We start from the raw sequence: 144179 nt of genomic DNA on the forward strand, positions 1-144179 counted from the left end.
TTATTGGGGTTCAGTAACGTCAGCTGTTCCCCTGCTGTGTGGACGGCAATTTCTCCTGCTCTGTCCACATTCTCACTACTACAGATTTTAAAGTTGCTCCAATTACACCTCTGGCTCCTCTGTTTTCAGCATTATCCCTGAGCTCCAACACCGCCAGTTGGCGCTCGGAAGTGCCGTCTGCACAGTCAACACTTGCTGCCGTGTTATTGGGGTTCAGTAACGTCAGCTGATCCCCAGCTGTGTGTCCGGCAAATTCTCCTGCTTTGTCCACATCCACTGTACTACGGATTTAAAACCTCCTCCAAATACACCTCTGGCTCCTCTGTTTTTAGTATTTACCCTGGGCTCCAATACCGCTAGTTGCTGCTCAGAAGTGCCATCTGCACAGTCAACGCTTGCTCCAGTGTTATTGGGGTTCAGTAACGTCAGCTGATCCCCAGCTGTGTGTCCGGTAAATTCTCCTGCTTTGTCCACATCCACTGTACTACGGATTTAATACCTCCTCCAAATACACCTCTGGCTCCTCTGTTTTTAGTATTTACCCTGGGCTCCAATACCGCCAGTTGCTGCTCAGAAGTGTCGTCTGCACAGTCAACGCTTGCTCCAGTGTTATTGGGGTTCAGTAACGTCAGCTGATCCCCAGCTGTGTGTCCGGCAAATTCTCCTGCTTTGTCCACATCCACTGTACTACGGATTTAAAACCTCCTCCAAATACACCTCTGGCTCCTCTGTTTTTAGTATTTACCCTGGGCTCCAATACCGCTAGTTGCTGCTCAGAAGTGCCGTCTGCACAGTCAACGCTTGCTCCAGTGTTATTGGGGTTCAGTAACGTCAGCTGATCCCCAGCTGTGTGTCCGGCAAATTCTCCTGCTTTGTCCACATCCACTGTACTACGGATTTAAAACCTCCTCCAAATACACCTCTGGCTCCTCTGTTTTTAGTATTTACCCTGGGCTCCAATACCGCTAGTTGCTGCTCAGAAGTGCCGTCTGCACAGTCAACGCTTGCTCCAGTGTTATTGGGGTTCAGTAACGTCAGCTGATCCCCAGCTGTATGTCCGGCAAATTCTCCTGCTTTGTCCACATCCACTGTACTACGGATTTAAAACCTCCTCCAAATACACCTCTGGCTCCTCTGTTTTTAGTATTTACCCTGGGCTCCAATACCGCTAGTTGCTGCTCAGAAGTGCCGTCTGCACAGTCAACGCTTGCTCCAGTGTTATTGGGGTTCAGTAACGTCAGCTGATCCCCAGCTGTGTGTCCGGCAAATTCTCCTGCTTTGTCCACATCCACTGTACTACGGATTTAAAACCTCCTCCAAATACACCTCTGGCTCCTCTGTTTTTAGTATTTACCCTGGGCTCCAATACCGCTAGTTGCTGCTCAAAAGTGCCGTCTGCACAGTCAACGCTTGCTCCAGTGTTATTGGGGTTCAGTAACGTCAGCTGATCCCCAGCTGTGTGTCCGGCAAATTCTCCTGCTTTGTCCACATCCACTGTACTACGGATTTAAAACTTGCTCCAATTACACCTCTGGCCCAACTCTGTTTTTAGTATTTACCCTGGGTTCCAGCAACGCCAGCTGGTTCTCGGTAGTTCCATTTGCTCTTGTACCTTCTACTACCCATCCGGGTTCCAGTACCGTCAGCTGGTTCTCGGCAGTGACTTTGGCACAGGTACTCCCTCCTGCCCAGCCTGGTTCCAGCATGCCAGCTGTTTCCGGGTAGTGTCAACGTCACTTTGCCTCCAATGCGTTGTCCTGTCGTGTTGCGGTCGGGTTAGCCGACTCTATGGTGCCTGCAGTTTAGGTGACTCCTATGTGGGCTGCGGGATCTGGCAATGAAGGCTGGTTCCATAGTGCCAATAGGACAAGCACCCCCTGTAGGACTGTGGGTTTTGGTAACTGCGGCCGGCTCGCGGCCTTGAACTTTTTTTTACATGGGTACCTTCTGCTACCCATCCGGGTTCCAGTACCGTCAGCTGGTTCTCGGCAGTGCCTTTGGATTAGGTGCCTCCTTCTCGGTATCCAAGTTCTACCAACGTCTGCTGGTCCTTGGTAGTGCTTTCTGGCACAGGTACCTCCTGCTTAGTAACCGAGTTCCAGTACCATCAGCTGGTCTTCGGCAGTTCCATTGGCTCTTGTACCTTCTGCTACCCATCCGGGCTCCAGTACCGTCAGCTGGTCCTCGGTAGTTCCATTTGCTCTTGTACCTTCTACTACCCATCCGGGTTCCAGTACCGTCAGCTGGTTCTCGGCAGTGACTTTGGCACGGGTACTCCCTCCTGCCCAGCCTGGTTCCAGCACGCCAGCTGTTTCCGGGTAGAGTCAACGTCACTTTGCCTCCAATGCGTTGTCCTGTCGTGTTGAGGTCGGGTTAGCCGACTCTATGGTGCCTGCAGTTTAGGTGACTCCTATGTGGGCTGCGGGATCTGGCAATGAAGGCTGGTTCCATAGTGCCAATAGGACAAGCACCCCCTGTAGGACTGTGGGTTTTGGTAACTGCGGCCGGCTCGCGACCATGAACTTTTTTTTACATGGGTACCTTCTGCTACCCATCCGGGTTCCAGTACCGTCAGCTGGTTCTCGGCAGTGCCTTTGGATTAGGTGCCTCCTTCTCGGTATCCAAGTTCCACCAACGTCTGCTGGTCCTTGGCAGTGCTTTCTGGCACATGTACCTCCTGCTTAGTAACCGAGTTCCAGTACCGTCAGCTGGTCTTCGGCAGTTCCATTGGCTCTTGTACCTTCTGCTACCCATCCGGGTTCCAGTACCGTCAGCTGGTTCTCGGCAGTGCCTTTGGATTAGGTGCCTCCTTCTCGGTATCCAAGTTCCACCAACATCTGCTGGTCCTTGGTAGTGCTTTCTGGCACAGGTACCTCCTGCTTAGTAACCGAGTTCCAGTACCGTCAGCTGGTCTTCGGCAGTTCCATTGGCTCTTGTACCTTCTGCTACCCATACGGGTTCCAGTACCGTCAGCTGGTCCTCGGTAGTTCCTCAGCTTTCTTGTACCTTCTGCTACATTTCCAAGTTCAAGCTTTTTGAAATGGTTCTTGGTAATCACTCTAGATCTCCCTGACGAGGACCCTGAAGACGAGGACCCTGAAGACCAACCCTAAGACAAGGACCCCGAAGACGACGACCCTGAAGACGAGGACCCTGAAGACCACCCCGAAGAAGACGAGGACCCTGAAGACCACCCCGAAGAAGACGAGGACCCTGAAGACCACCCCGAAGAAGACGAGGACCCCGAAGACGAGGACCCAGAAGACCAACCCGAAGAAGACGAGGACCCCGAAGACGAGGACCCCCGAAGACGACGACCCTGAAGACCACCCCGAAGAAGACCAAGAAGATGACCCTGAAGAAGTTGACCAAAGAAGAGAAGACAAGCACCTAGATACAGAAGAACAAGAGACAGAAAACCAAGAAGCAGAAATACAAGAAGCTGCAGAACAAAAAGCGGAAGAACATTAAGCATAAGACTAAAAATCAGAGCAAAAGATAATATCTAAATTATAAGCAGAAGATGACTAAGCAGTGTATGGGGGTGAGTCCGTTCCTCCTCGTGGTGCCCCTGGAAAAGACCTGCTGCTGCAGGCCAAACTGAACGCGGACAAATCCTGTTGTAAATCTTTTGTGACGGGCAGAACGAAAGGTGTAATGTCCAACCTTTTATAGATAACAACTACAGGAATGCCTGCCACAAATAAGAATATGATGAAGAAGAAGAAGATGAAGAAGATGAAGAAGTAGAATATGAAGAGTGTAAAAAAAAAAGAATAATACGAAGAAGGTGAAGAAGAAGATGAAGAAGGTGAAGAAGAAGTGGATGAAAAAGATGCTGAGGATGATGAAGGAGAAAGTGTGGGAGAAGTAAAAAAGAAGGTGAAGAGCATGGAAGTAGTGAAACATAAATATCTGACAAAATATAAAAATACTTAACATAGTCAATATTTCCGTAACTCAGAACGTCTTAAAAAAAAATATTAATTCCTGCTATTCCATTTGATTGGGCTAAACCTCTATGCCTTTATTGTCTCCCCCACCTCCCCCAATACATTCTACATTATTCTTAGTTGTTTTCCTTCATGTAGAATTAACCTACAAGGAAAGAAAGGGTTTATTTTCATTCCGATATTTCTGTCCCATTGACTTGCATTGGTTTCCGGTATCGGAATCGGCGATATCCGATACTTTTTCGGTATCGGTCCGATCCAATCCGATCCAATATTTCCCGATATCGGAAGGTATCGCTCAACACTAGTGATAAGATGATCAAAACTTCAAGTCCCCTAAGGGGAATAATAAACACAGTTAAAAGTGAAAAAAATGTTATTAAAAATATTAAAAAAAAAAGTTTAAATCACCCCACTTTTTCCCCATTAAAAATAAAAATTAATAAAAAAACTACACATTTTGTATCACTGTGTTCGTAAAAGTCCGATCTATCAAAATAAAAAATAATCAGATCGGTAAAAAACGTAATGAGAAAAATAATTGAAATGCCAGAATTAAGTTTTTTGGGGGGCTCCGCAAGATTGCAATAAAATGAGAAAACATTGCATGTACCCGAAAATGGTATCAGTGAAAAGATCAACTCAGGTCGCAAAAAATAAGCTCTCACAGCCCCACATCCCGAAAATTGAAAACATTACGGGTCTCTATAGTGAGAAGTAACATTTTTTTTTTATTATTTTTAGATATTATTTATTATCGCACTGACCTGAAGAATCTTATTGCCAGGTCAGTTTTACTGTATAGTGCACATGGTAAAAAAAGAAAAAAAGCAATATTGTTGCAAATTCAAAGCACTTTGATTTTTTTACCTGATACCTTGTGTATCAGGTAAAAAAAAATGGTGTTATTCCAAAGTAAAACTCGTCCAGCAAAAAACAAGCCCTTATACAGTTATATGGACGGAAAAATAAAAAAAAAATTATGGCTGTTGGAAGAAGTAGAGGAAAAAGCTAAAAAGAACCCATGGTAATTGTCCCCGTGAGTGATCACAAAACCAATAAAATATTTGTTGCAAATAAGTTAACAGGGTCACAAAAAAACATGAAGAAAAAAAAAAGCACATTAACTACCAAAAATTTGAGAATAATCAAATGTGGAAGCCATTATCCTTCATTGCTGTCATATTCCAGAACTGTTCAGTGCTCAGTGTTAGCTTCCTATATTCATGTACTATCAAATCTCAATGTTATTAAAGGGAATCTGTCACCAGTTTTTTTCCCTCTAATCTGAGAGCAGCATAACATACAGACAAGGCCCTTGATTCCAGTTGTCACTTACTGGGCTGCTTGCTGTAGTTTTGATAAAATCCCTGTTTTATCAGCAGAAAACTATCACTAGAGGACTAGTAAACCTGCTGCCATGTAGTCCTCTATATTCATGAGCTCTGTGTAATCCCGCCCCCAACACTAATTGACAGCTTTCTGTCTATGCACAATGTAATAATAATCATTATTTTATTTATATAGCACCAACATATTCTGCAGCACTGTACAATAATGCAGAGACATGTACAGACAATAAAGACACCACAAAGTAACAGATAATCCAACAGTTACAGGAGGAGTGAGGGCCCTGCTCGCAAGCTGCAATCTATAGTCCTGCTTATCATTATTGGCACCCATGAAGTTTTAATCCAGAATGTGGAAGATCTCCTGAATATAATGAATCAAGTGAAACAGTTTTTTGTATAGAGAACTCGTGTTAAACACAAAAGAGCAAATGATGAACAATAATTTAAAACCAAAAACAATGAGATGGAAAAATAGAAAAACCTTAAGCTTGATGTGACACTGGTATTGGCACCCTTTACATTAATTTAGTATGGAAACTCATTTTGACTCGCCTGTGGTAAATCACAAAAGAGATTCTCCTGTGATTGTCGGTGCCCATGTGACATGAATTAACCAATGAATGATGACTTCAGTGTTTTAAAAAGCCACATGGTACACCCTGTACCTTCGTTATAATAGTGATTAGCAAACACAAGACTTCCAAAGGTTATAAGGCCACCTCCAAAGACCTTGGTATCCCAGTTTCAACAGTACGCAAAGTTAAGAAGTTTGCCAAGCATAGAACTGTCAAGGTAAAGAGGAAAATTGACAAGAGATGTCTTCAAAGGTTGGTGCGAATGGTGGAAAAAAACACCATGTCAAACATCCAAAGACCTGAAGGCCAACCTGGAACAGTCTGGGGTCATGGTTTCAACACGTACCAAATGACGCACACTAAAGCAAACAGAGCTTTATGGGCAAAGGCTAAGGAAGAAACCATTGCTAAAGAAAAGATATAAAAAAGAATGACTGATCTTTGCCAAAGATTACCTTGACAAACCACAATCCTTCTGGGAAAATGTTTTGTGGACCGATGAAACAAAAATAGAGCAAGGCAACAGTGTTTTCAGACGGCGCAATGAAGCTTATAAGGAAAAGAAAACCTTACCAACAGTTAAGCATGGTGGAGGATCCATAATGCTGTGGGGTTGCTTTGCTGCGTCCGGTACTGGAGGCCTTGACCGTATCACAGGAATCATGAAATCAGAGCATTATCAAGAGAATTTAGAGCGAAATGTACTACCCAGTGTAAGAAAACTTGGTTTGAGTTGAAGTTCATGGGTCCTCCAGCAAGACAATGACCCAAAGCACACCTTCAAAAGTGTACAGGAATGGTTGAAAAAGAAAAAAAATGGACTGTTTTAAAATGACCAGCAATGAGTCCAGACCTCAATCCCATTTAATATCTTTGGGGTGAGCTGAAATCTGCCATTGGGAAAAAGAACCCTGCAAACATTCAAGAGCTTGAACAAACTGCAAAGGAAAAGTGGGAGAAAATTCCAGCCGAGAAGTGCAAGAAGATTATAGATGGCTACAAGAAACGTTTGGAGGCTGTCAGCAATGCCAAAGGGTGTGCAACCAAGTATTAATTAGGGGTGCCTTTTTTTGCTGTACATGCTGTTTATTCTGTTTCTTCTTTGAAATTGCAACATGGACATTGAAAAACAATTTTTATTGTTGTATTACTTTGGACTACTAATTAAAAAATCCTGAGGATATAACTTTGGTACATTTCCATTTATTTCTGAAGATATTGTACAGTCTATGAAAAAAATGAAGGGGTGCCAATAATGGTAAGGAGCACTGTATATGGAAATAGGGGGGACACGATATTTAGAGAGTGCTTATCATGTACGATCCAGCCATCATTATAATAAATAGGGCATTTCATATAAAGTTGCATGATCCGGTCACCAGCCAGTATCTGTCTAACCGAAGTTACCAAGTACTCTTGGGTGCATAGAGGATGTGGAGACAGATGAGTAGTACGGGAGAGTCTAAAAAAAATGTAATGAATTCAGGTGATAAGATAGTCTAAAGAGAGGTGTTTTTAAAGCAAGCTTAAAAATGTGGGGGCTAGATATTAAACCCCTTTACCCCTCAAAGGTGGTTTGCACGTTAATGACCAGGCCAATTTTTACAATTCTGACCACTGTTACTTTATGAGGTAATTAGGGTATGTGCACACGATGCAGAAATGCTCAGGATTTTTTCCTGAGCGTTTCTGCATCTCTCTGGCAGGAAAAAACGCATGCGGATTGTACATGCGGTTTCCTGCCAGGGACATGCGGAAATGAAGCGGTCTTCACTTTCATTTCCGCATGCGGGTTGACAAGCGCTTCCCAAGCGATTTTAGCATCACTTGGAAAGTGCTTGTCAACTTCACACTATATAAATCCATGCAACCGGCATGGATTTATATAGTGTGTGATGTCAAAAAATAAAAAATAAATCTATACGTTACCATCTGATGGCCCCGGTGTCCTGCTTCATCGGTCCCGGCTGCCGGCAGTGAAGACTGTAGGACCTTCCGACGTCAGCGTCACGTGACCCGTCACATGACTCTGACGTCAGCGAAGGTCCTTCATTCAACCGCGAAGTGCGCGGGAAGCCGGCAGGACGCAGCGCGGGCCGTCAGAAGGTGAGAATATATATATTTTTTATTTTATTCTTTTTTTTTTAATGGTACCTGGGTCTGGATGAGAGTCCTCTCATCCAAACCCGGGTACCATCCGCACATTAGACCGCATGAAAAGCGCATCAACATATACAGTGATGCGGATTCCATGCGGTCTAATGCAAGTCAATGGCGGCAAAAGAGCAGCGTTTCCGCAAAATTAATTGACATGCTGCGGATTTTTGACCGCAGCGTTTACGCTGCGGAAAAATCCGCATCATGGGCACAGCACATGCGGATTTCCATTGGGGAACATTGCTGCCCTTCTACCATGCGTTTTTCATGCGTTTCCGCGGCGTTTACGCAACTGCAAAAACGCCGCGGAAACGCATGAAAAACGCATCGTGTGAACTCAGCCTTACTCTGGAACGCTTCAACGGATCCCCCTGATTCTGAGATTATTTTTTCATGACATATTGTACTTCATGACTGTGGTAAAATTTCTTCGATATCACTTGCGTTTATTTGTGAAAAAAACGGAAATTTGGCAAAAAATTTGAAAATGTAGCAATTTTCAAAATTTGAATTTTTATGCCCTTAAATCAGAGAGATATGTCACACAAAAGACGTAGTTACTTACCGGTAAAGGGATTTCTCAGAGCCCATGACGGCACCACGGAGAGAGGGGATCCGCCCTTCAAGGACAGGAAACCTACAGATAAAAGGGCGGTGCCTCTCTCCCGCATCAGTTGTTTACAGAGCATGAGAGGACCACCAGGTTAGTAACACGAAATGTTATAATTTAAGACCTTGTCAGACACACCACGTGGCTACAACAAGTAACTAATAAGTGTGCGCACCCACACGTGAAGGGAGGGAATGTACGGGTGCCGTCATGGGCTCTGAGAAATCCCGTTACCGGTAAGTAACTACGTCTTTCTCCTTGCCCCATGACGGCACCACGGAGAGAATTACAGAGAAGTGACTCATTGGGGGGGACCACAGCTTCCAGAACCCTTCTCCCGAAAGTAAGGTCCAAAGAAGAGGCTAAGTCTAGCCGGTAGTGATTAAAGAAGGTAGAGGGGGAAGACCAGGTTGCTGCTCTACATATCTGCTCTATCGTAGCACCGGCCTTCTCCGCCCAGGAGGCTGCCACAGATTCTTGTTGAGTGGGCCTTCAGTTTTTCGGGCCAGCTTCTCCATGAGAGGAGTAAGATAGTGTGATGGCCTCCCTTATCCATCTGGCCAGCGTGCCCTTAGAAGCTTTCTTCCCCTTACGAGGGCCCTGAAAGCAAACAAAAAAAGAGAGAACTATCCTGCCTACACTCTTGTGTCGCCTCTAGATATTGGATTAGGCACCTTCTGACATCTAGTGTATGCAAGACCTTCTCTTTCGTGTTCCTAGGGTTAGGGTGAAAAGAAGGAAAGGTGATTTCCTGGGACCTGTGAAATCTTGACGCCACTTCTGGTAGATAGGCAGGGTCAGTTTTCAGACTAACCCTATCCTCCAAGATTTGTGTGAAAGGGGAGCCTGCCGATAGAGCCTGAATATCACTAACCCTACGTGCGGATGTGAGAGCTACCAAGAGTGCTGTTTTTAGGGACAGAATTTTTAGGGATGCTTCCGACAGGGGTTCAAAAGGGGCCTCCGTTAAAGCTGAAAGGACCAAGTTTAAATCCCAGGGTGTAGTATTTCGGGATGGGTCGGGATCTAGCTGATGCCTTAATAAACCTAGATACCCATCTATTCCTAGCTAGGTCAAAATTATAGAGCGCTTCCAGGGAAGCAACTTGAACTTTTAAGGTACTTGTGGCCAGGCCCTGCTCCAAACCCCTCTGTAAAAATTCCAGGATGGCTGTCAATGGAACCTCCCCACCCAACCTGGAACCTGAGACTGAAAGGAATTTCTTCCAGGTTTTCCCATACAGTTTGGTGGTGACTGGTTTTCTACTTTGAATTAGTGTGGTAATAAGATTTGGGGAGAAACCTTTGTCTTTCAGAAGAGCCCTCTCAAATTCCAGGCTGTCAAGTGTAAGCTTGACGCCCGAGGATGGAGGACCGGACCCTGAGAAAGAAGGTCCGGGAGCTCCGGAAGAACCCATGGGTCGGAGATTGATAACCTCCTCAGCCATGAAAACCATGCCCTCTTTGGCCAAAAGGGGGTTATCAAGATTACCCTCGCTTCCTCTTCTCTGATTTTCCTCAGAACAGCTGGAATCAGAGAGGTCGGTGGAAAAGCGTAAGCTAGAGGGTAATTCCATGGGATCATGAAGGCATCCACGGCTACGGGGTTCCCTTTGGGATCTAGGGAGCAAAAAGAGCGTGTTTTTTTGTTCTAATTGTTGGCGAACAGATCTATGGAGGGCTGGCCCCACCTTTGTACAATCTGCCGAAAAACTGCCTGACTTAATTCCCACTCGCCCTGCTTCAGCTGTGTCCGACTCAGAAAGTTTGCGGTGCAATTTTCTATCCCTTTTATGTGTAGAGCGGATAGGGATTGTAAGTTCTCCTCGGCTAAGCGAAAGATGACCTCTGTCATCTGCATTAGGGAATGGGACCGTGTACCCTCCTGGTTGTTCAGGTACGCCACTACTACTCGGTTGTCTGAAAAGACCCTCACGTGATGTCCTTGTAGTGTATGCATCAACTCCAGGAGTGCCCGCTCTACTGCTAGGAGCTCCTTCATGTTTGAGGACATTAGTTTTAGGCGTTCTGTCCAGACCCCGTGAGCTACCAGGTTGTTGAGGTGAGCCCCCCAGCCCCCGGAACTTGCATCTGTGGTCAGGATTTGCGGTGTTGGGATTGTCCAAGGAATCCCCCGGGCTAGATTGTCTATGTTCCCCCACCACTCAAGGGAAAGTGTGGTTTTTGCAAATAGTGTTAACAGCCCTTCTAAACGCCCTTTTAGGGCTTTTTCTGCCTCTAGGATTTCCCACTGAAGGGTCCTGGTATGTATTTGAGCCCATTGGATGGCTGGAAAGCATGCTGTCAGGGAACCTAGAAGGGACATGGCTTTCCGAAGGGACATAGATGGGTGGGACTTTGCCTGTGATATCTGGCCTAAGATTTTTTGAATTTTCCCTTCGGGGAGACGACACTCCTGACCTTTTGAATCCAGCACGATGCCTGTATTTGGCATGGTTCTGTTTTGGACTTTTCCAGATTCAAAAGCCATCCTAAGCGAGTCAAGGAATCCATGACCTTTTTCAGATGGGATTTGCAGTCTAGGAAGGAGCTGTCTCTCATCAGGAAGTCGTCTAGGTATGGGACGACCAGTGTGTTCTGTTCCCTTAGATGAGCCATCACCTCTGCAACAACTTTGGTGAAGACCCTTGGGGCTATGGCGATGCCGAATGGGAGGGCTGTATATTGGTAGTGTTTGACCACTCCACCCATAGGAACTGCTACCCTGAGGAACTTCCAGTAGTCTTTGTGTATCGGGACGTGATAATAAGAGTCTTTTAAGTCCAGGACGGCCATTAAACAACCGGGAAACAGAATTTTTACTGAAGATTTTATTGTTTCCATTTTGAAGGCTTCCACCTTCAACAGTTTGTTCAGCTTTTTTAGATTCACAATCGTCCTGTATGTCCCATCTGTTTTTTTTCTCAGGAATAATGGAGAATAGAAGCACATGCCTTTCTCCCCCCCCCGGGACCTCCTGAAGGACTGCCTTCCCTACCAGTCCCGGGATTTCCTGCTCCAAGGCCAGTTGCTCCTCATTTGAAGACCTTTCGGGGGTTATAACAAAGTTTTGCTGAGGGAATTGAGGAACTCGAGTTTCAGGCCCGATTGTATTAGGCTCAGAATCCATGAGCTGTTGGATATTAGCTCCCAGGCTGGGAGAAAACTTGATAGCCTTCCCCCCACCCGGGGCAAATCTTCATTGGGGGGGCTTTCTGTTATCACTGGAGTGCTTGTTAAATAGGAATCCCTTGGTCTTCCTTCTCCTGTCTTCCCACCTATCCTGTTCTTTAGGGGGCTTTCTACGTATAAACCTTCTACTCCGAAAAAGTTTCCTGTAAGCAGTGTTAGACAGGATAGGAAACCGCTTCTTATTGTCCCCTGCCTTATCCAAGATGTCATCAAGGGCGGGCCCAAATAGAAACTCGCCCTCACAGGGGATGGAGCACAACCTAGATTTAGTCTGCAGATCCCCGGGCCAACATTTGAGCCAGAGGGCTCGTCTAGCTGCGTTAGCAAGCCCTGCCGCTCTAGCACCTAACCTGACGGAGTCCGCCGAGGAGTCAGGCAGGAAGGCCGCTGCCCCTTTCATTATCGGGATAGATTCAAGGATTGTGTCTCTCGATGTTTTTTGCCTCAGTTGTGATTCAAGCTGATCCAGCCAGACCATTAGTGACCTGGCCGTACACGTGGCAGCTACCGCAGGTTTTAACCCCCCCCCAGCGGCTTCTCAGGAACCCTTTAAGAAGGTGTCTGCCTTTTTATCCATAGGGTCTTTTAAGATGCCCATGTCCTCAAATGGAAGGGAGTATTTCTTTGAGGCTTTGGCTATGGCGACATCCAGTTTTGGTGCTTTCTCCCAAAAGGAACATGCCGGGTCCTCAAACGGGTACTTTCGTTTAGGGGAAAGGAACCCCTTCCTCTCCGGTCTTTTCCACTCTTTCTTAATCAGCGAGTGAACATGTTCGTTGAGTGGAAAAGATCTCCTCTTTTTTTGTTCTAGACCACTGAACATCACGTATTGTATGGATTTTTTGGGCCGGGGATCTGTTAATCCCATGGTAGACCTGACAGCCTTGAGGAGGCTATCTGTTTCCTCGATAGGGAAACAGCTCCGTCCTCCTCTATCTGTAGACGAGGAAGAGGAGGAGGAAGAGGTCCGAATCTCCGCCATCCTCAGAACTGCTAGACCTGGACTCGGGGGATATGTTTTTAGTTTTCCTTAACCTTTTGCCCCCCTGAAAAGATTTAATGGTGTTTTTGACCTGCGATTTAATTAGGTCTCTAAGTTCAGAGGCAAATCTCGGGGTTCCCTCGCATATAGTCTGCTCAATGCTGGAGCTGCAGAGTCTCTTATCCCAAGTAGTGGGCAAGGCTTCAGTGCATAGTGCACAAGTCCTATTTTTTGCTTTCCCTGTACTCTTTTTTTCCCTATAGGAGACAAAAGAGAGAGCAAGGGCCCCTAGTTACAAAGTGGACTTTCACGAAGCTCACTTACCAACCAGACGGAAGAGCGGGTACCGGTTCAGGAGGTGGAGCCATCTTTGTAGACGGAGTCCTCTGGAAGATGCCGATGTGGAGTCCTTGCTGCGCTGCGACGATCTGCCGGAGCACCCGCTTCCACTGTTCCGGTCCTGGTGCCTCGTCTCTTCCGGCCTCTTCTTTCGTTGGGCTGGCGGTGGCGACTGAGGATGTAGCTCTTGCTCCTCAGGTAGCTCCTGGTCACTCATTAGTATATATTATTTTTTTTTCACAGCGTGCCAGAGCTCTGATGAGCAACTACTGGCGTCCTTCGCTGTCTTTTAAGGCACTGGGAGTCTCTCCCATAGTGCCTGTAGTGACCCGACGCACCCTCCTCCCCCGCACCTGCAGGAGGACGCCCGCGCCTGCGCAGACTGGCTACCCAGTCATGCACTGTGGCGCCGCGTAATCCAGGGGCGCCCCGCGCGCACACGCCGAAGACCCGGAAGCTCAAATGCACGCCGCCGGGCCGCCCGCGCTCTCACCTCCGCAACCAGAGGGGGGGCCAGCACAGTCCTCGACAGCCCCGACAGGCCCTGTCCTCTTCGTCTGGACCCCCCTCCGCACACCCTAAAGGCCCACTGACCCCAGCGGTGCCGCATCAGAACACCGCACCAGCCGAGGCAGGGGACTCCCGCTGCCAGGATCGGACTGGCCGGGCCTGGCATCCCACGACGTCCATCTTCTGGCACCCCGCAGGTAAGCCTCCTCCGGACTGTAGGATCCCATCAAGGACAGGAAAGTAACTGATGCGGGAGAGAGGCACCGCCCTTTTATCTGTAGGTTTCCTGTCCTTAAAGAGCGGATCCCCTCTCTCCGTGGTGCTGTCATGGGTGAAGGAGAAATAGTTAATAAATAACATTTCCCACATGTCTACTTTACATCAGCACAATTTTGGAACCAAAATTTTTTTTTAATAGGGAGTTATAAGGGTTAAAAGTTGACCAGCGATTTCTCATTTTTCCAACAAAATTTACAAAACCATTTTTTTTAGGGACCACATCACATTTGAAGTCACTTTGAGGGGTCTTTATGACAGAAAATACCCAAAAGTGACCCCATTCTAAAAACTGCACCCCTCAAGGTGCTCAAAACCACATTCAAGAACTTTATTAACCCTTCAGGTGCTTCACAGGAATTTTTGGAATGTGGAAGAAAAATATGAACATTTAACTTTTTTCACAAAAATGTTACTTTAGACCCAATTTTTTTTTATTTTTGCAGGGGTAACCGGAAAAAAAAAAATCATCCCCAAAATTTGTTGTGCAATTTCCCCTGAGCATGCAGATACCCCATATGTGGGGAAAAACCACTGTTTGGGCGCACGGCCAGGTTCGGAAGGGAAGGAGCGCCATTTGACTTTTTGAATGTAAAATTTGTTTGAATAATTAGCGGACGCCATGTTGCGCTTGGGGAGCCCCTGATGTGCCTAAACAGTGGAAACCCCCCACAAGTGACACCATTTTGGAAACCAGACCCCTCAGGGAACTTATCTAGATGTGTGGTGAGCACCTTGAACCCCCAAGTGCTTCACAGAAGTTTAGAACATTGAGCCGTAAAAATAAAATGTTCACATTTTTCCCACAAATATGTTTTTGAGCCAATTTTGCATTTTCATAAGGGTAACAGGAGAAATTGCACCATGCAGTTTGTTGTGCAATTTCCCCTGAGTAAGCAGATACCCCATATGTGGGGGAAAACCACTGTTTGGGTGCACGGCAGGGTTTGGAAGGGAAGGAGCGCGATTTGACTTTTTGATTGTAAAATTTGCTTGAATAATTAGCGGACACCATGTTGCGTTTGGAGAGCCCCTGATGTGCCTAAACAGTGGAACCCCCCCCCTCACAAGTGACACCATTTTGGAAACTAGACCCCTTGAGGATTTTATCAAGGGGTATAGTGAACATTTTGAACCCAGAAGTACAACACATAATTTGATAACATTAGGTCATCATACTGAATAAGTTGTCATTAGTCTTGAGCGCAAGTGCTTGCTACTTGAGTTTGCATCGGGTACTCAGGTAAGCACCATGTATCGCACGTGCTCGAGTGACATGCTCGAGTCTCCACCCGCATGTTTCACGGTTATTAGGCACCCAAAAAAAACATGCAGGGATCGCTCGTGAATGGCAGGCAATCCCCGTGAGGTTTTTTTTGGCCGCGAAGCATATGGGGCGGAGACTTGAGCATGTCACTTGAGCACCCGCGATACTCAGTACATACCCGAGCACCCGATGCAAACTCAAGTAGCGAGCACTTGCGCTCAACACTAGTCGCCATATCGTCTTTTTTTATTTTACTTTTGAAAAAAATCCCACCCCTAGCGTTTATTTTTTACACCGTCCCTCGTGCGATATAAGTGATTAGACGACTTTATTCTTCGGGTCGGTATGATTACAGCGATACCAGATTCATAGCGGGTTTTTATTACTGACCGCTGTCACGCACTAAAAGACAAATTTTTTCATAAAATCTAGTTTTTGCATCGCCATATTTTGAGAGCTATAATTTTTCCATAATTTTGGCCGACAGTCATGTGACGGCTTGCTTTTTGCGGGATGAGTTGACATTTTTATTGGTACCATTTTCAGGCACGTGAAATCTTTTGATCGCTTTCTATTCTGATTTTTGAGAGGCAGAATAAACAAAAACCAACAATTCAGAATATATATTTTTTTTTATTTATGCTGTTCCACGTGTGGTAAAATTGATAAGGTAGCTTTATTCTTCGGGTCAGTATGTTTACAGCGGTACCACATTTATATAGTTTTTCTATGGTTTGGCGCTTTTACACAATAAAAGCTATTTTATAGAAAAAATTATTTTTTTGCATCGCTTTATTCTGAGAGCTATAACTTTTATTTTTTGGCTGATGGAGCTGTATGGCGGCTTGTTTTTGCGGGACAAGATGACGTTTTCAGCGGTACCATTTTTATTTATATTTGTCTTTTTGATCGCATGTTATACCATTTTTTGTTTGGCGGTATGATGATAAAGCATTTGTTTTTATTTTTTTTTACCATGTTCACTAAAGGGGTTAACTAGTGGGACAGTTTTATAGGTCAGGTCGTTCCAGAAGCGGCGATATCAAATATTTGTACTTTTTTTTTTTCATAATATTTATTGATGGGTACGTTGTATTTTTATTTCTGGCGGATTATTTTTTTTACAATTTTTTTAATTGTTTTTTTTTTCCATTTTTTAACACTTTTTTACTTTTCTTCTTTGTCCCACTATGGGACTTTCACTTTTTTATTCTGATCGCCTGTATAGCATAGGGATGGAGCACCATCCCTGTGCTATACAGGCAGTCAGCGCTGCAGGTGCAGAAGATACTTTGGTCATGCGTCGTGCATGATCAAAGTATCTTCCTGCTGTCTGGTGACCCGGATGTTGTCATGACGACATCGGGTCGTCATGGTAACATCCGGGAAGCCGCGGCAGACAATGTTGGCAGGAGAAGTGAGTATCACGATCACCTCCTCTTGCGCTCGCAATGCTGCGATCGACTTCGATCGCAGCATTGCGGAGGTTAATGTGCCGGGAGCGGTGCGGGACCGCTCCCAGCATAATAGCATCGGGTGTCCGCTGTGACATCAGCTGACACCCGGCGGCGATCACGCCCGCACAGCCTGTACAGACCGCAACAAGCAGCCCAGTAAGTGATACATCGCTTGAATCAGGATCTCTGTCTCTACATCATACTGCTCTCAGATGGGGGTGAAAAAAAAAATAAATAAAAAAATTAACAGATTTCTTCAAAAGCACCCAAGCTGCCACCACTATCTGCCAGAGCTCTAGGCCTGCATTTTAATGAAGGGTTTGGTGTTCCAAAACTTTGCTGATATGAGCAGCAAAAACACATATATAGATCCTGATATGCTAATTAGCTAGGATTAGTCAGGTGTAGTGTCAGTTCAACCAGACCAGTCTCCCTGGCATGATTGACATCTTACTCACCACAGCTTAGTGCAGGCAGTTTCACACCTACAGGAGATCCCCTGGACTTAATATGTGACAGGGGCAGTGAAAAAGATGTCAATCACACTGAGGCATGATTACAGCACCTGAGACCACGCTGGTTAGAGGGAATAGAGGAAGACTAGTCCTAGCTAATTAGTGTATCAGGAGCTGTATTATAAAAGTACTTTTGCCATTCATATCAGCAGAGCTTTAGTACACCACACAGTTCATGACACTGCAGAGATGGGGCTCTGACAGGCAATGGTGGCAATTTAGGGGCTTCAAGAACCTGACAACTTCCCTTTTAGAAGGTAAGCAGTTTGTATAGTAAAGTCTGGTGACAGATTCTCCTTTATGTAAATACATCTCACTTTCCTACCAACATTTGGTCTCTGTTTCTTATTTTGAGTGTGAAAGCAATTGATCTAATAATTCTGACACCTGCACTGTCAATTGAACTACAGCAATCTAGCCTGCATATAGACTGGTGGTCCCCATCTTTTCTTACCTTGAGAGCCATATTCAGCTCTGAGAGATAGTCGTGAGCCACATCCAGCGCTCCCACTTTTCCCCAATGTGGTGTCACCCAGAACCCCGATTACTGGCATGACGACAGCAAAAGTTTCCCCATTGAAAGCACTTAGTGCGACCCTCCCTTCTGGGCAGTATACTTATATCCAGGGGTTGCCACCTTACCACCATTTGGTATTTTCGCATGAAGAACTAGTACCAAACTATTGCATCCATCTTCAACACACCAATAGTATCATCCTATCTCCAACTTACCTTATCACCCCCACCAGTATATGCGCATCCAGAAGTACTCATCTGTGCAGGGCAATGCACAAAAGTCACCATTTGGAGACCTTTTCTTCATAGCAATTTGCTAGACCTTGTACTAATGAACCAAGTTGGTAGATAGCCGTGAGCAACACATCATGGGCCCGCAAGCTGCAGGTTGGAGCCCCTTGTTCCAGACGGTTGTGGAGGGTGTAGAATAAATGACTATTTTCTTTTTTCATTAGCCCCACGGATGTCTTTTTTTTTTGTGTCATTAGTTTTTTCCATTTATAAACACACAACCTTTCAAAAACAAGAAAAGCATCATCTATAAAAAAAAAAAATAAAACACAGAATGCAAGCATCAAAAAAATAAAAACACTAATTAAACAGAATATTATATTGCACTTGCAGATCTAACCAGCTTAGTACGAGTACTCCATCATTCATAAAATATTTATTTTACAGAACATCTAACACGAGACCATAACATTAAACTTCAGCAATTTATTACAGTGTTAAAATAGTTCATTTTTATTCAGCCAAAATCTAAACACAAAAAAAAAATGCAGTGATAACATTAGAATTAGACATCCCCCCCCGAGCGACACAATGAACAAGAACCAGAAACACTACTCTGAAATGCCTGTGATTTGTAAGGAGTCCATTCATTCTAAACATGGTCATAAATAATCTATCCAACACAGAGGAACAGAAAGGAATGATCTGTATATGATTAATTATAGAATAATAGAAATTATGCACTGTAAGAGGATACAAAACATAGCAACACTGGAAGTTTAACAAAGTCATTTTTTTTGTTGTGGTTTATTTTTTTATGTTAACACTTTCTCTGAACACGGCAGCAGCCAAGACACAGTACATGCCTTAAATAGGTGTTATGCCATTGTGACACACATTGCAGCCAGCTAGGAGCTCGTTCTTTTAGCAATGTTAAGTAAAGGGCAACATTCACATCTGAAATTTGCACAAAATCCCAGCATTTCCTTCACTTAGATGGATTTCTGTTTGGTAAACATTTCTCAGCTTGGGGGAAAAAAAAGAAGAAGACGACAAAGGAATGCTATTTAAAAGAAGGCAAGTTTGGTACTTTTATACTGATGTCACCAATATTAATGTTTCTTGGGATCTCTGGAAGGTTCATATTCTTTACGGCAGACACCGCCCGTGCCGGAGCGCCTGCTAATCCGGCCTATGTGCAGAGTAGAAGGAAAAAAAAAAGAAAGAAAAAAATAGATTAAATATTTTGTTTTACTTCATTTCAGTCTGACCTGTTGCGTGGAGTCACCTGGATAGCATGAAATGGATTAATATGAATTTAGGATTAGACATGGCACAAAGACAAAACTCAATGAAGTGTCAATCTGAACATTAACGTGATTATGAGAAGGCTTATGAGGTGCTCAATTATTTTACCTTCCTACTAGGGGATGCTAACTTATGCCCCAAACTGCTCCCATCTAATTATTTCATCTTCTCAATGAAGAACTTTATAGTACAAGTAAAGAAGGCAAACAAGTCTGTAACTTCTATTCCTTCATATTACACACATTTTTTTCGTAGCTTAAGGAAAATAAAAAAAATAGTGATGACACGTGAATATATCAACAATCCCGTCTACTCCGACTGATAAATGTAACAATTCTTGGCTTTTTAGTAAATACACTGAAATACATAGATATCTGGCACCAACAGCAGTACACTGCAGGAAGCAGGACCATACAGTGAGCTAAAGCCATAATCATTCCATAGGGTTATCATTTAATATATGTTAACACTTATAGTGTACAGTTTACCTGTAATGTTTCTGCAAGGAAAGGGCCTACAATATAAATAAAATACAATAATCCAGATAAATATAACAGTCGCTATAAATCCTTCCCATAGAAGGTAGAAAGTTGGTAGTTATTTTTATGTCAAGGCAAGTAGACAAGGCCTACAAAGGTTTATCTATGTTGAGATGACCACAGATACCCATAATCATACCAATAATCATTCACTTTACATATAATTTTTTTGTCATTGATTAAGTGTATATAGCGCTGTATTTGTAGAATTTAGATGGCGGAACATTCAAACAGCTAAAAAAAGTCTAGTATTTAAAGGGAATCTGTCAGTAGGATCAACCCAGCTAAGCTGTTTATACAAGCATGCAAGTCAGAGAGTTGAATAAAATGATACCTGGATACCGGCGATCTGATGTCTTATTCCAGAGAAATCCAGGTTTTTCTTACATGTAAATGAGCTGTTCAGGACTATGGGCGGACACAGATCTCCCTGACAATCTACCTCCAGAGATTTTAAATGAATGGGGAGTTACCAGTATAAGACATGTAGCTCAGGAGAGCAGACTGTCAGTTATTACATGTCTCACACTGTTAATGGCAATTAAAATAAGCTCTGGGGGCAGATTCTCAGAGAGAAATGTGTCCGACCCACAGATCTTAACAGCTCATATACATATTAAGAAAAATGTAGATTACTCTGGAATAAGACATCAGATAGCAGGGTATCATTTTATTAAATTTTTATTCAACAAATTATGTTGGAAAAGAGAAGGGCTGCTAGGTTGAAATTCCAACAGCTGATCATTTTGTTCAGGTCAGAGATAAGCAACTGCCAAAGGAGTCTGGCAGCGGCTTTCTCAGAGTACACAAGAGCAACTGGCAAAGCTGAACATACCTCTGTTTTTCCGGGGAGTGAGGGGAGATAGCTGTCACAGGCATCTATCTAATGTGCATGTCTAAAGCCCATCATGCATATAAGATATCAGTCGGTTGATTTTCCCATACACTAGTGCTCATTCTTCTGAGTGTTCCTCTGTCTTTATGATAACTGCTGCAAGACATGTCTGGCAGTGGCTTATCACAGAGATAAATCAGACACGCCGGATCCTCATAACCTCCAATAATCAGTTGTTCGGGGCTTCCATACACATTAGACAGTTGGCCGAATCCATCAATAATATTGGGTTTAGACGACATTAGTCTAATATGTATGGGGAGGCTTAGCCAGCTGAAGGCAAGAAATAATGAGCAATGCACATGAAAAATATCTGCAATTGGGTAAATCCTTGGGGGGGGGAATCATTCTGAAAACTTTAAATTTCTGTCAATTCAGATGAGTATCCAATAATGAAAAATGTTGTTATGCTTATATGATATACGGTACTTATACATGATTATTCATTACACACAAAACCCCAGTGAATTTAATAGAACATATTTTTTATTCTGGTGAAACATCAGTGAAAATAATCCTTCATCAATTAGCTATAAATAAAAAAATAACATTTTCGGAATTGCCGTTTTACAAGTCAGACTAAGGAACAGGTCAATAAGGGTTTGACAAAACAAGATAGACAATAAGTACACACCATCTACTTCTAATGGGCTCATGACGCCTAGATGAAATGGGGATGGGAGTGGGTTCAGATAAGTAAGCACGATACGCTAGCTAAATGACTCAAAAATGAAAATTTGAGAAAGAAAACAAAATGAAGTCGGCAAGTATATAAAAATGAGGCCAAACTGATAGGAGACTGGTACAGACATTTGTTTTATTTTATGCTATGAAAGAAGAATAGTAATGTAGGGAAATGGTAACATACTGCATCAAGTTTTTATGCCAGATCCACAAAAATGTAAAAAAATAGAATAAAAAAATAAAAATAAATAAATAGACTACAAAAGTAAAAACTCAATAAAGTAGATCATGTTTAGCTCATTATATTTTTAGATTGCTGAATGCAATCAGTTCTTATGCATTTTAATACATTATAGTTATTGTAGTAGCCTCAACTGAAAATCAGGGCGTGATTTAGCTATAAATGACCTGTCATGAAGCTCACTAACCGCACTGATCCTCATAACAAATGCCGGATGTGACTTTGCATCTTTTTGGCCAAATCCTAAATCTAAGTCCTCATTCAATTCGGCATTTTGCCACCATTCTTAAAAGGAAACCCTTCATGGTAAAAATGCAATATAATTTATGGTCAGCAGGAAGATCTAATTAGGCTGATAAAAAGTTATGTAGGAAAGAAAAAGTTGTACAACGTTACATTTAATTGGTCTAAAGCTCATTTTGGGGTGCCTCACTCAATATTTGACCATAATGCTTGTATGGAGTGTACATACGAAGATACCATAATTGAGTAGATCCAGCCAACAGACCTACAGCAGCATAGGGACTAGTGGAGCTGTAAATGGTGCGGGTGTTACATCTAGAAAAAGTAGTTAAAACACAGGTACATTACATCCCACTGAATGCTGCCTTATTTTGGTTTATAACTTTTTTTTAATGAAAGGATACAGCACAGAAGTGCCATTATCCTAATCACAAAGATCTCTAAAGTATATATATATTATGGTATAATCTACGCAACAGATCTATTTTGAATTTTTTCTTTTGAGATAGAAAACATGCATTTAAAGCCAACAACAAATAAGCCAAAATCAATCATGCTAGAAGGGTGAAAACCCTACCAATTTCCAGATAAGAGTCTGATTAATGCTTTTGATTAAAGAAAAATAACTTGCACTTAAAGCATACCTGTTGTTTCTGGTGACTTTTCAGAATATGTTGTGGTGAATGTACATGAGGAACATTATTTCAGGCTATTGCATGACTTGTATGCTGAATTTTTTACCCTGTGCAGGGTCGAACTAACAGTTGTCTCTAGGCTAGTGATTGGAGACTAGTTACTATGATATCTGGTATACACTGCATACAGACTCATGAGGTACTCCCGTTCTCTGGTCTCATGTTCAGCTAAAGCATCAGGATGAAGACCATCATACAGCAGTACTGAGCAGTGTAGTTGTGAATCCAGCTCCTGGGTGAGATAAGCACTTACTAGATGTGACCCTGTGTGTCTCTCTTACACTGTTCTTCAATAGACAGTTGTAATTATTTCCCTCAATGAGCTCGAAGGCAATCTTGTTTTGAAGAAAGGGATTTTAGCTGTTTGTCAGAGATATGAGAGCCAAAAATTGAGATTAAGGATTGGCTCCTAAGTAGACAGAGAAGCATATTTTTCCAATAAGATATATTTCAAAGTTGCTTATAATTGTTCTATTAATTTCTGCTAAGTTTGTTGAAATGACAGTAACTATTTAGGGTTCTCCTGTCACCCACAACAGTATATAGTATACACACAGAAAACCATATCAATTGGTATACTCATATTACCCAAATGGCATTGTATGAGTAATCGGATTTTAATCACGTGAAACCATTTCTGATATTGAACATATAAATATTCACTGTCATACTGAATGATAGCAATGAGAATGAAACCAGCAGTTAATGTTTTGTGGTCATATTCTGGATAATGAAATGAGTTTTTTGCCATAGTTTATGCACAGCAATGCTTACACTATTTACAGGACATATTATATACTGTAATATAGATGTGATCATGGATTTGCTGATTCACTTCGCATGAAATACTTAATGGTATTTTCCAACCAAAGATATGCTAAAAGTGTGTTATTTGTAGGCATCTAACTTAAAAACAAACAAAAGGTATTGTGGTCTCATCACCTTTTTTTCTTTTTTCTTTCAGACGCAGTGTCTGGATGGAAGTGGCATTGCCTCTGAAACTTTGGCTCAGCCCTACTTCTGTAAACAGTAGGGGCACAATTACTTCTAATAAGGTGAAACTCATCTCAAGACAAAACTGCCATGTGCCAAATGCCATCACTATTGAAAATAGCTTAAGAGCAGACCTGGGCAAACTGGGGCCCGCAGGATACATTTAACCCTTTGTCATTTCCTGCCCGGCCTGCGGACCAGGACAGCCAGAGGGTTGGAAACAGTGGTGTATCATACCATGCAGCGGCCCTCCCGCACGGCATCTCGATTACAATGTTATTTGCATCCTCAAGATGCATATTTAGTTGAATACAATTGTATAGAGGGGAGCAATCAACTCCCTCTTCCACCAAATAGTCCTGGCATCTGAGTCACAGTGCAGCAGGCACAACGGCGTCATTAGATAGCGACCACTGCGCAGAGCCTCAGTCCACACACTGCACAGAACAAAGCAGTGCATCAGGGGTATAGGATGACAATATATGTCAGTCAGTACTTGTGGGGGGAAGCTGTGGTGCTTCATACTGTGTGTGTGAGGGGGCTGCGTGTTGGGGTGGAGCTGTGGATCCATCATACTGTATGGGGGGGGGGGGGTCTGTGAGGGCCATCATACTGTGTGTGGGAAAGCCATAGAGGCATCATACTGTGTGGCAGAGCCGTTTTGGGTGAATCTATGGGGGCATCATTCTGTGTACAGTATGGCAAGCCCCCTAGATGTCTTATTAGTACATAGTCTGATCAAAAGCTTACTGAAGTGGAGTGAAACCAAACTAAGAAATTAGAATTACATCCTTGGAATCTGTTTTTTTTTTCAGCTATCTACACATTATAATAGTTTAGGGCCATTTTATAGTGAAGAATTTCTTTCTTTCTATTGATGGAAAGAGCCTGTAGTATATCATATTAATATTGACATCTTAGAAATAAAATCTACTGAAAACGCGGACACAAGGTTCATTTTAGAATAGATTGAAGGGGTTTGATCACTATTTTTATTCTGGTTAAACACAATGGGAATGGACTGAAAGAAGAAGAGGAAAGAAGACCATTTAAAAAAGGTTTCCATTGGTATCGTTTTGCTTTTCCTTTTTTCTAGATCAGCTATTCCTTTGGGTAATCTTGGGTGTGGCCGCTTCAATTTTTACCACTTCTATAGTATATCTTCCCATTCATTGAATTTAATTTAATAAGAGACCGGATGACTTCCCATGTGTATGAACAGAGGAGAGGTGCAATAACAAAGAGTCTTAATTACAGGGTACAAGTTATAACTCTCTAATTCTGACACCGTTCTAAACTGGTTAAATGTAATAACTAAATTGTAGCAAGACATTAGACAAGTCATCTTCTAGACTGCATACACAAAACATAAGTAATGAACAAAATAAAAAGGCATTTCATTTTTTGCAGTATGTAAATAAACAAGTTCTTAAAACTAAAAAAAAAAAATTCAAAAAAAGGTTAAAAATCAGCAGCAATAACGGCTGGGTGGTTGGCAGTTTTAGAAGTTCAGGGTCATACTAGCATGTCTGGCCTAAATATAATGTCATTGACATCATTTTGCTTTTCCTTTCTCAGAGTGTCAGGTATATTTCGGCAGCAGTACCTTTGTCTACCTGTCCTGCCTGGGAGATTGAAAGATAAAACTCTGCAAGAGAGAAGAATGGAAGAAACTAAAAAAGTTTAAATGAACAATTTCTTCCCTGGGGTCATCGAAGAACAAATCCATAGTAGAAGTAGGAAAAAGTACATTCATCATCTAAACACAGTACTGGCAGCCATTTTTCCTCAATGTAGACCTATACCTATGGGAACCCAACCTATTGTTTCACTTCAAATCAATTTAGTCATCAAAATGGCTGCCATCATGAGAATAGATGAAGGGCAATATGACAGATAACTAAAATACAATCACCAAAAGAATACAGAAGGGAAAGTATGAAACATATACAAAATGAAACAACAGGGTAAGCCACAAACAGAAATCTTTAGATACATTTGACTTTGAGAAGGGCAAAAAAAATGCCCAACACAGAGAAGGATCTACTCGTTCATTCATAAAATGATTAAAGCTCTCCGACCGAATGATTTTGGTCTAAAAAAATGTGAAATGAGCCTCTAACATTATCAAAAGAATGACAACTCAAGTGTGAATTTGATTGGTTCTGTCAAAACGATCTTCGCCCATGTCATACCACACAGCCAACTCTGATCTCAGACTGGCTCCGATTTTCAGGAAGAAAGGGGTTTACAGAATACTCAAACCTGTTGGCACTGCTTACACAGACTCTGATGCGGAGAATAGGATATTGGAAGCATATTATCATTCATATGAACAGCTCTTTACTTAGATTTCAATGTCAGAACGCTACAAGCAGTGACAGAGGTACCAAATATGAACATGCAATACATTAAAGAGGTTGTCCATTACTTAAGCATTGATGACCTATGCTTAGGATGGGTCATCAATGTCTGATCAGCCAGGGTCTGAAACCCGGCACACCCACAGATTAGCTGGTATAGGTGCCAGTGGCAGCCGTAAGTACTCACTTGCGGAAATGGCTGCCTTCTGTTAGTGGCTGAGGCTGGGTACTACATATCCACCTATTAAAATCAATAACAGGCAGATGTAGAGCTGGCCGTCTTCTGCAGGGTACTGTACAAGTGAGTACTTCTGGACGGTGGCCGCTGACACCAATAACAGCTGATTGGCGAGGGTGCCGGGTGTCGGACCCCAGCCGATCAGACATTAATGACCTATGCAAAGGATAGGTCATCAATATAAAAGTAGTGGACAACCTCTAAGTGCTCAGAAACACCAGATTTCTTGTAGGGCACAGTTTTACCAATTATTGAATGTTTAATATGCCCTCAAAAAATGTTTGGCTTCACCAGTATCTATGCAAGACAGATAATATAAAAAGGAGCTGCGTCCAGAAGAGCACGACCATACAATACTGGAAACCTGATTTTCAATTTCCAATTACAACTAATAGGATCTTTGTTGGACAGAATTCCAGATTCATCAGGTACCTTGTCACATTAAACAGTTTGGTTGGAGAACCAGACCATGACATCATTAGAGATAAACTTTCACACAAGTTTTTTTTATTACAATTATGATGTACAATACAAAATTATTACGGTATATTGTGATTCCAAGTTAGATATTTTTGGCTATGTAAAAAGACAAAAGTATTCTAAGAGTGATACCATCAATGGCTAACCAGAAAAAATATATTTGCAAGCTTTCAGAGCTCTACAAAAGAGGATGAATCTACAAGGGCATACTATAAAGAATGAGCTGGACAAGCCGTGGGAATATATTTCTCTGGACTGCTATACAGTATGACAGATTTGAAAGTCTTAACACTAAAGTTATTTTAAGCACAGAGAGAGAGAGAAATCTGGAAATTCAAGCTGATAAGAATACTCAAGACTGACAATCTAACGCCTGGATTTATGACTCACTTCATGGGACACACTCCACACCTCCACTAGACTGACTCCAGATCACCAAACTCCTAAACCTTCACTCTCACCACCTCTCTATTTGCAACAAAAACTTTAAATTTTATAACCTTGGCTTATCTTTAGGAGGCATCACCCCATACACAAATATCCTGTTGTAACATCTCTTAAATGTTATGTTCTTAACTAGTGATTCATTTGTAAACCTGCCTGAAGGAGCTTTTGTGCTCTAAAAGCTTGCAAATAAAGTTTTTCTGGTTAGCCAAAAAAAATTATCACTCTTAGAATACCTGTTTTTTTGGGTATAAAAGTATTTCCATAGATTACCATTATTAATTGATTAATTAAGAAGTACATCTGTGGACTTCTCTATTTCCAGATAGAATCATGTTATTAGGAGTCTCATGTCTATCACCACTAAACATTTGTAGGCAACAATCTAAGTTTGAGGTCACTGACACCACAGAAAACATTACTTAATGTGATGATCTCAGCAAGTACAGTCGTGGCCAAAATTTTTGAGACTGACAAATTTTGGTTTTTAAAAAATTTGCTGCTTTAGTGTTGAGATTTTTTTTAGTCAGAAGTTTCTATGCCCACTTCTGCGGAATGCACTACCCAGGACAATTTGATTAATTCCCAATACCCACAGTTTTATGTTGGCACTATAGAAATAAAAATTATTATTATGGTTACTGAAGTACCACGTTCCACCGGTTGTGGGCGCGGTTATTCCCCTGCGTCACACCCGGCATCCACCGCGGGCTCTGCCTCCCCCCATTCAGTGGGAAAGCGCGTGGTGGAAGCGGGTGTGACGCGGGGAATAACCCCGCCCACAACCCAGCAGCCACCGCAGGGACCCCAGCACTTAGTCACGCCTCACTTGTCGTGACGTCAGCGCGGGGTCACGAGATGCCTGATGCATTATCTGCAATGGAAGGTATTTACAAATATACTTATGCACACATGCTGAATACATTGGGCAATTTAAAAAAAAAGTACCGGACAACTTCTTTAAGTTTTAAACTTTTTTCTGACAAATAAATCTAGTGTATGCAAAGACTCAATATTTATAGTGTTGACCCTTATTTTTCAAGACTTGTGCAATTCACACTGGCATGCTGGATATCAGCTTCTGGGCCATATCCATCTCGGTCAGGAACTGGCCCAGAAGCTGATATCAAGCATGCCAAAGGGACTTGTAGAAGTCTTGAAAAATTAGGTTCAAAGCTGTAAATATCGAATCTTTGCATAAACTTGATTTGTCAAGAAACGGTTACAAAACTTATGAAATGCTGATAATTGTACTTTGGTAACGATAGAAACACTGTGCGCGCTATTAAGGAGAACGAATAGTCACTACTCCCCAAACCAAGTGTCTGGACGAAGAGAGCAGTGACTATTCCGGCAGCTGACCAAAACCGTGTGAGGACGCATGGCAGTGATGTCATGTGCTGCTCACACGGTGAGATCAGCTGCTGGCAGCACAACAGGACACAGCGCTGAAGCAGAGGGAAGGATGGTGAGTAGAATTGTTTATGTGCAGTGTAATGGGGATGTGGGGTGCCCATGCATAACAGGATGGGGGATGCGGGGTGCCCATGCATACCAGGATGGGGGATGCGGGGGGCCCATGCATACCAGGATGGGGGATGCGGGGGGCCCATGCATACCAGGATGGGGGATGCGGGGGGCCCATGCATACCAGGATGGGGGATGCGGGGGGCCCATGCATACCAGGATGGGGGATGCGGGGGGCCCATGCATACCAGGATGGGGGATGCGGGGGGCCCATGCATACCAGGATGGGGGATGCGGGGGGCCCATGCATACCAGGATGGGGGATGCGGGGGGCCCATGCATACCAGGATGGGGGATGCGGGGGGCCCATGCATACCAGGATGGGGATGAGGGGGGCCCATGCATACCAGGATGGGGATGAGGGGTGCCCATGCATACCAGGATGGGGGATGAGGGGTGCCCATGCATACCAGGATGGGGGATGCCATGCATACCAGGATGAGGATGGAGGCCATGTATAACAGGAAGGGGGGCCATATATACCAGGATGGGGGATATTAGTACAGAATTGGGGGATATTATCCTTATAACATTGTCAGCAGCAGACCCCCCCCCCCCTCCCCAATGCATCATGACCACATTTTTTGCTTCAATTTTTTTATCTATTTTCCTCCTCTAAAACCTAGGTGAGTCTTATGGTCTGGTAAGTCTTCTATTCTGAAAAATACAGTAAAAACGCTGAAGCAGCAAACTTTGGGAAAACCACATTTTTTCTCAATCTTAAAACGTCTGACCAATAACAAGAAATAATCTTGTGTTTATGCAATTCAAAATGTAGAAAATCAATTCAAAAGAAAACTATACAATGCATTAAGACAAGATTTTCTCGCTTTTATAAGTAACAGAAATACTAATCTTCTTCTACAGCAAAATGCAATAAAAGGAAGTGTTAAATCAAATTCACTTGTTCTGGATTTGCTGTGGATCTGCCATGTGGATTCTATGTGGCAAATCCACATCAATTTATAATACAAAATAAACTGGGTTTCCAAAATCGCATTTACATGTTGCAGAAAATAAAAATCCACATGAAAATGAAAACATGTTGTGGACTTCAAATCTGCAGTATGCTCAATCTTGTGCGGATTTCACCCTATTCAATGCTTTGTAATGGAGTAGGTTGAAATACGCAAGTAACACATGTAGATATGTAACCAAATCCATAGAGGAACCTTTCGTTAACGTGTGAACATGGCCTTAGGGGTTTCAGTCCACGTTCTGACTATTAAGGAAAAAAAAAAGTCAAAACACAAACATATGACTTTGCTTTAGATCCCAGGGTATCGACATGCAGCAATTCAGATGTTGGCCTGTTTCATCACAGACAGATGTTTGGAAACTACTTCACTGCCCGAGCTTGTTTCAATCTTCAAATTTGGACACATACTCTGTAGCTTTGTCCCCCTGTTGTGCCTCGATGGGCAGAGGGTGCATATTTTGTGATCAATGTGGTGGTCAGGGGAGGGGTGGCTATAGAGGGAATTTGCTTTACCATCAGAAATCACTACAATTTCCGGTTCCCTGTAGGAATTCTGCAATTGTCTTGAAAAGTATCACGTACAAACCATTTGCAGAAAAAGACACACGGAGCTGCAAAACAATGACAACTGATGACAATTGAAGAATATTTACACAACGCATGAATGCTAATATTTGTGAAGTCAACGTCATAAGCTGGGAGGGATTACATAGGCTCTTCGTGACCGTGCATTTTAATGCACTAAGAATAGTGAAAAATTATTATATTACAGGGATTCCATGTCACAAAGGATTTTAGTTTTACCACAACTTCATTTACAGAACAAGAATAAAGTAGAGACAAGATTATACCACGCATCCACTTCAGCTTGGCTTCTTTTTCTTTCGACACCAGACTTTAAAGCAAGTCTCAGGAGTAATGGAAATAGAGACAGAGGAACACCAAGTACTAAACCTAGGGGGGTTTTCTAGTAGAGAAGGCCCATTTTTATACATACAAATTTGAGGGAAAAGATGGGAATCCTCCTGTCTTGGCCAAAGTGGAGAATGGTTACGAAGAGTTCCTTGCACCGTAGGACCTGTCCCATCTCGTATTAGAAGGTCAACTTGGTAATTTTAATGAGTTTTGTGTAGTTTCTCTTTGGGCATGGTAAGGGGGAAAGTGAGCACATCAAACCAGAAATCTCCATGTATCAACATAATTTCAGACTGTGGAGAGGCAGATCATAAAAGGTCAAAAGTTTGAGACATCCCCTCATTATCTACGGTGTTTTATTTCAACTAAATCTTTGAATATCTTCTGAAACACTCGTGTATGAATAATAAACATCTTACTACATTGCACTTTCATAAGTTTTGTTTAGATAGAACTTTACTTTAATAGCCCTTTGATTTTTATAACCCTATATGCCTGCATTATATACAGTAGGAAAGTGATTTAGAGAGGTAACCTAAGCCTCATTAATAAAGAGAACCCGTCAGCAGTTTTTTGTTATGTAATCCAAGAGAAGCATAGTATAGGGAGTCAGACCCTGATTCCAGTGATGTGTCACTTACTAGGCTGTATGTTGCTGTTACAATAAAATCAGTGTTTTATTAGCAGGACATGCTCTGTGTACCTTCGCCCTCACCACTGATTGGCAGCTTTCTAATCACAGTGTGTATAACAAGGAAGCAGTCAGTCAATCAGTGGTGTGGGTGAGGTTATACAGGACTCTGCATTCTGAGCTCTGCTAGATCTGCAGCAGAGAAAATACAGATTGTATCAAAACAACAGCAAGCAGACCGGCAAGTGACATATCACTGGAATCAGGGCCTCGGCCCCTACATCATGTTGCTCTTAGATTACATATCAAAACCAGCTGATATAATTCCTTTAAGTTGTGTAGGAATAAAAACTGAACTAAAAGATGTCCTAATACAATGAAATCTTCACATAAGGAGGTATTAAAAATATATAACCTAGAAAATTTGAGTTTCTTTCTTCCGCTTTTCTTTCTTCCTGCAGGTAATATCCACTGTTTCCCATTGATTTTGGTGTAAATTTTTACAAGTCAATAAGTCCCATCTATAGTCTGCACCAACACATGCGATGTCCTCTCATTCCAAAAACAGAAAACCGGAATTAGTCTTACCGGTAATGATGTTTCCAGGAGTCCACATGACAGCACCGTAGGAGGAGTAATCCCATATCCTGTGTAGGGACAGGAAGCACAAGAGGTTAAAAGCCCTCCCACCCCCAACCTCCTCAGTAATTTTCCTAGAACCACATTGGCTGGGTACAACAAAATTTTATTTTAGACTCCTTAGACATCTGTTAGAGTCACATACAGTAGCAATATAGGGAGGGAAATAAGGGTGCTGTCATGTGGACTCCTGGAAACATCATTACCGGTAAGACTAATTCCGGTTTTCCAGTATAGGAGTATACCCAAGAACTCATAGCTTAGGGTAGGATAACTGCCTGAAGTACCTTCCTTCCAAAAGCATATCTCTGCTGTGAGAGAGCATCTAGCTTGTAGTGTTTGCAGAAAGTAGTATGTCCTGACCATGTGACTGCGGTACATATTTGTTCAATGGTAGCCCCTGCTCTAGTTGCCCATGAGGTGGAAATTGCTCTGGTGGAATGGGCATTGATATCTTTCAGAAGGACAGCCTCCCCCTGAAATTATGCTAGATTAATCATGGATGTGACCCATCTAGCTAAGGATGGTCTTGAAGCCTTCCTGCCTCTATTTTTTCCCCCAAGCTGTATAAAAAGGTTAGAGTCTAATCTCCAGTTCCGAGTGGCCTCCAAATAGGCCAACACTGCTCTGCGGACATCGAGATGGTGGAACTCTTCCTCCCTCCAATTCCTAGGGTTTTCGCAGAATGATGGAAGAACCACTTCTTGGTTTAAGGTCATCGACGACACCACCTTCGGAGAGAAACTTGGATCCAGTTTCAGAATGATGCAATCATCCCGAATCTGCATACAAGGCTTGACGACAGATAGAGCCTGGATTTCATCCAACCGTTTAGCTGTGGTGATTGCCACCAAGAAGACTGTTTTCAGAGTCAAGTTCTTTATTCCCAAATTATTAACTGGGCCGAAGGCAGGTTTGCAAAGGACTCTCAGGGCAAGATTCAGATCCCACAGAGGGGAAGAAATTCTGTGTAGGCCTAAGTCTCTGGATTGTCTTGACAAGCCTGATTATCCAGGGATGCGAGGACAATGATGTATCGAAGAAAGCACCTAGTGCCGCAATCTGCACCTTCAAGGTACTTGGTCTAAGACCTGCGTCAATCCTGCCTGCAAGAAATCAAGGATCGCAGGGATGTCTGGCTGAGAAGTGTCTACCATCCTGTGGAAATATAAAAAAGTCTGGAGGACCTTTTGTCATATGGCCTGGGTTACAGGTTTTCTACTAGCATGCATAGTCTGAATCACTCTGGCGGATAAGCCCTTGTTCTTCAGGATCTCCCCTTCAGAAGCCAAGCTGAGAACTGGAGCTGTTGAAGATTCTGATGAAACAGTGGACCTTGCGTCAGAAGATCTTCCTGAAAAGGAAAAAAATGATTGGGTCTTCCAACGCTAGATGACGTAGAAGGGAGAACCAACTTCTTCTTGGACAGAAAGGGACAGTCGCCCGATCTTCCTGAATTTTTCGCAGCATTCTCAGAATTAGAAGAGCAGGTGGGAAGGCATATGTTAGGCCCTCTCCCCAATATTGTGAGAGTGCGTCCACTGCCAGAGGATGATCTCTTGGGTCGAGAGAGAAGAAAGATGTAGTCTTTGCATTTGTTCTGGATGCAAAAAGGTCTAGGTGCGGCTGACCACATCTGCAGGTTAATTGCTGGAACACCTCTTCCTTCAGTTCCCATTCTGAAGCCTTCTGAGGTAATCTGCCTCCTGATTGTCAGTTCCCCGAAGGTGAACTGCTGAAATGGAGCTCACTATCTTCTCTATATCTAAGAATATCCCGTTGGCCAGGGACTGGAGAAGTGGATGTCCTGATCCGCCCTGATGTCTGATGAAAGAGACTGCCGTGATGTTGTCAGACAAAATTTTTACATGTTTGTCTTTTAAGACCGCCCAGCTTCTCTGTAGGGCTTCCCAGATTGCCTGTAGTTCCCGAAAATTCGATGATCGGGTCTGAATCTCCGTGGACCATGTTCCTTGGAGATAAGAATCTCCCACTCGAGTTCCCCATCCTGAGAGACTTGTGTCCGTGGTCACTACAAGAAAAGGTTCCAGAATTCACTGCACTCCCTTCCGTAGATTCTTCTTGTCGAGCCACCAGTGTAGAGAGTCCTGGGCATTTCTGGACAAAGACATCTTCCTGTCTAGGCAATTCTGATGTCTGTGTCACTTCCAGGATGAATTTCTGTAGAGGCCTGGAATGGAACTGGCTCCATCTGACGCAGGAGATGCATGACGTCATGATTCCCAAAATACTCGTTGCCTTCCGGATTGAAGGTTTCTTCTCTCTTGCAAAAGAACGAATTCTTTGTGGAATTGAGAGCATCTTGTCTTCCGGGAGACAAGATATTCGTATTCGGGAGTCGAGATGGACTCCCAGGAAGATGTGTGATGTACTTGGGACAAAACTGGATTTCTCTTTGTTCACAATCAAACCCAGGCTGGTTAATGTCCGTAGGACAAGTTCCAGATGTTGCGTCATATCTAGAGGAGATCCTGCTATCAACAGGGAATCGTTCAAGTAGGGAATGATGGTAATATCTCTGACGGATACAGGCCACCACCTCTGCCATGATCTTTGTAAAGATTCTGGGAGCAGATGACAGGCCAAAGGGAAGATAGTGTAGAATCTGACTGCCTGATGGTAGTGCAAACCTCAGATATTGCTGACTTGAGGAATGTATTAGCAGGTGGTAGTATGCATCCCTAAGGTCCAGGGTGCACATTACCGCATCCATGCTTATTAGAGGGATGGCTGATCTTACGGATTCCCTGCGGAATATCTTGTAGCGGACCCACCAGTTTAGGGGTTTCAGGTTGATAATCGTACGGAACTCCCCTGACGGTTTCTTTATTAAAAACAGGGAGGAGTAATGGCCCTGATCTTATTCGTGTTCTGGAACTGGTACAATAACCCTCTGATGCAGCAGCATCTCTATGTCTGCCTGCAGATGGGAAAGAGAGGTAGGGGAACCTCTCGTCAGGTGGAATTTTGAAGGGGATTTTGAGAAAATTCTATCCTGTAACCCTGAGATATAGTTGTTAATATTCAGGGATTTTGAGTTACCCGATGCCAACTGTTTCTGTCATCTAGTACAGGTCCGAATACTCTGAGCCCTGAAAATGGAATGGAGCACAGTTTGTTCTTAGAAGCTGTATTTCCAGACCATGTTTTTAACCAAACAGCTCTACGAGCTGAGTTGGAAAGTGCATTATTTCTGGCCACAAATCTGACGGATTCCGCTGAAGCATCGGCCATAAAATTTGTTGCCATTTTTAATAGGGGCAATGATTGAAGGAGAGATTCCCTCGGGGTGCCATCTCGTAGGTGACTCTCTAGCTCTTCTAGCCAGACTCTCATGGATCTGGCAATAGATGTAGCAGCGATATTAGATTTAATAATTGCTACTGAAGCTTCCTAGGCTTTTTTTTTTTTCAAAAGTCCATCCACCTTCCTATCCATAGGATCTTTAAGTCCTGACGAGTCTTCAAAGGGGATAGAGGTTTTCTTGGCCACCAGGATGTCAATTTTAGGAATAGTGTCCCCTGGGTCAAAAGATAGTCGGGCGGAAGTCTCGTGGTATAGAGTCTCTTCTCCACATCCTCCCATTCCCCCAGTATAATGTCCTTCACATGGGCTTTTAACAGGAAAAACAATGGATCTCTGGGTTCTAAGACCACCAAACATCTCATCCCCTGGGGGGCTACAGAGAATAATAGAAGCCTGAACTACTTCTTTGATTATATTACGCATCTTGTTTAATAAAGCCCGGTGCTCCTCCTTTAGCATGAGTCGGGAAGTCTGATGTTACAATCCAGGCACCTCTTGGATTTTACTGTGGCCCTTTTTTTTTTTTTTCTTGTATCCTTCTATTTCTTAGAAGGAGGTGGTAACTGCCCAGATAGATCCTATAAAAAAAATATGGAGGGCCTGGTAAGAGTAAGCTCCATTAACCATATAAAGGAGGTAATGGTACACTCACATGACTGTGGGGCGATCCAGGGAGGGTATCAGGGTGAGACATCTCTGCCATCTTGCTGTCAGGGGTGCCCAAGCTGTAAGTCTGTCTTTGTGCTCCCCAGCCCCCCTTCCTATGCCTTACCTGGTCGCCCAGTCATTTTCCCTGCTCCCTGGCGTCTGGTCTTCACCGAAGTTTGAATTTCCCACGCAACCGCCACCGGAAGTCGTCATCCCGAACTTCCGGTTTCGACGACGGGCGGTTCCAGAGCCAGGAGAAGCCAGACCCGCCCGGAGCAGGATGCAGAGAGCCCCGGCGATGGGGAAGCGGCACCCGGAGGCTCCAGCACACCAGAGGGCTGAGGGACTCCCGACAGGGAGTGTCGGCCCAGGACCCACTTGGCGGCGGGAAGGAGAGAGCCGCGGCCCCCCCCCCCCGATCCCCCTGAGGTATCTCTGTCTTCACACCAGTGCTCCTGCACCAGCGCTCCTCCTGTACTCCCTGTATTGTGTAGGGACAGGGAAAACAGGTTGGGGGTGGGAGGGCTTTTAACCTCTTGTGCTTCCTGTCCCTACACAGGATATGGGATTACTACTCCTACGGTGCGGTCATGGGGACGTACTGGAAAACAAGAATTTATATTAAAAAAAAAAAAGCTACAATTACTTGCAACTCTCCACTCTGAATTCATTGGCGCAAACTACAGCAATTTTCACAAGATACAGCCTGTGACTCCTATAACCTTTAGTCGCCTGCATCAGGAGTGGCATTTATATCTTTTACTCAAACCTTCGAGGGTAAACTCGTTGCAGGCTTCCTGCGGCCAACCATATCCGATGGTGCAAAACCTACATGGTACGTACAAGGGAACATTCATGTGAATATGGTCATATAATTTTCAGTATGCTGATCATCAGTTTAAAAAGCTTTATGCAAAGAGTGAACAGGTACATCCTGATAATGTAATCCTGAAGTTTAAAAACTACAACTCCCATCAGGCTGTCAGATTAATTTTCAGTTATATTAGTCTATTCTTATTTATTCATCTTCCTGGATCTCAGTCTGAATCATGGACAGACGTGTGCATATTTCACCATCCGTCCTAAAATGTATCAACTCACCCGATTCATCTTCTAGAAAACTCTATCTGTAAATTTATATGGATTTAAGAGCTAGCTAAGGATTTTTTAGTTCTTTTTGACTAGTCCTAAATATAAAGATATATCACACACAGATGATAATTTCTCAACGCTTTACATACGGAGTACACAGATCAGTACAGATGGTAATGAATGAGCTGGTGTTTTTAAAGGACACCAAAGTAACAGTCCTGCAATGAAGAATTAGCATTATGTGAAAGAACGCTTATACAACTAAAAAAGACATAAAGCTAACACCATATGAAAAGTTGACACATACGTATTCGATACTTTTGTATTCCAACAGTACAGTACTTATTACTAAACATGTTCACAGCAATGATTCTGTTTGTTCGGCTAGCTCTATTCTTAGAGGTGTTAATGTGAACTTTAAAATGTGGTGAATGAAGCTGTAGAATAAATGTAATATCAGCACAAAATACGATACATAATCACACCTGTGTAATTAAACATTGTAGATACCTACAGTATATACACACCTCAAAAAGTTTATGTAACAAATAAAGTTTTAACAAGCAAGAAGGGAGGACGGTTATGGTAAGAAAAGAGGAGAAACCGGACCAAGACCAGCGAAGGCCATCGGACCGGACCGCCTCGTAGGGGAGTATAAAAAAAGCCAATTATTGTTTTGTGCACAATGCAGACATTAGCTGCACCAGGCAAGCCAGTGCTATCAGTGCCCAGGGAGGGCGGCGGGAGCATGCAAAGTCAGTGGGCTGAACAGTGAACTGCGCCTTGTGGCCTCACCAAGGGTGCACGAGGCACCCTAATTAGAAGTTTTGATTACACTTAAACTTCCTCAGAACACTAAGGTGTGATTTTTATAGGGGCTATGTACTTATTATATACTGTCATGTTGGGTTGATAAACTCGCTTTAAAGGGAGTTGGAACCCTGCAGTTATTGAGTCCGAGCTCCCTGGCATTGCCTGACAGCCGACCCTAATGCTGAACCAGCTGTCAGTCAATGCCGGAGGCGCGGTTACAGCCACCGCTCCCTATACACAGAGCGGTGACTGAACCACGACGGCGCCACCCCCATGACTGAAACCAGAAAGCTGCTAGGGAGAATAAAGTTAATTTCCTGCGGCAGCAGGGATCAAAGTGCCGGCGCCAAGCAGGTTTTTTCATGTGACAGGTTCCCATTAAGACATCTGCCCCAATACTTATTTCCATATAGTATATCTGCTGCGACTACAGCAGACACAGCAGCCATGTCACCAACGCAAACAGTGAGGTAGTAGGACTCATTCTATAATGAACAGGCAGAGGAGAGATCTGACCTGCCAGAAATACCCTCTTTACTTAGGATAAATGCATTTGAGCTGTAAAATAAGAAATAAGGGCTATGCGTGGATTTATTACAAATTAAGCAACATATATTTCCAGATTTTGCACTGGATTGTAAGACATCAATATGAAATCAATGTAAAAAAAAAGGCAGTTTTATAATTGGCATCTCACGGAGGAACAGACTAGTTTTAAGCCAGTGGAAACCATTAAACCATTTAGTTTATGACCATGTATTTTCAATCACAGGGATTACTTTTGACATTTAGGATTTCTAATGTCACACAGATTCTTATTTACAACCACCATAGAAAATACATTTACTGGTCTTTCTAACCCTTTTATCTATCCATTAAGACTTCACACGGTGTATTCTTGTCCTAAAACGAAAGTACAATTTTCTCTTGGCAGCCAGACAAGGTGACATGATTAATTCATAAGAAAGGTGAAAAGGAAGAAGTGCCTGTCTCTAAAACTTCAGGACTTCTGAGATCAAGGCTCAGAGATTTCGCTAGAACTGCAATGAAAAAAAATCAAAACCTACTTTTTGGATCAACAGAGACTAGAAGCAAAACGAATCTACAATGTCGTGTCGGTCTGTGGCGGTGGCACACAATCTTTGTTTCAATCAGCGCCGTCTCTGGTTTCTTTACGGCAATTAGAGGGGTATTGCAGTTGTAACCAGTTATCATTAGAGTTGGGTGAATTTATTTGAAAGGAATTGCATTCTCATCGGATTTTTTTGTAATTTGCTTTGAGCAAATTCAGTAAGGAGGCAGCCGGCCATTATACTGAACTGTAGGGAGCCAGCAAAAGGTTAAAAAAAAAAATAATAATAATACTCAGGCTCACCTCCTGACCACATCCACTGCACACTCTGCTCCATACAGTCCTCATTGTGTCTTCTTCCACCACCGCACGCTGAAACCCAATGCCTCTTCAGGCTAGGCTGGGATGTCTTCATGCATGTGCATTATAAGGTTACGGAGATGTCTTGAGCATGTGGCGCAAGCTTCCGACGCGCGCTCTTGGCTGGAACTGCGGCAGTGTCAAGGCCCAGGGCGTCCCTGCACATGCCTGAGGTTTCAGCATGTGGCAGTAAGAAGAAGCGACGAGTATCACACAGGGAACAATGAGCAGCGGAGCGGAGTACTGGTTGTTTTTTTTCCCAGACGCCAGAGCATAATAATAATAATAATCTATTTATATAGCGCCAACATGTTCCGCAGCACTTTACAATTCAGACAATTTACAGACATTATGTGCCCATTGGGGCTCACAATCTAGATTCCCTATCCAGATGTCTTTAGAGTGTTGGAAGAAACCGGAGAACCCGGAGCAAACCCAGGCAAACACGGGGAGAACATACAAACTCCTTGCAGATGTTGTCCTTGGTGGGATTTGAACCCAGGACCCTAGAACAGCAAGGCTACAAGGCTAACCACTGAGTCAGAGTGAAATCCATGCTAAGTGACATTCAATTTGGGAAGCATACATTTGCTTCAAATTGAATTTCCAGATAAAATCCGGCAGATTAGGCAAATTCTAATCTCATCAGATCCATTCATCACCTATCACTCATACCTAAAGCCTAGGCAACAACTACGAGATCAGTGGGATCCGGCTGATGAGACCATCCCAATGATTGCCATTGGGGGCATAGGATTTAAAAGCAGTGGTGGTCGCACATGTGCAAAACCGCTCTATTCAATCTCAATGGGCTGGAGTGTAGACGATTAAGCCAACCCCCTTCTTGGGCCATACATCTCTGTGACAAATAAAGCGGCTGGCCTAATTAATGTAATAAGCCAATCAATACTTGCAGAAAAAAAAAGACCTAACAATGCTCCTTCAACAGAAAAGTACATTTCATGGCTCACAAAATGACAATGATGGCTAGTCAAAACAAAAATAAAAAAAGTTATGGGCCTCTAGGTACAACACAGCGGTCCTTAGGAGGTTTCCCAATTTTTTATTTTTTAAATCACTGGGCTGTGTTTTAAAAAGGAGAATGATAACGACAACTAACAAAGGAAGTTCCTATTTCTGCTCCATACTTTTTCTTGATTTCATGCAAGATTTTCTGTGAGTGAAATTTACATAGCGTACCAGGGTGTCCCAGGTGGGGGGGGATTTATTGGTTAAAGCAGTGAACCACAACAAAATGTGGCTTCTGCTCTGGGATACTTGGCGGTCATGTAGTGGGCTGGTTAAATGGATTCCATACCACACCACACCGGAGGCACCTGAACCTTTCCCCAGAAGTAACAGCTTACAGCAGGGGGCAGGGGTGAGGGTGGTCCAAACTAATAGCCCGAGGGAAGGAGGTTGTTCTAGATGATAATGATGTTAATGTAATATTTTGTGGGGTCTGATGATACAACATGGCTTTAGAAGTACACTAACAATGTACATGTAAGTTCTTACCTCAGATTTTTCCAATTTTGTCTGAGCGTCAATCTGAGTTACAATTTCATTCATATTGGTTTCTAGAACCATACCGCCCATCACCATCTCTGCAAGGATGTTGTGTACCTAACAGAAAAACGGAAATAAGCCATAAAACATCCACCTATTGTACTTCGTACAGAAAACTTATAGCGGGAACATAATACGTCTTCTAGTGCCTCTATACTATACTATTTATAGTATTTCGCAGTACTGTGAAAAAGTTTTAGGAAGGTGTGGAAAAAATGCTGCAAAGTAAGAATACATTCAAAAATCAAAAGATTTAGTTTATTTTTATCAATTAATAAAATGAAAAGTGGAAGAACATAAGAAGAAAACTAAATGAAATCATTATTTAGTGTGCCCACACTTTGCCTTCAAAACAGCCTCAATTCTTCTAGGTACACCTGCACACAGTTTCTGAAGGATTGAAGGTTATTCCAAACATCTTGGGGAACTAAACACAGATCTTCTGTGGAAATCCTTCTGACTCTCCATGAGAAAATGGAGTTGTGGATTTGGTCAGGGTGAATAGTGTCCTCATTGCTATGAAATTCAAGCAAATACTTATCCATCACAAAATACCATCACGGAGGCATCTGTCTGGCTCTAAATTTATTCTACAGCAAGACAACGACCCCAAACATACAGCCAATGTCATTAAGATGTATCTCTAGCATAAAAAAGAACAAAGATGAACAAGGAGTCCTGGAAGTGATCATATGGCATCAACAGAGCCCTGATGTAAACAGCATTGAGTCTGTGAGGAATTACCTGAAGAGACAGAAGGATTTGCACAGACCTAGATCCACAGAAGATATGTGGTTAGTTTTCCAAGATGTTTGGAACACCCTCCCTGCAGAGTTCCTTCAAAATCTCCATACATATATAGGCTGGGCTTATAGGAGATGATACATTTTAGTATATATTGCAACACTGGAGTATTTCAGTATATAGTATAAGCAATCAAATAATTGTGGCTCAAGTCCCCTTTATTTAAAAAAAACAAAACAAAAAACAAAGAAAAAGCATAAAACTTTAAATCACACCATCTTTCCTAACACAAAAATATAGAAATTAAAGAATAAAAAAAATATAAACATATTTGGTATTGCTGTTGAGTCCAAAAACATTAAATCTATCAACATATAAAAATGATTTAACTTGTATGGTGAATGTCAAAGTATTTGGTTTCGGCACCTCTTCAGAATAAGTGTAATAAAAAAGCAATCAAAACTTTGGTAGTACCTCAAAATGATATTAATGAAAATAACTTGCTATGCAAAAAAATAAGACTTCACACAGGTCTAAAAGAAAGAAAAATAAAAAAAAGTTATGATTTTTTTTTTTCTTATACAAGTTAGATCGATCCATATTTCCAGGTCAATTTTACCGCCCAACAAATGCCGTAAAAAAAAAACAAAATCCAAAATCCATGGCTGAATTGTGAGATTTATTTAAATCATTTCACTACATTTACAGTTTGTTTCACATTTTTCAGTACCATGGTATTGTAAAATTAAAGGTGTAATTCAAAACAAACTTCTTCCCTACAAAAAAAGCTCTCATATTGCTATGTCGACAGAAAAATAAATGTTACAAAAATAAAGTGCAAAGAAGAAGCGCAAAAAAGAAGAAGCGCAAAAAAGAAGAAGCGCAAAAAAGAAGCTTGGCAACAGCAGGAAGGGGTTAGATATTAGGCTGGAACCACTCTTGGTTGCTTTCAACCCTACACATTAAAAAATTTGTGGTGTAAATCTGCCAGAAAAATGGACATGCTGCAGATTTCAGAATTTAAACAGCAGATGAACCTGATGTGAATGAGCCTAAAAGAAATGAACTTGCAAGAAATGAGCCGGGTTTGCAGCATTTGCATGTGATCTGACATATGGCAGATATATTAAGAACACATCATTCTTCTCACATACATTATCTTGCCAGTTGTCTCCTGTCACACCGACAATGGGAAAAGTGCTAAAGAATACGTTGCAATATCACTTTAACGTGCAGTTGTTTACTGCAGAAAGGATATAAATATTTCGTTTTCTGAAGCCGGAATTGTCACCAGTGTCCCGCCCCATAAGCAGAATGCATGTAAAATGTTTGAGTTCATAGTGGAAAAACAAATTAAAGATTCAAGAGCCGAACAAAGGAGTAGAACAATATTATACTTCATTCCTGCACATCCAAGTTAAATCGAGCCATCTGGCATCTGTTCATTTACATTCAACTACCGGCTCCACCGAAGACTGGAGGAAAGTTTCACTAGAATGTGAGAATCTCACATCTGTGCCACAAGAGACGGCGCGAGCAAAAGGAAAGTTACGCGGAAATGAGGGAAAGTTTTGATCACTCTGACATTTTTAAAGAAACAACTAAGTGCTTCTGTTCTGGAAGCAAAAACAAGTGGCGTCCCATTTCCTAAAATATTCAGATGTTAAGCAAAACTTTGATCAATGGGCATCAGCTGCTCTACTCACGAGGACAGATGCAGCGGCTACTGAGAAATCACGCAACTATTTTTTCAAATTTTTGAAAACCCTGGTAAAAAAAAAGGAAGCGTCATCAGAAAATGACCATTGTATAAAACAGGATTTTATCTTATTAAATATATTTTCTTATTTTTTATAGTGTTTTTTTTTAATTTTTCATCAGTATCTGTACAGAAAATTGAAATATTGCAAGTTTCACATTGGTCAATAGGCCAAATATTAGGGACAATCTTTCTGATCTGTACAAATGACTTTTTCCCGGTTGCATTATCCTCACGGACAGTATTATAATGAAAGATGACACCTCTAGATACAGCAGATAACACAAGATCTACAATTTACAATAGGCGATTGTCTCAGTTCACTTCCTCGTCCTCCCTTCAAAATGCCCAGTTAATACTCTTCACCAGAGGTTCCCAACTTGTGGCATCGGTAGCCACATGTGGCTCGCAGGCCTGTGATTTGTGCCCGTGGCTGTCTGCCAGCTTGGTGCATTAGCTCAAAGTCTAGCAAACAGCTATGAAGAGCAGGTCTCCAGATGGTGACTGTTGCGAGTAGTCCCAATCAGAAGAGCAGATCTGGATACACAAACTGTCCTGGGGGGATTTGAGATTAGTATTTAGTGAGCGTGCTCGTTTAAACCTTTAAACGAAGCTCAGATGCTCGCTGAGTAATTACGGTGTGCTCGGTATCTATGTTTGAGGCACCGTGGCTGCATGTGTCACGGTTGTTAGACAGCTGACACACATGCAGGGATGGCCTAACAAACAGGCAATCCATGCAAATGTCACAGCTGTCTAACAGCAGGGACACATGCAGCCACGGCGGCTCAAACATAGATGCAGAGCACTCCGAAACTACTCAGCGAGCACCCGCGCGTGCTCATTTAAAGGATAAAACGAGCACGCTCACTCAACACTATTAGAGATACATTAAATATGGTAAGGCGGAGATAGGATGATATTACCCATCTGAGGAGGTGCTTGAAGCTGGATGTGATAGAGACGTGGGAGAGCTTGATGTGAGAACACTGACTGGGTGTAAGGTGGGAACCCCTGGATGCAAGTATACAGTTCAGTGGAATTTCTGTGGGAAGGTTTTGGCTGTCATTGTAACTGTTATAGGGGTTCTGGTGGTCGTTTATTTGAGGGGTGCGGGAGCACGATATCAATAGTCTAAAGTGGTGAAGGGAGGTCTGGATGTGGCTCTCCAGGTGACAAAGGTTGGAGACCACTGCTCTATACAAACAACCAGGGTCGGAGTCCGCTTTATGCCGCTAATGTCCACGTGAACAACAGGAAGTAGGAGTTTAATATTAGTTTACAGTGTGAAACTTTCAGGATTTTGTATTTTTTAATGTAGACACTGATATGAAAAAAGCTTATGTTTTGAAAAAAATAAATACATTTAAGCATAGAAATCGGATTTAAATAGGTCATTTACTGATGACATTTCTTTTAAAGGGCACCTGTCAGCAGGATTGTGCCTCTGACTGGTTACTGTGCTTTCAGTCACCTGCCTGCTATTTTACATACTGCCTGTGTAATTTGTGTGCCACACATGAAATTTTCCTGCACGAAAATGGCCCCCGCATGCGCAGTTGCATGTCTCGTTTGCCAAGAGATGCTACTGCGCTCGGGTGGGTGCCATTTTGCTGGAGGAAAAAGAATTTAGGTGCAGCAATATGGCGTCGAGTAGCATCTCTCAGCGGGGGCCATATTTCTGCAGGCAAATTTCTTTTTCCTCCAGCAAAATGGCACCCACGCGAGCGCAGTAGCATCTCTTGGCAAACGAGACATGCAACTGCGCATGCGGGGGCCATTTTCGTGCAGGAAAATTTCATGTGTGGCACACAAATTACACAGGCAGTATGTAAAATAGCAGGCAGGTGACTGAAAGCACAGTAACCTTTCAGAGGCCAGAGATAGGCACACATAATGAGAGCACCAGTTACAGCTCCTCCCCAAAGGCCGTACCGGAGCACGAGCATATCATTATGGCAGAACTGAAAATAAAGATTATAAAATAACCCCAGGATGGATTTCATCAACAAAGGCATCATTTTACTCAGTATAACGGCGCTCACCTGACAGTGTATGTGGTTTACTAAGCACAATACTGCAGACAGGTGCACTTTAAAAGGGAAACTTTTGCAGGTTTTTGTACCAGTGCATGCGCAGTTAATGCCCGATGACGCAGCGAGATCAGGACTATGCATTTGTGCATGCGCTGCCCCCTCTGAGAAGACGACTGTCTCAATGAGTGACTGCGCATGTTTCTCAACAGGTGAGGCAGGTCAGACAAGAGTGAGCCGTCAGTCAAGGAGCTTTGGACAACGACGGGCAAGGATAGATGGAAAGAGGACAAGGATTTGTAAGTGCAGGGGCCACTTGTGCCTAATTTGAATAACAACTGGATAAGGGATCACTTTGGAAAAGAATCAAGTAGTACATTTAATCTGGATTCTAGTGGCTTAAAACAGATGCATTTATAGAACAAAAACTTGGTGAAAGGGTCTATTTCAGCAAACACAGAGGAGCAACATTGAGCAATGAGAACCCATGTATGTATCAGTTCAGCTAACTATAGTCTTTGAGCTCATGGAAAAAGTTGACATTTTTATGCAGAGGTTTTTTTTTTTATAGATTATCTCCATTGTATGCAAGGAAAGCTTTATCCACAGACGTAATGAAGACCTGAAAATTTCAATTTGTATAAAAGGCCTTGTATGGGAGGCGGCACATTATTTATTAAGAGGCTTGTATGACATAGGTAACCTCTTTGAACATTCACTATTAGAACGTATAAGGGGGTCCCGTCCTTTACCAGTAAGAGCAAAAACCACCTACACACACCATCATCGTAGAGGACCTTTCTTCCCTATTAAAGAAGTTGTCCACTACTTTATATGAACCCCCGAATGCATCTCCCCGGGGCCCAGAAGTGATTTTGTAAATACCTTGCGGTACCTTTTCTACCTCTAAGCGGCGCTATCGCTGGCTGCTGAGAGGCATCACGTGACCCGTCACTGATGTCACGTCAAGTGGCATCCACGGCGCGCTTTCCCAGTCAATGAGGAGAGGGAGAGCGCGCGGTGGATGCCGGGTGTGACATGCGGGGTAACCCCCCCCCCCCCACACACACACACACACACACACACACACACACACACACAACCCAGCAGTCTCCGGTGGAACGCGGAAGAGGGACCCTCGGCTGCAGCCTGGACTTGTCGTGACGTCAGCGGATGTCAGAGGCGGCTGCAGGCGGAGGTCACGTGATGCCTGTGAGTGGCCAGCAATAGCGCCGCTCACAGGCAGAGAAGGCACCACAAGGTATTTAGAGAAACACTTATGGGCCCTGGGGGAATACATTGGGGGATCATATAAAGTAGTGGACAACCCCTTTAATTTCAATGATTGATGTGTAATGATGAATTTCTGTGAATATGTACATTCATTGGTGGTGAGGAACTTCATACGATCAATATCTGCCCAAACCAGACAAATACTCTTAATTTGGATCTCTCCAATGTAAGTTTTATGTTGAAAACTCAATTCGTAAAACTCTGAGCGTGACGATCGGGCAGAGACTAATCTACACATAGTATTATAGTACCACCATGACGTATTTCCCATAGGGCAATAACTACAAGTAACACTCATACCAAGTTCAACCCAAAGAAGACTTAGAATCTGTAAAAAGAAATACCTTATCAACGTGGAAAATTAAGTCCAATTCACAGACGTTTTCAAAGCACTTGTCCAACGTTTCCACAAATACCTGAAATAGAAAGATGTGAGATAACAATGAAACCATAAAACACAGAATTGGCCGATTTTGGATTTAATATTCTGATAATTCCATTTTATAGTAAATACTTTGTCTCCTCATTGCCAAAACTTTCAAAAGGCTAAAATGCAAAAATGTATAGATACAAATACTCCTCCTGTATACACTGAATAATCATCTATGTGGTAAAACAATGTGCAGAACTCCAAGGACTTAAGGCCCCGTCACACTTAGAGACGCTGCAACGATTCCGACAACGATACGACCTGTCAGGAATCGTTGCTGCGTCGCTATGTGGTCGCTGGTGAGCTGTCAAACAGGCAGGCTCATCAACGATCAGGGGAGCAGCGACATCGTGGAACGAATCTTTCCACGATGTCCTGCTCCTGGTTACCAGCCTGCTGAAGCAGGAGCAGGCTGGTAACTATGGTAAACATCGGGTTAATAGGGGCACACGCGCTCCTAGTAACCCGTTGTTTATCATGGTTACCACTCTGCTACAGTGAGCAGGAGGTTACCGCTCACTTTAGCAGGCTCGTAACCATGATAAACAACGGGTTACTAGGTGCGCGTGTGCCCCTAGTAACCCGATGTTTACCATAGTTACCAGCCTGATCGCTGCTCCCGCTGGTCACACACAGCGATGTGTGCTGACCAGCGGGAGAGCAACGACCAAAAAATGGTCCAGGACACTTTGCAGCGATCAGCGACCTCACAGCAGGGGCCTGATCGTTGCAAAGTGTCACACATAGCGACATCGCTGGTGAGGTCGCTGTTGCGTCACCAAAACCGTGACACAGCAGCGATCTCGCTAGCTATCTCGCTATGCGAGACGGGGGCTTTAATGATAGGGAATTAAGATAGTGAGCCCCAATGGGGACAGTGATGTTGAGGTCTGTAAAGTGCCGTGGAATTAATGGCGCTATACACCATAAGTGAGTAAAATAAATAAAAATAAAACACATAAAAATAAATAATTCTGCAAGAAAATGTTAAGATCCATGATTCCAATGTACTATGCTTGAAGAAAAAAAAAAAGAAGAAGTCACACAAATATTATTTTAGGAATTTTAAAGGACAATGAATCCTGAAGAATTTTTACTCTATGTTCTCACTGTAGTTTTAGGCAGCCAAAAATGTCCACTTTTCAAGCAGAAAATTCTTCCAGAAGAGCTCCTTGTCTCTGACGATTTTTTTGTGCTTTGTAATCCTGATAGTTTTTTGTTTTTTTTAAAGCAATTTTTGGACATTTCCAAGTATTTTGACTTTTTTTTTGGGTTAACATTCTTCTGGTGTTTTTTGGCCATCTTTTCATTGATACTTTTTGAAATCCATTAAGCAATTAATACAATTTTCACATTGGTATAGTATGCAGCATCTTCCTAGCGGAAAATGCCTAATGAACGGTCAGCTCACTGCTTTTAATCGCTTGGTGTCTTTGAAAGCATGAAACGTTTAAGAGAAGCCTGAACATATGCACAGCAAGTCAATTTTCCATTGAAACGAACAGGACAATTCTTTACAGCATTTTTTCGTGGAGTTTTTACAAGCAAGACACTCCGAAAACAACGGAAAAAGATGCACTGTGAATATAGCCTTAGAGTGGATAAAAATGGGCCTGAATACACCACCATGAAAAAGGGTGAAAAATATGTAGTGTCCTTGAAATATGGAGTATTAAGAAATATTTCAGCAGTCGCTTCTATGGAACAGCAAGGGTGTAAAATCTACAAAACGCAAACAATTCCATACACAAGAACTGAATGTTGGGGTAACAGGGAAATTTGTCTCAGCAGCAAATCTTTGGGAAAACAGCCACTTGTGCCAACATCCTAATAAATTAGGAGCAGGGTTGCCGCACATTAAATTTGGTCAGCATTTTAGGTCTGCTCAGCATCATTAAAAGAGGACCTTTCACCAGTTTTAGCATGTTACACTGGCCACCTCAGAGAACAGAGGCGGCAGAGCTGAGTAAAATGACTATTTTTTAATTTCTCATCTCTGTTGCAAATATATTATTTCATAAAGTTTAGGTTAGAATTTATGATAAGCCTAACGGGGCGTCACCAGGTGTCTGGGAGTGTGTACTTCTTTCCCGGTATGACGTTGATCAATCATAAGCAAGATGCGTCATGCAGGGGAAAAAAAGAATGTATCCCAGAAAGTCAGGAGAACATGTTTTCTCCTGTGAGATGTACTGATAGACCGCCCTGCTCTCAGTCCTAATCTCTGCACCCACTGTGTAGAGTAGATCACCCCAGCACTCATAGCTATTAGCTCATTTCAACTTCCAAAATTCTAGGCATACACAAATCTACAGTGAGGTCCATAAATTCTGTAAAAGTTTTGCCAAGTGTGAAGTAGACATTTACATACATGTATACACACATACTAATCTGTCCTTTCCTCAACCCTCAATCTACTAAACTTCTTGTGCATGCCCTCATCATCTCCCGCCTTGACTACTGCAACATCCTCCTCTGTGGCCTCCCTGCTAACACTCTCGCACCCCTCCAGTCCATCCTCAACTCTGCTGCGCGACTAGGTCATCTCTCTCCTCGCTACTCCTCTGCTACCCCACTTTGCAAATCTCTTCACTGTCTCCCAATTGCCCAGCGTATCCAGTTCAAACTACTAACGCTGACTTACAAAGCCATCCATAACCTTTCTCCCCCGTACATCTCTGAACTAATCTCCCGATATATTCCCTTATGTAACCTCCGGTCCTCCCAAGACCACCTCCTCTCCTCCACACTTATTCGTTCCTCACCCAATCGCCTCCAATATTTCTCCCGAATATCCCCCATCCTATGGAATTCTGTGCTTCAACACGTCCGATTAGCCTCCACATTTGGATCCTTCAGACGGCACCTGAAAACCCATCTCTTCAAGAAAGCTTACAGCCTGCCATGACCTTGTCTGCTGCCACCTCAACACCCCCAACCTACTGTCTCCTTCCCCACCATAGATTGTAAGCCCGCAAGGGCAGGGTCCTCGTCTCTCTGTACCAGTCTACCATTGTTAGTTCATTTACTGTAAGTGATATTTGTATCCTGTATGTAACCCCTTCTCATGTACAGCACCATGGAATCAATGGCGCTATATAAATAATGATGATCACGTGAATGAAAATATCCATTCCTTACATTGGGTCCAAGAGACCTAGGAAAAAGTGCCATGAAGTGGCAGAAATGCATTAACTATTACAAAGTTAAATTGTTTTACTTTAGGGATAAATGTACATATTAAAGATAGATTTACTCTCATTGGCCTAGATGCAAAATTCACTCAGCAGATATGCTTCATATGATGTGGAATTGCCCTAACCTAGTGTCTTTTTGGAAAGGAGTTGTTGCAATCATTACAATTAATGTAGCACTTTCACCACTAGGATGTATACTAGGATATGTTGAAGACCTGACTACTGATGAGCATGGCAAAATTGCGGCGGCACATATATTATACAGCATATGGCAAGGAAATTAATTGCCCAGAAATGAATCAGTATCTTAAGACGTCAGAATTTATAGATAAAAGTTAATTGGCTAGTAAATTTGGAAAAAAGTTATATACCTTAAAACAGATGCTCTCTCTGAATTTGATAAATTGTGGAATGTATGGATTGATCGTCCTGGTTTAGCATCTAGGGAACTGCAGAGATTTCACGTAGGTTTGTTTTGATATCATGTTTTATACGACACCTCAAACTAAACTTCCCTAACAATAAGTATGTTAATATTATTTTTATATATTATAGAAATTTAGAATGACTTATTATGACCCAGGGTATTGTTATCTACTATTGGATAAAAATATCCTTATTTTGCAGAACCAAAGAATTTATATATTTCATGAGAAATGTATGTTAATGTTGGGGGGTAGAGGACTACGTTCCTCTAAGGTTTGTGTTTTTGAAAACTTTCTTCAAAATGAATAAAAAACATTTGATTTAAAAAAAAAAAAAGATAGATTTACTAAGCAGGGGTTTGATATACTGCCATCTATATCCACTAAGCAAACAGACCAAATGACTGCTGCAGCGTCTTCATGTGTCCAAGATGACTACCGTAAATATCTCTAAGTGAAGCCACATACTAAAAAGGAACCGGCTACGGTCTGATTAACCACAAATATTTGTGAAATGAAATAAATATAAATGATAAAAGTTCTTAGAGGGAATTTGTTAGCAGGTTTTGCTATGTAATCTGAAAGCAGCATGATGTAGAGGCTGAGACCCGGATTCCAATGATGTGTCATTTACTAAGCTGTGTGTGGCCTGTTTCAATAAAAAAATATTTTTTTCAGCAGGAGATTATGTCTACAGGACTTGGTGTCTCGTGCATCCTAGTCAACTGCTCTTTGTAATCTTGCCCACTCCACTGATTATTAGCTTAAGGTCAATGTACATAGTAAGCTGTCAATCAGTGGTGTGGGCGAGTTATACAGAGCTCAGCATTCCGAGCTCTGCAACATCTACAGCAGAGAAAACAGCAATTGCATCACAATGACAGCATTCAGACCAGGAAGTGACACCGCTGGGTCTCAGCCACCGCAATATTATGCTGCTCAGAGATTATATAACAAAAACCTGGTGACAGGTTCCCTTTAACTTGTAGCAAAGTACAACTTTGCATGACCCTACATATATTCTTACTAGGGCTTAGAAGTATAATCCAATCCCAATATTACACAAGCATCATGACAATTTATACATGAAGTAGTGGGATAATTTAACAAGAAATAACTTTTAGCTGTTTTTACCGCTCCGCAGAGAGTAGACATAACTCTCCTGTCACTTCACTTAATAGAGCTGCCCTTTATATTATTCTCATTTTACGACTTTAGTTAATGCTATGGGTACATAATGGTGTCTTTTTGTGACTGGGCTTTCTTCCCAGATTTAATCATGAACATCAGAATGAAAACATCCATTGTTCAGATGATCAGAGGCTTTGTGCATAATAGAAATAATAGCTGTATTACAAATGAACATTTTTTGTTTATTTCCCTAACTAAACAATTATTTAGGCAAGAAAAATAACGAGCCCATTTAGAGCTTTCATCTGCCCCGCACATCTCTGGGTCGACTACAATCTAAAAAGGAGTTGTATCGAGGAGACACATTGCATTTTTTAGGGGAGACATGTCAATAGAGAAATGGCAAATGCTACTGTATAATACCACTACCCAGTCACAGGCTGGGCTTCATAAGAGCATAAGACTGTATTCACGAGAAATTATTATTTTTTTATGTAGTTTTCCAAAAACACAGCATTTTTTACCACATTTTGGAAAAACAGAGTCAAAAACCATTAGGAAAGCATTACGTTACATAGCCTAAAGGTACCAGGCGCCCAGATGACGTGACAACCCATCAGCCGACAAGAACATTTTTGTTGCATGGATTTTTCTCACTTTTTGTTGTGAGTATAAGTGTGTTTTTTGCTCAATAAATTGGAGGTTTTTACTCTATCACCCCATGTGCAGCAGGTTTAATAGACTGTGTTACAGCCACAAAGGTGGATGCATTATCGGTGGGCTATTAGTTTGTGAAAACATTGATTATGGCATCTATCTCGGACAACTCCTTGGAAACCACCCGATCTCGGGTGTTTTGTGCGTTGAAATCCATTCAGACTGCGTCCAATTGAGTGTTGAGCAGTTACTTCAAAAAGTTTTTACATTTTTTATTTTTAAGCCACCCTGTAGGTTTCCCTGTCACTGTTGGAAAGATGGCAGTCACTATACTGCTATATAATTGGCCAGTCTAAAGAAAACCAAAAAAATAAAACCCCTACATATGTCTAATAATTCAAGGGATTTTCAATAAGTTATCTACCCTAGCATGTTCTGTCAGTGTTAGAGAGCTGAACTTTTCTCTGCATGTTGAGACATGTCTGGACAGACACAGTAGAAGTTCAGTCTGATGAGAGCACTGGAAGTGATAGGATGGCAAGTGCAGTACAGTGCAGCTCTACAAAGAAAGTGAGGGATTTGAAGCTTGGTTACAAAGGAAGAAAAGAAGGCTAAAGAAATCCAGAAAAGGAGGATTTCTATACACGGTGATGATGCACCTTCCTACTACCAAGTAAAGTTTTAGGCCAAACAGTTTAAGGGGGTAGGGAATCAATTGAAGATGACCCCCATTCAGGGCGACCTGTTGAGGAATCTTGTTAAAAATAGTTCAGACTTTATGATTTTGAAAGTACCCTGTTTTTTATACATTTAACTATTTTTAACAAATTATTAGAAATAAAAATGAATTAATTTTAAATAATTGTATTTATATCTTCCTTAAAACTGAGCTGATTTGGCTTGAGTTGTTTGTTGATGTTGAATCTTGGGAAGTGACAATCCATTGACCCCCTTTTTGATTTATGCTTAGATAAAAGCCAGGAGACTTCTATTCTCAAATTATTATGGGTGATGAAATATGGGCGACCACCATGATCCTGAGACCAAACAAGAGTCCATGCAATGGAAGCAACGCCAAAGAAATTTTGTGTCCAGCAGTCAGCTGGAAAGATCATGGCAACAGTTTTTGGGGATAGAGAAGGCGTTCTATCACTAGAATTGATGCTACATAAGAGAACAATTACTGGAGACACCTATGCATCAACAATGAAGGAATTACGTGAGGCAATCAGAGAGAAAGACCATGGGAAGTGGTCAGCAGATTTATTGCTGCTTCATAGCAATGCGGCAGCTCACAAGTCTCACAAATGACAAGCTGCTATCAGGGAATGGAGCTTCATGGAGCTTAACCATCCACCCCACAGTCCAGACCTGGCTACCAGTGATTACTTTCTGCTTCGGAACCTGGAGAAAATTAGGCAAATATCCTGATGATAATGCAGTCAAAGAGGCAGTAACAGGGTTCTTGCAGCAGCAAGAAGTCTCCTTCTGTTCTGTGGTCAACTGATCAATGGAGGCAAAATGGAAGAAGAGTGTTGAAGCAAAGTGGGGATTACACTGAAAAGTAGCACGTTCAATTTTCTCAGAAATATACATATTCAGGTAGATAAATTATTGAACACCCCTTGCACAATTTCATTCAACATAATCACCTGTCAACTCTACATTTAATGCATCAATCAAAAAGTAATTCTGAAAATTTAGAAATAAAATTGTTCTCCAGTATCCACGGAATCAGTTACATCACATTTGTTGTAAATTTTCGACCTCTCATGAGTTTTGGAAAAAGATAATAATCAGACGAGGACAAATCAGGAAAATGTGGCGGACGATTGACAATTTCAAAGCCAATTTCACTGAGTTTTTGAAGAACAATACAAGACTTGTGGACGGTGCATTATCCTGTAAAAATAAGACACTTGAGAAGTTTTTGTGGAAGTTCTAATCTTTACCTGACATGGTTAAATTTTCTTAAATCACAATTTCTAAATGACATAACCTTCTGGGCTAAAACTTAGCACGCCCACTTGTCAAAGTTTATACTTGTTTCTAGAATGGGATTTATTTTTCGCTGCTAGAAATAATGAAGGCCAAGCATTTATCAATACCTCCCCGTATACAGTAACTGCTCAGACTGAAATGTAAGGAGGATGGAGGAGTCCTTGGGAACACTTTCCTCAGGAATAAACAGACTGATGAGCATGAATCCTTCATACTTTGTACAAGGATTATTCCTATGTTAGCAATACGTTGTCATACGTAGTCAGGCTCCAGAAACAGAAGATCTGGCCGTACTACACCGTTTCTGTAACTCCCATTGATATCTATGTGACTAACAGAAACAGCAGATTGTAACCTTCTCAGTCATGAAAAAAGCACAATATAATTGTTATAAGATGTTGTCCTTAAAGGGGTTGTCCATTACTCAGTCAACCCCTCTTCAATTACTATATTCTCCCATACAAAATAAAAACAGCATTTACTCACCGCCGATTCCACCGCAGTTCCAACTACGTCGGCGTCAGATGACACATGAGTTCTGCAGCCAATTAGTGGCCGCTAATGGGCCAGTTAACTCTTACTTCCTTTAGACGAAACAAACATCTGGAGGAAGTCAGAAAGCAGCAGTTCTGACTTCCTTTGGATGTCCGTTTCGTCTGAATGAAGTGACAGTGAACTATTCCATGAGCGGCCGTTGATTGTCTGCAGGGATCGTGTGACATGATAATGTCACACAACTACCGGGTTCCCTGGGGCTGATGTGGCTGGAACAGCACCAGAGGAGAGTATAGGCTGTTTTATTTTACATGGGGAAAACTAGTGATTCTGAGTAGAGGACAACCCCTTTAAAAAGTACAGCATATTATACCAACAAATCTACTTTAATACTCGCACAAAACAGGCAGCAACTGCATTCAACTTTTGAAAGTTAACTAAAGAATACAAAAAAAAAATAATTATTAAAATATTACACCAGATTGTAGTTAGAGCACAGTTGCACAACCTTTTTTTTTAGTCTGAGTGCTAAATTTTGTGATTATATCACTCTCAATGGCCACATAAAATTTGAAGGGGTATTCTGATCCGATGAATATTGACAGTAGTATATAGTCCAATCTGGAACTCCGGTAAAAAAGGAGTCAAGATGACCATACAATGAGCGCATAGTCAGAGACAGCTGGGACCGCACAGAATGGTATTGAGGACTGTATGTAGCCTCCAGGCCGCAGGTTGTGCACCTTGAAGTTACAGGATGTACTTAAAGTAACGGTACTTTACTAAATCAGCATGGATCAGTTTGTTCTTTCTTTTATAGCATGATGATTGGCAAGATGTAAAAAAATTTACAGTGTTTACTTGGAAACTCTAAAAAAAAAAACGTAACCACAGGAAAATCAGTGATCAATCAATTCCACAAGGAGAATTACTAGAATATCAATTACCCAAGAGAATGTAAAGTATCTCAGTTTGTTGAAATAGTAAAACTCAATCCAAATTTAATTCACTGCAGATGTAAAAGGACAATACACAACATACAAGTCAGACATAGGAAATCAAGCCTTATCAGCTATGTGGAGAGGATAATATACAGTAGTTTATACAGCGCTCATTGTCCGCATATTACCATCAGACTTTGACATGTGACACTACAGGGGATTTTCAAAGGAATTTTCTGGAGGACTTAATTAGCTAAAGAGGGAGGAGGATAAATTGTTGCTCTCCTCCTCCTTTCTGCACACTCTGGTTTGTCAGTCATGCATCGGTCAGTGTGATACCGGCGAAATGCAGGGATGAGTGAAGGTACTCCCAGACACGAATGGGGACACATACACCGGTATTAAACATTGTTTTTACACACACTGCACTAACACTTACAGGACTGTGCAAACGTTTTAACAAAATAATGCAATTCAGAGTGCTTTGAAAAATAGAAATATTAATAGTTTATTTTATCAATTACCAGAATGCAACGTAAATGAACAGTAGAGAAACCTAAATCAAAAGGGAATTATTTGGTGTCACCACCCTACGATTATAAAACAGCACCAAAGAATCAGTTCTTCTATGTACACCAGCACAGTTTTTGAAGGAACTCAGCAGAAAGTTTGTTCCAAAAATGTTGGAGAACTAACCACAAGTCTGTGGATGTAGGCTTGTGCGAATCCTTCTGTAATTACAGAAAAACTCTATGATGAGATCAGTGCTTTGTGGCGGCCACATCATTTCGAGGACTCCTTGTTCTGCTTTCATGGAAGCACAACATGCAGACACAAATTAAGTATGAGGTATCAGCAAGGTCTCTACCAGAAAAAGATTTAAACGTAGATGGAGGAGAGTAGACGCATTGGTCTGCCAAGGAAATCTAGTGCATTAGATAGAAGACTTTTTGAAGATGTCCAACAGTGACATCAGCTCAGAACAGCCAGCAACCAGTGTGACCCAGATGCACCGTCTACTATTCGGAGACGTCTGGCCAAAAGTGATCAACAGAAAAATAGCAGCAGCTGCTCTGGACTAATGAGCTGCAGTTTTAAATATTTGGATGTAACAAAGGCAGATTGTTTGCTGAAGGGCTGATAAGAGGTACAATAATGAAAGTCTGTAGGCAACAATGAGGCATGGTGGAGGTTCCTTGCAAGTTTAGTGCTGAAATTCAGCAAATTGAGTTATGGATTTCATCATGGTTAATGGTATCCTCAATGCTGAGAAGTACAGGAGGATACTTATCCATTATGCAATACAATCAGGTATCCATTCAATTGGGACTAAATTTACGAATAGACAGAAGGACTTGCACAAGCGTACATCCACAGAAGACCTGTGCTAAGTTCTCCCTGCCCGAGTTCCTTCAAAAACTGAGTGCAAGTGTACCTAGAAGAATTGATGCTTTGATGAGGTTTTAAAGGGAAAAGGTTGGTCACCCCAAATATTGATTTGATTTAGATTTTTTTTTTTGTACTTTGCATTTTGTAAATTGATTAAAAAAAATAAAACTATTAAAACTTCTATTTTTTAAAAGTATTCTTACTTTACAAAAGTTATGGCAAATGCTGCAAGGTACTGTAGGTGAATAAATGCATAAATAAAAACACTTTTAGGAGCTTGAGAAAAGGCTCTTATTTACAGGGGTAAATTCAATTGACAGGATTCCTTCAATTATTGATCAGACTGTGCTGATTATGACTCTTTGTAATATATTAATTTATCTTATTTTGCTTACTTCTCTTTCAATAACGATGCTGAAAGTGCTGTATTAACTGACTAGTACGTACTCCTTTGGAAGCTGATTTGAACTTCTGATCTAGCAGATCTTGCAATATATATCAATTTTTTATATGTAAATAGATATAGTGTATATGTAATGGCATATACAGTATATTCACTGCTCATAAAAATAAAGGGAACACTCAAATAACACATCCTAGATCTGAATGAATGACATATTCTCATTGAATACTTTGTTCTGTACAAAGTTGAATGTGCTGACAACAAAATCACACAAAAATCATCAATGGAAATCAAATTTATTAACCAATGGAGGCCTGGATTTGGAGTCACCCCCAAAATTAAAGTGGAAAAACACACTACAGGCTGATCCAACTTTGATGTAATGTCCTTAAAACAAGTCAAATGAGGCTCAGTATTGTGTGTGGCCTCCACGTGCCGGTATGACCTCCCTACAATGCCTGGGCATGCTCCTGATGAGGTTGCGGATGGTCTCCTGTGGGATCTCCTCCCAGACCTGGACTAAAGCATCCGCCAACTCCTGGACAGTCTGTGGTACAATGTGACGTTGGTGGATGGAGCGAGACATGATGTCCCAGATGTGCTCAATCGGATTCAGGTCAGGGGAACGGGCTGGCCAGTCCATAGCTTTAATGCCTTCATCTTGCAGGAACTGCTGACACACTCCAGCCACATGAGGTCTGGTATTGTCCTGCATTAGGAGGAACCCAGGGCCAACCGCATCAGCATATTGTCTCACAAGGGGTCTGAGGATCTCATCTCGGTACCTAATGGCAGTCAGGCTACCTCTGGCAAGCACATGGAGGGCTGTGCGGCCCTCCAAAGAAATGCCACCCCACCCCATTACTGACCCACTGCCAAACCGGTCATGCTGAAGGATGTTGCAGGCAGCAGATTTCTCTCCACGGCGTCTCCAGACTCTGTCACGTCTGTCACATGTGCTCAGTGTGAACCTGCTTTCATCTGTGAAGAGCACAGGGCGCCAGTGGCGACTTTGTCAATCCTGGTGTTCTGTGGCAAATGCCAAGCGTCCTGCACGGTGTTGGGCTGTGAGCACAACCCCCATCTGTGGACGTCGGGCCCTCATACCACCCTCATGGAGTTGGTTTCTAACCGTTTGTGCAGACACATGCACATTTGTGGCCTGCTGGAGGTCATTTTGCAGGGCTCTGGCAGGGCTCCTCCTGTTCCTCCTTGCACAAAGGCGGAGGTAGCGGTCCTGCTGCTGGGTTGTTGCCCTCTTACGGCCCCCTCCACATCTCCTGGTGTACTGGTCTGTCTCCTGGTAGCGCCTCCAGCCTCTGGACACTACGCTGACAGACTCAGGAAACCTTCTTGCCACAGCTTGCATTGATGTGCCATCCTGGATGAGCTGCACTACCTGAGCAACTTCTGTGGGTTGTAGAGTTCGTCTCATGCTACCACGAATGTGAAAGCACAACCAACATTCAAAAGTGACCAAAACATCAGCCAGAAAGCATTGGTACTGAGATGTGGTCTGTGGTCCCCAACTGCAGAACCACTCCTTTATTGAGGGTGTCTTGATAATTGCCAATAATTTCCATCTATTGTCTATTCCATTTGCACAACAGCATGTGTAATTGATTGTCAATCAGTGTTGCTTCCTAAGTGGACAGTTTGATTTCACAGAAGTTTGATTTACTTGGAGTTATATTCTGTTGTTTAAGTTTTCCCTTTATTTTTTTGAGCAGTGTATATTAAAAAAAAAAAAAAAAGTTTAGGACTCCAGATCCTAGTAGACAGTATTTTAATATATCTAATTCAGAGTCCATTGTCTGGTGGAGGTCCATGATTATCTGTACAGGCCATTGTGCATGAGCAGACGTGTAAATTTAGTGTGTGCATTCGCACTCTGAGAATAGGGAGAATCAAGAGGTCTTGTAGACACATAAGAGGAGACCAATACTACTAAAGACTCTTTATAGGCGGGGGCCCTGTTAGAGATTTTTCATTTTGGCCCCTAAGCTACAAATTCTGCGCCTGCTCTTAGGAACATGCAGTAGATCTGGAAACCTGTGTGCACAATATTTTATTTAATTTTCCCACACGCGGTGAAAGCATCCTATGGTGTGAAGCACCGAAGGACAAGTTTCTGACTACTGCCAATGACTCAAGCAGCAGCATTTGCCCGACAGGTTTACTGAGCTTTTCGACAGATATCCAAGAGAAGGATTGAAAATTGCCATTCAGTATTACATTAGTTACAAGGAAAAGGTGAGGAATTTCATCATATTTGTGACAGTCTCCATTAATGGAAAGTGTTATTTTAAGGTGAAAACCACTTTGGAAAAATCTGTATACATTTATCAAGACTTACATTAGTGATGGCAGCGCCTATATGTTGGAAATGGAGTTGAAGGTCAGAGTTAATGAAAGGCCATGTTTTTGCTTTTGACAAATAGGGCCTGTAAACCGAGGACCCCTTTAAAGTAGGTCAAGGAAGGATAAGGCGTACTGAATTACAAAGGGTCAAATCTACTGTGGATCTAATGCAGATCCAAAGAAAAAAATCCCCCCAGAATTTCTGTAGCGGAAATAAATATCAGATTTTATTCCAATATATGAACACAGCCTTCTGAGTCATTTTCAGTAGACAGCCCAGTATACAATATAACAGTGTGTATTGCATATAGTTAGTATTTGAAAGATCATTTATTTTTTTGGAAGTGAAGTTTATTTGTGGTTTTGAAAAAAGCAGTACTATCCACTTTACTATCTGTTATCAAATGTATCAGAGAGGTTGGCCGAATTTACAACTGGGCTATGAATCTGAATATGAACAGAGCATGTACTTTCCACTTATTTATGCATATAATGCTCAAAGGGTATTCCCATCTTATAAAGTGATAGCACATTATTAGGATATTCCACCGCTGGCTACGATCTTCTGGCTCTTTCACAGTGAGTAGAGAAGCAGGGCTGTGACATGAGAAAAAATAAATCATCTTCTTGACAGAGTTAGCCAAGGAGAAGATGAGAAGATGTATTTCTTTTCAATGACGTGGGGTCCCCCCTATTTTAATAGCTAGCAAAGGCTAGGCAGACAGCTGGGGGCTGATATTAATAGCCCAGGAAGGGTGCCATGAATATTGGCCCCCTCCCAGGCTAGAAACACCAGCCGTCAGCCGCCCCAGAAATGGTGCATCCATAGGATGCGCCAATTCTGGCACTTAGCCTCGCTCTTCCCACTGCCCTGTAGCGGTGGCAGTGGAGTAATAGGGCTGGGGTTGATGTCAGCTGGCATTATAAGCTGACATCAAGCCCAGGTTAGTAATGGAGAGGCGTCTATAAGACACCCCCATTACTAACCCCATAGTCAAAGTTAAAAAAAACACAAACACCCAGAATAAAGTCCTTTAATTGAAAAACACACAATTCCTTATTGTTCTAAATTAAACCATACCTATAGTCACGCCCATTCTAGCTGAAGCCAACGATCTCCTGCAATAAAAGTAAAATAATAAAGCAACATCATCCTTACCTTTCCATGGTTCCCAGGACAGCTTCAGCTCTGCTACATTCACATGACAGACTGGATCGCAGCAGAAAGCTACCATCCAGCCTGTCATGCCGCAGACACTGAGAAGCGCAGGCTTGCTTGCGCTCCTCAGTGTCAGGCTGTGACGGCATCCAGATGAGCAGACAATGAACTCAGCTCACCTCATGCACGTCACTGACAGCGTTGGAGAATTCTCCTGCGCATGCGGTGAGCGTGAGAGACTCGGCTCATCTGGATGCCGTCACAGCCTGACACTGAGGAGCGCAAGCATGCCTGCGCTTCTCAGTGTCTGCCTGCGGCATGACAGGCTGGATGGCAGCTTTCTGCTGCGATCCAGCCTGTCATCTCGATGTAGCAGAGCTGGAGCGGTCCTGGGAACCATGGAAAGGTAAGGATGATGTTGGTTTATTATTTTTCTTTTATTGCAGGAGATCGTTGGCTTCAGCTGGAATGGGCGTGATGGTAAGCATGGTTTAATTTAGAACAATAAAGAATTGTGTGTTTATTTCAATTAAAGGACTTTATTCTGGGTGTTGTGTTTTTTTAAATACTGTACTAGAAATTCATGGCGGTCATGTCTAATATTGGTGTGACCCCATGAATTTCGGGCTTAGGGCCAGCTGATAATACCAAGCTGGCCCTAACCCCTTTATTACCCAGTGAGCCACCGCACCAGGGCCCTGGATGAGTTGGGTACAGCGCCAGAAGATGGCGCTTCTATGAACGCGCCATTTTCCGGGGTGGCTGCGGACTGCAATTTGCAGTGGGGGGGGGGGGCAGATTCCAGCCCCCAGTTGCCTAGTTGTACCTGGCTGGACACAAAAATAGGGCGAAGCCCCACGTATTTTTTTTTTTTTAATTATTTCATGAAATAATTTAAAAAAATTGACGTGGGGCTTCGCACTATATTTGTGTCCAACCAGGTACAGCAGGCAGTAACGGGCTGCCCCTAACCACCAGCTGCCTATTTGTACCTGGTTGGACACAACAATATAGGGAAGCCCTTTTTTTCTTAATTATTTCATGAATTTCATGAAATAATTAAAAAAATAAATAAATACGTGGGGCTTCGCCCTATTTTTGTGTCCAGCCAGGTACAACTAGGCAGCTGGGGGCTGGAATCCGCAGCGCAGGGAGGCCCAAGCTTTCTGGACGCCTCTCCATTACTAACCTGGGCTTGATGTCAGCTGGCATTATAAGCTGACATCAACCCCAGCCCTATTACCCCACTGCCACCGCTACAGGGCAGTGGGAAGAGCGAGGCTAAGTGCCAGAATTGGCGCATCCTATGGATGCGCCATTTCTGGGGCGGCTGACGGCTGGTGTTTCTAGCCTGGGAGGGGGCCAATATTCATGGCACCTTTTCTGGGCTATTAATATCAGCCCCCAGCTGTCTGATTAGCCTTTGCTAGCTATTAAAATAGGGGGGGCCCCACGTCATTTTTTTGGGGGGACCCCCATTTTAATAGCTAGTAAAGGCTAGGTATTCAGCTGGGGTCTGATGATAGTAGCCTGGGAAGCTCCGTGGTTATTACCTCCTTCCCAGGCTTCAAACATCTGCCCCAGCCGTCTGCTTAACCTCCGCTAGAGACTAAAATTACGGGGAACCCCACGCCAATTTTTTTTTTAATAAATCCTTTATTTTAACACTAAATGACAAGTACAGTAACCAACACTATCACTGTACTTATTATATATGTGACTGACATGTTTCTATCTATCTAATCCATGTGTGATGCTCTAGCTTTCTGTTCTAAATTGTCGGGTACCGCTGCTAAATGCCGGCCGGCTTTTTTAAAGAGACGGTGCATGAAAACACTATTATTTTTTTAAATAAATCCTTTAACACAAAATGACAAGTACAGTAACCAACACTGTCACTGCACTTCTTATATATGTGACTGACATGTTTCTATCTATCTAATCTATGTGTGAAGCTCTATTCTTTCTGTTCTAAATTGTCGGGTATATGCCGCTGCTGAATTGACGGCTTTTCATCTTTCACTGTGAGCACTGTTCCCATCGATTTGGGCAACCACCTCCCCCAATACATTCTACATTATTCTTAGTTGTTTTCCTTCATGTAGAATTAACCTACAAGGAAAGAAAGGGTTTATTTTCATTCCGATATTTGTGTCCCATTGACTTGCATTGGTTTCCGGTATCGGAATCTGCGATATCCGATACTTTTTGGGTATCGGCCCGATCCAATCTGATCCGATATTTCCTGATATCGGAAGGTATCGCTCAACACTAGTCACAGCCCTTCTCTTCGGCTCACATTGGTACGCAAGCTAACAATACAGCTCATCTGTCAGTTGAGGCACAGGTCTTGTTGAGGCACAGGTTGTGTGTGTTTCTTCAAACTGCAGCCATTCCTGACCCGTGATTAGGACGGGCTACAGTTTGAATTATATGACAGGGATTAAGTCTCAGCAATCCCCCCCCCCCCCCCCCAATTCCTCCAAATTATGTAATGTAGTGCAAGAGTATTTAAATACTTCCCAATCGCAACCTTCCCAGATTTTCAAAAATGTTGCTTCAGCCCCAAATTTTGCATTATCACAAGGGTAACAGGAGAAAATGAATCCTGAGTATGTAGGTACCCGCCACCGTATTCTTCTATTATAGGCGCCGCTCCGGTTTGTCTCCAGCAGTTTGTGACCTGCCGGATAGCTCCAGTGTTTGCTGGGCGGATCGGAAGTCACAACTCAATATATGTCTATGAGGGCGAGAACGAGGGCGAGAACGAGGGCGAGAACGAGGACGAGAACGAGGGCGAGGACGAGGGCGAGGACGAGGGCGAGGACGAGGGCGAGGACGAGGGCGAGGACGAGGGCGAGGACGAGGGCGAGGACGAGGGCGAGGACGAGGGCGAGGACGAGGGCGAGGGCGAGGGCGAGGACGAGGGCGAGGGCGAGGACGAGAACGAGAACGAGGGCGAGAACGAGGGCGAGAACGAGGGCGAGAACGAGGGCGAGAACGAGGGCGAGAACGAGGGCGAGAACGAGGGCGAGAACGAGGGCGAGAACGAGGGCGAGAACGAGGGCGAGAACGAGGGCGAGAACGAGGGCGAGAACGAGGGCGAGAACGAGGGCGAGAACGAGGGCGAGAACGAGGGCGAGAACGAGGGCGAGAACGAGGGCGAGAACGAGGGCGAGAACGAGGGCGAGAACGAGGGCGAGAACGAGGGCGAGAACGAGGGCGAGAACGAGGGCGAGAACGAGGGCGAGAACGAGGGCGAGAACGAGGGCGAGAACGAGGGCGAGAACGAGGGCGAGACTCTCACAGACTTACATTGAGAGCTTGTGACCATTACCTCTGACTTCCAGCCAGTCAGAAGCTGTGGTCACAAGATGGTGGCATGAGACCAGAGTGACGCTGGGAAGAGCTGAAGATGGTGGGTGGTGAGTATAATATTTCACGCTGAAATAATAAAAATCACCGGAGTAGTGCTTTAAGGTAATGAGAAAACGGTAATAATGTAAAAATAATAAATCCATAGAAAGAAAATAATTGTCATAGATTTTCCACACACACATAAGAGATATAATTATCAAAATAAAGAACCATCATACAGTTTCAGCCCAAAGGGGGTTTCCAACAATTAACAAAGATAGAATATTAACCTAAAATACCATAAATGCCTGAATTGAATAGTGCGGTTGTAACCCCTGGGGCCCATCACTGATCCGAAGAATGGAGTTGCCTGAACAGTTTTCTTGGTAGAGACTTGGTCAAACATTCATTGTCAATTAAGCAAGTGAAAGAGCTCACCAGTTCAGTTGGTCCATTGCCGCAGGCAAATCAATTGAGAAAAGGAAAAAAAAAAGCTGGATAATTTCCTTTTAAAATTTCCCATATAAACATGGACATAGCAGCGAGCAAGTAATGTGCTGACGTGTTTCAATCTTAGTCATAACATGACTAAGACCATGTAAGTAGCAAGTCATCAACGCATTACTTTTCCCCTGCTGTGTCCATGTTTATATGGAATTATCAATAAAATAAAGACATTTTAAAAGGAAATTATCCAGCTTTTTTTTTTTTTCCTTTTTCTCAATTCATTGTCAATCTGTATTGCTGTCACTGGCAGATTCGGAGACAGCCAAGTAAGTGCCCTCGGCTGTTTCCACAGCTTCCAAAATGGTCAACTTTTGGGGAACCAATGAAACATTTATGACATATACAATACTTATGAGGAACCAGGAAGATCCAGCTGAACAAATCTTCTAAAATCCATATTTTATTGGGTCATGCAAAAAATATTAAAAGTCCACCTTGGAGAGGAACAGCAAACGCGTTTCGAACTATAAGTTCTGATTAAGAACTTATAGTTCGAAACGCGTTTGCTGTTCCTCTCCAAGGTGGACTTTTAATATTTTTTGCATGACCCAATAAAATATGGATTTTAGAAGATTTGTTCAGCTGGATCTTCCTGGTTCCTCATTGTTCGTCTGGTAGCACTCCTGGCTCCGTGCTGTTGATCTTCTAGGTGGGTGAGCTGATTTTTCCCTTTCTTTTTCTGCCATATACAATACTTATGGTGCAGTCTTATTGTGGCTTGTGCATGGATATTTGCAAAAATCACAGCAAAAAAAACATATAAAAGCATCTTAAATAAAGGGTAGATGTGAGATTCATTTCACATGTAGTTTTGTTTTAAGGAAAAATTAGTTATAGTCTCTATTACACATTTTCCCTTTCTACATTGCTTTACTGAAGCTGCCTTTTTTCCTGTAATGTTATTACACAAGTGGATACATTGCTTCATTCCAGAATCTAAACTAAAAAATATAAATTAAAGGTTTAATCTACAAGGGACTAAAAATATAAAATAAAAATCCCAAGGCAGCTTTATGTTCTGCGCATTTACTAGGCTTCAACGGACTGGTCCCCAGCGACAACAGAAGCTATAGGAATGCGCAGAACAGGTGTCTGGCACCATCTACTGTTCATCGCACGGACGCCGGCAGAGCAGAAGACAGATACCTCCAACTATTCACCCCGATAACCGAGCCGACAAGATACGGACATTGTTCACAGTCTCCAATAATTGCAAATTACAAATCAATGTTTCTGCTGTGCAAACATGCAGCTAAAAAGACGATGGAGGGCTGATAACTGATACTTAGTGACAGCTACAGACCCTAATGATATACCATGGATCTAGGACTTACTGACCGGTGATAGCTTGGCTCCTCTGACCCCAAAGATCACTAGAAAATGGCAGAAGTGCTAGGAAAGTACATTGGCCTACTTGGATCTATGTTCCTACACGACACAGACACTAAAACGAATGTCTCCAGGTCAAGAAGGTCGCTACAAAGAGAAGTCCTGGCCTCTTACCACAGCTCATTCACTATAGGGATCAGTAGGGGTTGCAGATTTAGGACCCAGGTAAATGTTAAAAAAGACCTTTCAAATTAATCTGTCAGCAGGGTTTTGTTATGTAATCTGACAGCAGCATGAGATGGGGACAGAGACCCCGATTCCAGCGATGTACCACTTAGTATACTGGGTGCAGCAGTTAGGATAGGGTCACAGTTTTCTCTGTTGTAGATGTAGCAGAGCTGAGCTATGTATAACCCCATCCACAGCTCAGCTTTCTGTGTACATTGTATAGTGACAGAGAGCTGCTGATCAGTACTGGTGGAAGGTTGGACTAGGAGGCATGAGGCAGCTTGTCCTGTAGTGATAATCTCCTGCTGATAAAACACTGATTGAAATAGCAAAACACAGCCCATGCACTCAGGGTCTCTGCTACTAGATTACTTTGCTTTCAGATTAAATGGCAAAAACTTGGTGACAGATTCCCATTAATACAAACTGAGTACTTCCTAAAAATTGCAGCTGCTCGTCTGATTCTGATGATACTAATTTTCCTTTCAGCCAACTGGGCGTATAGCACAGACCTTCTCTGGGGGCATTTTATTTTTCTACTTTGATGCTGCCAATTAAAATACAGCCATGCCCACAAATGGTTTCTGTGGTATAAGAGAAAAATTGCATTATAAGCAATAACTTTGTGATGGATGGGCACAGAAGAAAACGTAAATCTGTTCCAGAATTAGTGGAGCAGTGGCAATTAAAGGAGGTACACAGTTTAAGTAATATTCAGTGAAAACTTCTCTTAAAAAGGTATTGGATATATTTGCAATAGGCCAAAACGTGGGTAGGTAAAATGTAGACTTCATTAAGAATGGCATTTTGTTCACTAGTCTTGATGAAAAGTGTCCTGAAGAAGGAAGCGCCAAATTCATTAGGATCCGTGGGCCCAGAGGTCACACTTTGGCCCGATTCATCACTGCCTTTGTACCCGTTTGTCTTCCTTAGGGGCTTATTTTTTTAAAAAGTCGCAAAATTTGGCACAACTTCACTCCAGTCGCAAGTTTTGCAACTTTTGGAGCCAAAAGTCACAAAAAAAAAAAAAACAGATCAAGATAGGAAGAAAGCCCTTTTTTTTTTTTTTACTTTGCGCCAAATTCATGAATCGCGTGTACCATTTTGATGAATTTGGCATCAAAATCAGCAACTAATATCACAAGACAAAAAAGGTAAGTGACGTCGAAAAAAAAAAAGCAAACGATGAATTGGGGCCGATATATTTTACTGCAGGGTAATATACTCCATTGAACATTTTTGAGCATGTGGAACCAAGTAGTATGTTGGTGTGGTTCGGGCACGTGGCTTTACAGACTCGGAGTTCAGTACACAGGTTTCTCAGGTTCTGACCTGTGCTGATCCCTCAAGACAAAAGGATCGGCCGTTGAAATCAAAAGAGGGATCACCCCACACCATCCTGGTAGTAGACATATCTCTCAATGTACACACATGGGAGAGACCTTTCAATCATCTGGAGTGGCTCGTCTCTTCCTCTCTAATTCCCTCAACCTTCTGGCTCTCACTGAAACCTGGATCCAGCAGTCGGACACCACCGCCGCTGCAGCTCTCTCCTATGGTGGCCTACACTTCTCTCATACTCCGAGACCTGGCAACAGATCAGGTGGAGGTGTTGGTCTGCTTCCTTCAACAAAATGTACTTTTCAGGTTATCCCCCGAGGCCCACACAGTCAGACTCTACCAGCCCTTCTCCCTGCGAGTGGCGGTTGTCTATCGCCCTCCAGGTCCCTTCCGTCAGTTCCTGGATCACTTTTCTGCCTGGCTTCCAAATTTTCTATCTTGCGACATCCCCACGATATTCATGGGAGATTTTAACATCCCAATTGGCGATTCTCTTTCCCCATCTGCCGCTCATCTTTTATCGCTAACCTCCTCCTTCGGCCTTTCACAGCTTGCTAATTCTCCTACACATGAGGACGGGAACACATTGGACCTGATCTTCTCCCAGCTTTGCTCAGTACATGACTTTACTAACTCTCCCCTACCACTCTCTGACCATAATCTTCTTTCACTCTCTGTCAAGAACTGTGAGGCTACTCAAGACACCCCCACTTTCCACACTTATAGAAATATACGCGCCATTAACACCCAGAAATTTATGAAAAAGTTGCAATCATTATTGGCCCCAATCTCCTCCCTCTCATGTCCCGACTTTGCATTGAAGCATTATAACAAAATAATGCTATGCACCCTGGATGAAGCCGCACCTCCTACACAAAGAACAATTCGGCATAGACAGCGACAACCCTGGCACAAGCCTCAAACACGTCTTCTCTACCGGTGCTCCAGGTGCGCTGAAAGGTTGTGGAGAAAATCTAATCTGCCCGAAGATTTAATCCATTATAAATTGATGCTGAAAACATATAACTCTGCACTTCACCTCTCCAAACAAACCTACTTTAACAACCTAATCATCTCACTTTCCAATAATCCTAAACGACTCTTTGACACGTTTCATTCTCTCCTCAATCAAACAACACAGGCCCCGACCACCGACATCAGCGCTGACGATCTGGCCAATTATTTCAAAGAAAAAATTGACCATATCCAATATGAAATTTTCTCCCAATCCCCAAACGTTATGCATGCTCTCCCCCGCCACTTTGTATCTTGCTCACTTTCTGACTTCGAACCAGTCACGGAAGATGAAGTGATCAGGCTCCTTGCATCTTCTCGCCCTACCACTTGCACCAGTGACCCTATTCCCTCACATCTCCTTCAGTCCCTTTCTCCAGCTGTCACCACTCACCTAACTAAAATTTTCAACCTCTCCCTCTCATCTGGTATCTTTCCCTCTTCTTTTAAACACGCCAGCATACATCCATTACTTAAAAAACGATCCCTTGACCAGAACTGCACGGCCAACTACAGACCTGTTTCCAATCTTCCCTTTATCTCTAAACTCCTGGAATGCCTGGTCCATTCCCGTCTAATCTGCTATCTCTCAGACAACTCTCTTCTTGAGCCTTTACAATCTGGTTTCCACTCTTTACATTCTACTGAAACTGCCCTCACTAAAGTCTCTAATGATCTACTAACAGCTAAATCTAATGGTCACTACTCCCTGCTGCATTCGACACTGTGGATCACCAGTTCCTCCTCACTATGCTCCGCACTATTGGCCTCAAGGACACTGTTCTCTCCTGGTTCTCCTCCTATCTCTCTGACCGCTCCTTCTCGGTGTCTTTTGCCGGCTCCTCCTCCTCCCTACTTCCCCTTACTGTCGGGGTTCCTCAAGGATCAGTCCTAGGCCCCCTTCTTTTCTCCTTATACACCACTCCTATTGGACAAACAATCAGCAGATTCGGTTTTCAGTACCATCTCTATGCTGATGACACCCAATTATACACCTCTGCTCCGGACATCACCCCTGCATTACTACAAAAGACCAGTGATTGTCTTTCTGCTGTCTCTAACATTATGTCCTCCCTCTGTGTAAAACTGAATCTGTCAAAAACTGAACTACTCGTCTTTCCTCCCTCCACTAACCTACCTGTGCTCGATATTGCCATTTCCGTTTGTGGCTCAACCATTACTCCCCAGCAACAAGCCCGCTGTCTTGGGGTCATTTTTGATTCAGATCTTTCCTTCACTCCTCACATCAAATCACTCGCTCGTTCATGTCATCTACACCTCAAAAACATCTCAAGAATCAGGACTTTTCTCACCTTTGACTCAGCAAAAACTCTTACTGTAGCTCTTATTCATTCTCGTCTGGACTACTGCAACTCTCTACTTATCGGGCTCCCTCTTACTAAACTCTCCCCTCTCCAATCCGTCCTTAACGCAGCAGCCAGGATCATATTCCTCGCCAACCGCTACACCAATGCCTCTTCCCTGTGCCAGTCATTGCATTGGTTACCCATCCAATATAGAGTTCAATTTAAACTTATCACGCTTACCCACAAAGCGCTCCATGCTTCAGTACCCCCTACATCTCCTCCCTTGTCTCAGTCTACCACCCTACACGTGCCTTCCATTCTGCCAATGACTTAAAACTAAAATCCTCCATAATCCGAACTTCCCACTCCCGTCTCCAAGATTTCTCGCGTGCTGCGCCAATTCTTTGGAATGCACTACCCAGGACAGTTCGATTAATTCCCAATAACCACAGTTTCAAGCGAACCCTAAAAACCCATTTGTTTAGACTGGCATATCGCCTCCATACACTGTTCATCCCAGTTTTCCCCCATATTAAAATCTTCTTCAATTTCAGGCTCATACCATCCATGCACTTAATAGCCTTGGTCAGGACTGTACACATACTGGCAGGCGACCAGTTCATGTATTATTTATCCTATTTAGTATATCAAGGCTGCATTATACAATATATGTACATTCTACCTTTTGTGTCTCCCCCATTTCCTCAGACTGTAAGCTTGCGAGCAGGGCCCTCACTCCTTTCGATATGAGATATACTTATTCTGTATTGTCTGTATAAGTCCCCCCTAAAATTTGTAAAGTGCTGAGGAATATGTTGGCGCTATAAAAATAAAAAAATATTATTATTATTATTATTAGTCTATGGATGGATCTTTAAACTAAGTTTTCTCTAAGTATTTCATAATAAAAAAAAAAAAAAAAAAAATACCAAAAACACCTGGCTGCAATTGATAGTCATTTTTTTGTTGTGATAATTCAGCTCTGCTACATCTCTATTCCGTACACGCTTGTATTCTGCAGCTCCAGGGATTATTGACGAGTAGCGTTTTTGATGCATTTTTACACACATTTTTCGTGGGGGGGGGAAACGCAACGTTTCAGAAATCTCATTTATGCTGCCGTTAGTGTGAAACAAATGAGATTTTCTCTCATTCATATTGTATGGTTTTTAAAAACGCATCAGGTCAGTAATTTCAGCAGTTTTTTAATGCAGTTCTGCCTCATTGATATAAATATTGCTTAAATGTATAGTAAATGATACAGAATAGCTTTACTAGAATGATCTTTTATTGTTCATGTTTCTTTGCATTGGAGATGGGGAGACACAGATAATCTGTACAATGTAAGGGTATGTGCCCACGATGTGTACCAGCCTGCGGCCCCGAAGCTCCGGAATAGTTGCGCGGCTTCCGCTCATTATGTGGAAGTGGCGTCATTTTTTTTTTTCCCCACCTGCGGACTTTCCTCACAGAGGTTAGGTCTATGGGGAAAGTCCGCATGCGGACCTGCAAGAGAAATTGACATGCTGCGGTCTGGAAAGAAGCGATGCAGGTGTACGGAGATGCATAGTGGACATGGGATTTCTACAAATCCTATCCACTATGCTGTGACATCTGGACGCTGCGGGTTTGATGCTGCATAACATACAGCGGCTACGGATCGTGTGCACATACCCTAAATGTAACTCCAGTGCAGAATCTACCTGAACCCTCCAACATTTCTACAAAACGCCATTCTGACAATTGTGACAACTAGGACTATCGTCCCAGTCACCATGTGATGTGTAACATGACCAATAGAAATGTGGAAGTGGCGCTGTCAATTCAATGTAAAAAAAAAAAAAAAAAAGCAAAAAGAGTATTGTATAATTTATGTGTTTTTTGCAGATGGCCCTTATTATCCCACTATTTAAAATAGGTCATCCAGGACTAACATTGATGACCTATGAAAGTTGTGAAAATGAGATCTGTGGGGTCCTGACACCCGGCACCCCGGCCGATCAGCGGGTATCTACTCTGGCAGTGGCCGGATGCAGTGTATGAAGCTGATCAACGTGGACCCATACACTGCATAGTGGCTGCTGCCAGGTTCTGCATTTATCCTCCCATGTAAGCGTCAGTGGTCAGTCCCTATCCTATCTTGAGAATAGGTCATCAATATCAAAGTCCTGGACAACCCCCTTTAATGGCTATATTATTCCTACACAAATGCGGTTTGAGGTACTCACGTCTGGGAGGATGCTGGCATATCACATTCTGCAGCATTGTGTAGCGACTATTGAAAACCGAATACAATATGCTCCTTGTAAAAAAGCCACAAAGAACTGAAATAGACTGCCTGTATGACAGCTTTATCATTATATACTTATTTTGCTGGCACCCATTATAATGCAAATTATATTAAAAGGGACTGTACCACACAAAAAGTTCTCATAATTAAAGACAGATTTATACTCCTCTGCAACAGCCTTGTGGACCCAGTGCAGGCTGCTCCGGAGGTCTGCTCTGGGAGACATCTGACAACGGGCTCCTCCGGAGCGGCCTGCGCTGGATACACCGCGCTGCTGGTAGGCAAACACGCACCTGTATTTTATTTCTCATAGCATCCATGCCTTCAAAGAAAAAAAATTCTGTATCAGACAACCCCTTTAACTATTTTATTAGAAAAGCAATAAACCCAATATATCGCAGACACCATAATGCTGACTGCCAGCAGAGGTAAGCTCATCATCCTTCACATGGCTAATGCGGCTTGAAGGCCCCGGTATACACCGTACAATGAGTGAGAATATAACCATCTAGGTCAGTCCTACATGAATATTTCATGTCCGTCTTCTATTATTCCATGAATATTTCAGCCCTGCCGTCTCAAGTAAACTGATATGACAACCGGGGATCAATAACCGGCTTCTGAATGGCATTTACACAACATAATTACCTTCAAAAAGTAACTGACAGCATTTTCAGACAGAACTGAATTAACTTTCTTCAGAGTAAAACTCCACTCTGCAGTCCGTTATGACACATGTAAATATGATTTGTAATGTAGGAATATAAGATTAGGTCTTAAAGAGCTATTGTGGTTTCAGAAAAGTGACGTTATTTGTATAATGAATAAAGATATTGCATTTTCCTATATTCTGCATTGATTACTTCGTATCCAAGAGCTCTGCTTGCAGACCCCTGGCATCTTCACCTCCATGAGATAAGTATTAGTCCTGGTCACACGAATATACACTACTTGTAGTGACCTGCAGAATAGACTTTTAATTCATACCAAAATGAATACTTCAAGAACAGAAGTTCACGAAAATGGCAGAATTGCGATTTTGTTCCAGTCCCTCACACTACCCACCAAAATAAAGAAGTTATCCAATACATTATATGTACCCCAAAAGGGTTGTATTAAAAACAAAACAAAAAAAATTGTGCTGAAAAAGCAAATCATAACATGAATAAAGCAAAGCAAAGCAAAAAAAAAAAAAAAAAGTAGTGGCTTGCAAATCGAGGACCTGAAAAAAAAGTCTGAATGTCAAAACTGGTTAAAGTTCCAATTATACCGATAATTTATCATTCAAATTTGCTCAGCTTGTCCTATATTAGGGTGTGATGGTGACATGTGTCTAAATAGGATTTGAATAAAAAGGGATCTGGCTTAAAAATGTAAAAATTGTTAAAAAATAAAAATAAAAAACACATTAGTTCTGTTTGACAATGACTAATCATCACCTAAAGAATTCTGCATTTTGGCTGCAATGACCACAAGGCTGATAAATGATGCCTTCCATAGTTTCCAATGTGAATTCTCACTAATTAAATGGTTTTATACTGTTTCTTGTCATTTTTAAAGTAAGATAATATTAAAGAGGACCTTTCATGATATACAGTTTAAAATAAAAAAAATATCAGTAAAAAGGGTCAGAGGGGCAGGTTAAAACTGTTTTTTTTTTGTTTTTCTCCATAACATTGCGGTGATACTTTTTTCCCTGTACGACACTGACCAATCGTAAGAAGGCAGTGTCATACAGGGGAAAATAAAGCAAACACTGCCAACAAGGCAAGAACAGGACTTTTCAGTGTGATCTGTAAGACTGATGTATCTTACCTCATCACACAGATCTCCTCACTCCCGGGTGCTTACCGTCATTAAATGTGCAGGAGAGGAGAAGCGCTGTATTGTAATGGCATGACAACGCCAAGCCAGGAGAAGAGAGCAGTGATGAAGATGAGCGCCCGAGCAGCGTTTGTCACATACAATACTCTATCTGGATATACTCTGGATTTATCCCTGGATTGAGAGCATTATTCCCCGATAACTGGAACAGATGTAGGGCGTAGTACGTAGTGACCTTACGGCATAGTTCTTCTCCTCTCCCGTCGCTGTAATGTCTAGCTATAGCTTTTAACAATTGTAATCTGGCCACACTGCCCTATGTGATGTCTAGGCAAGTAAACACAATGAAGATCATGGACAGAAGTTAGACCAAGTAGGAGATATGCTAAGAACATCTCCTGTAGGCTTAGCGTTTCTGCGTGCTACATGGTCAATGATTATGGACAATGGCTGCCCATGCAGCCACCCTAAAAAAGCCAATTGGTTTCAACAAGACACTATCTTAGGACAAATGTCTTTTCACACTAGTTATCGGCGGTGGTTACAATGGAGTGACCCTGCCCAGCAGACATTTGTGTCCTATTGATGAGCCACTAATATCTGATGACACCATCTTTACATGTGAAGTAGATTAGGAGTCTGGTGATTTCATGTATCTGCTGCAATTTGTACCTCTAGTAACTACAGTTCTCACTTCTGACTAAGCCATGTAGACATCTCCTCCACAACTTCTTTACGCTGGTTGATAAACCTGATGGTGTCCAGCTTCTCACGACCTTGTGATGGTAAATGCAATGCACTACTCACCTGTATAAGATCTAGGATGCCAAGCTCACTCTCCGAGGAGTCCACGCAGAAGACGAAGTACAATGTTGCATAGTGTCGATATATGAGCTTGTTGTCAGATCCGCCTATTAACCTGCAAACACATTTCACATGAGTCAATAATGGAATGTCGGCTTTAAATTACATGGTAATAACTATGAAGATGATGGATTATTACTACTTCTATTGTTGTTCCAGGATTCCTATTACAATTGGCTCTCCTGACCACTTTATAATGACTGAAAAGCAGAATGCACCCGGCTTAGATATAATGAGCAGCTGGAAGTCCCATGCTCTACATAGACCAAGTCTCGTTACATCCCCAACAATATTATAAGATTTCCTTAAACATGGGGGTGATCAGGGTCCAGCAAGACATGGTCTGCAGACGACCCCTAATTCAGCACTTCTGAGGGTCAGTGACATTGAGAATCAGAGGAAATATGTGACACAAACAATACACAGAGGTCATACAGTGCAAGACTAACAAACGCCAACAATTTACACAGCGCCATCTGTTGTCTACTTAACAGAGTCCCTACCGGCATAAGCCTGTAGATGCTGTATACTCTAACAGCTGCAATACCAGATACAAGCCCAGGGTCAAAAGGGACCTTCTTTAGCCGTGGACAACACCTTTTAAGTTAATCAGGCCTTATACACGTGTGAAGGTCTTGTAGCTTTTTCTCATTGCCCAGATTTTTCCAAAATTGTGGCAAAAAAGAAATAAAACTTATTTTTTGTTATTCAAGGCCACAAAACTGTCACATGTACATTAGATTTTATATATATATATATATATATATATATATATATATATATATATATATATATATGAGAAAGTAACCATGCAGCTTTGTAAGATGGACATAATGAGAAAATATTTTTATCTTCTAGAACGGCATTTTCCAAAGAGGTTGTGCAGAAGGCCTCCTCTTCCTCCACATTTCTCCGATGAGAGGCAGCGCTGTCTAGAGCTACTTAGATTATCATGCAAGTCTCTGGATGTGACCTGCCTGATCTGAGGAGACCTGCCTGATCTGAGGAGACCTGCCTGATCTGAGGAGACCTGCCTGATCTGAGGAGACCTGCCTGATCTGAGGAGACCTGCCTGATCTGAGGAGACCTGCCTGATCTGAGGAGACCTGCCTGATCTGAGGAGACCTGCCTGATCTGAGGAGACCTGCCTGATCTGAGGAGACCTGCCTGATCTGAGGAGACCTGCCTGATCTGAGGTGACCTGCCTGATCTGAGGTGACCTGCCTGATCTGAGGTGACCTGCCTGATCTGAGGTGACCTGACTGATCTGAGGTGACCTGACTGATCTGAGGTGACCTGACTGATCTGAGGTGACCTGACTGATCTGAGGTGACCTGACGTTCTCTGGACAACATAGTAAGCGACTCCCCCCCCCCCCCCCCCCTCACCATCTGTCGGCCCTGAGAGGCTATGTGCCAGCTAATTATTTATCAGGTAGCAGAACGGGGTGTGGGCAGGATGGGGATAAAGGACCGTCCGTTCATTGGTAAGGACGGGGAGCATCTGACTTGAATTTAAGGGGCTTCTCAGATCTTAAATTAAAAATAAAAATTTTAGTTAGGACTCAAATTTCCTGTCTCTCCATTGTTTTTGACGTGGGGGTCTCTGCCAGGACTGGAAGTGATGTCGTCCAACCTATTAGTCACCTGTAGTCAATGACTGGCCTCTGTGGTCAGATGGTTGTCAGATGGTTGATGGGCAGCACAAAATAACTTCTGGGCCTGGCGATGCTCAATGGCTCAGCAGGGAATCAGACCATGCCCTGGATCTTCTCCTCCCTGTCAGGTTTCCAGCCCCTCCGCCTGCCTCCAGTCTGTGAATAAGGTCACATTCACATGATCAGTATTTTACATCAGTATTTGTAAGCCAAAACCAGGAGTGGGTGATAAATATAGAAGTGGTGACGTGTTTCTATTATACTTTCCTCTGATTGTTCCACTCCTGGTTTTGGCTTACAAATACTGAACGTGTGAACGTGGCCTCAGCTGCCTCCTCTATATGATATCCCAGGAGTGACCTGTCATTCACAGATCGGAGGCAGGGTGAGGGGCTGGGGAATTACAGGCTGGGAGGAGAAAACCCCCTGTACAGTCCGGCCCCTGTGCACCGAAATCTAATTAGCAGAAAACTCCAAAGGGTGATTAAAGAACCACAAAGCGGGTTTCTTCACCAAATGTCTCAATGTAATCTGTATTACAGCCATGTCTTAACTTCACATTACAAAAAAGTGTTCTGATAGGTTCAGTTCAAAATCGAAATTTGTTTTCCGTGAAGACAGATTTCCCATTACTGAGATAGGGGATGACAGTTGGTGTTTTTAAAATTCGATGGGGAAAGGAGTGTGGGAGGGAGGAGCTAGAGGCAGACGCAGACATTCTGCTGCAAGTTCTCCTGAAAGGATAGTTACAGCTCCCTATAGGACTTTAGAAGCAGACTGCCATCTGAGTAATGGGAAATCCTATATTCACTGAAATACAGGTTTTACCCATGAATTGAGAATTTTGAGAATGGCTGATCAGGAGGAGAAAGAAGCAGATTTCTCTAATAAGATGTATTACAAAGTTTCTTATTTTCATGTGTACTATTGATTTATGGGGAAAAAAATACAATAAACAATGGTTACGCTTTAAGTTTCAGTGACAGCTGTGGTAAGGAAGAGGTTAATTGCAGAGAAGGAAAAAAAATAAAAATAAAGTCTGGTGGAGTTACAGGCAGAGATACAGCAGATCTTCTGGAGATGTGAGATGTGTGCTTCACATATCATTTAGTGTAAAATACCGCAGAGGAAATGCCTGGCTGTCCGCCGACTGGGAGCCGGACCCACACTTCTGATGAAACAATGCCTTAAGGCTGCGCGCCCACGATCAGGCGACAGCAGCGCTTTAGGCTGCGCGCCCACGATCAGGCTACAGCAACGCTTTAGGGTACGAGCCCACAATCAGGCTATAGCAGCGCTTTAGGCTACGTGCCCACGATCAGGCTATAGCAGCGCTTTAGGCTACGTGCCCACGATCAGGCTATAGCAGCGCTTTAGGCTACGTGCCCACGATCAGGCTATAGCAGCGCTTTAGGCTACGTGCCCACGATCAGGCTATAGCAGCGCTTTAGGCTACGTGCCCACGATCAGGCTATAGCAGCGCTTTAGGCTACGTGCCCACGATCAGGCTATAGCAGCGCTTTAGGCTACGTGCCCACGATCAGGCTATAGCAGCGCTTTAGGCTACGTGCCCACGATCAGGCTATAGCAGCGCTTTAGGCTACGAGCCCACGATCAGGCTATAGCAGCGCTTTAGGCTATGTGCCCACGATCAGGCTATAGCAGCACTTTAGGCTATGTGCCCACGATCAGGCTATAGCAGTGCTTTAGGGTACATGCCCACGATCAGGCTATAGCATCTCCGCAACAGAAATTGACATCCTGCGGCCCGTAAAGCTGCGCCTCCGGTGAGTTTACGCGGCGGCAAATAGAAGCACATTGGGCATGGGATTTCTATAAATCCCATCCACTGTGCTTGTACTGTAGAAAGCAGCAGTTTAGACACAGATCAGGTGAGCTGCCTCCAAACCGCTGCCATTAGGGATTGTGGGCACGTAGCCTAAAAAAAAAAAAATGGGCTGTCAAATACTATTAACCATAGAAAATAAAAGTGGATCGGCTGTCTAACTCAAGAACTGGAATTTATGGGGGATTCCTTGTGTATTTTAGAAGGCATAGCTATGTAAATGCTCAGGCCGTGCAGATCTTACCCCTGACAGTTATTTATATACTTACAATCCTCCTTCTAGGAAGTTGCAGACGTTCTCGTCTCTTTTGGACACTAAGTGGAATGTTTCTCGGATAATCTGCTGTTGTGTATCTTCACTCTGGAAAGAAAAAAAAATGAATAAAAATGAACTGTGCTGCCTAAAAACTGGGTCAGAGGAAGAAAGCAGCAGAGTCAACAATGGCAGCCGGTCACGTAATCACTGCTGTGACAAATGGAGCATCCTGTTACCACCAAAAACTCTAAGACTATGTTCACATGCAGCATTTTTTTGCAGCAATTTTTTCCTCTTTTTTTTATGCAATTTAAAAGCTGCTTTTTTTCGTACCAGTAAGCAACCCTTATTTCCATGTACTGTTACTATTTACCGACTGCAGGGTATATGCTCATTTTGTTTTCTGCTTGGGTTTTGTCTGTGAAATGGCCACAGTGTGAATGCGCTCCTACACATTACATTTATAACAATTTATGCTCCGGCTCATTTATTTGGTTTTGCTGAATTTGAGAACTGCATGTTAATTTTTTCAGTGTTTTTTCCACCCATAGAACGCAATGAAAAAGTAACAAATCACTGCAAAAAAATTTTGATGAATAAAACCAACCTTATAAAACAAGTATTGTGGACAAAGCACAAATGTAATCCACACCCAAAATAGCTATGCAAACGTGACAAAAACCTAGCGAAAAGGCAGCAAAACGGGTGTTTTGAACCCGGTGTTTTTACTGCTCAAAAAAGACGCAGCAAAAACTCTGCATATGAAGATAGCCTAAAGAAGCTTTTATTTCAGATACGCTGAAAAGTAAGAATGAGAAGTTATATGGAAAACGCTGATAACCCTATATTCTAACAAGATACACAATGATGTGCAGTACAGACAATTACAGCAGATGTCTAATAGTAGCCTAAGAACCCCTGACAGCGGTCCCCGGCGAGTGGCTCCCGCCAGCCCCATGTGCATTCACGCAGCAGCGACTGTTCCCAGCATGTAATAATAGATCTAGGGATCTTATCAGGTGATGATATAGATTCCACTCATCAACAACATCATACTGCGAGTCAGGTCCAGGGCATCCATCTTTTAACACACATCATATTGGTTAGTATCTTTTATGGCAGGCTCAGGTGCTGAAAGCGCAAGGTGCATTTACACTATAACAAACAAGAAAAGCCTTAGACCCCATTGACTTCTATTATCCAATGAAGATTATGTTCTCTGATCAGGTTGCGCTACCTTATTCCATGAGGAGGTGCTGAACCGATGAGAAAATATTCCGAACATTCATATCTAGGATGAAGAATTTCCAGCGGCACTCCCCAAATAAGGGAAAAACGCTTCTTCATTACCTCATTATAAGCCAGGTTATGGGCAGTTTTTTCTCCTTGCCTGTAACCTTGCTTTTAATAAGACGTAATAAAGAAGAGTTTTACCACATTTGGAGAGAGCCGCTGGAAATCCTTCACCCTTGATGTGAATGCACTTACACTATAAGGTCACGTTCACACGTAGAGGAAATGCTGCATTTTTTGCGCAGGAAATCTGTTGCGTTTAACAGCTCAAGCAAAGGGGATTTCAAGAAAACTCATGCCCGTTATGCTTTTAAACACGCTGGTGAACAGTGCATTTTTCTCTCTATTGGCTTCTATGAAAAGCCTAAAAAAATGCAGTTACATTAAGGCTATGTTCACACATCATGGTTTCTTCAGCGTTTTTTTCTGCAGCAAAACCTGATCTCTTGCCAGGAGGTTGTTCAGGATTTTTCTTGCTTTTTCACTCGTTTTTTGGGGGCTTTTTTTTTTTTCACTGTCCTTTTGTCTCTTTTATGCATGTACATAAAGTTCAGTGGGAAAAAAAAAAAAAAAAAAACTCATTCTGGGTTTGGCACAAAAAAGCTGAAAAACTTGACACCTGCTTTTTTTCAGCGGTTTTTTGACCACCCATTACTTCCAATGGGTGAAAAAACACTGAAAGAAGTGACATGCTCTATTTAAAAAAAAAAAAAAAAACATGCAAAGCTCAAAATACTGATCAAAAAAAAAACGTGATGAGATTTCTGGAATCTCAGACTTTGCTGGTACTGTGAGACGCAGCAGAAAATTTGCATCAAAAAATGCTGAAAAAAACATGGTGTGAACACAACCTAAAGCATTCCTGCATTAAGAAATGCAGCTTCAAATCTGAACCAAAAACACACATCAAATAAAGGTGAAAATGCAATCAGAGAAGATTCATATTTTGGTGCCTCCAGAAAACATGCGGATAACAAGCAGAAAAATCCATCAGAACCATTATATGTAAACAAGCCCCAGGTTAAAGCTATGGTCACAAGGTGCATTTATTTTATTTTTGCCAAGATTTCCGCGCTGGTAAAATTGCCACGTTAATATGGAGTTGCCCCCCCTATGCAGCTATAACAGCTTCCACTCTTCTGAGAATCCTTTTTAAGGCTGCGTGGCCACTATGCGTTTTTGCCACGGAATTTCTGCAGTGAAAACACTTAAAAACTGCTTGGTAATACGTGCCCCATGGTCCCTAATGATAATCCGCATATGCTGTGCACATGCTGCGGAAATTTCCGCTGCGGATTAGCATTGCGGAAAAATACGCAGCATGTCCATTAATTTTGCGGACACACAGCGTAATTGCCGCCATTGACTTGCATTGAAACGCATAATATCCGTGTCAGCACATTTGCACAAGCGGATATTATGCGATTCTATGCGCAGATGGTACCCGGGTCTGGAGAAGAGGAGACTCTCCTCCAGACCCAGGTACCATAGAACCTGTTAAAAAAAAGAATTTAAATAAAAAAAATAAAGATTATACTTGCCTACCGATGTCCCCCGGCCTCCTCAGTGATGCGTCCGGTCTCTGGTTCGGCTTGCGGTGGTGTGAAGACCTGCCATGACATCATTTAGGCATGTGACAGGTCACGCGACCGCTGACGTCGGCGATCGCGTGACCTGTCACATGACTCAATGACGTCATCACAGGTCCTTTCACACCACCGCGAGACACCGGGGAGATCGGACGGATCAGAGAAAATACCGGGGGCCACCGGAAGGTAAATATAATCTTTATTTTTTACCATTTTATTCTTTTTTTTAACTATTACTTGGTCACACTATATAAATCTATGCCAGTTGCATGGATTTATATAGTGTGACCAAGTTGTCAAGCACTTTCCAAGTGATGCTAAAATCGCTTGGAAAAGCGCTTGATCACCCGCATGCAGAAATGCAAGTGAATAACGCTTCACAAGCGCTTCTACCTGGCGGGAAAAACACATGTAAAAACCACATGTGTTTTTCCTGCCAGGGAGAAGCGGAAAAAATATGCAGCATTTCTGCATCGTGGGCACACAGCCGAAAAGATTTTGGACTTAGTCTGTGGGAATTTTTGCCCATTCATCTAGAAGATCATTTCTGAGGTGAGATAGTGATGTGGGATGAGAGGGCCGGCTCGTAATCTCCTTGTACTTCATCCCAAAGGTGTTTGATGGGGTTGAGGTCAGGGCTCTTTGTGGGACAGTCATGTTCTTCCACACCGGATTCCCCTGAACTTTACTGCCAAAGTCATTTTTACATAGAATTCCTTATGTTTGTTCTTTTGAATGTTTTTTTAATGGGTTTTCAGGCAGTTTCCACAGCAAAATCCTCCTGGAAAAGACTACGGATATGTGCAGGTTTTTTTTTTTTTTCTTAGTAGTAGTTTTTAGAGCAGAAACTGAAAGAAACTCTTCAAATCCTCCTTCAAATCTCTAAACAGTTGAGTTTCCATTCAGTTTCTACTCCGAAAACTCCGCAAAAAGACTCTGCATGCACATAGGATAAAGGAGAAAAGAGGGAAAATGTACCGTATTTTTTTGGACCATAAGACACACTTTTTTTTCTCCAAAATTTGGAAGGAGAAGGGGGGGGGGTGCGTCTTATGGTCCAAACGTTACTTTACTGGTAGTGGTGGAGCGGGGATCGCAGGGTCCTCCAGCAGCGGCAGAGGTGAGATGCGGCTGGAGCCGGGGCCTGTACCTGTGCTGGTGTCGGGTGGTGAAGCAGAGGAGCCGGGGCCTGTGCCGGGCTGTGAGTGGCATCCGGCGGTGAGGCAGAGGAGCCGGAGCCTCTGCCGGGCTGTGAGTGGCATCCGGCGGTGAGGCAGAGGAGCCGGAGCCTCTGCCGGGCTGTGAGTGGCATCCGGCGGTGAGGCAGAGGAGCCGGAGCCTCTGCCGGGCTGTGAGTGGCATCCGGCGGTGAGGCAGAGGAGCCGGAGCCTCTGCCGGGCTGTGAGTGGCATCCGGCAGTGAGGCAGAGGAGCCGGAGCCTCTGCCGGGCTGTGAGTGGCATCCGGCAGTGAGGCAGAGGAGCCGGAGCCTCTGCCGGGCTGTGAGTGGCATCCGGCGGTGAGGCAGAGGAGCCGGAACCTCTGCCGGGCTGTGAGCGGTGTCCAGCGGTGAGGCAGAGCAGCGTGTGTGACTTCCGGTGGCCGCGGCCATCTTCCAGAGGCCGTGATCCACGGGAAAATGGCAGCCGCAGCCGGCGCGGAGCTCCGGCAGCCATTTTCCTGTAGATCACAGCGTCAGGAAGATGGCTGCAGCCACCGGAAGCAGCACACGCTGCTCTGCTGCATCGCCCGGCACAGGCCCCGGCTCCTCTGCTTCACTGCCGGACGCCGCTCACAGGTCCAGGCCCCAGGCAAGTCCACAGGCAAGTGCACAGGCCAGTCCACAGGGCCCAACCAGACACCGGCATCTCACCTCTTCTGCTGCCGCCGGGTTCCTGAGGCAGGGAACGGAGGGACCTGCGATCCTGCTCCACGATCACCGCAACTCACAGCTGCTGGAGCACCGGCTTCATGTATCCAGGGTCCACAGCATTCCTCCACTTCCGCCGGGCCGGTTTCCTGAAGGACCCTGCCTCCTGCTCCACCACTCCCTAGGTGAGATGCCTAATCAGACTATAAGACGGACACCATCTTATAAAAAATATATTTTTTTCCAAATTTTCCACCCCAAAATTTGGGGTGCGTCTTATGGTCCGAAAAATACGGTATATATTATGGAATTAAGGTATATTCAGTTCCTAGTTCAGTTATGTGTGAGCCTTGGCTTTAATACCTTACTAATAAGACCCCTTAGATGAAGATGCAAATGAAGCGTCTCGGTAATTATACAGGACGGCCTTTCATCTGTATGCCATGGATAGGAGAATAAATGAGGGACAATCGCTGCTCTTCACTGATCAGGAGACTCATCATGTGCTTTAGTGAGTAGCCATTATTAGGGGCATTCCCAGCCCCCCTTATGTAATGCAGCCTTTGTTGCTGACCAGCCGTCACTAAATCACATTACACGGGGTCATGTGAGAGACAGGCGGCAGCCGAGGCCACTCGCCTCACCCAGATCCACTCACGAGTCAGTGTCACATTACTGGTAAAAATGTTCTGTGAACACATAGAAATGCATTGATGTGTCACTGAAGAAAACTAGAGCAGGCAGCGCTTCCCTGGAGGAGACAACAAGCATTCTGTCCTGGTTAGGCAAGAAGTATTAATAATTTGGGATAAAATCCTCCATTAAAAGGAGATTATAGTTTTGGAAAAAAAACTCTTTGGGCTGTAGTTTATTTAACAAAAAAAAATGAAACTGTACTTTACTGTCCCTCCCCAGGTCCAGCACAGAGTCTCTGCCGCTGCTCCCAGTGTCTATTATTGTCAGCAGCACAGACATCAAGTTAACAGCACTGCAGCCAATCAGTGAACTCATCGGCTCTGCCAAAGTAGATGGCACAAGCCGCTTAGCTTACTAATTGGCTGCAGCACCGTAGACAAGACGTCAGTGCTGCAGACAATAACAGACACTGGGAGCAGTAGCAGAGACTCAGTGCTGGACCAGGGGAGGGTGAGTAAAGGACAGGTTGTTTGTTTAAAACCGGGTGACAAGGGGGTTTAAAAAAGGAAAATCCCATTAACCCTAATGCTATCAGCTGCTTTAGGGTATGTCTAGAGGGTTTTTATGTACATTTTGAAGTGGATCTGCTTCATAATCCACAAGAAAGAGTACTTGAAGCAGTTAATTTAGTATGTTTCAGTCTAAAACCCCCAAATATAAAAAAAATGCTTTAAATAGTAGTCAAAATTAGTCAGTTGTCAAATTAGATGTGTTTTTCAAGCAAAACCTCAGGAATCGACAAGTTGTTGCTTTCACCATGGGGAAACAAATACATGGAAAAAAACACAGCTCCATACACACCAGAGGAGTTTTTCCATATACAGTAATAGGACACTTACTCAAAGTATAAGTGTTTTTTTCTTTGGATTTCGGAGCAGGAACAACGCTTGTTATGCCAGAATAATGTGACCTCAGGTGGTTACAGAAGTAAAAATGTAGATTATTGCCATATTGTGGGGATTTGAGATCATAGGATAGTGGCATGCCAGGTTACTGACTGCCTGGTCTACATGGCCACTGGTTCCATGACTGAAGTTTTTATAGAAACACGATGAGACAGATAAATTACTATGACTGCACCTCAACTTTGGTGAGAAATTATCACATTTTGGGACGCTGCAGAAGAGCGTATTTGTTGCCCAAGTGTGACCCGACAAAACAACAGATTGCATTTGGACCTATGTTAGTCTATGGGGCCATGCACATGTCCAATATTTTCACAGGACAGAGTCTGACGAGGAAAAAAAATAAGGATAAATAAAAAAAATAAGAAAAATCGCTGCAAGCAATATTTGGATCGCACTCGGTCATGCAAGTCAAAGAATACGTAGGAAACATCGGACTGCACTCGGATGACATCTGAGTGCAGTCTGATTTCCACACACTGACACATTAGAGAAGATGAATCACACTCGGATCCAATTTTCTTGAATGATAAGAAATACGCTCATCTGCACCTGCCCTTTGGCGCGTTTTGTTGCATATTGCTTCTAGTTTTAGACCTATTAAACAAAACTCCAAAAGAAGACATAACTCGGTCAAAAAGGAGCACAGTTTAAAACAGTGCCAAAATTTTAGAGCAAAACATATGCCTAAAAGTAAGTGGATCAATAAGTGGTGTAGAGTTGGACAGATGTGTAGTGAGATGCAAACCACGTATTATGCAGCCGGACCCATGGTGATAAACTGGTGCTTCTTCAGGCTGTATAGTTCTCCATACCTTAGACATGATTAGGGCGTGTTCCCCAAAAATTCTTCCATTTCCACAAAATTGCAGGCTCTGTTCACATCTGCATCATGACTTACATCTATAATGTACAACGTATTCCAAAAGTGCCCATCATGCCCCACTGACAGGGTCTGAGGGGACTAATGTTCTTTCTGCCATATTGATATAAACAGGTCAATGTGGTGAGGAAAAAATAACAGAAGCTCTGAATTGCTTTTATGGTACAGAAAAATGTCCAGAAGACACAGTAACTACTATATTAATCCCTTACTGAGGGAAGACGTAATTGTACATCCTATGTTGGCTGCGGGCTCAGGGATGGCGCTCACACTATACCCAGACAATGCCGGCTGTGTAATACATCTGGCATCTGCCTCCTACAGCTCTGATCAATGCTGTTAAACTATTTAGATGCCACTGTCCATCACTAATGGGGCAATTAAATGGAGTGGTTGCCGCTGCCACATGGCACCCGTCATCCCCTCTACAAGTGCATAGTGCCTATGGGTTATCCTGGCGTCGCACCCTACTGAAGCCCCACATTGCTGCCATCTTGGTCCCCTTATGAAGATCGGCCTATGGCTCGTTTTCATAGAATGGCATTTTCACAACAAACAACAAGACATTAAACAATCACAAGCTCAAGACCCCAAAAAATGAAGTAGAAAATGATTAAAAATAAAAAAAATAAAGCACATTTGACATCGCCAAGTCTGATAAATATATAACGTTATATAAATCATACGCTACATGCCAAAAACAAGAAACAATTGAAACGTCACAAAAAATAAAGACGTGATACGTGCCCAAAAGTGGTGTCAATAAAAGCTTCAACTCGATGCTCAAATACAGGTCCCCGCTCTGCTTCATCCACAACAAACAACATCAGGTCTCAGAAAATGGCGAGAAACCAAATATTCTTATTTATAATATTCTGAATTTTGTAACCACTAAAACCTAGAACCCCCTTATAAGTTTGGGATCGCTGAGGTCGCACTGACCGGAGACTCCTACTACGGCACACCACCAGCCAGACAAAAAGTCATTAGTGCAATTATTTCCCCATCTTAAGCACATTATATAGAAAAGTGATTGGTGTCATCCAGAACTACAGATCGTCCGCAGACAACCAGCGACGTCTGTGTCTGCAGGAATAGAAGACGTTCTGGGTCTTGGGGAAAAAGATAAAAGCACAAAAAAAAATCGCCCAGACGGGAATAAGCTGGAGAGGCTCCGTCTGCTGGGACCTGTCTCCCCTACCAGCCCCTGCCCCTGATGCCGTCTGTCTGCACAGCCGACCCCAGCAGCACAGCCCGCGGTCTCCCCCACCAGCCCCTGCCCCTGATGCTGTCTGTCTGCACAGCCGACCCCAGCAGCACAGCCCGCGGTCTCCCCTACCAGCCCCTGCCCCTGATGCTGTCTGTCTGCACAGCCGACCCCAGCAGCACAGCCCGCGGTCTCCCTTACCAGCCCCTGCCCCTGATGCTGTCTGTCTGCACAGCCGACCCCAGCAGCACAGCCCGCGGTCTCCCCCACCAGCCCCTGCCTCTGCCCCCTGATGCCATCTGTCTGCACAGCCGACCCCAGCAGCACAGCCCGCGGTCTCCCCCACCAGCCCCTGCCCCTGATGCCGTCTGTCTGCACAGCCGACCCCAGCAGTACAGCCCGCGGTCTCCCCCACCAGCCCCTGCCCCCTGATGCCATCTGTCTGCACAGCCGACCCCAGCAGTACAGCCCGCGGTCTCCCCCACCAGCCCCTGCCCCTGCCCCCTGATGCCATCTGTCTGCACAGCCGACCCCAGCAGTACAGCCCGCGGTCTCCCCCACCAACCCCTGCCCCTGATGCCGTCTGTCTGCACAGCCGACCCCAGCAGCACAGCCCGCGGTCTCCCCCACCAGCCCCTGCCCCTGATGCCGTCTGTCTGCACAGCCGACCCCAGCAGTACAGCCCGCGGTCTCCCCCACCAGCCCCTGCCCCTGATGCCGTCTGTCTGCACAGCCGACCCCAGCAGCACAGCCCGCGGTCTCCCCCACCAGCCCCTGCCCCTGATGCCGTCTGTCTGCACAGCCGACCCCAGCAGTACAGCCCGCGGTCTCCCCCACCAGCCCCTGCCCCCTGATGCCATCTGTCTGCACAGCCGACCCCAGCAGTACAGCCCGCGGTCTCCCCCACCAGCCCCTGCCCCTGATGCCGTCTGTCTGCACAGCCAACCCCAGCAGTACAGCCCGCGGTCTCCCCCACCAGCCCCTGCCCCCTGATGCCATCTGTCTGCACAGCCGACCCCAGCAGCACAGCCCACGGTCTCCCTTACCAGCCCCTGCCCCTGATGCCGTCTGTCTGCACAGCCAACTCCAGCAGCACAGCCCGCGGTCTCCCTTACCAGCCCCTGCCCCTGATGCCGTCTGTCTGCACAGCCGACCCCAGCAGCACAGCCCGCGGTCTCCCCCACCAGCCCCTGCCCCTGATGCCGTCTGTCTGCACAGCCGACCCCAGCAGCACAGCCCGCGGTCTCCCCCACCAGCCCCTGCCCCTGATGCCGTCTGTCTGCACAGCCGACCCCAGCAGCACAGCCCGCGGTCTCCCCCACCAGCCCCTGCCCCTGATGCCGTCTGTCTGCACAGCCGACCCCAGCAGCACAGCCCGCGGTCTCCCCCACCAGCCCCTGCCCCTGATGCCGTCTGTCTGCACAGCCGACCCCAGCAGCACAGCCCGCGGTCTCCCCCACCAGCCCCTGCCCCTGATGCCGTCTGTCTGCACAGCCGACCCCAGCAGCACAGCCCGCGGTCTCCCCCACCAGCCCCTGCCCCTGATGCCGTCTGTCTGCACAGCCGACCCCAGCAGCACAGCCCGCGGTCTCCCCCACCAGCCCCTGCCCCTGATGCCGTCTGTCTGCACAGCCGACCCCAGCAGCACAGCCTGCGGTCTCCCCCACCAGCCCCTGCCCCTGATGCCGTCTGTCTGCACAGCCAACTCCAGCAGCACAGCCCGCGGTCTCCCTTACCAGCCCCTGCCCCTGATGCCGTCTGTATGCACAGCCGACCCCAGCAGCACAGCCCGCGGTCTCCCCCACCAGCCCCTGCCCCTGATGCCGTCTGTCTGCACAGCCGACCCCAGCAGCACAGCCCGCGGTCTCCCCCACCAGCCCCTGCCCCTGATGCCGTCTGTCTGCACAGCCGACCCCAGCAGCACAGCCTGCGGTCTCCCCCACCAGCCCCTGCCCCTGATGCTGTCTGTCTGCACAGTCGACCCCAGCAGCACAGCCCGCGGTCTCCCCCACCAGCCACTGCCCCTGATGCCGTCTGTCTGCACAGCCGACCCCAGCAGCACAGCCCGCGGTCTCCCCCACCAGCCACTGCCCCTGATGCCGTCTGTCTGCACAGCCGACCCCAGCAGCACAGCCTGCGGTCTCCCCCACCAGCCCCTGCCCCTGATGCTGTCTGTCTGCACAGTCGACCCCAGCAGCACAGCCCGCGGTCTCCCCCACCAGCCACTGCCCCTGATGCTGTCTGTCTGCACAGCCGACCCCAGCAGCACAGCCCGCGGTCTCCCCCACCAGCCACTGCCCCTGATGCCGTCTGTCTGCACAGCCGACCCCAGCAGTACAGCCCGCGGTCTCCCCCACCAGCCCCTGCCCCTGATGCTGTCTGTCTGCACAGTCGACCCCAGCAGCACAGCCCGCGGTCTCCCCCACCAGCCACTGCCCCTGATGCCGTCTGTCTGCACAGCCGACCCCAGCAGCACAGCCTGCGGTCTCCCCCACCAACCCCTGCCCCTGATGCCGTCAGTCTGCACAGCCAACCCCAGCAGCACAGCCCGCGGTCTCCCCCACCAGCCCCTGCCCCTGATGCCGTCTGTCTGCACAGCCGACCCCAGCAGTACAGCCCGCGGTCTCCCCCACCAGCCCCTGCCCCTGCCCCCTGATGCCATCTGTCTGCACAGCCGACCCCAGCAGCACAGCCCGCGGTCTCCCCCACCAGCCCCTGCCCCTGATGCCGTCTGTCTGCACAGCCGACCCCAGCAGCACAGCCCGCGGTCTCCCCCACCAGCCCCTGCCCCTGATGCCGTCTGTCTGCACAGCCGACCCCAGCAGTACAGCCCGCGGTCTCCCCCACCAGCCCCTGCCCCTGATGCCGTCTGTCTGCACAGCCGACCCCAGCAGTACAGCCCGCGGTCTCCCCCACCAGCCCCTGCCCCTGATGCCATCTGTCTGCACAGCCGACCCCAGCAGCACAGCCCGCGGTCTCCCTTACCAGCCCCTGCCCCTGATGCCGTCTGTCTGCACAGCCGACCCCAGCAGGTGCCTGTGACGTCACTCACGTAGTGCTGGTAGAACTTGCACAGCCGGGGCTTGCCGTGGTTATTGAAGATGAGAATGGCTTTAATCATGATGGCGCCGGAATGTGACGTGTCAGCAGCAGACGCGCAGGCGGCCGGGATGTCGCCGCAGGACGGGTCCTAGATCTGATCGCCGCCCGCTTCTCCAGCGCTCCACGTTACAATTCACGAACCCGTTGTAGACATCTACAGCAGCCACTTCCCGGGACACGTCACTCTGATCATGTGACCGCGAGGCTAGCCAATCAGCGTGTTATTGGCACTGCGGGGGGGAGCAAAATGGCCGCATCAGCTTCATGACGTCACCGATAGAGCGACAGAAGTGGAAGCCGCACAGGCAATGAGAACACGAAGGGCCGGCATGTGGGGGTTACTGATAGGGGGTCCTGCTGCTGCAAAAGCTCCAGCCCAGACAGTCCTGTACTGAGGGGATTGGAGGAAGCTGCTAAAGATTTGCTATAGCCCAGCAGGACCGATATATCAGCAGCCCTGGAGATGGAATATGACATGGAGTAAGGCTGTGTGCACATGGGGTTTTTGAGGCGGCAAAAAACCTGTTTTTCAAGCATAAACCTCTTCAAGGACTGCTTTTATATGTGAAGGTGTTTTTCTTTTCTTGGAGTGCTTGGGAAGTTCCTCCCTGTAGAACTCCTTGCTGGGTTTTGGATCAGGTTCCTTCAGAATCTGCTTCATAGAGGTGATTCACACTTTTTTTTCACAAGGTGTTTTACAAAACCTGTTCTAGAAAAAAAGTAAAAAAGCTGATTTTGATGTAGATTGTGGAGGCAGTCTGCTGCTGCAAAATCCTAAACTCAGTAAATTTTGCTTTCCGCCATGTGCACACAGAGGGGTTTTTAAGTGGTTTTTGGAGCAGAAACTGAACAGAAATGATTCAAATACTTGGAGTTTCTGCTCTGAAAACTTAGCAAAAAGACTGTCTGCACATGGCCTTACCAGGATTAGATTAAGGGTGTGCTTTTTTTTTTTTTTTCTTAGCTCACACGCTGGTGTCCTGGTTTGGGCACAGTAACCTGCATAGGAATTAGATGGCAATTGCATGGAAAAAAGTGGCATTGTGTTTGTGGCAATTGCATGGAAAAAAGTGGCATTGTGTTTGGTTAAAAAATCCTGCTCAATTTGACGAAACAGTGCACTATGGGAGATACAACTGATGAGCAGGACGCCATGAGAGGCTTACACACCAGTCTGAACGTGAACCTGACAGCCCCCCGCCTGGATTCACAGGTCTCTGCCTATGTGCCCGTACTGGCAGAGACTTGTCAATCCAGGGCACCGGGCAGGAAGAAGCCGCCATGGACCCGCCTGACCAACTAGTCTCCAGTACGGCTCAACCCCCAGCAACTTTCAAAGTATGTTTTTCTCTTCTACAGCGTTAAACATACCTGGCTGAGATAATTCTGCCAGTGTCTGATACATGCTGCCCGTGGATTTGGCAGCATGGATCAACTGTCAGGGTAACTTTATCCTGCATTCACACAGTGCTGTCTGTTATTTTACTCAGACAGCACATAGGCCCATAGTTTCATTATTCCACACAGACTTATACATATAGATGCTGAGAATCTTCTATTTTTACCAGTTTAGCGGATGAAACTCTGCCATGAAAGTCTATGGGTATCCATGTACAACGGATGACACATGGAAGACAGACTTCACTCTATTTTCATCCGTTTTAACTGATAGATTCTTAAATGGAACCTGTAACGTGAAAAAACGCTATTAACCTGTAGGTATAGGGTTAATCTGCAGGTTAATAGTGCTCTAAATCTGGCCAGCGGCTTCACTTGGGGCCCCGGTACTGGGAGGAAATGAACTTTATTCTCCCTGGTTCGGGTATGTGTCACGGGGGCGGCACCGGCACGGTTTCAGTCACCGCTCTGTGTATTGAGAGCTGTGGCTGTAACCTCGCCTCCAGCACTGACTGACAGCCAGCCTTAATGATAAGCTCTAATGAGCTGCTGTCAGTCAGTGACGGGGGTGCGGTTACAGCCACCCCTCTCTACACACAGCGGCGACTAAAACTGTAACGGCACCACTCCAGTGATTGAAACCTGAACATTATCGAGAGGAATAAAGTTCATTTTCTCCCAGCATCAGGGTTAAGTGCCCACTCATGCCATATTCTGAACACTGTTAACCTGCAGATTAACCCCATATCTGCAGGTTAATAGCGCTTTCATGTGACAAGTTCCCTTTAAGAGACAAAGAACAAATAAAGGCTAGATAGTCTACCTGCACCAGTGATAAACAGATGAGGGTAAAAAAACAGATGCAACACTGAGGCTAAACCAAGTACACAAGAGAAAAAGATCTGTTTGACACAATTTAGATTTAATGTGGTTTTATTTTGTCAATAAGCAGGAAATGTGAAAAAATAAAATTGCCAATACTCCTTTAGGTTAAGCTCCCTAGATGAGTTTTTTACCCTTCATATTTTCACTGTGCAAAAAATGTAGAACTTATGAAAAATTGCACCATTGAACCAAAGGATAGCAAAAAGTTTAAAAACAACCTTTATTCAATCATTAGATAAAAATGTACATATCATCAAGGTCTAGGGGGATGACATAAGAGTGGCCAACAGAAAGATGGCACCGCAATACAATGGCAAGGCAAAAAAGTTACCGTACATGCAATAAGTTATGCAGGAGGACTGTATCCTAAAGTGAAGTAAATCAGAGCATGAATATGTGGCTAAGAGGAGATCCAATGAGTATCACTATAAAGAGTTGTTTCCAATTTCTAACATAAAACTAAGAGACAGCCACAAACCAATACTCTGATGAGAGTGCACTCATATATAAGATTCCTCCTGCAGACTGTATACAGTGCTGGCCAAAAGTATTGGCACCCCTGCAATTCTGTCAGATAATACTCTGATTCTTCCTGAAAATGATTGCAATCACAAATTCTTTGGTATTATTCTCTTCATTTAATTTGTCTTCAATGAAAAAAAAACACAAAAAGAATTGTCCTAAAGCCAAATTGGATATAATTCCACACCAAACCTAAAAAAGGGGGTGGACAAAAGTATTGGCACCCTTTGAAAAATCATGTGATGCTTCTCTAATTCGTGTAATTAACAGCACCTGTAACTTACCTGTGACACCTAACAGGTGTTGGCAATAACTAAATCACACTTGCAGCCAGATAACATGGATTAAAGTTGACTCAACCTGTGTCCTTGTGTGTACCACATTGAGCATGGAGAAAAGAAAGAAGACCAAAGAACTGTCTGAGGACTTGAGAAACCAAATTGTGAGGAAGCATGAGCAATCTCAAGGCTACAAGTCCATCTCCAAAGACCTGAATGTTCCTGTGTCTTCTGTGTGCAGTGTCATCAAGAAGTTTAAAGCCCATGGCACTGTGGCTAACCTCCCTAGATGTGGACGGAAAAGAAAAATTGCCGAGAGATTTCAACGCAAGATTATGCGGATGGTAGATAAAGAACCTCGACTAACATCCAAACAAGTTCAAGCTGCCCTGCAGTCCAAGGGTACAACAGTGTCAACCCGTACTATCCGTCGACGTCTGAATGAAAAGGGACTGTATGGTAGGATACCTAGGAAGACCCCACTTCTTACCCCGAGACATAAAAAAGCCAGGCTGGAGTTTGCCAAAACTTACCTGAGAAAGCCTAAAACGTTTTGGAAGAATGTTCTCTGGTCAGATGAGACAAAAGTAGAGCTTTTTTGGGAAAAAGCATCAACATAGAGTGTACAGGAAAAAAAAGAGGCATTCAAAGAAAAGAACACGGTCCCTACAGTCAAACATGGCGGAGGTTCCCTGATGTTTTGGGGTTGCTTTGCTGCCTCTGGCACTGGACTGCTTGACCGTGTGCATGGCATTATGAAGTCTGAAGACTACCAACAAATTTTGCAGCATAATGTAGGGCCCAGTGTGAGAAAGCTGGGTCTCCCTCAGAGGTCATGGGTCTTCCAGCAGGACAATGACCCAAAACACACTTCCAAAAGCACTATAAAATGGTTTTAGAGAAAGCACTGGAGACTTCTAAGGTGGCCAGCAATGAATCCAGACCTAAATCCCATAGAACACCTGTGGAGAGATCTCAAAATGGCAGTTTGGAGAAGACACCCTTCAAATGTCAGGGACCTGGAGCAGTTTGCCAAAGAAGAATGGTCTACAATTCCAGCAGAGCATTGTAAGAAACTCATTGATGGTTACCGGAAGCGGTTGTTCGCAGTTATTTTGGCTAAAGGTTGTGCAACCAAGTATTAGGCTGAGGGTGCCAATGCTTTTGTCCGGCCCTTTTTTGGAGTTTTGTGTGAAATGATCAATGATTTGATTTTTGCTTCATTCTCTTTTGTGTTTTTCCCTTGCAAGCAAATTAAATGAAGAGAATAATACCAAAGAATTTGTGATTGCAATCATTTTCAGGAAGAAGCTGAGTATTGCAGGGGTGCCAATACTTTTGGCCAGCACTGTATATAGATAAATAAGGGAATTACCCTAGTCCAATACTGCGGAGCCACCACCCCAACGCACGCTTTGGCTGGAGTGCCTTCTGGGGGAGAAGAACCCCTTTTAGGCTGTGCATGTTACAGCAACATGCTGAAGGGAGATTCTTTTTCACACCCCTAGAGTGGTAAGAAATACGAGATTAAGGATAGTTACACATGTTCATCTAATTTTATGGTCTATTTGATATCCTGTCCATGTGGGCTGTTCTATGTGAGTGAGACCACAATGGAAATACGGGCACGTATTAGCAAACACAAAAGTACAATTAGGACAGGACTTATTGATCTATCAATACCAAAACATTTTATGGAATATCGACATTCTGTCATTCAGCTTAGATTTAGGGTGATAGACAGTGTACTGATTCAGAGAAGAGAGGGTGACAGATTGAGACTCTTAAAGGAAAGAGCTTTGTTGGATTTATGAATTAGAGTGTCTCTGTAGCGTCGGCGTCCCTGCCTCCTGCTAGGCAGGGACGCTGTTCCCCTCACCTCTCCACTCCGTGCCCGGCGTCCTCCTCCCGCTCTGCTGGCAGCGCGCGCTGCTTCCCTGCCACTGTGCTTAGGGCGCGCGCGCTCCCCCTCTCTTAAAGGGGCCGCGTGCGCCGTCCTAAGGAGTCCCCGGCCAATGGCCGGAGGACCTCACCATATATAAGGCACCTCCTCCAAAATGGAGGTGCCCGAGCAATGTTGTTGCGAAGCCTTCACTCTGCTTCAGCCCTCAGGTCCCGTTACCAGTTACCTGCCAGTCACCTGCCAGATTCCTGCTTGATACCTGCCTGATATCCGTTTACCTGCTTGCAAGCCTGCGGTCCGACGGTCTGCCTTCCGACACCTGTCAGTGTGTCTATGGACCAGCCTGCCCGCTCACCTGGGAGCGCTCATCTGCTACCTGCCTGTTAGCCTACCTGGAGGCTCCGCTGTCACTTGCCGTGACTACCTGCCCGTCCAGAGACTCTTGCCCGCTCACCTGGGAGCGCTCACCTGCTACCTGTCTGCTAGCCTACCTGGAGGCTCTGCTGTCACTTGCCGTGACCACCTGCCTGTCCAGAGACTCTTGCCTGCTCACCTGGGAGCGCTCACCTGCTACCTGTCTGCTAGCCTACCTGGAGGCTCTGCCGTCACTTGCCGTGACCACCTGCCCGTCCAGAGACTCTTGTTTGCTCACCTGGGAGCGCTCACCTGCTACCTGTCTGCTAGCCTACCTGGAGGCTCTGCCGCCACTTGCCGTGACCACCTGCCCGTCCAGAGACTCTTGCCCGCTCACCTGGGAGCGCTCACCTGCTACCTGTCTGCTAGCCTACCTGGAGGCTCTGCCGTCACTTGCCGTGACCACCTGCCTGTCCAAAGACTCTCGCCCGCTCACCTGGGAGCGCTCACCAGCCACCTGCCTGCTGTCCTTCTACCCAGAGACTGTCCCTGTCACTTGCCGTGACTACCTGCCCTTCTACCCAGAGACTGTCCCTGTCACTTGCCGTGACTACCTGCCCTTCTACCCAGAGACTGTCCCTGTCACTTGCCATGACTATCTGCCCGTCTTCCCCGGGAGCCACCCGCTTCCTTACAAGGACCGCCCCCTTGTATAGTTGCTCAGAGGTTCCGCCTCCCAGACCCGTTACAGTTTGCTCGGGCCATGGAACCCGGTGGCACCCAAGCTCCCTCGCTCTCGGACCTATGTCATGAACTGTCCCGTCAGAGGTCCCAAGAGGAGTCCATCCTGAGTCATCTGCGGAATGTCAACTCTCGCCTGGACACTCTGACTGCTCCACCAGCAACCACCGCTAGTGTCATGACTCGCAGCCCGACAGCACCGCTGCCCACCAATACCATGGCATCCTGCCCCGGACCCCGGCTTTCTGCACCTCCTCGCTTCGGAGGCGACCCCGCTCAAGCTCGGGGCTTCATAAACCAGTGCACCCTGCACTTTCAACTCCTGTCCCACCAGTTTATCTCCGACCGGGTCAAAGTAGCCTTCATCATGTCCAATCTCACGTGGGAGGCACTGGCTTGGCTAAATCCTCTATGGGAGAGAGGAGACCCCCTGGTGTCCAACCTGCCAGCCTTTCTCACGGCTTTCCGGAAAGTCTTCGACGAACCCGGACGGAAGACCTCATCCGCATCATCTCTGCTATGTCTCCATCAAGGAAATCTCACTTTGGGCCAATATGCCATACGGTTCCATACCCTTGCTTCGGAGCTGGCCTGGGATAATGACGCCCTGGTGTCTGTCTTTTGGGAGGGGCCGTCTGGCCGTATTAAAGATGAACTCGCCGGTCGGGACATACCTACCACTCTCGACGACTTAATAATTCTTGCCACCCGGATTGACATCCGGTTCCAGAAACGCGCCAAAGAGGTCACCCGTGAGAGGAGGTTTCCATGTCTAGCCCCTACCTTTCAGAAACCTGTCCCTTCTCCTGCTACTCCCCAGGCGCACTCACCCGAGCCTATGCAGGTCGACCAGACCAAGATGGTCAAAACCCGTCAAGAGTTACGCCGTGCCGAGGGGAGCTGCTTCTACTGTGGCAGTAAGGAGCACCGGATCCGTTCCTGCCCGGAGAGTTCGGGAAACGCCTGTGTCTAGGATCGCTCAGAGAGGTCGTCCTAGACAAGAGTAAACCCTCTCCATCTCTGTTGCTGTCGGTCTCTATCATCTGCGGGGAGAACCGTTATTTTGAACTAGCCCAACTTGACTCTGGAGCTGCCGGAAATCTCATTTCTCAGTCTCTGGTAGAGAAATACCGCATTCCTACCAAACCTCTAGCTGTACCCTTATCTGTCGCTGCCGTGGATGGGGGCCTCTTACCACATCCCATCCAACTCATCACCGAATCCATAACCCTGCAGGTGGGAATGCTGCACTCTGAGAGCATCTTTCATGTTCTGCCTGGACTCTCTCACGCCCTATTGCTTGGCCTACCTTGCCTTCAGAAACATGCACCCGTGCTTGATTGGCAGACCGGAGAAGTCCTTCGCTGGGGACAGGACTGCCATAAGACTTGTTTAGTTCCCGTCCATCCTGTCCGTCCTTCTCCTACTCCAGCCAATCTACCTGGTCTTCCGGCTCCTTATTGGTCATATGCGGACGTCTTTAATAAAAAGGAGGCAGAGACATTACCCCCTCATAGACCATATGACTGCCCAATCGACCTGATGCCCGGCGCTACTCCTCCCCGTGGGCGCATTTACCCTTTGTCCGCTGCTGAGACCTGATCCATGTCAGAATATATTGAGGAGAATCTGGCCCGGGGATTCATCAGGAAATCTACTTCCCCGGCGGGAGCAGGCTTCTTCTTCGTCAAAAAGAAGGATGGCTCACTCCGTCCCTGTATAGACTATAGAGGCCTTAACCAGATCACGGTGAAGAATAAATACCCCCTTCCGCTCATTCCGGAATTATTTGACCGTCTGAGGGGGGCTAGAATCTTCACCAAGCTGGACCTCCGTGGGGCGTATAACCTGGTCCGTATCCGTCAGGGGGATGAATGGAAGACGACATTCAACACCCGGGACGGCCACTATGAATACCTGGTAATGCCCTTCGGTCTCTGTAACGCTCCCACCGTCTTTCAAGAGTTGGTCAATGACATCTTCCGGGACCTTCTCTACTCCTGCGTAGTGGTGTACCTGGACGACATCTTGGTCTTCTCTCCGGATCTCCCCACACACCGGAGGGATGTTCGTCAGGTTCTGCTCAGGCTCAGGCAGAACCACCTCTACGCTAAATATGAGAAGTGCCTCTTTGAGCAGACCTCGCTTCCGTTTTTGGGCTACATAATTTCTCAGACCGGCCTACGAATGGATCCTGAGAAACTGTCTGCCATCGAGAAGTGGCCTCGACCAGAGGGGTTGAAGGCTATTCAGCGGTTCCTGGGCTTCGCCAACTACTACCGCCTCTTCATACCGCACTTCTCTTCCCGGACTGCCCCAATCTCTGCGCTCACCCGTAAGGGCACTAATCCCAGAGAATGGCCGCCCGAAGCTGAGGAAGCCTTTCTTTCCTTAAAACAGGCTTTCTCTTCCGCCCCGGTGCTGCATCACCCGGACGGCAACAAACAATTCTTCCTGGAAGTTGACGCCTCCTCCTCTGGAGCCGGAGCGGTACTTACCCAAAAATCATCTTCCGGGAGAATGGTAACTTGCGGCTTCTTCTCCAAACTTCTCTTCCGAGCGCAACTATTCTATAGGAGACCGAGAATTATTGGCCATTAAGCTGGCATTGGAGGAGTGGCGTTACCTGCTCGAGGGGGCTCTTCACCCGGTAATCATTTACACGGACCACAAGAACTTGGCTTACCTCCAGAGTGCCCAGAGACTTAACCCGCGCCAAGCCCGGTGGTCCTTGTTTTTTGCTCGCTTTGATTTTGTTCTTCATTTTCGCCCGGCTGACAAAAACATCAAAGCTGACGCCTTGTCCCGATCCTTCCTGGTGTCTGATCTTGAGGAGGAACCTAAACACATCATCGATCCCGCCAGAGTAATGCAGGTGGCCCCCGTGAGTCTAAATCGTCTCCCTCCCGGTAAGACGTTCGTAACGGTACCTGATCGGGAGAAGATCCTACACTGGGGTCACTCGTCTAAGCTTGCTGGCCATGCCGGTCAGAAAAAGACCCTCCAGCTTATCACCCGGCACTACTGGTGGCCTACCGTGCACAAGGACGTAATAGACTTTGTTTCTGCCTGTATGTCCTGCGCCCGCAACAAGGTTCCGAGACACCTGCCAGCCGGTCGCCTCCTTCCTCTTCCAGTACCTGCTGCCCCCTGGCAGCATATAGCTATGGACTTCATAACAGATCTCCCTGTCTCTGCCGGTTGTACGGTCATTTGGGTGGTCGCTGACCGCTTTTCCAAAATGGCTCATTTCATTCCCCTGCCAGGCCTCCCGTCTGCACCCGAGCTGGCTAAAGACTTTATCCGCCACATCTTCCGTCTCCATGGCCTGCCCCTCCACATCGTGTCGGATCGTAGGGTTCAGTTCACCTCACGCTTCTGGAGAGCCACATGTAAGCTGCTAGACGTCACCCTGGACTTCTCCTCCGCATACCACCCACAGTCCAATGGTCAAGTGGAGCGGATCAATCAGATCCTGACCAGTTACCTCCGGCACTTCGTTAATGCCCACCATTCAGACTAGGTGGATCTCCTGCCATGGGCCGAATTCTCTTACAATAATCACGAGAGCGAATCTTCCTCCAGATCCCCGTTTTTTGTAGTCTTCGGTCAGCATCCTCGGATCCCATTTCCCGTCTCCACCTCGGTGGACAATCCGGCTGCGGAATCTCTCGTTAGCAAATTTTCCTCCATTTGGGAGAGTACCCGATCCGCACTCCTTCAGTCGTCCGAGCGGATGAAAAAACATGCTGACAAAAAACGCCTGGATCCTCCACAATTCCGTCCTGGAGATAAAGTCTGGCTCTCGTCCAAGTATGTCCGGCTCAAGATTCCTTCCTACAAGTTAGGGCCTCGGTTCATCGGCCCACTAGAAGTTATCAAACAAATCAACCCAGTGGCCTATAAATTGAAACTCCCGGCCAACTTGCGGATCCCTAACTCCTTCCATGTATCTCTCCTCAAACCCGTGGTACTTAACTCTTTTTCCAAGTCTACAGGTACGCCTCCTGCTCCGGTTTCCGCTGAAAACGAGTTTGAGGTAGAGAACATTCTGGCCACCAAAAGGGTAAGAGGAAAAACCTTTTTTTCTGGTAGATTGGAAGGGGTTTGGTCCTGAGGAGAGAACGTGGGAGCCCCGGGAGAACATCCATGCCCCTCTCATCCTTGATAAATTTCTGTCTGGCCTAAAAAAGGGGGGCCTAAAGGGGGGGGTACTGTAGCGTCGGCGTCCCTGCCTCCTGCTAGGCAGGGACGCTGTTCCCCTCACCTCTCCACTCCGTGCCCGGCGTCCTCCTCCCGCTCTGCTGGCAGCGCGCGCTGCTTCCCGGCCACTGTGCTTAGGGCGCGCGCGTGCGCGCTCCCCCTCTCTTAAAGGGGCCGCGCGCGCCGTCCTAAGGAGTCCCCGGCCAATGACCGGAGGACCTCACCATATATAAGGCACCTCCTCCAAAATGGAGGTGCCCGAGCAATGTTGTTGCGAAGCCTTCACTCTGCTTCAGCCCTCAGGTCCCGTTACCAGTTACCTGCCAGTCACCTGCCAGATTCCTGCTTGATACCTGCCTGATATCCGTTTACCTGCTTGCAAGCCTGCGGTCCGACGGTCTGCCTTCCGACACCTGTCAGTCTGTCTATGGACCAGCCTGCCCGCTCACCTGGGAGCGCTCATCTGCTACCTGCCTGCTAGCCTACCTGGAGGCTCCGCTGTCACTTGCCGTGACCACCTGCCCGTCCAGAGACTCTTGCCCGCTCACCTGGGAGCGCTCACCTGCTACCTGTCTGCTAGCATACCTGGAGGCTCTGCTGTCACTTGCCGTGACCACCTGCCTGTCCAGAGACTCTTGCCTGCTCACCTGGGAGCGCTCACCTGCTACCTGTCTGCTAGCCTACCTGGAGGCGCTGCCGTCACTTGCCATGACCAACTGCCCGTCCAGAGACTCTTGCCTGCTCACCTGGGAGCGCTCACCTGCTACCTGTCTGCTAGCCTACCTGGAGGCTCTGCCTTCACTTGCCGTGACCACCTGCCCGTCCAGAGACTCTTGCCCACTCACCTGGGAGCGCTCACCTGCTACCTGTCTGCTAGCCTACCTGGAGGCTCTGCCGTCACTTGCCGTGACCACCTGCCTATCCAAAGACTCTCGCCCGCTCACCTGGGAGCGCTCACCAGCCACCTGCCTGCTGTCCTTCTACCCAGAGACTGTCCCTGTCACTTGCCGTGAGTACCCGTCCTTCTACCCAGAGACTGTCCCTGTCACTTGCCGTGACTACCTGCCCTTCTACCCAGAGACTGTCCCTGTCACTTGCCGTGACTATCTGCCCGTCTTCCCTGGGAGCCACCCGCTTCCTTACAAGGACCGCCCCCTTGTATAGTTGCTCAGAGGTTCCGCCTCCCAGACCCGTTACAGTCTCCATCCTAGGGGCCTAATTTGGAATATAATATTCTTGGATGTTTATAATAATGTTTATATTCTGATTTACTATCTGAACTAGTATGTTGTTATTCACTGCTTTTCTATTTTTGGACTATCACCTATGGGACAATAGAGCGAGGGGTTGACCAGGACTTTGGGGTAGGCGGTGTTGTCAATTTATCCACCTCTCCGTCTCCCCTCCCTCATTTTTCTCTTTTTGATTGTTTAAAATAAAATTATTATTTTTTAAATTCTCTTTCTCTCTCCCCCCCCCCCCCTTTTAATTCCCCTCTCTTTTGTTTCGTTTGTTTTGCTCTCATTTTTCCATTCTTATTTTAGTATGCATGAGCTTTTTCTATGTTTGATATGTAGGGCCTGTGGTCATGTGACCACTATTTATAGTCAGTGATCTGATCATCATGGTATTGAGATACGCTTCCTCTGTGATCAGGCGACATCTGCGCAAGCGCGGTATAGTGAGTCATGTGACCGCTCTTAGATGACGCAAGGAGATCTGGTCCAGGATTGGACGACATCGGCATGCGCATTGTTATCTCATATCTGGGGTTCTCTGGATTGGTGGATTTGTTGCCATAGCTACAAATATACTAGGAGAAAACTTAGTGATAGCTGATGTGATTTATGACGCCTGAGAGTGCCGATTTATATGTTTACAAGTTGCCTTGATGTATATTAATGTTTTCATTGTATTACATGTTATGTGTAATGCATATTGGGAGTTTTTCTTTATATTGTTTGTTGGTGGGCGGTTTTGTCAGGAGGGGGAGGTGATATGGTTTCTCATTGGTGTGTTAGTAATTAGCAGTACTACTTAAAGCAAACCTGTCAGCAAGATTTTGCTAAGTAAACTACAGGCAGTGTCATGTTGGGGTTGCTGCACTGATTACCGTGTTTTTCGGACTATAAGACGCACCAGACCATAAGGCGCACCCCAAATTTTGGGGTGGAAAATAGGAAAAAATATATTTTTTATAAGATGGGGGTCCGTCTTATAGTCTGAATAGGTATCTTACCTCACGGGGCGGTGGAGCAGGGGGTCACAGGAGGCAGGCTGAAGTGGATGAATGCTGCGGACCCTGGATGCGAGAAGCCCGTGCTCCAGCAGTGGGGAGTTGAGGTAGTGGTGGAGCAGGATCACAGGGCCCTCAGTTCCCTGCCTCAGGAACCTGGCAACTGCAGCAGAAAAGGTGAGATGCTGAGGGGACTGTGGTGGGGCCTGGTCCTGTGGTCTAGCCTGGGCCTGTGATGGGGCCTGAGCCTGTGGTGGGGCCTGTGTTGGGGCTGGAGCCTGGCTGGGGCCTGTGGTCTGGATAGGGCCGGGGCCCGGGCCTGTGAGCGGCATGCGCTGCAGTCCGGTGGCCGCGGCTGTGCATCGAGGTGTGGCAGAGCGGTGGTGGGTGCAGTGGTCCGGCTTTCCGGTGGCCACAACCATCTTCATGAAGCTGTGATCCACAGAAAAATGGCCGCCCAAGCTCCCCGGCTCAGGCGGCAATTTTCCTGTAGATCACGGTGCACCCACTGCCACTCTGCCTCGCCGTACCGCTGCACAGACGCTCTGTCTCACAGCTGCACCGCCGCTCTGCTGCATTGGCCCTGCGATCTCGCGCCACCACCACCGCAAGTATCCAGTAAGGTTTGGACCATAAGACGCACCCCCCATTTTCGTCCCAAATTTGGGGGGGGGGAGTGCGTCTTATGGTCCAAAAAATACGGTAATATGGTACCTGTGGTGAAGAAATCCATTTTGTGGTTCTTGTGTAATCAGTGTTTGCAGTTTTGAGTTAATGATATGCTCGTGCTCCGGAGCAGGACTGTAGGCAGGGTCTTATCCTGGTGCTCTAGGCCAGATCAGCAAGATAAGACCTGTCCACAGGCAGATTTCTTCACCTCAGGTACCATATTAATCAGCGCAGCAGCCCCAACATGACAATGCCTGTAGTTTACTTAGCAAAATCCTGCTGACAGGTTCGCTTTAAATCTGCTGTGTGCAATATGTTAGTATGCTTGACAAAGACTTATATTGTCGAAACGTTGCATGTATTTGTCAGAATAAAAGAAGATTTATTTACTTTACTTAAGTTTGGATGCTATCCTTTTACTCTTTTATGATTTATGTTTCCAAGCGAGCTCCTTGGATCTTTGGACGTGCATCTATCTGTGGGTATGATGACCTGGTCTCCTGGACGTCCCTGATCAGTGCTGCAATCAAAATTTTACATTGACCCCAGTGATCCTGCAGTCTATCTTTCCTGAGCAAAACAGATCTATGGTGTTTTTTTCAGAGTGGATGACAAGTTCAGGGGAAAGAGGAAGAAGTGTCTGATAAGTGCGGAAGAAAACTGATTTTTCTGATGAGACGCCTTACAAAGTTTCTTATCTTAATCTGTACTATTGGTTTCTGCAAAGTTTGTTACAAGTACAGTTTCTTTAAGCTGCCAGCCCTCCAACATCTCCATTACTGTCTCCCTGCTGGACTCATTTACTCTAAAATGAACACATGCTGTATAAGTGCACATGGTCCTTGCAATCAATCACCGCTTCAGTATCATTACTTAGTGCTTAGACGTCAGCTACCTGAAGGTAAAATAAAACTAGCAGCGATGCTGGAGCCAAGGAGGCTTACATGGTGAGCATTGGGTAGTTTATTAATAGTTTTATCACATTCCCTGCCTTTTAAGAATAAAAGAAGTACACTTGGCAAAGCCTATAACCATGGTTCATACTAAATCTCTAAATGATCAATGTTATACTGGATGGGAGAATATAGATTTAGTCTGGTTTTACACATCTGTTACTCATGAACCGTGTTAGGACCGGAAGGTCCAGCCTGACCGGAAGCTCTCCCAACCTGACCTAACTGTTTCATACGCTGTATGCCTATGAAGCAGTTAGCCAGCCCAGGCTGGGACACTCGGCGATCGGGCCGGGTATTCCAGTGAGAACAGTCCATGTTTCACAGATGTGTGAAACTGGCCTTAGAGGAATACTTTAAATTTGGTAGAGCACTTTGTGGCAGATGCAAAGTGACATGTTAGGCTGAATAATAGGACAATACACATCTGTTGTTTGGCAACCATGCAAGGAATACACCCGCAGAAGGTTCTTTACATCGTACTTGGGGTTGTTTATATATAAGATATAATAAAAAAAAATAGGTTAGTCCGGCAAGTCCTTCACTTATCCAAAACCCAGTCTATATTTTTGATGAGCAGGTCACACTGCTGCACACCCCAGAACTGCGAGCCAAAAAATGTTATTACTTATGTGGAAAGAAATTTGAAAAGGTCGTTGGAATTTTTGCCACAGCCAGTCACTAGCCAGTTCATAGGGTGTAATCAAAGTTACATTGCAACCACAATTTACAGATTTAACCCTGATAGAGCTAAATATTTTATGGCTATAACTACCGGTATGTTAAATCCAGTGATTTATGATCAGAAGAGCCTTTCCAAAAACGAATAAAAGCTTTCCTAATGACACATAACTTTCCAGGATTCTCATGCACATTTTGCAGTGAATTTCACCCACGCAGAAACCAACACATAAATAAATTATGATGTACACATGAACCAGGTACTTTGCCTATACAAGGGCAAATGTCGGTTTTCAACATTACATTAATGAACCATGGGAAGGCTTAATGAAGATTGACCAGGCCATTTAGTATACATTCTCTTAATTACTGCAGAGGTGCCAATGTGAAAGTTCCAGCGGTATCTACTGTTGCACATATCATGGCTAAGGTGGTGCGGGAGAGCCATACATTTTATTCTTTGCATTGCCAGCACTTGCAAGTAATGGCAAGGGCATAGCGCCTGTGCCAGCAATACTGCAACATACAGTACAGACCAAAAGTTTAGTCACACCTCATTTAAAGATTTTTATGTAGTTTCATGACTATGAAAATTGTACATTCACACTGAAGGCATCAAAACTATGAATTAACACATGTGGAATTATATACTTAACAAAAAAGTGTGAAACAACTGAAAATATGTCTTATATTCTAGGTTCTTCAAAGTAGCCACCTTTTGCTTTGATGACTGCTTTGCACACTCTTGGCATTCTCTTGATGAGCTTCAAGAGGTAGTCACCGGAAATGGTCTTCCAACAATCTTGAAGGAGTTCCCAGAGATGCTTAGCACTTGTTGGCCCTTTTGCCTTCACTCTGCGTTCCAGCTCACCCCAAACCATCTCGATTGGGTTCAGGTCTGGTGACTGTGGAGGTCAGGTCATCTGGCATAGCACCCCATCACTCTCCTTCTTGGTCAAATAGCTCTTACACAGCCTGGAGGTGTGTTTGGGGTCATTGTCCTGTTGAAAAATAAATGATGGTCCAACTAAACGCAAACCGGATGGAATAGCATGCCACTGCAAGATGCTGTGGTAGCCATGCTGGTTCAGTATGCCTTCAATTTTGAATAAATCCCCAACAGTGTCACCAGCAAAGCACGCCGACACCATCACACCTCCTCCTCCATGCTTCACGGTGGGAACCAGGCATGTAGAGTCCATCCGTTCACCTTTTCTGCGTCGCACAAAGGCACGGTGGTTGGAACCAAAGATCTCAAATTTGGACTCATCAGACCAAAGCACAGATTTCCACTGGTCTAATGTCCATTCCTTGTGTTCTTTAGCCCAAACTTGTCTCTTCTGCTTGTTGCCTGTCCTTAGCAGTAGTTTCCTAGCAGCTATTTTACCATGAAGGCTTGCTGCACAAAGTCTCCTCTTAACAGTTGTTGTAGAGATGTGTCTGCTGCTAGAACTCTGTGTGGCATTGACCTGGTCTCTAATCTGAGCTGCTGTTAACCTGCGATTTCTGAAGCTGGTGACTTGGATAAACTTATCCTCAGAAGCAGAGGTGACGCTTGGTCTTCCTTTCCTGGGGCGGTCCTCATGTGAACCAGTTTCTTTGTAGCGCTTGATGGTTTTTGCAACTGCACTTGGGGACACTTTCAAAGTTTTCCCAATTTTTAGTACTGACTGACCTTCATTTCTTAAAGTAATGATGGCCACTCGTTTTTCTTTACTTCGCTGCTTTTTTCTTGCCATAATACAAATTCTAAGTCTATTCAGTAGGACTATCAGCTGTGTATCCACCAGACTTCTGCACAACACAACTGATGGTCCCAACCCCATTTATAAGGCAAGAAATCCCACTTATTAAACCTGACAGGGCACACCTGTGAAGTGAAATCCATTTCCGCTGACTACCTCTTGAAGCTCATCAAGAGAATGCCAAGAGTGTGCAAAGCAGTCATCAAAGCAAAAGGTGGCTACTTTGAAGAACCTAGAATATAAGACATATTTTCAGTTGTTTCACACTTTTTTGTTAAGTATGTAATTCCACATGTGTTAATTCATAGTTTTGATGCCTTCAGTGTGAATGTACAATTTTCATAGTCATGAAAATACAGAAAAATCTTTAAATGACAAGGTGTGTCCAAACTTTTGGTCTGTGCTGTACGATTATAGCATTTTGCATCACACGCAATGATGTTATGACATACAGTTAGGTCCTTATATATTTGGACAGAGACAACATTTTTCTAATTTTGGTTCTAGACATTACCACAATGAATTTTAAACAAAACAATTCAGATGCAGTTGAAGTTCAGACTTTCAGCTTTCATTTGAGGGTATCCACATTAAAATTGGATGAAGAGTTTAGGAGTTTCAGCTCCTTAACATGTGCCACCCTGTTTTTAAAGGGACCAAAAGTAATTGGACAATTGAATCTAAGGCTATTTCATGGACAGGGGTGGGCAATCCCTTCGTTATGTCATTCTCAGTTAAGCAGATAAAAGGCCTGGAGTTGATTTGAGGTGTGGTGCTTGCATTTGGAAGGTTTTGGTGTGAAGTAAACATGCGGTCAAAGGAGCTCTCCATGCAGGTGAAACAAGCCATCCTTAAGCTGCAAAAACAGAAAAAAAACATCCGAGAAATTGCTACAATATTAGGAGTGGCAAAATCTACAGTTTGGTACTTCCCGAGAAAGAAAGAAAGCACTGGTGAACTCATCAATGCAAAAAGACCTGGGCGCCCACGGAAGACAACAGTGGTGGATGATCGCAGAATAATCTCCATGGTGAAGAGAAACACCTTCACAACAGCCAACCAAGTGAACAACACTCTCCAGGAGGTAGGCGTATCAATATCCAAATCTACCATAAAGAGAAGACTGCGTGAAAGTAAATACAGAGGGTTCACTGCACGGTGCAAGCCACTCATAAGCATCAAGAAGAAAAAGGCTAGACTGGACTTTGCTAAAAAACATCTAAAAAAGCCAGCACAGTTCTGGAAGAACATTTTTTGGACAGATGAAACCAAGATCAACCTCTACCAGAATGATGGAAAGAGAAAAGTATGGCGAAGGCATGGTACAGCTTGTAACGGGTCTGGGAGGCGGAACCTCTGAGCAACTTATACAAGGGGGCAGTCCTTGTAAGGAAGCGGGTGGCGACCAGGGAAGACAGGCAGGCGGTCACAGCAGGTAACCGGGACAGTCTCTGGGTAAACGGGCAGGAGGTCACAGCAAGTGACCGGGACAGTCTCTGGGTAAACGGGCAGGAGGTCACAGCAAGTGACCGGGACAGTCTCTGGGTAAACGGGCAGGAGGTCACGGCAAGTGACCGGGGCAGTCTCTGGGTAAACGGGCAGGAGGTCACGGCAAGTGACCGGGGCAGTCTCTGGGTAAACAGGCAGGAGGTCACGGCAAGTGACCGGGGCAGTCTCTGGGTAAACGGGCAGGTACGACCTGTGACGGCTGAGCCTCCAGGTAGGTTAGCAGGCAGATGGCAGATGAGTGCTCCCAGGTGAGCAGGCGAGAGTCTCAGGATAAGCAGGTGGTCACAGCATGTGACGGCGGGGCCTCCAGGTAGGCTAACAGGCAGGTAGCAGATGAGCGCTCCCAGGTGAGCGGGCAAGAGTCTCTGGACTGGTAGGTGGTCACAGCACGTGACGGCGGAGCCTCTAGGTAGGCTAACAAGCAGGTAGCAGATGAGCGCTCCCAGGTGAGCGGGCAAGAGTCTCTGGACTGGCAGGTGGTCACAGCACGTGACGGCGGAGCCTCTAGGTAGGCTAACAAGCAGGTAGCAGATGAGCGCTCCCAGGTGAGCGGGCAAGAGTCTCTGGACTGGCAGGTGGTCACAACACGTGACGGCGGAGCCTCCAGGTAGGCTATCAGGCAGGTAGCAGGTGAGCGCTCCCAGGTGAGCGGGCAAGCTGGTCCATAGACTGACAGGTGTCGGAAGGCAGACCGTCGGACCACAGGCTAGCAAGCAGGAAAGCGGATGACAGGCAGGAATCAGGCAGCAAACGGGCAGGAGACTGGCAGGTAACTGGCAACGGGACCTGAGGGCTGAAGCAGAGTAGTGAACAGTGCAACAACATTGCTCGGGCACCTCCATTTTGGAGGAGGTGCCTTATATATGGAGGGATCCTCCGGCCATTGGCCGGGGACTCCTTAGGGCGACGCGCGCGGCCCCTTTAAGAGAGGGGGAGCGCGCGCGCCCTAAGCACAGTGACCGGGGGAGAGCGGGCGCTGCAGGCAGAGCGGGAGGAAGCCGCCGGGCACGGAGCAGAGAGGTGAGGGGAACAGCGTCCCTGCCTAGCAGGAGGCAGGGACGCCGACGCTACACAGCTCATGATCCAAAGCATACCACATCATCTGTAAAACACGGCGGAGGCAGTGTATGGCTTGGGCATGCATGGCTGCCAGTGGCACTGGGTCACTAGTGTTTATTGATGATGTGACACAGGACAGAAGCAGCCAAATGAATTCTGATGTATTCAGAGCCATACTGTGTGCTCAGATCCAGCCAAATGCAGCCAAACTGTTTGGTTGTCGTTTCATACTACAGATGGACAATGACCCAAAACATAAAGCCAAAGCAGCCCAGGAGTTTATTAAAGCAAAGAAGTGGAATATTCTTGAATGGCCAAGTCAGTCACCTGATCTCAACCCAATTGAGCATGCATTTCACTTGTTAAAGACTAAACTTCAGACAGAAAGGCCCACAAACAAACAGCAACTGAAAACCACCGCAGTGAAGGTCTGGCAGAGCATCAAAAAGGAAACACAGCGTCTGGTGATGTGCATGAGTTCAAGACTTCAGGCAGTCATTGCCAACAAAGGGTTTTCAACCAAGTACTAGAAATGAACATTTTATTTACAATTATTTAATCTGTCCAATTACTTTTGGTCCCTTTAAAAACAGGGTGGCACATGTTAAGGAGCTGAAACTCCTAAACCCTTCATCCAATTTTAATGTGGATACCCTCAAATGAAAGCTGAAAGTCTGAACTTCAACTGCATCTGAATTGTTTTGTTTAAAATTCATTGTGGTAATGTCTAGAACCAAAATTAGAAAAATGTTGTCTCTGTCCAAATATATATGGACCTAACTGTAGTACTATACTAATGGACAAGAAGGGGTGTCTAAAAACTGGTGAATACTGATTTCATTTACAGTTCCCAGGTATAGTATCATTCAGCTTCCTCAGGATTATGAGTGGATAAATTGGCTTATTATGTGGTTTTATTAAGTATAATCAAAGAAAAAAACAGCTTCCTCCGCTGTATGCTTAATATCAGGGGTGCACAATATTTGGCTGTGACTCACCGGTACCTGCATAGTAGGAACGTGAAGCCTATACACGTAGAAGGGAGGAGCAGTGAAGAGGAACGCCGAGAGATGGAATGGGCAGGCACAAGGTTTCCAGACAAGCACAAGATTTCACAGGGACAGAGTGACTTTGTGGGAGGTGATTCATAGGATAATGAAGTATGGAGGCAGTGTTGTCTTCCAGGCCGAGTCCTCACCATAGCCTGGAAGAGGTCATTTACATAATCAGATAAAAGCAGATTTCTCAACAAGGCATCTGATATGAGACATACCGGTAGGACATTTTTCAGCAGTCTATAACTTGTATGCCCATGTTAATAGGTTATATGTCTCAAATGTGGCGACAGATTCCCTTTAATGTCTGCATAATGATATTCAAAGCTTTTAACATACAGTACCACTCAAATTTTGGACACCTCTGTTCATGCAAGATTTTTCTTGTACTTATTGGAATGTGTACATTTTAGATTCTGACTGAAGGCAGCAAAACCACGAAGTGACACACATGGAAACTAGGAGTAATAAAAACTGTGTGAATCAAATCAAAATATGTGTTAAGCCTTAGATTCTGCAAACTACCCCTCTTTTACTCTCTTTACAGCTGTTTACCCCATTGGCATTCTCTCACACAGCTTCATTAGGTAGTTACCTGAAACGGCTTCCATCAGTCTTGAAGGAATTCCCAGAGTTGTTGAGCACTTGTTGGTTGCTTTGCCTTCACTCTCGTCCAACTCATCCCTAACCATCTCAATTGAATTGAAGTAGGATGATTGTGGAGGCAATGTCATCTGGTGCAGTTCACCATCCCTATTGTTCTTGGTCACATAGCTCTTACATAGCCTGGAGATGTGTTTTGTCTCATTGTCCTGTTGCTACACAAATGATGGTTCCAGTAAGTGCATACCAGATGGAAAGTGATGTCATTGCAGAATTATGTGGTAGCCATGTTGGGTAAGTGTGCCCTGAATTTGGAATAAATCACCGACCGTGTCATCAGCAAAGCATCGCCATGCCATCACACCTCCTCTTCCATGGGGGGGCAATATGGAGAAGTAGGTGTTCAATATGAAAAAGTGAGGGGACAGTATGGAGAGGTGGGAGCATAGGGGACAATATGGGGGAACAAGATGGAGAATTAGGAGCATCTAAGGACCATATGGAGAAGTGGGGGGATTGTATGGAGAATTGGGGGCACAGTATGGAAAAGTGGGGGACAATATGGAGGAGTGGGGGACCACATGGAGAAGGGGGGACATTATGGATAGCTGGTGGGACTGCATGGAGAAATGGGAGAGTGGGTGGATCGTATGGAGAAGTGGTTGTACAATATGATGAAGTGGGGCGACAGTATAGAGAAATGGGAGCATAGGGGACAATATCGAGAAATGGGGGTACAGGATGGAGAACTGGGAGCTTGTGGGGACCATATGGAGAAGTGGGAGTGTGAGGGGATTGTATGGAGAAGTGGGGAACAGTATGTAGAGATGGGAGCGTGGGGGGGACAGTATGGAAAGGTGAGAGCGTGGGAGAAACTATGGAGAAGTGGGGGCACAGTATGTAGAGATGGGAGTGTGTCAGGACAGTATGGAGAGGTGAGAGTTTTGGGTACAATATAGAGAAGTGGAGGCATAGTGTTTAGAGATGGAACCGTGGGGGGGACAGTATGGAGAGGTGAGAGCTTTGGGGACAATATGGAGAAGTGGGGGCACAGTATGGAGAAGTTGGATTTATGTATTGACAGTGGATCTGGTAATAGATTCATGTCCTGACTGTGGTCCTGATCTTGTACAAATATACCAATCCATAACTGATCAGAGGTAGTCACCCGGCTGATGCAATCTCCTTTCTGCCACTGGTTCCCTACTGTGGCTGTCACCTTGCTGCCGAAGTGGGAAAGGTAAGTGCCTCACAGAGCCAAAGTTTATAGGGACTTTTAGTGTACATGAGGGATGTTATTGTGAAGGCACAGTATTTTGTGGGTAGGATGCTGAGGAGGAAAAGTGTGGTTCTAGTACTGTACTCATCTACGGAGGGTGGTTCTGGCACTGCAGCCATTTACCAATAGTGGTTCTTGTGCTGCATTCATGTACTGACTGTGGTTCTCGTGCAGCATTCATGTACTAACAGTGGTTCTGGGTATAGGGGAGCTGTGGACCCACAATACTGTGTATAGGGAAGCTGTGGGGCATTATATTGTGTGTAGGGGAGCAATGGGCCCATCATACTGTATATAGGGGAAATCATACTCGGTAAAAAGGGAGTTGTGAGTCCACTATACTGTATATAGAGGAGCTGTATATTGGGGAACCAAATAGCCATTATTAAATGTTAGGTGGGCACTTAAGCATTATTGTTATAGGGGCACTCAGTATTGTAAGCATCTAAGGGGCAAAATGTGGACACTTCTAGGGCATTTGCACAGGGCATTAATCTTTTCAAGGAGAAATGATACCATCTAGACGGCACAAATGAGGTATTATTACTTTTAAGGGACACAGTGATGGGTATTATTATGTGGGGAACTAACAGTAGCTCTTTTTTTGTACCACACAGCAGATGCAGTAATAGGGACACGGCAGCAGCAGCTCAGCATTGGGGTATCAGTAGGATGAGGAGTTTGTGTAGGTTGGGAATATATGGGTATAGGGCTGGAAATGTGAGAAGTTGTAACGGGTCTGGGAGGCGGAACCTCTGGGCTACTATACAAGGGAGCGGTCCTTGTAAGGGAGCGGGTGGCGACCAGGCAGGCAGTCACAGCAGGTGACCGGGACAGTCTCTGGGTGTACGGGCAGGAGGTCACGGCAAGTGATCAGGGCAGTCTCTAGGTAAGGGGTAGGTACGACCTGTGATGGCTGAACCTCCAGGTAGGCTAGCAAGGCAGATGGAGGATGTGTGCTCCCAGGTGAGCAAGCGAGAGTCTCTGGAATAGCAGGTGGTCACAGCACGTGACGGCGGAGCCTCCAGGTAGGCAAGCAGGCAGGTAGCGGAGAAGCGCTCCCAGGTGAGCGGGCAAGAGTCTGGAATAGCTGGTGGTCACAGCACGTGACAGCGGAGCCTCCGGGCAGGCAAGCAGGCAGGTAGCGGAGAAGCGCTCCCAGGTGAGCGGGCAAGCTGGTCCATAGACAGACTGACCGGAGTTGTAAGGCAGACCGTCGGACCTCAGGCAAGCAGGCAGGTAGCTGATGTGCGCTCCCAGGTGAGCGGGCAAGTTGGTCCTTAGACAGACTGACCGGAGTTGTAAGGCAGACCGTCGGACCTCAGGCAGGCAGGCAGGTAACAGGAAATCAGGCAGGATTAGGACAGCAAGCTGGCAGGAATCTGGCAGGTAACTGGCAACGGGACCTGAGGGCTGAAGCAGAGTAGAACGGTGCAACAACATTGCTCGGGCACCTCCATTTTGGAGGAGGTGCCTTATATATGGTAAAGTCCTCCGGCCATTGGCCGGGGACTCCTTAGGACGGCGCGCGCGGCCCCTTTAAGAGGGAGGGCGCGCGCGCGCACCCTAAGCACAGTGGCCGGGAAGGAGCGCGCGCTGCCAGCAGAGCGGGAGAGGGACGCCGGGCACGGAGCAGAGCGGTGAGGGGAACAGCATCCCTGCCTAGCAGAGGGCAGGGACGCCGGCACTACAGAAGTCAAATATGTTTTCGTTGTACAACCCCTGCCAAAAATTATGGAATCACTGGGCTCGGAGGATGTTCATTCAGTTGTTTAATGTTGTTGAAAAAAAGCAGATCACAGACATGGCATAAAGCTAAAGTAATTTCAAATGGCAACTTTAGGGCTTTAAGAAACACTAAAAGAAATCAAGATTAAAAATGTGGTACTCAGTAAGGGTAATTTTTTTCAGACCAAGCTGAGGGAAAAAATTATGGAATCACTCAATTCTGAGGGAAAAATTATGGAATCATAAAAAACACACAAAAGAACACTCTAATACATCACTAGTATTTTGTTGCACCACCTCTGGCTTTAATAACAGCTTGCAGTCTCTGAGGCATGGACTTAATGAGTGACAAACAGTACTCTTCATCAATCTGGCTCCAATTTTCTCTGATTGCTGTTGTCAGATCAGCTTTGCAGGTTGGAGCCTTGTCATGGACCATTTTCTTCAACTTCCACCAAAGATTTTCAATTGGATTGAGATCCGGACTATTTGCAGGCCATGACATTGATCTTTTGTGTCTTCTTTCAAGGAATGTTTTCACAGTTTTTGCTCTATGGCAGGATGCATTATCATCTTGAAAATTGATGTCATCATCCCCAAACATCTTTTCAATTGATGGAATAAGAAAACTGTCCAAAATATCACTATAAACTTGGGCATTTATTGAAGATGTAATGACAGCCATCTCCCCAGTGCCTTTACCTGACATGCAGCCCCATATCATCAATGACTGTGGAAATTTGCATGTTCTCTTTATTCAGTCATCTTTATAAATCTCATTGGAACGGCACCAAACAAAAGTTCCAGCATCATCACCTTGCCCAATGCAGATTCGCGATTCATCACTGAATATGACTTTCATTCAGTCATCCACAGTCCACGATTGCTTTTCCTTATCCCATTGTAACCTTGTTTTTTCTGTTTAGGTGTTAATGATGGCTTATGTTTAGCTTTTCTGTATGTAAATCCCATTTCTTTTAGGCAGTTTCTTACAGTTCGGTCACAGACATTGACTTCAGTTTCCTCCCATTCGTTCCTCATTTGTTTTGTTGTGCATTTCCTGTTTTGGAGACATATTGCTTTAAGTTCCCGGTCTTGAAGCTTTGATGTCTTCCTTTGTCTACCAATATGTTTGCCTTTAACAGCCTTCCCATGTTGTTTGTATTTGGTCCAGATTTTAGACACAGCTGACTGTGAACAACCAACATCTTTTGCAACATTGCTTGATGATTTACCTTCTTTTAAGAGTTTGATAATCTTCTTTGTTTCAATTGACATCTCTCGTGTTGGAGCCATGATTCATGTCAGTCCACTTGGTGCAACAGCTCTCCAAGGTGTGATCACTCCTTTTTAGATGCAGACTAACGAGCAGATCTAATTTGATGCAGGCGTTAGTTTTGGAAATGAAAATTTACAAGGTGATTCCATAATTTTTTCCTCAGAGTTGAGTGATTCCATAATTTTTTCCCTCTGCTTGGTCTGAAAAAAATTACCCTTACTGAGTACCATATTTTTAATCTTGATTTCTTTTAGTATTTCTTAAAGCCCTAAAGTTGCCATTTGAAATGACTGTAGTTTTGTGCCATGTCTGTGATCTGCTTTTTTTCAACAACATTAAACAACTGAATGAACATCCTCCGAGTCCAGTGATTACATAATTTTTGCCAGGGGTTGTAATCTCTGCTGACGAGTTGTGGCTGGAAGAAGTTGTCAAGTCGGTCTGGCCCAGATAGAAAAGACGGGAAAATGAACTACTCCACCAGAAAGAATGTTAGCCGTAAGTTACTATATATACCTGGACTGTAATTACTTGTATGGTCTGCAGGTCTGGTATCTACCACTGTTGGTCTTTGTGTAGAGATTTATTTTCAGTAACAGTGAGGTCATCTGCTGAGGTTCCTCGATACCCATGATCAGAGTTCACCACCATAGTTATACACATAGTTACCTGATTAGGGGCCCACTCAGATGTTTCCTCCCTCCCCCCTGAGCTGAACCCCTAGCTATGCCTCTGGTGCCAGGGATTCTTTTATGCCACTTTTCTTACACTGTAGTTATACTAGGTTGCATTTTTATGAATGTGGAACAATGTAATGCTTGAATTGTCCACTAGATGTCACAAGAACCAAGAAGAAAGGGTCATGGGAGATGAAATTAAAGATCTCAGTTGTAGATAATTGCAGCAGAATTCTAGCTGTTGCATTAAAAATTATATATAAACTACTACTTCTTGGGTGAAGTTAATTATTTTTCCATTTTTATCACCACCGAATGGTAGTCTGTTTTGGAGTCTTTTACCTTTGGGGCACTACTATGATCAATGACCACATTTTACTGGGTTAAATAAGCCTTTCATGGGAATCTGACATCTGATTAATGCTGGCCAAACAGCTTTGCGTTACATTAATTTGGTTGTGGAACCATTGGTATGGCCATTGCTCTAAAGTGTCTCAGGGGCCGTTTTCCATCACGAAAACACCAGGATGCATGTTGCTAGTGGTACTATGAGCAGCGTATCCGGACTTGTCTCCCATTGAGCACATCTGGGACGTCAGTTGTCGGCAATTGCAAAGGAAGCTGCCAGCAGCAGATCTTGATGATTTATGTGGCTAAGAGCATTCATCTTAGCCACATAAATCATGGTATATGGTATATGGTAAAACTAACAGGTCAAGCAAATTCTTATCCTCTCTTGCTGACAACTTTATCTTCCAAAAGGTAGGGGAGAAAACAAGGGGATCTGCTACTTTGGATCTAATCCTTATAAACAGGGAGGAAATGGTTGAGGAGGTAAAGGTGGCTGGGACCCTAGGAGGCAGCGATCATGCTATTATAGAATTTTGGATAACTAGAGGAGGAAGACATGTGAAGACTCAAACTTCAAGGTTAGATTTTAGAAAGGCAGATTTTAAGAGACTCAGAAAGAGAATAGGAGAGATCCAGGGGCGGAACTACCGCCCGTGCAGCCGGTTCATTGAACGGGGGCCCCGAGGGAGAGGGGGCCCCTCCAGCCTCCAGCAGGGCCGCCATCAGGGCATGACTGCCCTGACTCCAGTATGGGGCCCGGCCGGTAGGGGGCCCCTCGGAGCCCCGTTGGGGGCCCCCCTCTTGTGCGTCTCTCTCCTCATGGGGCCCCCGGCCACATGCTAAGCGCCGGGTCCGGGACATCTCAGCGCTGCGCTGCGCTGTTGCGGCGCCGTCACATGGCTGGAAGTCAGGAGAACCTGGTGTCAGCGATTTGGACGAGCGCCAGGATTCTGCAGGGATCGCATGGGGGTAAGTATAACAAGTTTTATTTTTTTTAAAATACAATTAACTAGGAGTGGGGGGAATGGGAGATGCACATGGGGGGGGAGATGCACATGGGGGGGGAGATGGGAGATGCACATGGGGGGGGTGATGGGAGATGCACATGTGGGGGGGGGGGTGATGGGAGATGCACATGTGGGGGGTGGTGGGGGTGATGGGAGATACACATGTGGGAGTGATGGGAGATGCACATGTGGGGGGGTGGGGGTGATGGGAGATGCACATGTGGGGGGGGTGGGGGTGATGGGAGATGCACATGTGAGGGTGATGGGAGATGCACATGTGGGGGGGGGGAGATGGGAGATTCACATGTGGGGGGGAGATGGGAGATGCACATGTGGGGGGGAGATGGGAGATGCACATGTGGGGGGGGATGGGAGATGCACATGTGGGTGGGGGGGATGGGATGGGGATGGGGGATGGGAGATGCACATATGGGTGGGGGGGGATGGGAGATGCACATATGGGTGGGGGGGGATGGGAGATGCACATGTGGGGGGGGAGATGGGAGATGCACATGTGGGGGGGGGAGATGGGAGATGCACCTGTGGGGGGGAGATGGGAGATGCACATGTGGGGGGGGTGGGGGTGTTGGGAGATGCACATGTGGGGGGGAGATGGGAGATGCACATGTGGGGGGGTGGGGGTGTTGGGAGATGGGAGATGCACATATGGGGGGGGAGATGGGAGATGCACATGTGGGGGGGGAGATGAGAGATGCACATGTAGAGGGGGATGAGAGAGGTGCACATGTGGTGGAGGGGGATGAGAGAGGTACACATGTGGTGGAGGGGGATGAGAGAGGTCCACATGTGGTGGAGGGGGATGAGAGAGGTGCGTATGTGGGGGGAGGGGGATGAGAGAGGTGCACATGTGGGGGAGGGGGATGAGAGAGGTGCACATGTGGGGGAGGGGGATGAGAGATGTGCACATGTGGGGGGGGTGACAGATGTGCACATGGGGGGGTGAGAGAGGTGCACATGGGGGGGTGAGAGAGGTGCACATGGGGGGGTCGTGAGAGGTGCACATGGTGGGGGGGTGAGAGATGTGCACATGGGGGGTGGTGAGAGGGGCACATGTGGGGGAGGGGGATGAGAGATGTGCACATGGGGGGGTGAGAGATGTGCACATGGGGGGGTGAGAGATGTGCACATTGGGGGGTGAGAGATGTGCACATGGGGGGGTTTAAGAGCTGCACATGGGGGGGATGAGAGCTGCACATGGGGGGGGATGAGAGCTGCACATGGGGGAATTGGGAGAAAATGAGCTGCACATGGGGGAATTGGGAGTAGGGGGATAATGAGCTGCACATAATGAATGTGGGGTGGGGGAGAGTAAATGATAAATGATGATGGGGTGGGGAGAGCACAGACATGATATAATGAATTGGGGCAGGGGGTGCATGTAAATAATGAATGCGGGGAGCAGGAAGTATAGAGTAGGGGGCGTTGCGGATGCTGGAGTGTAACTGGTAACAAATTGGCGGAAAGAGTAGAGGTTCTAATTAAATTATATATTAAGTGCCTATTTACAGTTAATGGGGGCACCGTGGTGGATTACAATTTATATTTGGAATGGTGGGTTGCATAATAACTAACCATATATTGATGGTGGATGCACGTCTGTATTCAGCAGCGTAATGTAGAAGTTGGGGAATGTGCTCTAGATAACTGTGTTATTTTATGCAGAGACGAGTCCTGGCTGGAAGATGTGATGGCGGTCTGTGCTGGATGAAGGAGAGAAGCGTAGCTGAAGGACTTCACCTAGAGACGTCACCAGTGAGTCAGTGTATTACATGTACACTTACACTATATACTATGTACCGGGCTCCTGTGTATAATGTCACTGGTGATCACTGTATTACCTGTACACTATATACAGAGCTCCTGTGTATAATGTCACTGGTGATCACTGTATTACCTGTACACTGACACTATATACAGAGCTCCTGTGTATAATTTCACTGGTGATCACTAGATTACCTGGACACTTACATTATACATACCATGTATAGAGCTCCCGTGTATAATGACACTTATGGTAATATTAGTAATGTGGTGGTAATATGTGGTCTGGTCATGGTGTGGCAGTTTTTCTCCCTTCTGTGTGGTATTATTCAGTCAATATGTTGTGGTAATATGTGGTCTGGTCATGGTGTGGCGGTATTCCCTGTATGCGGTATTATTGGTCATTTTAAAAAAAAATGTATATGACACATTCCCTTAAAGAAAACTAAATAAAAATATATCTAAAAAGAGTATTGGATATTTTAAGAAAATTTTAATAGGTTAGAGTAGGGCCCGGCCAGAAGAGTCTACCTTATCGTGGTGGCGGCTTTAAAAATCTTTTGGCCAAAACAAAAGCTGATGGCTATGTATGTGGCGCTGTCACATGGCCGAACGTCAGGAGAACCTGGTGGCAGCGACGTGGACGAGCGCCAGGATTCTGCAGGGATCGCATGGGGGTAAGTATAACAAGTTTTATTTTTTTTAAATACAATTAATTAACTAGGAGTGGGGGGAATCAGAGATGCACATGGGGGGGGATGAGAGATCCACATGGGGGGGTGAGAGATGCACATGGGCTGGATGAGAGATGCACATGGGGGGGATGAGAGATGCACATGGGGGGGGATGAGAGATGCACATGGGGGGGATGAGAGATGCACATGGGGGAGATGAGAGATGCACATGGGGGGGATGAGAGATGCACATGGGGGGATGTGAGATGCACATGGGGGGATGTGAGATGCACATGGGGGGGATGTGAGATGCACATGGGGGGAAGTGAGATGCACATGGGGGGATGAGAGATGCACATGGGGGGGGATGAGAGATGCACGGGGGGCATGAGATGCACGGGGGGGTGAGAGATGCACATGGGGGGGTTATGTTTACATAACTTTGTTTCCTTATGAAGGGCAGGGGGGGGGCCCCCAAAAATTTCTTGCACAGGGGCCCACTACAGTCTGTGTCCGCCCCTGGAGAGATCCAATGGCTGGATGTCCTTAAGGACAAAAATGTCCAGGAAGGATGGGAAATTTTTAAAAATGAGATTCTCAAAGCACAATCGTTAACAATCCCGAAAAGTAGGAAGAATGGGAAGCATTTAAAGAAACCAGGATGGATGAACACAAAACTTAAACACATGCTAAAAAGAAAGAAAGAAATGTTTATTAAATGGAAAGAGGGAGGCATATCTAAAGAAGATTATAATGCAGTCTGCAGATCCTGCAGGGCACGTATCAGGTTAGCTAAAGCTGACAATGAATTAAGGCTTGCAAGAGATGTCAAAAGCAATAAAAAAGGATTTTGGGGGTATGTCAAAAGTAAAAGAAAAGTCAAAGATGCTATAGGATTTTTACAGGATGAAAATGGAGAAATGGTAAGAGAGGATGTTGAGAAGGCCGAACTTTTTAATTCCTATTTTGCATCTGTTTTCTCTCAGAAAGAAAATGTAACATCAACTGATCTTCACTGTCCTTTTAAAGGAATAGAGGAATCCAAGTTATCTGTAAACAGAAAGATTGTGAGGGAATATTTAGCTAACATAAATGAGTTCAAGTCTCCAGGTCCAGATGAATTACACCCCAGAGTACTGAAGGAGATCGTAGAAGAAATTTTAGAACCACTCTCCATAATCTTTGAAAATTCTTGGAGAACAGGAGAAGTCCCAGAAGACTGGAGAAGAGCAAATGTTGTTCCTATCTTCAAAAAGGGGAAGAAGGTGGACCCAGGGAGCTATAGGCCGGTGAGTCTGACTTCTATACCAGGAAAGATCTTTGAACAAATTATTAAACAACATGTATGTAAGTACATGGATAAGAATGAAGTGATTAACCAGAGTCAGCATGGGTTTGTAACTAACAAGTCATGTCAGACTAACTTAATTTCCTTCTATGACAGAATCACTGACTGGGTGGATCAGGGAAATGCTGTAGATATAGTATATCTTGACTTCAGCAAAGCATTTGACAAAGTATCTCACACCATCCTTATTGAAAAAATGACCAAGTATGCAATGGACCAGGCAACTGTTAGGTGGATTCATAACTGGCTTAGTGATCGGACTCAAAGGGTGGTTGTAAATGGCTTCACATCCAGCTGGATGAATGTCTCAAGTGGGGTACCACAGGGCTCCGTCCTGGGACCTGTATTGTTCAACATCTTTATCAATGATTTAGATGAAGGAATTGAGGGTAAACTGATTAAATTTGCTGATGACACAAAGCTAGGAGGGATAGCTAATACTAGAGAAGAGAGAGAGAGGATTCAAAAAGACCTAAATAAACTGGAGCAGTGGGCAGCAACCAACAGAATGTTTTTTAACAGGGAAAAATGCAAAGTACTACATCTGGGCAATAAAAATGAAAAAAGCATATACAGAATGGGAGGAATAGAGCTAAGCAACAGTACATGTGAAAAAGACTTAGGTATACTAATAGATCATAGACTGAACATGAGTCAACAGTGTGATGCAGCAGCAAAAAAGGCAAATACAATTCTGGGATGTATTAACAGAAGCATACAGTCTAGATCACGTGAAGTCATTATCGGTCTTTACTCCTCTTTGGTCAGACCTCATCTGGAATACTGTGTACAGTTTTGGGCACCACATTTTAAAAAAGACATAGACAAACTGGAGCAAGTTCAGAGAAGAGCGACCAGAATGGTGACTGGTCTGCAAACCATGTCCTATGAGGAACGGTTGCAGGATTTGGGAATGTTTAGCTTGCAAAAAAGAAGACTGAGAGGAGACTTAATAGCTGTCTACAAATATGTCAAGGGCTGTCACATTGTAGAAGGATCATCTTTATTCTCATTTGCACAAGGAAAGACTAGAAGCAATGGGATGAAACTAAATGGGAGGAGACACAGATTAGATATTAGAAAAAACTTTTTGACAGTTAGGGTGATTAATGAGTGGAACAGGCTGCCACGAGAGGTGGTGAGTTCCCCTTCAATGGACGTCTTCAAACAGAGGCTGGACAGACATCTGTCTGAGATGATCTAGTGAATCCTGCTTTGAGCAGGGGGTTGGACCAGATGACCCAGGAGGTCCCTTCCAACTCTACCATTCTATGATTCTATGGTTCTATGATCGTAGCAGAACATTCCTCAGAAAACCATTAATAACTTCATTGACAGCAGCTAAGGTGTGTAAATACATGTGTATCGGCATGTGGCGCTCATATTCAATACTGAACGAACTGAGAAGTTTTGAAACTTTTTTCCCATTTTTTCATCATTTGCATATCTATAACATGTCTATCCATCCTGTGATTTCGACAATTCCACAACTTATTCTTTTAGGTGTTCCAATTTCGATGATGATGAGGGGCGTATTATATAAATTATACAGTAAATTATGTGTCCCAAAGCAGGGCTAATACAATTTGCAACGCAGGTAACACACTGAAATATAGCCACATCAGTGAAAAAATAATATCATGCCTGCTAAAAAAATGAAGTCCCTCTCAGGCCTGGTTATTAAGGGGTTAATGGCTCAAGCATATGAAGTATCAGGGCCTTATTTTATATGTATATATTTATATAATCTGTAGTATAGTTCATGTAGACTGCCATAGACCCATACTTGATCAGTAATTTATACAGCTTTATAGTCTGCTCAGTTTAGCAGTCAAATGTTTATTGAATAAAAATTATATTTTAACTCCTTCCCGACAAGGCCAATTTCTGTTTTTGTCTTTTTGTTTTTTCCTTCCATTAACCACCACTTTTTTTTTATTATTATTATAGACATATGAGGGCTTGTGTTTTGCGGGACAAGTTGTTCTTTTGAATGACTTCATTCATTTTACCACATATTGCACTGGAAAACGGGAAAAAAAATCCAAGTCTGGTGAAATTGCGAAAAAATGCAATTCTGACATTGTTTTTTGGGAATTGTTTTTACTGCGTACATTGTGTGGTAAATGTGACCTGACAATATGATTCTCCTCGGTATGATTACAGTGATATCAAACTTATCCAGTTATTTTATTAATTTAGTGGTGAATGCAGGGGCGGAACTACCGCCCGTGCAGCCGGTTCATTGAACGGGGGCCCCGAGGGAGAGGGGGCCCCTCCAGCCTCCAGCAGGGCCGCCATCAGGGCATGACTGCCCTGACTCCAGTATGGGGCCCGGCCGGTAGGGGCCCCCTCGGGGGCCCCCCTCTTGTGCGTCTCTCTCCTCATGGGGCCCCCGGCCCCATGCTATGCGCCGGGTCCGGGACATTTCAGCGCTGAGCTGCGCTGTTGCAGCAGCGCCTTCATGATTCCCCTGACTTCCGGTCATGTGACGGTGCCGTCACATGACCGGAAGTCAGGAGAACCTGCTGTCAGCGATTTGGACGAGCGCCAGGATTCTGCAGGGATCGCATGGGGGTAAGTATAACAAGTTTTATTTTTTTTTAAAATACAATTAACTAGGAGTGGAGAGATGGGAGATGCACATGTGTGTGTGTGTGTGTGTGTGTGTGTGTGTGTGGGGGGGGGGAGATGGGAGATGCACATGTGTGTGGGGGGGAGATGGGAGATGCACATGTGTGTGGGGGGGGGATGGGAGATGCACATGTGTGTGGGGGGGGAGATGGGAGATGCACATGTGTGTGGGGGGGGAGATGGGAGATGCACATGTGTGTGGGGGGGGAGATGGGAGATGCACATTTGTGTGGGGGGGAGATGGGAGATGCACATTTGTGTGGGGGGGGAGATGGGAGATGCACATGTGTGGGGGGGGGAGATGGGAGATGCACATGTGTGGGGGGGGAAGGGAGATGCACATGTGTGTGGGGGGGGGAAGGGAGATGCACATGTGTGGGGGGGAGATGGGAGATGCACATGTGTGGGGGGGGAGATGGGAGATGCACATGTGGTGGGGGGGGAGATGGGAGATGCACATGTGTGGGGGGGAGATGGGAGATGCACATGTGGGGGGGGTGAGAGAGGTGCACATGTGGTGGAGGGGGATGAGAGAGGTGCACATGTGGTGGAGGGGGATGAGAGAGGGGCACATGTGGGGGAGGGGGATGAGAGGGGCACATGTGGGGGGGGGGACGAGAGGGGCACATGTGGGGGGGGGACGAGAGGGGCACATGTGGGGGAGGGGGGTGAGAGAGGGGCACATGTGGGGGAGGGGGTGAGAGATGTGCACATGGGGGGGGATGAGAGCTGCACATGGGGGGGTTTGAGAGCTGCACATGGGGGAATTGGGAGTAGGGGGATAATGAGCTGCACATAACGAATGTGGGGTGGGGGAGAGTAAATGATGATGGGGTGGGGAGAGCACGGACATGATATAATGAATTGGGGCAGGGGGTGCATGTAAATATTGAATGCGGGGAGCAGGAAGTATAGAGTAGGGGGCGTTGCGGATGCAGGAGTGTGACTGGTAACAAATTGGCGGAAAGAGTAGAGGTTCTAATTAAATTATATATTAAGTGCCTATTTACAGTTAATGGGGGCACAGTGGTGGATTACAATTTATATTTGGAATGGTAGGTTGCATAATAACTAACCATATATTGATGGTGGATGCACGTCTGTATTCAGCTGCATAATGTAGAAGTTGGGGAATGTGCTCTAGATAACTGTGTTATTTTATGCAGAGACGAGTCCTGGCTGGAAGACGTGATGGCGGTCTGTGCTGGATGAAGGAGAAAAGCGAAGATGAAGGACTTCACCTAGAGACGTCACCGGTGAGTCAGTCTATTACATGTACACTGTGTATAATGTCACTGGTGATCACTGTATTACCTGTACACTGACACTATATACAGAGCTCCTGTGTATAATGTCACTGGTGATCACTGTATTACCTGTACACTGACACTATATACAGAGCTCCTGTGTATAATTTCACTGGTGATCACTGTATTACCTGTACACTGACACTATATACAGAGCTCCTGTGTATAATGTCACTGGTGATCCCTGTATTACCTGTACACTGACACTATATACAGAGCTCCTGTGTATAATGTCACTGATGATCACTGTATTACCTGTACACTATATACAGAGCTCCTGTGTATAATGTCACTGGTGATCACTGTATTACCTGTACACTGACACTATATACAGAGCTCCTGTGTATAATTCCAGTGGTGATCACTAGATTACCTGGACACTTACGTTATACATACCATGTATAGAGCTCCCGTGTATAATGACACTTATGGTAATATTAGTAATGTAGTGGTAATATGTGGTCTGGTCATGGTGTGGCAGTTTTTCTCCCTTCTGTGTGGTATTATTCGGTCACTATGTTGTGGTAATATGTGGTCTGGTCATGGTGTGGCGGTATTCCCTGTATGTGGTATTATTGGTCATTTAAAAAAAAAATGTATATGACACATTCCCTTAAAGAAAACTAAATAAAAATATATCTAAAAAGAGTATTGGATATTTTAAGAAAATTTTAATAGGTTAGAGTAGGGCCCGCCCAGAAGAGTCTACCTTATCGTGGTGGCGGCTTTAAAAATCTTTTGGCCAAAACAAAAGCTGATGGCTATGTATGTGGCGCCGTCACATGGCCGAACGTCAGGAGAACCTGGTGGCAGCGACGTGGACGAGCGCCAGGATTCTGCAGGGATTGCATGGGGGTAAGTATAACAAGTTTTATTTTTTTTAAATACAATTAATTAACTAGGAGTGGGGGGAATCAGAGATGCATGGGGGGGTGAGAGATGCACATGGGGGGGTGAGAGATGCACATGGGGGGGTGAGAGATGCACATGGGGGGGTGAGAGATGCACATGGGGGGGTGAGAGATGCACATGGGGGGGTGAGAGATGCACATGGGGGGTGAGAGATGCACATGGGGGGTTGAGAGATGCACATGGGGGGGTGAGAGATGCACATGGGGGGTGAGAGATGCACATGGGGGGTGAGAGATGCACATGGGGGGTGAGAGATGCACATGGGGGGTGAGAGATGCACATGGGGGGGATGAGAGATGCACATGGGGGGGATGAGAGATGCACGGGGGGTGAGAGCTGCACATGGGTGGGATGAGAGATGCACATGGGGGGGTGAGAGATGCACATGGGGGGTTATGTTTACATAACTTTGTTGCCTTATGAAGGGCAGGGGGGGCCCCCCAAAATTTCTTGCACAGGGGCCCACTACAGTCTGTGTCCGCCCCTGGGTGAATGAAAACATAAATCACAGCCATTATCAGCCTGGTATGGGGTGGGCTCACCCACTGAACCTGCTCCATACACCTGCTACCGACTTGCGCAGTACATGTATAGCTGATGTCAGTAAGGGTTTAAAGCAAAAGGAAAGAAAGATTAACAGAAGAAAGCAGTGGAGAGAGGTCCAGAGGTAAAAGTAACTGACAGCTGAGGAGGCTTCAACCCCTTTACAACATTTGACGTACCTAATATATTTTTCAGACAATAAGACGCACCGGACCATAAGACACACCCCAAATTTTGGGGTGGAATATAGGAAAAAAAATATTTTTTATAAGATGGGGGTCCATCTTATAGTGTGAATAGGTATCTTACCTGGGGGGCAGTGGAGCGCAGGGCACAGGAGGGAGGGTCCTTCAGGAAGCCAGTGGTCCAGCAGCGGGGAGTTGCGGTGGTGGTGGAGCAGGATCGCAGGGCCCTCCATTCCCTCCCTCAGGAACCTGGCGGCTGCAGCAGAAGAGGTGAGATGGCGGTGCCTAGCTGGGGGCCAGGGCCGGTGAGCGCCATGCTGGCTTTCTGGTGTGCGCAGCCATCTTCCTGAAGCTGTGATCTACAGGAAAATGACCGCTTGAGCTACCAGTCCGTGTATGCGCCGGCTCAGGTGGCCACTTTCCTGTGTATCACAGCTTCAGGAAGATGGCCACGCACACTGGAAAGCCGCACACGCCGCTCTGCCACGCCACTCACCGGCCCCCAGCCAGACATAGGCCTGCTGCATCTCACCTCTTCTGCTGCTGCCGTCACTGGGTTCCTGAAGTAGGGATGGAACGGAAGGCCCTGCGATCCCACTCCACCACCACCGCAACAATCAGGTAAGCTCTACGTTCGGACCATAAGACGCACCCCTTATTTTCTTCCCAAGTTTAGGGGGGGGGGGAAGTGCATGTTGTGGTCCGAAAAATACGGTATATGTCATGGTCGGATAGGGGTTCCCGACCTATGACTTATAACTACGCCATGGCAATCATGCGCAGCACAGGCCCTGTGCTTGCACGATCACCGCTGGGAGCTCAGCTTACACGATAGCCGAGACCCGGCTCTCACAATCAGGAGTGGTGCCTGACTATTTAACCCACTAAATGACGCAATAGATATCAATCGCAACATTTAGGAAGCTGGGAAACCTTTCCCGTCCAATCGGCGCCCCCTTGATGTCATCGTGAGGGGCTGATCGTCATCATGGCAACCCAAGGTCGTCATGACGACATCTGGGTTACCAAGCTATGGAAAGCCTGTTAGACCATGCTCAGAGCATGGTCCAAGAGGCTTCTGTCAGTTCAGCACTGACAAGTATGATGCATTGCAATGCTGGAGAATTGCAATATATTATACCTTCGACCAAAGGGATACAAGTTAAAGTCCCATAGAGAGACTAAGTAAAAAGTAAACAAAAAGTAAACAAAAAAAAATGTAAAAATTAAAAACCATGGTAAAAAACTATGCTTTTTCAACATACCGCCGAACAAAAAGTGGAATAAAATGCGATCAAACAGACGAATGTAAATAAAAATGATATCTCTCAAAACACAATCTTGTCCCACAAAAAAAAAGCCGCCATACAGCTCCATGAGTGGAAAAATAAAAAAGCTATAGCTCTCAAAATAGAACGATGCAAAAATATGCACTACAATATGGCACTCCTTCTGAGCTTTCCACTGTGCCTCTAAAGTAGTTTTCGACCACATATGAGGTATTGGCGTACTCAGGAGAAATTGTGTAACATACTTTGTGGTCCATTTTCTCCTATTATCCCTTTTGAAAATTGAAAGTAATATTTTAGTGGAAAAAAATTGTTATTTTCCATTGACTCAGCCCAATGTTATACAATTCTGTGAATCGCTTGAGGGTTAAAAATGCTCACTACACTGCTAGATGAATTCCTAAAGAGGTGCAGGTTCAAAAATGGGGTTTCTGTTGTTTTGGCATGTCAGGGGCTCTTCAATTGTGACATGGCATCCGCAATCTGAACCAGCCAAAATGGTCTTCCAGAATTCAATTGGCGCTCCTTCCCTTCCGAGCTCTGCTTTGTGCCCAAACAGTAGTTTTCCACCACATATGGGGTATTGGCATACTCAGAAAAAAACTGCACAACAAATTATTTGGTCCATTTTCTCCTGTTACCCTTGAGAAAATGTAAAATTTGAGTCAAAAGGAACATGTTTGTGGGAAAAATATATTTTTTCATTTTCATGGCTCAACATTATAAAATTCTGTGAAGCACCTGTGGGTTCAAGGTGCTCACCACACCTCTAGATAAATTCCTTGAGGGGCGTAGTTTCCAAAATAAGGCCACTTGTGGGAGGTTTCCACTATTTAGGCACATCAGGGGCTCTGCAAACGCGATATGATGTCCGCTATCTTTCCAGACAATTTTCCACTCCAAAAGTCAAATGGCACTAGTTCCTTTTTGAGCCCTACTGTGCGCCTAAACAGTAGTTTTCCTCCTCTTATGGGGTATTGACGTACTCTTGCAGAACAAATTGTGTGGTTCATTTTCTCTTAAAAAATTAAAATCCCATATTTTATGAATGAACATTTTTGTTTGGAAAATTGAAATGTTAATTTTTTCCTTCCACATTGCTTTAATTCCTGTGAAGCACCTAAAGGGTTAATACACTTCTTGAATGTGGTTTTCAGCACTTTGAGTGGTGCAGTTTTTAAAATGGTATATCTTTTGGGTATTTTCTGAGCTATAGGTCCCTCAAAGTCAGGACCGGCTCCAGGTTTTTGTGGGCCCCAGGCGAAAGAGTCTCAGTGGGCCCCTTTAACACATACTATGATTCATGATGCACAGATAAGGCGGAGAAAGATAGGTATACAACACAGGGCCCAGGCTGTCCCCTCATCCTAGAAATGTAGAAATTTTTGCAAATGTATTAAAAAAAGAAAAACTGAAATATCACATAGTCATAAGTATTCAGACCCTTTGCTCAGACACTCATATTTAAATCACATGCTGTCTGTTTCCTTGTGATCCTCCTTGAGATGGTTCTACTTCTTCATTGGAGTCCAGCTGTGTTTAATTAAACTGATAGGACTTGATTTGGAAAGGCACACACCTGTCTATATGAGACCTCACAGCTCACAGTGCAAGTCAGACCAAATGAGAATCGTGAGCTCAAAGGAACTGCCCAAGGAGCTCAGAGACAGAAATATGGCAAGGCACAGATCTGGCCAAGGTTATAAAAGAATTTCTGCATTACTCAAGGTTCCTAAGAGCACAGAGGCCTCCATAGTCCTTAAATGGAAGAAGTTTGGGACCACCAGAAGTCTTCCTAGACCTGGCCTTCCAGCCAAACTGAGCAATCGTGGGAGAAGAGCCTTGGTGAGAGAGGTAAAGAAGAACCCCAAGATCACTGTGGCGGAGCTCCAGAGATGCAGTCGGGCTTTTATGGCAGAGTGGACCGACGGAAGCCTCTCCTCAGTGCAAGACATATGAAAGCCCGCATAGAGTTTGCTCAAAAACACATGAAGGACTCCCAGACTATGAGAAATGAGAGATTCTCTGGTCTGATGAGTTGAAGATAGAACTTCTTGGTGATAATTCTAAGCGGTATGTGTGTAGAAAACCAGGCACTGCTCATCACCTGCCCAATACAATCCCAACAGTGAAACATGGTGGTGGCAGCATGATGCTATGGGGGTGTTTTTCAGCTGCAGGGACAGGACGACTGGTTGCAACTGAAGGCGGCCAAGTACAGAGATATCCTGGATGAAAACCTCTTCCAGAGTGCTCTGGACCTCAGACTTGGCCGAAGGTTCACCTTCCAACAAGACAATGACCCTAAGCACACAGCTAAAATAACAAAGGAGTGGCTTCAGAACAACTCTGTGACCATTCTTGACTGGCCCAGCCAGAGCCCTGACCTAAACCCAATTGAGCATCTCTGGAGAGACCTGAAAGTGGCTGTCCACCAACGTTCACCATCCAACCTGACGGAACTGGAGAGGATCTGCAAGGAAGAATGGCAGAGGATCCCCAAATCCAGGTGTGAAAAACTCATGGCTGTACTAGCTCAAAAGGGTGCTTCTACTCAATACTGAGCAAAGAGTCTGAATACTTATGACCATGTGACATTTCAGTTTTTCTTTTTTAATAAATTTGAAAAAAATTCTACATTTCTGTTTTTTTTTTTCAATTAAGATGGGGTGCAGAGTGTACTTTAATGAGAAAAATAATGAACTTTTTAGAATTTACCAAATGGTTGCAATGAAACAAAGAGTGAAAAATTTAAAGGGGTCTGAATACTTTCCGTACCCACTGTATTTGCTTTAATATATTAGCATTGATCAAAATAGTCCCTGATGACCCAACCCCAAGTGCCACATAGTGCTGAGTGCAGTTAGCAATGGCAGAATGTAAATCACAATAGCAACAAATGCCTACAGCCTATCCCATAGGTGTCTGCTGACAACAGGATTTATTGGTACATGCTAGTCATTTTTTTATGCATTTATCAGCACTATTTTATTAGCCAAAATAATTCTGCTATGAGTGTAGATCAAAAACTAAAATAGCAAGGCATTTTCATGTGGTCCGAGGAGTGTTGGACCTGCTTTAGGCCTCATAAATACGGGGTACAGAGGTCACGCAATGGATACCCAGTGCCCTAAATAACTGTGCCAATTGCTGTACTAGAGCAGTGGCAGCCACAGAGCCCTCATACATGTCCACCCAGGGTTGGAGTAAGAGTAGCAAGGGCCCCCGGGCAGTTTAGAAGGCGTGGCCCCCCCCTTCCCACACACACACACACACACACACACAAACCTGATGTATCATGTGGCATGTCACATGATCCTCTTTGATAGATCATGTGATAGTTCACGTGAAATTAATTTGGCACAATATTAATATATTATAATCATTTTTTACATTAATTGTATGACTTAATATTGAGCACAATTAATTATGCTGACATCCCCTATATACAGAATGAGACCCTACATACAATATGAGCTGCCACAATCCTCCTATACACAGCAGGAGGCCGCACTTAGCCATCTATACACAGCAGGAGGTCGCACGTAGCCATCTATACACAGCGGGAGTCCACATGTAGCCATCTATTCACAGCAGGGGGGCACACGTAGCCATCTATACACAGCAGGAGGTCGCACGTAACCATCTATACACAGCAGGAGACCACACGGCGCCATCTATACACAGCAGAAGGCCGCACGGCACCATCTATACACAGCAGGAGGGCGAACGTAGCCATCTATACACAGCAGGGTGCCGCACGGCGCCATCTATACACAGCAGGAGGACGCACGTAGCCATCTATACACAGCAGGAGGACGCACGTAGCCATCTATACACAGCAGGAGGCCTCACAGCGCCATCTATACACAGCAGGAGGCCGCACGTAGCCATATATACACAGCGGGAGGCCGCATGGCGCCATCTTTACACAGCAGGGAGCTACACGTAGCCATCTATACACAGTGGGAGGAGGCCGCACGGTGCCATCTATACACAGCGCGAGGCCGCAAGTAGCATCTATACACAGAAGGGAGCCGCACGTAGCCATCTATATACAGCATAAGGCCTCACATAGCCATCTATACACAGCGGGAGGCCGCACGTAGCCATCTATACACAGTGGGAGGCGCCCCCCAGATACAGCAGGAGGAGGCCGCACGGCGCCCCCCCCAGATACAGTGGGAGGAGGCCGCACGGCGCCCCCCCAGATACAGCGGGAGGAGGCCGCATGGCGCCCCCCCCAGATGCAGCGGGAGGAGGCCGCACGGCACCCCCCAGATACAGCGGGAGGAGGCTACACTGCTCCCCCCAGATACAGCGGGAGGAGGCCACACGGCGCCCCGCAGATACAGTGGGAGGAGGCCGCACGCAGTCACGCACACAAACATATACAGACATATACATACACGCATAAATACATTTGAAACACAAAAATACATATAAACAGACATCACACAATGATATCTGCACACACGGACACACACGTCACTCAACATCCCCCGGCTCGGCTCCAGTAGTCCAGCTCCTCTCCGCTGCAGCAGTGCAGGGCGCACACTGCGTGACGTCACACTAGCAGACATGGCCGCAGACAGGGCCGTGTCTCCTAGCTGTGAAGCGGCCGGGCCAGCACAAGCACACAGGGAAGTTAACAGGTGCAGTGCTGGCCCGGCCTAAGAAGAAGCAGGGGCCCTGCGCAGCTGCTGGGGGAGTGGTCCGGGGGCCCCCCTGCCTCTGCCTGCCAGTGTGTGCCACATTGGCGCCGGCACGACACATATTATAATGAGGGCAATCTGACCATGGGTCCCCCGGAGCCCCGGGCGGTAGCCCAGATTGCCCTCATTATAGTCCGCATATGTGTCCACCACAAATCTTCCTACAAAGCCCACAGTCTCTGACACAGATAAAGTTACCGGCAATGTTTGGCACTTGAATTCCAAGGAGCTCGAGCTCAGAGGAAGGACCCAGGCTGAAGGCAGCGCATGCGCTGTAGTTGAGATGGTGCCAGGCATCAGACAGGATGTCTGCCGACGCATGTGCTCTCGATAGCCGTCACCGGGAGGCTAAGGATGCATCTGCTGGCGGTAACCAAGGACTTGGCGGGCAGCGCTCACATAGCAACTGAGGTGACTGCGGGCCCCCCGCTGTCCATAGGAGGATCTGCCGTCCGGCAGTAACCCAGGACGCCATGGGCAGCACTGCAGCCCTCACATAGCAACCGAGGTGAGTGGTCCCCCACGCTGTGCAGGGCCTCAGCACTTGCCCTGGTGCGCCGGGTGGTGACGCTGGCCCTACTCAAAGTCACTTCTAATGTGATGTGGTCCTTAAAAAAAACGGTTTTGTAAATTTTGTGGGAAAAATGTAAAATTCCTAACAAAAAAATTATGTTTCAAAAATGCTGATGTAAAATAGACATATGGGAAATGTTGTTATTTAGAAATTATTTTGTACTAACTGGTTTAAGGATATAAAAATTAAAATTTTGAAAAAAGGCTACATTTTCCAATTTTTTGCCAAAATTCCGATATTTCTACAAATAAACGCAAAATAAATTCAACCTAAATATACCACTAACATAGAGTACAATGTGTCACAAAAAAAACATTCTCAGAATCACTGGGATTCTGTAGCTGCCTCCTGCTCCTCTCTTACCGCTGCGGCCCCCAGCCAGTGTGTCCCGCTCCTCCGGCCTCCCTCCACGCTGTGTATGCTCGGGATGCGGGCACAGCGTGCAGATCCCCGGGCACTGTGCTTAGGGCGCGTGCTCCTTGTCTCTTAAAGGGGCCGCGCGTGCTGTGATAAGATGTCCTCGGCCAATGGCCGGAGGACATTAACTATTTAAGGCGCCTCCTCCAACATGGAGGTGCCTGTGCAATGTTGAAAGTACTTTGTTAAAACACTTGTCAGTTCTCAGGTCCCAGTGCGTGTACTTCCACCTACTTGCCTTGTCTTTCAGCCGTGCCCGCCAGATTGTCTATCATCTGTGCCCACCAGCCTGTCTATCAGCTGTGCCCACCAGCCTGTCTATCAGCCGTGCTCACCTGCCTGTCTACCAGATGTGCCCGCCTGCCTGTCTACCAGCCGTGCCCGCCTACCTGTCTACCCGCCGTGCCCACCTGCCTATCTATCAACTGGGTCTGTCTATCTGCCGTGCCAGCCGGTTCCTGCCTTCAGTCACTTGGGGGTCACCTGCCCTCCACCCGAGGTCGGTCCCGGAGTAGCTGTTAGAATCTATGTTGTTTTACTATCGGCCATCTTGTTGTGGTTTGTTGGCTTCTAGTCTTTTCCTCTGGTGCTGGGTTTCTTGGTCACATGATCTCTTCACTCTTTATTACTCAGCACCTGTCTCCCATTCCCGCTGGACATCAGTGTTGTTACGCTTGTGCTCTGGCTAGTTTGCCTTGTTAAGTTCTTTGTGCTTTGGACAATTGATATCCTGGGACTTCTTGTTCCACCAGTTTTGTTCCCTTTAATCTTCGTTTCTGCAACTAACTTTTCTGTTGGGAGGTTTCCTGTTTTTTCTCCCAGTCCTTAGATCTTTTAGGGACCCCTTTCCCCTTCCTTCAGGTCTTCGTTCAAGTTCAGTGCAGGAGTTTCGTTAGGACTAGTCACAAGGAATAGGGCACCCACCCCAGTGTAGGGTTTAGCCGAGTCTCAGTGGAGGGACAGCTTTTCCCTCCTATTCCTTAGTTCTAAGTTACAGAACATAACAGTAGCACCTGGCCCCGTATCCCGGTCCCTCCTTGGTTCACTGAGTCGACTAGTTGCAATGCAGCCGAGGTCGGTCAGGATGAGGTCCCTATTTGATCCACAGCTCAGTGGCTCCACCACCCGGCCCCGTAACAGATTCGTTGAAGTGTTCCAGAGTCATTACCACATAAAATGACACAAGTCAAAATTGCAAAAATTTGGCCAGGAAGGTGAAAACAGGCTCGGGGGTGAAGAGGTTAAAGCAGAGGCACACAACCTTTTTTTGTCTGAGAGTCACATGATCAGATTGAACCAACATGGGATTCAATAAAACATTAAATCATAAATATCTAATAGGTGCCGATTCCATTTTAAGGAAACTCACTTATTAGGGAGATAGAGGTCTTCTATCCTCTAGACCAGAGGTCCCCAACCGCCGGTCCGCGGACCAGGACCGGGCCGTTGGGGTTTTTCAGCCAGTCCGCGGGGAGAGGGGGCCCCTCCAGCCTCCAGCAGGGCCGCCATCAGGGCATGACTGTCCTGACTCCAGTATGGGGCCCGGCCGGTAGGAGCCCCCTCGGAGCTCCCCTCTTGTGCGTCTCTCTCCTCATGGGGCCCCCGGCCGCATGCTAAGCGCCGGGTCCGGGACACCTTAGCGCTGCGCTGCTGCGGCAGCACCTTCATGATTCCCCTGACTTCCGGTCATGTGACGGCGCCGTCACATGGCCGGAAGTCAGGAGAACCTGGTGTCAGCGATTTGGACGAGCGCCAGGATTCTGCAGGGATCGCATGGGGGTAAGTATAACAAGTTTTATTTTTTTTTAAATACAATTAACTAGGAGTGGGGGGAATGGGAGATGCACATGGGGGGAGGGGAGAGATGAGAGATGCACATGGGGGAGGGGAGAGATGAGAGATCCACATGGGGGGGAGGGGAGAGATGAGAGATGCACATGGGGGAGGGGAGAGATGAGAGATCCACATGGGGGGGAGGGGAGAGATGAGAGATGCACATGGGGGAGGGGAGAGATGAGAGATGCACATGGGAGGGAGGGGAGAGATGAGAGATGCACATGGGGGGAGGGGAGAGATGAGAGATGCACATGGGAGGGAGGGGAGAGATGAGAGATGCACGGGGGGGTGAGAGATGCACGGGGGGGTGAGAGATGCACGGGGGGGATGAGAGATGCACGGGGGGTGGATGAGAGATGCACGGGGGGTGAGAGATGCACGGGGGGGGTGAGAGATGCACGGGGGGTGGATGAGAGATGCACGGGGGGGTAAGAGATGCACGGGGGGGTGAGAGATGCACGGGGGGGTGAGAAATGCACGGGGGGGATGAGAGATGCACGGAGGGGATGAGAGATGCAGGGAGGGGATGAGAGATGCACGGGGGGTGGATGAGAGATGCACGGAGGGGGATGAGAGATGCACGGAGGGGGATGAGAGATGCACGGAGGGGGATGAGAGATGCACGGGGGTGAGCTGCACATGGGGGGGTGAGAGATGCACATGGGGGGGTTATGTTTACATAACTTTGTTGCCTTATGAAGGGCGGGGGGGGCCCCCAAAAATTTCTTGCACACGGGCCCACTACAGTCTGTGTCCGCCCCTGGGATGAAGTAAATGCAGCTGAACAGCAGCTGTCAGGACAGCTGCCCTGTCCTGCTGCAGGGCGTGATGGGGCCTCAGTGATGCGGCTCCTGGCACAGCACATTATGTGGGGCTCCTGGCATAGCTCCTGGCGGGGACCTGGTCTACACTATATGATAAGTATGCACTAAACTCCAAATCCCTCCATTACCCCGCCCCCATATGACCAAAGCCCCGCCCACCCCACCCCCTCCTTGCTGGGCCATGGAAAAATGATCTTGCTTCAAGCCGGTCCCTGGTGCAAAAAAGGTTGGGGACCACTGCTCTAGACAACCTGAAAAGAATTCAGATTTTTCCATTGTAGTTTATACGAGACGCTTCTCACGTAATTACTATGATTATGGCAGCACTTGTGCATGGCCACTTCTTTTTTTTCATCTACTCCTTACCTAGATGATGTGGTCACAGACATGGCCACACACAAGGGCGTAACGACCACAGTTATAGAGGTCGCGACAGGGCCCTTGCGTATGAGGGGCTTGTCGACACCAGCACAAACTTCAGTTGGATGTGGATCCTCGGACGGATTCAGCTGAAGTGTATTGTGGCGCAGAGACTCGGTGGGTCCATGAGCATCAATGCACACTGTCAGCCAATCAGAGGCCAGCAGGTGACGTTGGCGTGCATGTGACTTGGGGTACATGGCAGTGACTCTCCCGTCGCTTGCACGCTGAAGTCAGCTACCAGCTTCAGAAGAGGACGCCGCAAGTCGGGGGAGCGGATGGGAAGAGAGTAGAATTGTTTATTTTTTTCTATGCATTAAAGATCAGCGGCAGAACATGGAACATATACCAGGATTGGGGATATATATACTAGGATGGGGGATATATATACCAGGATGGGGAATGTATACCAGGATGGTGCCCAGGATAAGGGACATATATACCAGGATGGAGAACATATATACCAGGATGGGGCCCAGGATAAGAGACAGATATACCAGTATGCGGAACATATACACCAGGGTGAAGCCCAAAATAAGGGACATATATATACCAGCATGGGCCCAGGATAGGGAAAATACAGTGCTGCTCACCATTATTAGCACCCCTTCATTTTTTTCATAAACTGTACAATATCTGCAAAAAAAAATAGAAATGTACCAAAGTTATATCCTCAGGATTTTTTAATTAGTGGTCTAAAGTAATACAACAATAAAACATTGTTTATCAACTTCCATGTTGCAATTTCAAAGAAGAAACAGCATGTGCAGCAATAAAGGCACCCCTAATTAATACTTGGTTGCAAACCCTTTGACATTGATGACAGCCTCCAAACGTTTCTTGTAGCCATCTATAAGCTTCTTGCACTTCTCAGCTGGAATTTTCTCCCACTCTTCCTTTGCAGTTTGTTCAAACTCTTGAATGTTTGCAGGGTTCTTTGTCCCAATGGCAGATTTCAGCTTACCCTAAAGATTTATATATATATATATATATATATATATATATATATATATATATATATATATATATATACACAGTACAGACCAAAAGTTTGGACACAACTTCTCATTTAAAGATTTTTCTGTATTTTCATGACTTTGAAAATTGTACATTCACACTAAAGGCATCAAAACTATGAATTAACACATGTGGACTTATATACTTAACAAAAAAGTGTGAAACAACTGAAAATATGTCTTATATTCTAGGTTCTTCAAAGTAGCCACCTTTTGCTTTGATGACTGCTTTGCACACTCTTGGCATTCTCTTGATGAGCTTCAAGAGGTAGTCACCGGAAATGGTCTTCCAACAATCTTGAAGGAGTTCCCAGAGATGCTTAGCACTTGTTGGCCCTTTTGCCTTCACTCTGCGGTCCAGCTCATCCCAAACCATCTCGATTGGGTTCAGGTCTGGTGACTGTGGAGGCCAGGTCATCTGGCGTAGCACCCCATCACTCTCTCTCTTGGTCAAATAGCCCTTACACAGCCTGGAGGTGTGTTTGGGATCATTGTCCTGTTGAAAAATAAATGATGGTCCAACTAAACGCAAACCGGATGGAATAGCATGCCGCTGCAAGATGCTGTGGTAGCCATGCTGGTTCAGTATGCCTTCAATTTTGAATAAATCCCCAACAGTATCACCAGCAAAGCACCCCCACACCATCACACCTCCTCTTCCATGCTTCACATTGGGAACCAGGCATGTAGAGTCCATCCGTTCACCTTTTCTGCGTCGCACAAAGACACGGTGGTTGGAACCAAAGATCTCAAATTTGGACTCCTCAGACCAAAGCACAGATTTCCACTGGTCTAATGTCAATTCCTTGTGTTCTTTAGCCCAAACTTGTCTCTTCTGCTTGTTGCCTGTCCTTAGCAGTGGTTTCCTAGCAGCTATATTATCATGAAGGCCTGCTGCTCAAAGTCTCCTCTTAACAGTTCTTGTAGAGATGTGTCTGCTGCATTGACCTGGTCTCTAATCTGAGCTGCTGTTAACCTGCGATTTCTGAGGCTGGTGACTCGGATAAACTTATCCTCAGAAGCAGAGGTGACTCTTGGTCTTCCTTTCCTGGGGCGGTCCTCATGTGAGCCAGTTTCTTGGTAGCCCTTGATGGTTTTTGCAACTGCACTTGGGGACACTTTCAAAGTTTTCCCAATTTTTCGGACTGACTGACCTTCATTTCTTAAAGTAATGATGGCCACTCGTTTTTCTTTACATAGCTGCGTTTTTCTTGCCATAATACAAATTCTAACAGTCTATTCAGTAGGACTATCAGCTGTGTATCCACCTGACTTCTGCACAACACAACTGATGGTCCCAACCCCATTTATAAGGCAAGAAATCCCACTTATTAAACCTGACAGGGCACACCTGTGAAGTGAAAACCATTTCCGGCGACTACCTCTTGAAGCTCATCAAGAGAATGCCAAGAGTGTGCAAAGCAGTCATCAAAGCCAAAGGTGGATACTTTGAAGAACCTAGAATATAAGACATATTTTCAGTTGTTTCACACTTTTTTGTTAAGTATATAATTCCACATGTGTTAATTCATAGTTTTGATGCCCTCAGTGTGAATGTACAATTTTCAAAGTCATGAAAATACAGAAAAATCTTTAAATGAGAAGGTGTGTCCAAACTTTTGGTCTGTACTATATATATATATATATATATATATATATATATATATATATATATATATATATATACATACACACACATATACACAGTGGGTATGGAAAGTATTCAGACCCCTTTAAATTTTTCACTCGTAAAAAAAAACAGAAATGTAGAAATTGTGCTCTTAGGAACCTTGAGTAATGCAGAAATTCTTTTGTAACCTTGGCCAGATCTGTGCCTTGCCACAATTCTGTCTCTGAGCTCCTTGGGCAGTTCCTTTGTGCTCATGATTCTCATTTGGTCTGACATGCACTGTGAGCTGTGAGGTCTTATATAGACAGGTGTGTGCCTTTCCAAATCAAGTCCTAACAGTTTAATTAAACACAACTGGACTTCAATTAAGGAGTAGAACCATCTCAAGGAGGATCACAAGGACATGGACAGCATGTGACTTAAATATGAGTGTCTGAGCAACGAGTCTGAATACTTATGACCATGTGATATTTCAGTTTTTCTTTTTTAATAAATTTGAAAAAAATTCTACATTTCTGTTTTTTTTTCAATTAAGATGGGGTGCAGAGTGTACTTTAATGAGAAAAAAATGAACTTTTTAGAATTTACCAAATGGCTGCAATGAAACAAAGAGTGAAAAATTTAAAGGGGTCTGAGTACACCAAGATGGGGGGCCCAGTCCAAATTCAGCACCGCGGCCCATGGGACTCTAGTTACGCCACTGGCCAGACAGTTCACCATTAATATTGTTACCTGGAAATCCTCTACTCCCTAACATGGAAAATTCATATGTGCAATCACCAGACACTGTCAAGCCTGATTGTGACCAGATAGTTGAGGGCCACACAAAAAGACATCATGGGAGGGCTGTATGCAGTCCCCAGGCCACAGGTTGTGCCCTCTTGCCTTAAAGGGAATCTGTCAGTAGGGTCAACCCTCCTAAGCCATCCACATAGGCATATAGATCATAAGAAGCTGAATAAAATGATACCTTGATATCCAAGATCCACATTTTTCTTAATATGTAAATGAGGTGTTAAGATCTATGAGCCAGACACTGATCTACATGAGAAACTGCCTCCAGAGCTCATTTTAAATGAAAGGGGGCGCTATCGGTGTGAGACATTTAGATCAGGAAAGCAGACTGTCAGCCCTTACATGTCTCACATTGGGAAACTCCCCTTTCATTTAAATTAAGCTCTGGAGGCAAATTCTCCAGTAAAATGATGGTACAATTCTATATCTCTGGTCATTCCTGATACAGGCAATAGTTATTATGTCCAAAGACATACTGATAGGGAATCTAGATTGTGAGCCCCAATGGGGACAGCGATGATAATGTATGTAAAGAGCTTCAGAATATGTTGGCGCTATATAAAAATAAAGATTATTATTATTATTATTATGTGTATGGGTTTTTTTGGTTTATGTCTGTTTCTATAGATAACTTGCAGTTTTAATGGCAAGACGTTTTTCCATTATTTTTTTATTTTGTGCTTGTTTCTTTAAATTTCTTACCAATTTTAATTAACTTTTATTTTTTACTTCCACTTTTTTTTTCAATATAGGCTTCTATGTCAAGCCTGAAAAAAACATGGTTGCATTTTTAAATGCAGAGTCAAAACTTTTTTTATATTATAAAAAAAATATTAAAAATGTTGCTTGAGTCTGCACCAAAAACACACACAAAAAAGGAAAAGGCATAAAAAACCTGCAATAACAGAGAATATTGTTATTGTATAAAATTAAAGGGATAAAATATAGATATGTCTTACACCACAGTAAATATGGACAAATCTGCAATACTCATTTCTTCTCCTGGGGTCTGACATGGATATTCCTTAGATGACATGTTAAAAACGGTCTCACCAGACCCATCACTCTCCCCTCCGCTGAGGTAAGGGTGAGATGGCTGATTAGACTCGATTTTAATCCAGTTTAGCACTCATTTCAGCTCTGGGTCATATTTTCCTCCAGAAACCTAGAGAAACAATATGGCCATCATCTTACTGAACATCCTTCAAGCATTCTATACATACCACACATAAATATAATCTATCCATAATTAAGGGAAATACTGCATTCCTCTGAGTTGCCAGCTACCAAAACTTTTGCAATTTTACCCACAGATGCAAATATGCTCCCCGATCATAGATATATCCATTGTGTAAAGCTAGAATTAGAATTCAAAAAAACTTAACATATTGTTCTACCTTGTGCTATCCGTGGAGTACAAATGGAACAGCTACACAAGATGAAAGCATTTACGCCCCGGCGTTTAACACCTACAGTATGTGCCAATGGAGGCATACAGGACACATCTGCTGGCCCAGTTGGTTATCCAACATTGACAGCTACATGTTACTTACTCTGGGTACACACTCCATGTCTACTCTTCATCAGATAACCTGCCTCAATTACCTGTTCACAGCAGGGGGTGCAGGCAGTGATCCATTGTCCCCAGCCTTTGATCTGTACAACTCATAACTCCACTTATCACAGAGTTATTTTACTATAAATATGAAGATGGCAAAGAGATACCGGCCCCACTCCCCATAGTCAGGGGACAAAGAGGAGGAACTAGGGTGCAATGAAGACTGCAGGAGAGACATTGCACTGAGTGGAAGTTGGGACATTGCTCTGACCTCATAGAATGTTGGGACAGCTCCTCCAAATTGAGACTGTCCCACTGGATCCAGGACAGTTGGGAGCTATGCTCATACTCTGCAGTATTCATTTATTGTAGTGTATTAGACCTAACAAGTCATCGTAGTTGGCAGTCCCCAGGACCATTACTTAGCCTTGAGTTTCCATGGCAACAGTTGGCCCCACACAATCATGGGGTGTAGAGAGACTTAAAGAGGGAGCATCTCAATCTGTTAACCAGCTAGATGCCGCTGTTGCTATTGACAGTGGCATCCAAGGGGTTAAATGGCCATGGTTGGAGTTAGCACTGACTGTGGCAGTTACAGCAGGGTGTCAGCAACTGCTGGCAGGGGAGTGTTGTATACTTATTCCTTAGCGCCCATTAATGACCGCCATAAAAACATGTATCAGTGGTAATTCAAGTGTTAAATTCAGCTAAAAAATAAATAAAAGAAAACTGTAAATGGATCATTCACATTAATAGTGTAGGGCCTATTATATGGGCTTCCTATATAGCTTTGTAGTGTGCATATATATTCTTACTGTTGATACATTTTTATGCCAATAAAACAAAATAGCAAAAGTTAAAGAGTCCACTACTTTTTCATTGATGACCTATCCTTGGGATAGGTCATCAATGTCTGATCGGTCGGGGTCCAACCCCCCATCGATCAGCTGTTTTTGGTGGCAGCCGCCAGACGGAAATGCTCAATTTAGGAGCTGCCTGATCTTCTGATAGTGACCGCGGCAGGGTACTGTACATCCGCCTCCTATTCAAACCAATAGAAGGCGGATGAGAAGTACCCGGCTGTGGCTACTATCAGAAGATGGAACAGCTCTGCAATTGGACATTTCCAGCGGCCGCCGACACCGAGAACAGCTGATTGGTGGGGGTGCCGGGTGTCTGACCCTGAACAATCAGACATTGATGACCTATTCTAAGTAGTGGGCAATGCCTGATGTTTTGTAAAAGCATCTGTGGAATTCTGACCATAGCAGTTAAACCTCATTCCACTAAAAGCGGCAAAACCAGACATAGCCCATGGACATGAGTGTTGCTTTTCTGACAAGAGAAAGAAAAACTTTTTCTAAGGCAACCATTTGTCAAAATCATTTATATAAACTTGTTTTTGACATGTATTGGCTTTTCAACTTAGTAACCAGGTGTGTTATGTAGAGAGGCTTTGTATGAATTCATTGCACTAAAATTGTTTTCTTACCCACAGCTGTCAGGATTAGTGAACACTTTTCCCTCTTTCAGAATGTTAATGGCATCATCATTTGTTCCAAGAGACTGAGACCTGCCCATTTAGATCATAAAATAAAGCTGATCTACCATTTAAATTACAATAACAAGAAAGTTTTTTTCACAGGAATCTCTGTGTATATTGACAAAGTTGACAAGGATGGTGTGAAGTCCCATGGTAGCCGGATGTTTAGAGGAATAGTATCTGCTGAAATAGGAACACACTGGTCTTCCTTTAACCTTGTTATTCACGCTTTAGTCGTACAATCTTGAATATTTTCGAGAAAGTCTATACTGAATCGTCACTTTGTTATAGACACAAAGTTGTATCGCTTTGGAACTTTTTTGACCTTCAGAATCGCAGAAATTTGTTGTCTCATAGTTTGCACCAGATACCCAGCATGTCTCTCTTTTCCTGCTGTGTGTAATGTTTTTATTTGTGTAATGTATGTGATATAAAATACTGTGCAAAATTTTAGGCATATGTGAAAAAGTGCTGCAAAGTAAGAATGCTTTCAAAAACAGAAGTGTTAAATTTTTTTTATTAATTAACAAAGTATAATGTGAATGAACAAAAAAGAAATCCAGATCCATATTTTATGTGACCACCCTTTAAAGGCTTTCAAAACATCATAATAGCATCTTCTAAGTACGCCTGCATACAATTTTCTAAAAGAC

At 45.1% G+C, this 144179-nt stretch overlaps 1 protein-coding gene across 3 annotated transcripts; it reads right to left on the bottom strand.

The window, feature by feature from the left end:
* Positions 1-18417: 18417 nt before the first annotated feature.
* Positions 18418-90626, bottom strand: AP3S1 (adaptor related protein complex 3 subunit sigma 1). 3 transcript variants are annotated; one of them, XM_073677066.1, is made up of 7 exons: positions 90360-90626; positions 78879-78970; positions 75050-75161; positions 46801-46872; positions 40577-40684; positions 19729-19754; positions 18418-19124 (listed from the first exon to the last, which is right to left on the bottom strand). In XM_073677066.1, the coding sequence occupies exons 1-7, from the start codon at positions 90426-90428 to the stop codon at positions 19115-19117; spliced, it is 489 nt and encodes a 162-aa protein (XP_073533167.1). In that variant the 5' UTR covers positions 90429-90626; the 3' UTR covers positions 18418-19114. The 3 variants fall into 3 exon arrangements, with proteins under 3 accessions (XP_073533167.1, XP_073533152.1, XP_073533159.1); XM_073677058.1 differs by lacking the exon at positions 19729-19754 and adding an exon at positions 25137-25178 and having other exon boundaries at positions 19026-19124; XM_073677051.1 differs by lacking the exon at positions 19729-19754 and having other exon boundaries at positions 90360-90625.
* Between the last annotated feature and the right edge of the window lie 53553 nt (positions 90627-144179).

The sequence above is a fragment of the Phyllobates terribilis genome, unplaced genomic scaffold (assembly GCF_046119375.1).
Source record: "Phyllobates terribilis strain yellow unplaced genomic scaffold, ASM4611937v1 Scaffold_1__5_contigs__length_1240528914, whole genome shotgun sequence".
Taxonomy (NCBI): domain Eukaryota; kingdom Metazoa; phylum Chordata; class Amphibia; order Anura; family Dendrobatidae; genus Phyllobates; species Phyllobates terribilis.

What these genes read in the sequence shown, in the direction of transcription:
- AP3S1 (XM_073677051.1), bottom strand. Translation starts at nt 90,428, where the DNA reads ATGATTAAAGCCATTCTCATCTTCAATAACCACGGCAAGCCCCGGCTG. An exon ending in TAATTTTCCACGTTGATAAG is followed by an intron (nt 40,685 to 46,800) that starts GTATTTCTTTTT and finishes TTTTTCTGTTAG; the next exon opens with GTACACAACATCCTTGCAGA. An exon ending in CAAAATTGGAAAAATCTGAG is followed by an intron (nt 19,125 to 40,576) that starts GTAAGAACTTAC and finishes CTCTGCACATAG; the next exon opens with GCCGGATTAGCAGGCGCTCC.